The following is a 144,179-nucleotide window of genomic DNA, read 5'->3' as shown; positions in this document are numbered from 1 at the left end:
AGTGGGGAGGAGATGCGGGGGGGGGGGGGGAGGGGGGAGTTCGGGTATGTGTTTGTTATTGTTTCAAGGGGGGGTTTGTACAATGGGGGAATTTGCGATATAAGTGTACGATGTTTATCTGTGTGTGTTATGCTTTTCTTTTTTCTCTAAGGGGGAGTTTGTTGAAAATTTGCTAAAATTGAATAAAAATATATATTTTTTAAAAATAGGTGATATTGCCATGGGATCTCCTCCATGCCCAACTCTCGAAAACATCTTTAAGTTTTTTGAGAAATATGTCTTCAAAGGAATGATTGCTCACCTCCCACCTCACATATATCCAACAAGTGCATGATGTTATCGATATAATAAAAATTTGCAGCTGTATGGAATAGTTTCATTGCTTGTTTTAATTGATTCCATCTTGCGCTCAAATGCACCTTTAAAATGGAACAGTCAAATTAACTCTCTTTCCTTGATGCACTAGTTTAGAATCTACAAGGAGCGTCTCTACCATGGTCTACCACAAGCCTAACGTCACTGGTCAATATATGAGTTGGTATTTTTCCAGTTCCAAGCGTTATAAGATTGCTATTTGCTCACCTATGCAAGCTTAATGCTGGAAAAGGCACCATGTGGGTAATTGGCTACCTTGATCAGATCATACCGTGTATCACACAAACTGATGAGCAGGCCTAAGACCCATTCTTCCTCTGATGACCCTGGAAGGGAAAAGTTTGACCAACAGTGAAGCTCGCTGCTTCATGCTGCTACTATGCAGTTTTTTTTACCACTAACAGGATGCTGTCATCAAGCCAAAATGATGTTCTGCCTATCATACACAAGTAATGCAGTCTGTGAATTTCAGTGCCTGTATGATGCTACTTATGTAGACCGTATATCCAAAAGACTGGCGGATCATATCAAACAGCATATCCCTTCCGCTGTTCGCAACAGACAAGATACAAACCGCACCCGACCAGCCCATGCTTGCAAAACTCAAAACAGAGTTGTTGATTAGCTGTGACTATGGGCGGGATTCTCCCCTAACTGGCGGGGTGGGCCAAACCAGCGCCGAACGACCTCCGCGGCCGGCGCGAGTTGGCGCAAGCGTCGGTGCGCCAACGTGCGCTGGCGTGATCCCAGTGCATGCGCAGGGGGTTTAGTCTCCGCGCCGGCCATGGGGGACTGTTACAGTGGCCTAGCGGAGGGAAAGAGTGCCCCCACGGCACAGGCCCGCCCGCAGATCGGTGGTTCCCGATCGCAGGCCAGGCCACCATGGGGGCACCCCCCGGGGCCAGATCCCCCCGCCCCACCCCCCTCCCCAAGGACTCCGCAGGCCGCCCGCAGAGCTAGGTCCCGCCGGTTTACGTACCTGGTTTGATTTACGCCGGCGGGACTAGCCGAAAACGGGCGGCCACTCGGCCCATCACGGGGCGGAGAATCGCAGGGGGGGACCGCTGCCAGCGGCCGCTGACCGGCGTGGCGCGATTCCCACCCCCTCCAAAACCTCGGCACCGGAGAATTCGGCAGTCGGCATCGGGGCGGCATTCACGCCCCCCCCCCCGCGATTCTACGACCCAGCGGGCAGTCGGAGAATCCCGCCCGATGTGTCTGGAAACATTTGCTGAATAATTGTTATTGAGTACTAGGAATTATGCTGCGACTCAATTTAGGATTGTGTCCTGGGAGTGTCCCTTTGAGAAAGGTTTTTGTCTTATCACATGGCTTCAGTGATGTCATTGTGTGGGTGGAGCTGGGCTGTAGCTTTGTGAGTTGGTTTTACTTTCGCTTTGGGTACGTAGCTGGTTTGTGGCTCTGCGTTTTTACTTTCATTTGACATTTGGCTGCTGTAGACTCAGACAGATAAGTATTTTGGCCTGCCTCTCTATTTTCAATTTCAAAGAAGAAACTCAATTACTATTGTTACCTACTGATTTGGTAAAAAGGGGGTTTTGGTTTATGGGATCCTGTTATTGAATTGGAACAGTTAAGGGGGAATATATGAAGGGTTATACATAGATTACTGTAGCTGTGCAGGGTCTTTATGTTTGTAGTTGATAATTCTTCCTGTGTGTGTTTATACAAATGTTAACTAAATTCGTAGAAGAAAGCTTGTTTTTGATTAAAAGCACCTAAGAATTCTGTTGAATAACACCTGAAAGGCAAGCTCTTGTGCCCATCGTAACCAAAATCACGAAACAGTGAGAGGTCAGGTGAACTCCATAATATACTTTGGTGTTTTCTAAACCCTGGCCCATAACAATTATCAATTGGGCTTGCAGTTTAGCGCATTTGCGTGTAATGGATCGAGCAGAGGCGGCAGAAGAGGATTCTGGGAGAAGTCAACGCAGTCACTTCGACAGTACTGAAGGTAGCCGAAGAACCTTGCCAGTGCCAAACAGGAGGAAGATCATCCAGCAGAGGCAGCAGAAGAGGTTTCTGGGAGAAGTCAATTCGGTCACTTCGACTATACTGTGAGTATCCAAAGAGCGTGTCAAGGAGCGACTAAGCTCGAAACACTACATTAGAATTTCTCTCCCTCCCTCCTCCTCGAACCAAAAAAAAGGCACTGTGAAGAGGACAAGCAAGGTAAGATTCCTATTCTTATATCTCAAGTGTACAAGGGCAGAGATGGTAGTTAGGGCAGTGATATGCTCCTCCTGCCACATGTGGGAGATCAGAGAGCTATCTAGTCCCCCTGACGACTATGAATGTGGGAAGTGTGACCAGCCGCATCTCCTCATAAACCGCGTAGTTCGGTTGGAGCAGCAGCTGGACACATTGAGGAGCAGACAGGCAGAGAATGCGATAGACACTAGCTTCAGGAAGGTGGTCACACCAGGTTCAGAGAGGTAGATGGGTGACCGTCAAGAGAGGCAGGAGCCTCCTGTGGTTATTCCCCTCTCAAACACGTCTTGGATACTGTTGGGGGGAATGGCCTCTCAGGGGAACATACCAGCAGCAGCCAGGCCAGTGGCACCACTACTGGTTCTGCTGTAGAGTAGAGTCGGGCTAAGACCAAGCGAGTGATAGTAGTAGAAGACTCAATAGGCAGGGGCACAGGCAGGCATTTCTGTGGCCAATAATGGGACTCTAAGATGGTGTGTTGCATCCCTGGTGTAAGGGTCCTGGATGTTGTGAGGTGGCTACAGGACATCCTGAAACAGGAGGGTAAACAGACAGATGTCATTGTCCAAATTTGTGCTGATGACAGAGGCAGGAAGAGGGAAGAGGCCCTGCAAAGACAATTCAGGGAGTTAGGTTGGGAGCTAAAAAGCAGGCCCTAGGGTAGTAATCTCGGGATTAATCTTTGTGCCACGTGCTAGTGATGCTTGGAACAGGGAGATAGTACAGTTGAACATGAGGCTAAAGAGCTGGTGTAGGAGGGAGGGTTTAGCTATGTGGATCACTGGGATGTCTTCTGGGGAAGGTGGGACCTGTACAAGAAGGACGGGTTGAACCTGAACTGGATACCAATGAACAGGGGTACCAATATCCTGGGTGGGAGGTTTGCTAGTGCTGTTCGGGAAGGTTCACACTAATGTGGAGGGGGTTGGGAACGGGAACAGCAGGCCAGTAAGTGTAGAGATGAGGGAAAAAAGTGAGACTGAGATAAACATAGTGCAGCGTAAGAGCAGACAAAGGGAAACTGCAGGGCTCAGCAGGACTGTAGGTCTGGAGTGTATTTGCTTCAATGCAAGAAGTATAACAGGTAAGACAAGATGACCTGAGAGCCTGGATTACTGCATGGAACTATAATGTAATTGCAATTACAGAGACATGGTTAAAGGAGGGACAGGACTGGCAGCTTAACATTCCAGGATATCATTGTTTTAGACAGAACAGAAGGGAAACAAAAGAGGTGGGGGAGTTGCATTGCTGAGTAGGGAGCAGATCACAGGTGTATTGAGGGATGACACATTGGAGGGATCTTGTACAAAGAACAAAGAACAAAGAAATGTACAGCACAGGAACAGGCCCTTCGGCCCTCCAAGCCCGTGCCGACCATGCTGCCAGACTAAACTAGAATCTTCTACACTTCCTGGGTCCGTATCCCTCTATTCCCATCCTATTCATGTATTTGTCAAGATGCCCCTTAAATGTCACTATCGTCCCTGCTTCCACCACCTCCTCCGGTAGCGAGTTCCAGGCACCCACTACCCTCTGTATAAAAAACTTGCCTCGTACATCGACTCGAAACCTTGCCCCTCTCACCTTAAACCTATGCCCCCTAGTAATTGACCCCTCTACCCCGGGGAAAAGCCTCTGACTATCCACTCTGTCTATGCCCCTCATAATTTTGTAGACCTCTATCAGGTCGCCCCTCAACCTCCTTCGTTCCAGTGAGAACAAACAGAGTTTATTCAACCGCTCCTTATAGCTAATGCCCTCCATACCAGGCAACATTCTGGTAAATCTCTTCTGCACCCTCTCTAAAGCCTCCACATCCTTCTAGTAGTGTGGCGACCAGAATTGAACACTATACTCCAAGTGTGGCCAAACTAAGGTTCTATACAGCTGCAACATGACTTGCCAATTCTTATACTCAATGCCCCGGCCAATGAAGGCAAGCATGCCGTATGCCTTCTTGACAACCTTCTCCACTTGTGTTGCCCCTATCAGTGACCTGTGGACCTGTACTCCTAGATCTCTCTGACTGTCAATACTTTTGAAGGTTCTACCATTCACTGTATATTCCCTACCTGCATTAGACCTTGCAAAATGCATTACTTCACATCTGCCCGGATTAAACTCCATCTGCCATCTCTCCGCCCAAGTCTCCAAACGATCTAAATTCTGCTGTATCCTGACAGTCCTCATTACATTTTCCTCCAAATCATTTATATAGACTACAAACAGCAAAGGTCCCAGCAGTGATCCCTGCGGAACACCACTAGTCACAGCCCTTCAATCAGAAAAGCACCCTTCCATTGCTACTCTCTGCCTTCTATCACCTAGACAGTTCTGTATCTATCTTGCCACCTCACCCCGATCCCGTGTGACTTCACCTTTTGTACCAGTCTGCCATGAGGGACCTTGGCAAAGGCCTTACTGAAGTCCATATCGACAACATCCACTGCCCTACTTACATCAATCATCTTTGTGACCTCTTTGAAAAATTCTTCAAAAACCCTTCACAAAAACGTGCTGCCTCTCGCTAATACGTCCATTTGCTTCCAAATGGGAGTCGATCCTGTCTCGAAGAATTCTCTCCAGTAATTTCCCTACCACTGACGAAAGGCTCACCAGCTTGTAGTTCACGGATTATCCTTGCTACCCTTCTTAAACAAAGGAACAACATTGGCTATTCTCCACTCCTCCGGGACATCACTTGAAGAGTGAGGATCCAAAGATTCCTGTCAAGGCCGCAGCAATTTCCTCTCTAGCCTCCTTCAGTATTCTGGGGTAGATCCCATCAGGCCCTGGTGACGTATCTACCTTAATATTTTTCAAGATGCCCAAATCCTCGTCTTTTTGGATCTCAATATGACCCAGGCTATCTACACACCCTTCTCCAGACACAACATCCACCAATTCCTTCTCTTTGGTGAATACTGATGCAAAGTATTCATTTAATACCTCGTCCATTTCCTCTGGCTCCACACATAGATTCCCTTGCCTATACTTCCCTTGCCTATACAACCCTTTCCCTGGCTACCCTCTTGCTTTTTATGTGCATGTAAAAAGCAGTGGGAGTTTCCTTAACCCTATTTGCCAATGACCTTTCGTGACCCCTTTTAAACCTCCTGACTCCTTGCTTAAGTTCCTTCCTACTTTCCTTATGTTCCACACAGGCTTTGTTTGTTCCCAGCCTTCTAGCCCTGACAAATGCCTCCTTTTTCTTTTTGACGAGGCCTACAATATCGCTCGTTATCCAAGGTTCCCGAAAATTGCCGTATTTATCCTTCTTCCGCACAGGAACATGCCGGTCCTGAATTCCTTTCAACTGACATTGGAAAGCCTCCCACATGTCAGATGTTGATTTAACCTCAAACATCTGCCCCCACTCTAGGTTCTTCAGTTCCCGCCTAATATTGTTATAATTAGCCTTCCCCCACATTCACCCTAGGACCACTCTTATCCTTGTCCACCAGCACTTTAAAACTTACTGAATTGTGTTCACTGTTCCTGAAATACCCCCCTACTGAAACTTCTATCACCTGGCCAGGCTCATTCCCCAATATCAGGTCCAGTGCAGCCCCTTACCTAGTTGGACTATCTCCATATTGTTTTAAGAAGCCCTCCTGGATGCTCCTTACAAACATTGCCCCGTCCAAGCACCTAGCACTAAGTGAGTCCCAGTCAATATTGGGGAAGTTGAAGTCTCCCATCACAACAACCCTGTTGCTTTTACTCCTTTCCAAAATCTGTCTACCTATCTGCTCCTCTATCTCCCGCTGGCTGTTGGGGGGCCTGTAGTAAACCCCCAACATTGTGACTGCACCCTTCTTATTCTGGATCTCTACCCTTATAGCCTCACTGCCCTCTGAGGTGTCCTCCCGTAGTACAGCTGTGATATTCTCCCTAACCAGTAGCGCAACTCCGCCACCCCTTTTACATCCCCCTCTATCCCGCCTGAAACATCTAAATCCTGGAACGTTTAGCTGCCAATCCTGTTCTTCCCTCAACCAGGTCTCTGTAATGGCAACAACATTATAGTTCCAAGTACTAATCCAAGCTCTAAGTTCATCTGCCTTACCCGTAATGCTCCTTGCATTAAAACATATGCACTTCAGGCCACCAGACCCGCTGTGTTCAGCAACTTCTCCCCGTCTGCTCTGCCTCAGAGCCCCACTGACCCGATTCCCTAGTTCTCCCGCAATGCTCGCACCTTCTGACCTCTTGCTCCCGTGCCCATCCCCCTGCCATACTAGTTTAAACCCTCCCCCGTGACACTAGCAAACCTCGCGGCCACGATATTTATGCCTCTCCAGTTTAGATGCAACCCGTCCTTCTTATATAGGTCACACCTGCCCCGGAATAGCTCCCAGTGGTCCAGATAACGGAAACACTCCCTCCTACACCAGCTGTTTAGCCACGTGTTTAGCTGCTCTATCTTCCTATTTCTAGCCTCTCTGGCACGTGGCACAGGGAGTAATCCCAAGATTACAACCCTAGAGGTCCTGTCTTTTAACTTGCTGCCTAGCTCCCTGAACTCCTGTTGCAGGACCTCATGCCTATGTCGTTAGTACCAATATGTACAACGACCTCTGCCTGTTTGCCCTCCCCCTTCAGGATGCCCTCTACCCGTTCGCAGCCATCCTGGACCCTGGCACCAGGGAGGCAACATACCATCCTGGGGTCTCTTTCACATCCACAGAAGCGCCTATTTGTGCCCCTGACTATACTATTACTATTGCTGTTCTGCGCTTTGACCCTCCCTTCTGAACATCAGAGCCAGCCGTGGTGCCACTGCTCTGGCTGCTGCTGTTTTCCCCTGATAGGCTATCCCCCCCGACAGTATCCAAAGGGGTATACCTGTTCGAGAGGGGGACAACCACAGGGGATTCCTGCACTGACTGCCTGCCCTTTCTGGTGGTCACCCATTTCTCTGCCTGCACCTTGGGTGTGACCACATTTATATAACTGCTATCTATGACGCTTTGCGCCACCTGCATGCTCCTAAGTGCATCCAATTGCTGCTCCCGAGGAGCTCCAGTTGGGTCCACTTTCTGCAGATGAAACCATTGCGTCAATTAATTAGTAAATTAAAATTCAAAGTTTTTTTTAAATAATTTTTTTTTAAAGTTACTGTTAACTATCTGTTTCCTAGCACCAGATTTCTCCTATAAATGCGAAAGCTAAATATAGTACTCTCCGATCTCTGGTTTAGATACCCCTCCAAATTATAATTATGTAATTATGTTTAATTAGTTACCAATGCTTAATTTTTTAAATTTAGTGTAGATTCCCAACTAGCCACTCAGGTCACAGCTTTTCTGTGATGTCACTTCAGTTCTCCCCCCCCCCCCCCCCACACACACACACAAAGGTAATAAAAGTAAAAATGAGTAAAAATCACTTACTTACCTTCTTACCTTCTGAGGGTCTCAGATGTTCTCAGGTTCTCTCCCTGACAGAGACTGCTCCTCCTCCTCCGAACGGCTCCCGAAACTAGGCCGCGATCTTTTAAAATCTCCGCTCCGACTCGCAGCTCCCGCGCTTTTTACATCTCCGCTTGTCGTGAGGCATAATTGTTGGATTAGGAATAAGAAGGGGGAAATCACAATGTTGTGAGTGTACTGTTATGGGCCAGGGTGTGGAGAACCCCAAAGTGTATCATGGAGTTCACCTGACCCACGACTTTTACTAGATTGTGGTATGGGGAGCACACGGCCCACTCTACAGGTGTGGGACAGCATAATTGGAAAAGTATTTTTTCAAGCAAAACGATGTTTATTCTATGAACTCAACTTAACCTTTTTAAAACACAGTGAACATCTTAGCAACCATTAATTCAAATACAACCCCCAAAGAATACAACACTACATAATCCTTTAATTTTCCTTTTAACATCCATAAGACTGAAAAAATAAATTTTAACAGAAGCACATCAGGTTAAAGTCACTACTCAGAACATTTATAATTCTGAATTCCGCAAATGATCAAGACATAGTCTTTTCATGGCAGAGAGAACAGCAGTACACCTGCTTTGTCTGGCTTTGTCCGATACTGAAAATGGAACCAAAAAGACACAGACCCAAGCTTTTCTCAAAGTGAAACTAAAAAACAGAGCCAGAGCTCAGCTCCACCCACACTCTGACATCACTGCAGTAACATGAGCGGCCAAACATTTCTTAAAGTGACATTCTCATGACACCTCCCCCCAAGAAAAAAAACCCATCAACTTCAAAATGGTTTCATTTTTCACCTTTTCACTATCCTTTATGAAATGCTCACAGTAAATATACTTTTTCGTTTCAAAAGCACATGCAAACAGGTGTAATAATATAGTCCATTTTTTTTTCGTTCTTCTTCCTCCAACGGAAACTCCTTCTCGATTGACAGTCTCTTTGAACAAGAAGGTCTCTGCACGATCCATCCATTGCTCTATGCCTCAGCATTTCTCTTTAAAGTCAGATACTTCTGGGAGGTGAGTAGTGAGTTGAAAAGCTCTTACATTTACAGGAGCAGCCCTTTGGATTTCGGCGGCAGCGGTGAGCAGGAGCCTTCTGGGAGGTGAGTAGTGAGTATAAAAGCTCTTACCTTTACAGGAGCAGCCCTTTGGATTTCGGCGGCAGCGGTGCGCAGGGACCTTCTGGGAGGTGAGTAGTGAATTTAAAAGCTCTTACCTTTACAGGAGCAGCCCTTTGGATTTCGGCGGCAGCGGTGCGCAGGGACCTTCTGGGAGGTGAGTAGTGAGTTTAAAAGCTCTTACCTTTACAGGAGCAGCCCTTTGGATTTCGGCGGCAGCGGTGCGCAGGGACCTTCTGGGAGGTGAGTAGTGAGTTTAAAAGCGCTTACCTTTACAGGAGCAGCCCTTTGGATTTCGGCGGCAGCGGTGAGCAGGGGCCTTCTGGGAGGTGAGTAGTAATTTAAAAAGCCTTGCCTGGTCCCGTGTCTGTTCTTCTTTTCTGTTTTATTTGTTTTTATATAAGGCGGGAACCGGAAGTTCGACCTCTGGCAAGTCCCCCCCCAACCAATAAATTCTGGTGGAGAGGAAACCCGAGACACTACACGTGTAGTGTCTCCCACCCGCCCTCCTCCTCTAACCTAATAATAAGACCCATTGGTGTAAGGTAAGTGCCATATTATATTATTATATTATTAGCATTGTGCAGGTCAAGGATCGGAGGTGGAGGAGCAGTCTCTGTCAGCGAGAGAACCTGAGAACATCTCAGACACTCAGAAGGTAAGAAGGTAAGTAAGTGATTTTTACTTTTATACCTTTTTTCAAATTGTGTGTGTCGGGGGGAAACTGAAGTGACATCACAGAAAAGCTGTGACCTGAGTGGCTGGTTGGGATTCTAACCTAAATTTAAAAAAAATTTGAGTATTTGGGAACTAATTAAACATAATAACTTAATTATAATTTAGAGGATATCTAAGCCAGAGATCGGAGAGTATTATAGTTAGCTATCGCATTTCTATTAGAAATCTAGTGCTAGGAAACAGATAGTTGACAGTAACTTTGCAATTTTTAAAAAAAGTATTTAAAAAAAAAAAGACAAATTTTAATTTTAATTAATTGACGCAATGTCAGTTAGAGGGGTGCTGTGCTCTGACTGTGAGATGTGGCAGGTCCGGGAGGCTTCCAGCGTCCCGGATGGCTTCATCTGCAGAAAGTGCACCCAACTGGAGCTCCTCACAGACCGCATGGTTCGGTTGGAGCAGCAATTGGATGCACTTAGGAGCATGCAGGTGGCCGAAAGCGTCATAGATCGCAGTTATGTAAATGTGGTCACACCCAAGGTGCAGGCAGAGAAATGGGTGACCACCAGAAAGGGCAGGCAGTCAGTGCAGGAATCCCCTGTGGTTGTCCCCCTCTCTAACAGATATACCCCTTTGGATACTGTCGGGGGGGATAGCCTATCAGGGGAAAACAGCAGCAGCCAGAGCAGTGGCACCACGGCTGGCTCTGATGCTCAGAAGGGAGGGTCAAAGCGCAGAAGAGTAATAGTAATAGGGGACTCTATAGTCAGGGGCACAGATAGGCGCTGCTGTGGACGTGAAAGAGACTCCAGGATGGTATGTTGCCTCCCTGGTGCCAGGGTCCAGGATGTCTCCGAACGGGTAGAGGGAATCCTGAAAGGGGAGGGCAAACAGGCAGAGGTCGTTGTACATATTGGTACTAACGACATAGGCAGGAAGGGGCATGAGGTCCTGCAGCAGGAGTTCAGGGAGCTAGGCAGAAAGTTAAAAGACAGGACCTCGAGGGTTGTAATCTCGGGATTACTCCCTGTGCCACGTGCCAGTGAGGCTAGAAATAGGAAGATAGAGCAGACAAACACGTGGCTAAACAGCTGGTGTAGGAGGGAGGGTTTCCGTTATCTGGACCACTGGGAGCTCTTCCGGGGCAGGTGTGACCTGTATAAGATGGACGGGTTGCATCTAAACCGGAGAGGCATAAATATCCTGGCCGCGAGGTTTGCTAGTGTCACACGGGAGGGTTTAAACTAGTATGGTAGGGGGGTGGGCACGGGAGCAATAGGTCAGAAGGTGAGAGCATTGAGGGAGAACTAGGGAATAGGTACAGTGTGGCTCTGAGGCAGAGCAGACGGGGAGAAGTTGCTGAACACAGCGGGTCTGGTGGCCTGAAGTGCATATGTTTTAATGCAAGGAGCATTACGGGTAAGGCAGATGAACTTAGAGCTTGGATTATTACTTGGAACTATGATGTTGTTGCCATTACAGAGACCTGGTTGAGGGAAGGGCAGGATTGGCAGCTAAACGTTCCAGGATTTAGATGTTTCAGGCGGGATAGAGGGGGATGTAAAAGGGGAGGCGGAGTTGCGCTACTTGTTCGGGAGAATATCACAGCTATACTGCGAGAGGACACCTCAGAGGGCAGTGAGGCTATATGGGTAGAGATCAGGAATAAGAAGGGTGCAGTCACAATGTTGGGGGTATACTACAGGCCTCCCAACAGCCAGCGGGAGATAGAGGAGCAGATAGGTAGACAGATTTTGGAAAAGAGTAAAAACAACAGGGTTGTGGTGATGGGAGACTTCAACTTCCCCAATATTGACTGGGACTCACTTAGTGCCAGGGGCTTAGACGGGGCAGAGTTTGTAAGGAGCATCCAGGAGGGCTTCTTAAAACAATATGTAAACAGTCCAACTAGGGAAGGGGCGGTACTGGACCTGGTATTGGGGAATGAGCCCGGCCAGGTGGTAGATGTTTCAGTAGGGGAGCATTTCGGTAACAGTGACCACAATTCAGTAAGTTTTAAAGTACTGGTGGACAAGGTTAAGAGTGGTCCGAGGATGAATGTGCTAAATTGGGGGAAGGCTAATTATAACAATATTAGGAGGGAACTGAAGAACATAGATTGGGGGCGGATGTTTGAGGGCAAATCAACATCTGACATGTGGGAGGCTTTCAAGTGTCAGTTGAAAGGAATACAGGACAGGCATGTTCCTGTGAGGAAGAAAGATAAATACGGCAATTTTCGGGAACCTTGGATGACGAGTGATATTGTAGGCCTCGTCAAAAAGAAAAAGGAGGCATTTGTCAGGGCTAAAAGGCTGGGAACAGACGAAGCCTGTGTGGCATATAAGGAAAGTAGGAAGGAACTTAAGCAAGGAGTCAGGAGGGCTAGAAGGGGTCATGAAAAGTCATTGGCAAATAGGGTTAAGGAAAATCCCAAGGCTTTTTACACGTACATAAAAAGCAAGAGGGTAGCCAGGGAAAGGGTTGGCCCACTGAAGGATAGGCAAGGGAATCTATGTGTGGAGCCAGAGGAAATGGGCGAGGTACTAAATGAATACTTTGCATCAGTATTCACCAAAGAGAAGGAATTGGTAGATGTTGAGTCTGGAGAAGGGGGTGTAGATAGCCTGGGTCACATTGTGATCCAAAAAGACGAGGTGTTGGGTGTCTTAAAAAATATTAAGGTAGATAAGTCCCCAGGGCCTGATGGGATCTACCCCAGAATACTGAAGGAGGCTGGAGAGGAAATTGCTGAGGCCTTGACAGAAATCTTTGGATCCTCGCTGTCTTCAGGGAATGTCCCGGAGGACTGGAGAATAGCCAATGTTGTTCCTCTGTTTAAGAAGGGTAGCAAGGATAATCCCGGGAACTACAGGCCGGTGAGCCTTACTTCAGTGGTAGGGAAATTACTGGAGAGAATTCTTCGAGACAGGATCTACTCCCATTTGGAAGCAAATGGACGTATTAGTGAGAGGCAGCACGGTTTTGTGAAGGGGAGGTCGTGTCTCACTAACTTGATAGAGTTTTTCGAGGAGGTCACTAAGATGATTGATGCAGGTAGGGCAGTAGATGTTGTCTATATGGACTTCAGTAAGGCCTTTGACAAGGTCCCTCATGGTAGAGTAGTACAAAAGGTGAAGTCACACGGGATCAGGGGTGAACTGGCAAGGTGGATACAGAACTGGCTAGGCCATAGAAGGCAGAGGGTAGCAATGGAGGGATGCTTTTCTAATTGGAGGGCTGTGACCAGTGGTGTTCCACAGGGATCAGTGCTGGGACCTTTGCTCTTTGTAGTATATATAAATGATTTGGAGGAAAATGTAACTGGTCTGATTAGTAAGTTTGCAGACGACACAAAGGTTGGTGGAATTGCGGATAGCGATGAGGACTGTCTGAGGATACAGCAGGATTTAGATTGTCTGGAGACTTGGGCGGAGAGATGGCAGATGGAGTTTAATCCGGACAAATGTGAGGTAATGCATTTTGGAAGGTCTAATGCAGGTAGGGAATATACAGTGAATGGTAGAACCCTCAAGAGTATTGAAAGTCAAAGAGATCTAGGAGTACAGGTCCACAGGTCATTGAAAGGGGCAACACAGGTGGAGAAGGTAGTCAAGAAGGCATACGGCATGCTTGCCTTCATTGGCCGGGGCATTGAGTATAAGAATTGGCAAGTCATGTTGCAGCTGTATAGAACCTTAGTTAGGCCACACTTGGAGTATAGTGTTCAATTCTGGTCGCCACACTACCAGAAGGATGTGGAGGCTTTAAAGAGGGTGCAGAAGAGATTTACCAGAATGTTGCCTGGTATGGAGGGCATAAGCTATGAGGAGCGATTGAATAAACTCGGTTTGTTCTCACTGGAACGAAGGAGGTTGAGGGGAGACCTGATAGAGGTATACAAAATTATGAGGGGCATAGACAGAGTGGATAGTCAGAGGCTTTTCCCCAGGGTAGAGGGGTCAATTACTAGGGGGCATAGGTTTAAGGTGAGAGGGGCAAGGTTTAGAGTAGATATACGAGGCAAGTTTTTTACGCAGAGGGTAGTGGGTGCCTGGAACTCACTACCGGAGGAGGTAGTGGAAGCAGGGACGATAGGGACATTCAAGGGGCATCTTGACAAATATATGAATAGGATGGGAATAGAAGGATACGGACCCAGGAAGTGTAGAAGATTGTAGTTTAGTCGGGCAGTATGGTCGGCACGGGCTTGGAGGGCCGAAGGGCCTGTTCCTGTGCTGTACATTTCTTTGTTCTTTGTTCTTTGTTCAATCTGATCACAGAGCACCTTGTAATTCTCCAACACAGGAGCATTGGTTATCACAGCTTTCAGGCAGTCAAATGCCTGTTGAAAGTCCGCTGTCCACTGAAATTTTCGACGTTTCTTCAGCAAGTCTATCAGTGGAGCAACCTCACAACAAACATTTTTCACAAATGTTCGATCAAATCCATTCATGCCAAGAAATCGTATTATTTCCCTTCGTATCGAGGGTATCGGAAACTTCTCAAGGAAAGTGATTCGGGCTTTTCCAAATTCACTTTTGGCTAGGTTTATCACCAAACCCGCTTCCTGAAGTCGATCGAATAATTCCATCAGATGTTTTAAATGTTCTTTCCATGTCTGGCTGAAAATTACCAGATCGTCGATGTATAGCGCACACTTGGGTAATCCTGAAACAACTTTGCTAGTTAACCGTTGAAATGTGGCTGGGGCGTTTTTCATGCCAAATGGCATAACTTTGAATTGGTATATACCATCTGGAGTCACAAAAGCTGAAATCACCTTCGTCCTTTCAGACAAAGGTACCTGCCAGTAACATTTAAGTAAACCCAGTTTGCAAATAAAAGCTGATTGTCCCACTTTCTCAATGCAATCCTCCAAACATGGGATAGGATAAGAGTCCTAAGAGTAACTGCATTAACCATTTTATAGTCCACACACAACCGTTGGGTACCGTCTGGTTTAGGTACCATCACTATGGGTGAGCTCCATTGGCTGCAACCCACTTCAATTATGCCATTTTTCAGCATATTTTCAATCTCTTCGTTAACCTGTGCCAATTTTAAAGGGTTAAGTCTGTATAGATGTTGTTTGATTGGTAGCCATTTTAGTACTTCCCAATTTATCTCCAATAACTTGCCCATGTGATACCAAAACCCCTTTCAGGGCAGTCCGTTTTTTCTCTGGAAGGTAACTCAACATTTATCCCAATTTTTAAGAACATCCTCATTTAACAATTTAATTTGAGGTACGTCAAATTCACAGTCATATGGATTTGGTTCGTCATTTTGAGTTAGAATCATTAAAACCTCCTCCTTATTCTCTCCTTCCCCTTCAAAGTACCTTTTAAGCATATTCACATGACACGCTCGGTGAGTCTTCCTTCTATCTGGTGTTTTTACCACGTAATTCACCTCACTTAATTTCCTTTCAAACTAATAAGGTCCACAAAACCTAACTTTTAAAGGATCACTTACCACTGGTAACAACACTAAAACTTTATCTCCACTGGCAAAACTATGAACTTTGGATTTCTTGTCCGCTACCCGTTTCATCACATTTTGTGCAACTTATAAATGTTGTCCAGCCAATGCCCCTGCTCTATTTAATCATTCCCTAAAATTTGATACGTAATCCAATAATGTAATTTCCAATTTCTCACTCACCAATTTTTCCTTAATCAATTTCAGTGGTCCTCTTACCTCATGACCAAAGATTAGTTCAAAAGGACTGAATTTGGTTGACTCATTAGGTGCATCCCTAATTGCAAACAGTACGAATGGAATTCCTTTATCCCAATCCTCTGGATAATCTTGACAATAAGCCCCAACATTGTCTTTAATGTCTGATGCCACCTTTCTAACACTCCCTGCGATTCTGGATTTGATTTAAATTGTTTTATTCCAAAGCTATCCATAACTTCTTTGAATAACCGTGAGGTAAAATTTGATCCTTGATCCGATTGTATTTCTGTGGGTAGTCCTTATCTGGTAAAGAATTTAAGTAATTCCTCCACAATCTTTTTAGCTGCAATATTACGTACTGGAATGGCCTCTGGGAACCCAGTAGACACATCCATTACAGTCAAAAGATATTGATTCACACTTTTTGTTTTCGGAAGCAGTCCTACGCAATCAAGTAGGACCATTGTAAAAGGTTCCTCAAATGCTGGAATGGGTATTAAGAGTGCTGGTTTTATCACTGCTTGAGGTTTCTCTGTCACTTGACTGGTGTGACATGATTGACAAAATTTAACTATATCTTTATGTAGTCCAGGCCAATAAAAATGTTTTTGGCTTTTAGCTTGAGTTTTTCTAATTCCCAAATGACCTCCCACTAGTACCTCATGTGCAACTCGCAACACCTCCTTTCTATACCCTACCGGCAATACTACTTGATGAACTTTTCATCCGTCTGCATATGTAAAGGTCTCAATTTTCTCATCAAGACATCACTTTAACGGTAATAACACTCTGGTATACACTCAGATTCCTCTTCTGTGTATGCTTTCTGATACATCCGGTTTATTTCTACATCTTTCTGTTGTAACTCCGCCAATTTTCCTGAACTAAAAATATCCGCCTCACGCTCCATCAGTTCTTGTTCTTTTTCAACCATCTGATCAAAAATCGTTTCTGATAATTGCACTTCAACTTAATCTTCACTCTTTGATTTCTCCTCGTCTTCACCTGTGACTTTGCGACCTTGTTACTACACAATCCGGAAAAATCCCAGGATATTCGCCCTTCAACACTTCAGTTGTCTGATTTACCACTGGCTTATCCACCACAGGAGGCATCACTCCCACCTGCGATCCAGCTACATCATTACCCATGATAAACTGTATTCCTGGACACGATAGTTTCTCTATTACTCCTACTCCCACTTCACCACTCTTCACTGGACTTTCCAACCTTACCTTATATAATGGAACTCTACTCCTCTCACTCCGAATTCCACACATTACCACCTTTTATGGCAACATTCTTCCCAAACTACATAACTCCTCATCTCTTAGCATTAAAGATTGACTAGCTCCCGTATCTCTTAAAATTGTGACTTCTTTACCTGCTCCTCCTCGTACACATGAGTAAACTTTGCCCACACAAGTACATTCTTTGAAGAGATCTGGCACCTTCTTATCAATCACCTCTTGATCAGGCTGTATAATCTTTAGCACCTCCTTCGCTTCTCTTGGACTTTCCTTTACCACTTTAACAAACCCCACTGTCTTATCCTGTTTTACCACATCAGCCTTCCCAGTGCTTTTCTTCAGCCTTCCCAGTGCTTTTCTTCAACCACCAACACTATGAATTTACATGGCCTAGTTTATTACAGTGAAAACATTTGAAACTTTTCATTTCTTTTCCACCATCCTGGATTTCTTTTTTAGTCTGAGGTACAGTCTTCTTATCTCCCATCAGATCACCTTTACGTGGGGAGCACACGGCTCACTCTCCAGGTGTGGTACAGCAGAAATTGAAAAGTATTTTTTAGAGCAAAACAATGTTTATTCTATGAACTCAAGTAAACCTTTTTAAAACGTACAGTGAACATCTTAGCAACCATTAATTCAATTACAACCCCCAAAAAATACAACACTACATAATCCTTAAGCTGTCCTTTTAACATCCATCAGACTTAAAAAAAGAAATTTTAACAGAAGCGCATCAGGTTAAAGTCACTACTGAGAACATTTATAATTCTGAATTCACCAAATGATCAAGAGATAGTCTTTTCATGGCAGAGAGAACAGCAGTACACCTGCTCTGTCTGGCTTCAGCTCCAACACTAAAAACGAAACCAAAAAGACACAGACACACCCAAGCTTTTCTCAAAGTGAAACTAAAAAACAGAGCCAGAGCTCAGCTCCACCCACACTCTGACATCACTGCAGTAACATGAGCAGACAAACATTTCTTAAAGTGAAATTCTCATGACAGTACTAGACCTCCCAACAGCCCGCAGGAGACAGATGTGTAGTCAGATACTGAAAAGGTGTGAAAAAAAAGAGTAGTCCTGATGGGTGACTTTAACTTCCCCCAAATTGACTGGTAATCCTTTGCAGCCAGGGGCTTGGATGGAAAGCAATTTGTTCGATGTGTCCAGGAGGGCTTTTTGATCCAGTACGTTGACAATCCAACTGGGGAAGGGACCATATTAGACTTGGTATTGGGGAATGAGCGAGGCCAGGTGATTGATGTTTCAGTGGGGGAGCATTTTGGGCTTAGCGACCATAATTCCATAAGATTTTGGGTCGTCATGGATTAGGACAAGAGTTGCCCTCTGGTGAGGATGGTTAATTGGGCGAGGGCCAATTACATCTAAATTGGACAAGAACTGGGGAATGTGGATTGGGAAAGGCTATTTGAGGGCAATTTTTCCTCTGATATGTGGGAGACTTTTAAAGGCCAGTTGATTGAAGTGCAGGACAGGCATGTCCCCGCAGAAATGAAGGATAGAATTTGCAGGATTCAGGAACCATGGATGACAAGGGAAATTGTAAGCTTAGTCAAAAGGAAAAAGGAAGCATATGATAGGTCTAGGCTTCTAAAACCTGACAAAGCCCTTGAGGAGTACAATGAAAGTGGGAAGGAATTTAAACGTGGAATTAGGAGGGCTAAAAGGGGCCATGAAATGTCTTTTGCTTTTATGGTCAAGGTGAATCCCAAAGCTTTTATGCATTGTCATGTGAGAGTACCTTTAAGAAATGGGTGTTTATAAATGGGTGTGTATAAAGTATCTGTAGTGAGAGTACCTTTAAGAAATGGGTGTTTATTACTGTAGTGATGTCAGAGAGTGGGTTGAGCTGGGCTGTCTGTCAGCTTTTTACTTTCATTTTAGTCTGTTTGCTGCAGGGTGTGTTTTAGTTTCGTTTTCAGAGCTGGATTGCTGCAGTCACAGCCAGAAGGTGTATGAATCTCTCTCTGTAATCAAAAGACTGTAAATCGATCCTGGTGATTTAAAACTAATAACAGTAGTGACTTTAACCTGACATGCTTCTGGTAAAAGGTGTTTTAAGTCTTATGGATGTTAAAAGGATTACTTAGTGTTGTATTCTTTGGGGGTTGCATTTGAATTAATGTTTGCTAAGATGTTGAATGTATGTTTTAAAAAGGTTAACTTGAGTTCATAGAATAAACATTGTTTTGCTTTAAAAAATACTTTTCCATTTCTGCTGTACCACTCCTGTAGAGTGGGCCGTGTGCTCCCCATACCACAATCTATTAAAAGTTGTGGGTCAGGTGAACTCCATGATACACTTTGGGATTTTCTAAACCCTGGCCCATAACAGCATATATTAGGAGCAAGAGTGTAGCAAGAGAAAGGGTAGGCCCACACAAGGACAATGGAGGGAAGTTATGTGTGGAACCACAGGAAGTGGGTGAAATCCTTAATGAGTACTTTGTATCGGTATTCACCAGGGAGAACATGACGGATGTTGAAGTCAGGGATAGGTGTGTGAACGCTCTTAAGAACAATATATCAAAGGAGAAGTGTTGAGTATCCTAAATTGCATTAAGGTGGACAAGTCCCCGAGGCTGGATGGGACCTATCTATTGCGGGAGGCAAGGGGAGAAATAGCTGGGGCCTTAACGGACATCGTCACATCCTCTTTGATCACAGATGAGGTTCCAGAGGACTGGAGAATAGCCAATGTTGTTCCCTTGTGTAAGAAAGAAAATTATAGGCTGGTAAACCTGACATCAGTGGTGGGGAAGCTTTTGGAAAAGATACCGAGGGGCTGGATATATACACAGTTGAAGAAAACCGATTAGTTAGTGACAGGTAGCATGGTTTTGTACAGGGAAGGTCATGTTTCACCAATTTGATTGAGTTCAATGAAGAGGTAACAAGGAAAATTGATGAGGGAAGGTCTGTGGATCTAGTTTATAAGGCATTTGACAAGGTTGCGCAGGGCAGACTGGTACAAAAATTAAAACCAAATGAGATTCGGGGTGTCTGGCAAGATGGATACAGAACTGGCTTGGTTATACAAGACAGAGAGTAGCGGTGGAAGGGTGTTTTTCAGAACGCAGGTCTGTAGCTAGTGGTGGTCCGCAGGGATCAGTGCTGGCACCTCTGTTGTTTGCAGTATGCATGAATGATCTGGAGGAAAGTGTGGATGGTATGATTAGTAAGTTTGCGGATGACATGAAGATTGGTGGTGATTGCCAGAGGATGCAACAGGATACAATCTATATATTGGAGACTAATATATAGATTGGAGACTTTGGCACAGAAATGACAGATGGAGTTCAATGCTAACAAAGGAGAGGTGATACATTTTGGAGGGACAAATCAAGGTATTATACTGTAAATGACAGAACCCTTAGGAACATTAACATACAGAGGGATCTGGGTGTGCAGGGCCACAGTTCCCTAAAAGTGGCAACACAGGTGGCCAAGGCGATTAAGAAGGCATATGACATGCTTGCCTTCATCAGCCGGGGCATTGAGTACAGTAATTGGGCAGAGTGGTTAGCATAGTTGCTTCACAGCTCCAGGGTCCCAGGTTCAATTCCCAGGTTGGGACACGGTTTGTGTGTAGTCTATACATTGTCCCAGTGTCTACGTGGGTTTCCTCCCACAGTCTAAAGAAGTGCAGGTTAGGTGGATTGGCCATGCTAAATTGCCCTTAGTGTCCAAAAAAGGTGGGGTTAATGGGTTACAGGGATAGGGTGGAAGCATGGGCTAAAGTAGAATGTTCTTTCCAAGGTGCAGACTTGATGGGCCGAATGGCCTCTTTCTGCATTGTAAATTCTGTGATTCTATGATTCGATGTTGCAACTATATAAAACCTTGGTTCGGCTGCATTTGGAGTATTGCGTGCAGTTCTGGTTGTCGAGGAGAATACTGAGAAACAGACTACTAGACTAGAAGGGCTTGAGGTTCATAAGGAGGAGGTGTTAGCAATTCTGGAAAGTGTGAAAATAGATAAGTCCCCTGGGCCAGATGGGATTTATCCTAGGATTCTCTGGGAAGCGAGGGAGGAGATTGTTGAGCCTTTGACTTTGATCTTTAAGTCATCTTTGTCTACAGGAATAGTGCCAGAAGACTGGAGGAGAGCAAGTGTTGTCCCCTTGTTCAAAAAGGGGAGTAGAGACAACCCCGGTAACTGTAGAGCAGTGAGCCTTACTTCTGTTGTGAGCAAAGTCTTGGAAAGGTTGATAAGAGATAGGATGCATAATCATCTGGAAAGGAATAATTTGATCAGAGATAGGCAACATGGCTTTGTGAAGGGTAAGTCGTGCCTCACAAACCTTATTGAGTTCTTTGAGAAGGTGACCAAACAGGTGGATGAGGGTAAAGCAGTTGCTGTGGTGTATATGGATTTCAATAAAGCGTTTGACAAGGTTCCCCATGGGAGGCTATTGCAGAAAATACGGAGGCATGGGATTCAGGGTGATTTAGCAGTTTGGATCAGAAATTGGCTAGCTGGAAGAAGACAAAGGGTGGTGGTTGATGGGATATGTCAGCCTGGAGTCCAGTTACTAGTGGTGTACCACAAGGATCTGTTTTGGGCCCACTGCTGTTTGTCATTTTTATAAATGACCTGGAGGAGGGCATAGAAGGGTGGGTGAGTAAATTTGCAGATGACACTAAAGTCGGTGGAGTTGTGGACAGTGCAGAAGGATGTTACAAGTTACAGAGGGACATAGATAAGCTGCAGCGCTGGGCTGAGAGGTGGCAAATGGAGCTTAATGCAGAAAAGTGTGAGGCGATTCATTTTGGAAGGAATAACAGGAAGACAGAGTACTGGGCTAATGGTAAGATTCTTGTTAGTGTGGATGAGCAGAGAGATCTCAGTGTCCATGTACATAGATCCCTGAAAGTTGCCACCCAGGTTGCGAGGATTGTTAAGAAGGCGTACGGTGTGTTAACCTTTATTGGTAGAGAGATTGAGTTTCGGAGCCATGAGGTCATGTTGCAGCTGTACAAAACTCTGGTGCGGCCGCATTTGTAGTATTGCATGCAATTCTGGTCACCACATTATAGGAAGCATTGGAAAGGGTGCAGAGGAGATTTACCAGAATGTTGCCTGGTATGGAGGGAAGGTCTTATGAGGAAAGGCTGAGGGACTTGAGGCTGTTTTCGTTAGAGAGAAGAAGGTTAAGAGGTGACTTAATTGAGGCATGCAAGATGATCAGAGGATTGGATAGTGTGGACAGTGAGAGCCTTTTTCCTCAAATGGTGATGTCAGCATGAGGGGACATAGCTTTAAATTGAGGGGAGATAGATATAGGACAGATGTCAGAGGTAGATTCTTTACTCAGAGTAGTAAGGGCGTGGAATGCCCTGCCTGCAACAGTAACGGACTCGCCAACACTAAGGGCATTCAAATGGTCATTGGATAGACATATGGACGATAAGGGAATAGTGTAGATGGGCTTTCGAGTGGTTTCACAGGTCGGCGCAACATCGAGGGCCAAAGGGCCTGTACTGCACTGTTATGTTCTATGTAATGAATGGAAAGGCCCAGGGAAAATCATAGGCATAGATGGCAAAACAATTGTTTTGCAACATGGCAATCAGACTATTAGGGTACATTCATCAAGGATAATGTATACAGATTACAAATTTTCAAATTTAGACAGAGCAGACAGACATGATGAGGAACCAGGGTCATCTGGTACGCACGTGTTACAGAACTGAGGATCAGTTAGCTGATATAGACAGGGTTTCTGTAGAGGAACACAATACTTCTGATGAATTAGAACAGGCCATTTTTCCAAAAGGCATATTGCCAAAAGTTGGTACAAAAGTGGCGTACTTACCTGAAGGATCTAGTCAATGGAAGGATGCAACTGTTATCAGTAGCGCAGGGAAGGCCACTGGAAAGTATTAATACTGGTTGAATATACGGCATTCAGGGGAGGATGTCAAGACATTGGTTTGGGAACACAAAGTTCAAAAATGGAGTGCACAGAAATGCTGTGCCAGTTCAGATAGTACATTGGATAGTGAACAGGTTTGCAGGAAAATGTTGTGAACTATGAAAAGGACATCCCACAGCAGATTGATTGATATTGATATTTATTTTCACATGTACCAAAGTACAGTGAAAAGTATTTTTCTTTGGCCAAGGGAACGTACACAGTACATACATAGCAGACAAAAGAATAATCAACAGAGAACATTGACAGTGGTGCATCAACAAATAGTGATTGGTTACAGTGCGGAACAAGGCCAAACAGGAGCAGCATAGGGCGATGTGAATACTGTTCTTACAGGGAACAGATCAGTCCGAGGGGGAGTCGGTGAGGAGTCTGGTAACTGTGGGGAAGAAGCTGTTCCTATATCTGGATCTATGTGCGGGTCTTCAAACGTCTATATCTTGGAAGAGGCAAAGCCTGGGTGGGAGGGACCTCTGACAATGCTGTCTGCCTTCCTGAGGCAGCGGGAGGTGTAGACAGAATCAATGTGAGGGTGGCAAGCTTGTGTGATGCGTTGGGCTGAGTTCACCACACTCTGTAGTTTCTTGCGATCTTGGGCCGAGCAGTTGCCATACCAGGCTGTGATGCAGCTGGATAGGATGCTCTCTATCGCACATCTGTAGACGTTTGTGAGTCGATGCAGACATGCAGAATTCCTTTAGCTTCCGTAGGAAGTAGAGACGTTGTTGGGCTTTCTTGACTGTTGCATCAACGTGAGTGGACCAGGACAGACTGTTGGTGATGGTGACCCCCAGCAACCTAAAGCTATCGACCGTCTCTACTTCGGAGCCATTGATGTAGACGGGGGGGTGGGGGCGGTGGGGGGGGGGGGGGGGGGGGGGGTCGGGGGGGGGGGGGGGTCGTGCTACACTTTCTGAAGTCGATGATCAGTTCCTTGGTCTTTCCAGTATTTAGAGGTTGTTTTCGGGACACCATGCAACCAAGTGTACTATTTTCCTTCTGTAGTCTGATTCGTCGTTCTTTGAGATACGCTCACCACAGTCGTATCATCGCAAACTTATAGATCGAATTGGAGTTGAATCTCGCCACACAGTCATGTGTGTCCAGGAAGTACAGTAGAGGACTGAGCACACATCCTTGCGGGGAGGACTGAGCACACATCCTTGAGGGGCCCCGGTGTTGAGGACTATTTGTGGAGGAGGTGTTGTTACCTATCCTGACAGATTGCGGTCTGTTGGTGAGGAAGTCAAGGATCCAGCTGCACAGGGAGGGGTCAAGTCCAAGATTGCAGAGTTTGGTTATTGTCTTGAAGGGAAAGATCAAGCAGTAGCAGTACACAACGATATACCAGGCGGGATAGGGGACGTAGTTTGTCAAGGTCTCGGAAGATGGGTAAGATTACGAATACTACTAGGAGTAGAAGCCCAGATGCACATGAGATTTTGGTGGCTTCCAATAAATTAGATGAAAAAGTATCAAAGATGCCAAGCAGCAAGAACTGCATAGTTGGAGTGAATGTGGGGTATACACGGAAGTACCGGTTAGGGGACAAAGAGCTCTATCCAACAGATGGATTTGCACAGAAAAGGTTCTTCCGGATGGAACTTATAAGGCAAAGGCCAGGCTTGTGGCAAGGGGATTTGAAGAAGACTTAGAAGATCAGGATTTAAGGATAGATTCACCTACGGCAGGAAAGGTTATTTTAACGAACTTCTTGGCTGTTATTAGCCACAAAGGCATGGGAATGCAAATCTATCGATATAAAAGCTGCCTTATTGCAGGGGCATCAGCTTTAGAGAGACATTTTTCTCCGTCCTCCTAAAGAGACAGCCAACACAGAAGGGGTACTCTGGAAGTTGAACAAATGCGTATATGGATTAAATGATGCATCGAGAGTCTGGTATTTTTTGGTAAGGTCACTTTTGTTAAGATTAGGCTGTTGCCAGTTGAAAGCGGATCTGGCAATGTTTTACTGGCACTATAAAGGAAATCTTTATGATGCATGTCGATGATTTTTTGTGGGGTGGGACTAGTGATTTCAAAGCTATTGTAATCTCTGGGAAAGAATTCAGGATTGGAAGTCAGGCTTCCGGTGCATTTAAATATATTGGACTGGAAATCGGACAGACTATGGTGCAACTTTACGTCAGCAATCTTTGGAGAGCATCAGCCCAATAGCAATTAGTCGTGGTCGGGTTTCACAAAAAGACGCAGTGATTTCAAAAATGGACAAAGAGCAACTGCGTAGTTGAATTGGGCAACTGAATTGGTTAGGTAGATAGAGTAGACTGGGCATTTGTTTTTATGTCTTGGGGTTGAGAACAAAAATGAATAATCCTGAAGTGGAAGACCCAATGAGAGCAAATAAAGCGTTGGTCAAACTAAAAAGGCAGGAGTGTGTTTTGAGGTTCCCGGTTTTAGGTGATCTAAGGCACTTGAAACTCGTCGTTTATAGTGATGCGTCCTCTGCAAATTTATGTGATGAGGTTTCAAGCGCAGGAGATTTTATAATTTTCCAAATGTCCTCTTGTGTGGGAAACAAAGAAAATAAGGAGAGTAGTCAAAAGCACTTTGGCCGCTGAGACGTTAAGCTTTGTAGTGGCAGTGGATATGGCCTTTTTATATATCCCAGATGTTGACAGAAATTTTGGGATTAGGGGATTTGGGTAATATACCTATTGAATGTCACATTGACAATAAATCCCTGTGGGAAAATGTGCACTCTACAAAAAGTGTCAATGAAAAGAGGTTAAAGATAAACATTGCAAGTTTGAAGCAGATTTTGGACAGAGGGGAAATAGCAAAAATTAAATGGGTTGACAGTAGCTATCTATTGTCAGACTGTTTTGCAAAACGAGGGGCGAGTTCACAGAAACTTTTGGATATTGTTAATGAAGGGCGCCTGTTTCTGTGACTTTATTTTTTTCCTTCCAGAAATGGGGAAAAAAAGAGAGGGGGGGAATTGCATGTGTTTTTGAGTTTCTTATAATTTTGTTTGCACCAATTTTTTTTTTCTCCAAGGAAGGAGAGACTGTTAAGGAATGGGTTGAGAGACATTCCAATTAGATGTCTTATTGATTGTTAAGTATCTAATAATTGACACTGATATGTAAAGAGGCTTCAGGTGGCCCTTGATGCATGTGATGTGGTGATAGAATTTTGTACAGATTGTGTTGAAGCAAAATAAAGGTGTTTGTGAAATGGAGCAGAACTCTTGAATCTTTATTCATCAACAGCCAGAAGCTAACACTCCAGACCCTCCTTCAGCCTCTTTTGGGTCTCCCCCACCTCAGCCACCAATGAGGCCAACTGCTCCTCGTGCTCCACCACCACCTCCACTTTCTGGATCACCCAGCCAGAGGACTCCAACTTATGCACCAATCTTTCGATTCCCGACTGAATCAGTTCCACCACCTTGACCGGGTCTTTCAGAGCCTCCTTTCTCTGCTGACAGAACTTTCCAGTCAGGAACTCTGCTGTCTGCTGCAGGAGCCACCAAATGAGCAACTGCTCACTCCATGGCCACCAGCGGAAGTGCCGAGGTGAAGTATCTTTCAACTCCATCCCCTGTATATTTAGGAAATAATCAAAGGTTCTTACTTATATCAAATACTCCAAAGGATCCAGCAGAGGGCAGTAGAGCGGAGCTGCTGATTGGCTGTTGCGGGGAAACTTTGAAACAGTGCATTGTGGTCACTGTATCCAGAAAGTGTACGTGAGCAAGACACCCTAGGTGTTCAAGTGAAGGCAAGCATCCAGCAGAGGGCAGTAGAGCGGAAGCTGCTGATTGGCTGTTGCGGGGAAAATGTGCATATGTGCATTGTGGTCACTGCATCCAGAAAGTGTTCCCGAGTAAGACACCCGAGGTGTTCAAGTGAAGGCAAGCATTCTGCAGAAGGCAGTAGAGCAGAGCTGCTGATTGGCTGTTGCGGGAAAAATTTGCATCAGTGTATTGCGGTCACTGTAACTTGAAGGTGGTTTGTGGGAGAGCTGTTGTCAAGTGACAGTTAAACCCGAAACACTTCTTTAGTGTTTCCCTCCCTACCCCCCCCCCCCCCAACCAAAAAAAAGAGACAATCACTGTAAGGATCCCAGCCAAGTAAAGCTCAAGAGGGAGACTTGAGGGCAGGTAGAAGTAGAAAGAAGTTGAACCCTGACATCACAGCCTGCTCGTAAGTGATTGGCTGGTGACTGGTAAGTAATTTTTCTTTTCCCTGAGGTGTTATTGTGCACGGCGCAGTGGGTGCTGAGAGAGTGCTTGCTGTGAAGGGGAGTAAATGTTTTTAAAAACTTACTGTTGGGCGTTTCCAGCTGAATCTGCTCAGAGTGAGGACAGAGTGACTGCTGGGTAAGTAGTAAAGATTTAAATTGTTTGCGCGTGCCCATAACAGCTGATTGCTGTTCTCATGTGGGGCGCAGTGGTTGCTGGTTAAGTGTTTTATTTTTACCTGTATTTAAGTTAGGCAGTTTCTAAACTCTAGACACTACACTTGTAGTGTCCCCCACCCTTCCACCTCCTTTAACCTAAGGGTGAATAACAGGTAAGCTCTTTCTTTCTTTTTCTTGTTTTATCTAGAGGGGATGGCAGGGAAGGCAGTGCAATGTTCCTCCTGCAGAATGTTTGAGGTGAGGGACGCCGTCAGTGTCCCTGCTGATTTCACCTGTGGGAAGTGCACCCATCTCCAGCTCCTCAGAAACCGCGTTAGGGAACTGGAGCTGGAGTTGGATGAACTTCGGATCATTCGGGAGGCAGAGGTGGTCATAGATAGTAGCTTCAAGGGATGTAGTTACTCTGAAGAATCAAGATAGATGGGTGACGGTGAGAGGGGCTGGGAGGAAGCAGTCAGTGCAGGGATCCTCTGTGGTCGTACCCCTCAGGAACAAGTTACCGCTTTGGATACTGTTGAGGGGGACGACCTACCAGGGGTAAGCCACGGTGAACGGATCTCCAGCACTGAGTCCGTCCCTGTGGCTCAGAAGGGAAGGAGGACGAGCAGGAGAGCAATAGTTATTGGGGACTCGATTGTTAGAGGGACACATAGACGGTTCTGTGGCAGCGAAAGAGACTCACGGATGGTATGTTGCCTCCCGGGTGCCAGGGTCCATGACATCTCAGACCGTGTTTACAGACTCCTTGAAGGGAGGGGGAGCAGTCACAAGTCGTGGTACACATCGGTACCAACGACATAGGCAAGAGAAGGGACGGGGATTTAAAACAGGAATTTGGGGAGCTAGGGTGGAAGCTGAGAGCCGGGACAAACCATGTTATCATCTCTGGTTTGTTGCCGGTGCCACGTGCCAGTGAGGTGAGGAACAGGGAGAGAGTGCAGATAAACACGTGGCTGCAGGGATGGTGTAGGAGGGAGGGTTTCAGGTACGTGGATAATTGGAGCACATTCTGGGTAATGTGGGACCTGTACAGACAGGACGGTTTGCATCTGAACCAGAGGGGCACCAATATCCTGGGAGGGAAATTTGCTACAGCTCTTCGGGGGAGAGTTTAAACTAATTTGTCAGGGGGCTGGGAAAACGAGCTGTAGTCCAGAAGCCAGTGTTGAGAGTAGTGAGGTACTGAGGAGGGTATCAATGTCACAGGAGTGTACCGGCAGACAGAAAGGTGGGTTGAAGTGTGTCTCCCTCAATGCAAGGAGCATCCGGAATAAGGTAGGTGAACTTGGAGCGTGGATTGGTACTTGGGACTACGATGTTGTGGCTATTACAGAGACATGGTTAGAACAGGGACAGGAATGGTTGTTGGAAGTTCCGGGGTATAGATGTTTCAGTAAGAGTAGGGAAGGTGGTAAAAGAGGTGGAGGAGTTGCATTGTTAATCAAGGATAGTTTAACGGCTGCAGAAAGGCAGTTTGAAGGGGATCTGCCTACTGAGGTAATATGGGCCGACGTTAGAAATAGGAAAGGAGTGGTCACATTGTTCGGAGTTTTCTATAGGCCTCCAAATAGTAACAGAGATGTGGAGGAAGAAATTGCAAAACACATTATGGATAGGTGTGGAGGTCTCAGGGTAGTTGTCATGGGTGACTTCAGCTTTCCAAATATTTATTGGAACTTCTATATAGGTCGAACAGTTCGGATGAGGCAGTTTCTGTACAGTGTGTGCAGGAGGGTTTCCTGACACAATATGTGGATAGGCCGACAAGAGCGGGGACCACATTGGATTTGGTACTGGGTAATGAACCGGGCCAAGTGTTAGATTTGTTTGTGGGAGAGCACTTTGGAGATAGTGACCACAATTCAGTGTCTTTCACTATTGCAATGGAGAGGGATAGGGCCATATGGCAGGACAAGGTTTATAATTGGGGCAGGGGTAATTATGATGCAATTAGGCAAGAATTAGGGAGCATAAGGTGGGAACAGAAGCTATCAGGGAAAGGCACAAATGAAAAGTGGAGCTTGTTCAAGGAACAAATACTGCGTGTCCTTGATAGGCATGTCCCTGTCAGGCATGTCCCTGTCAGGCAGGGAGGAAATTGCTGTGTGAGGGAACCATGGTTCACAAAAGAGGTTGAATGTCTTGTCAAGAGTAAAAAGGAAGAGTATGTAAGGATGAGAAAGCAAGATTCAGGAGGGTCGCTTGAGGGTTACAAGGTAGCAAGGAATGAGCTGAAAAAAGGGCCTAGGAGAGCAAGGAGGGGGCATGAGAAGTCCTTGGTGGGTCGGATCATGGAAAACCCCAAGGCTTTTTACTCTTATGTGAGAAATAAAAGAATGACCAGGGTGAAGGTAGGGCCGGTCAAGGACAGTAGTGGGAACTTGTGCATGGAGTCAGAAGAAATAGGAGAGGCGTTGAATGAATACTTTTCTTCAGTGTTCACAAAGGAGAGTGGCCATGTTTTGGAGGATCAGAGTGTGATTCAGGCACGTAGGCTAGAGGAGGTAGATGTTCTGAGGAAGGATGTATTAGCAATTTTTAAAAACCTGAGGGCCGACAAGACCCCTGGGCCAGATGGGATATACCCAAGGATTCATTTGGAGGCAAGGGATGCTATTGCAGAGCCTTTGGCTTTGATCTTTGGGTCCTCGCTGTCCACGGGGATAGTGCCAGAGGACTAGAGAGTGGCGAATGCTGTTCCTCTGTTCAAGAAAGGGAATAGAAATAACCTGGTAATTGTAGGCCAATTAGTCTTACTTCGGTGGTCAGGAAGATAATGGAAAAGGTCCTGAAGGATAGGATTTATGACCATTTGGAAAGATGCAGCTTAATCTGGGATAGTCAACACGGATTCGTGAAGGGTAGGTCTTTCCTCACAAATTTGATTAAATTATTTGAGGAGGTAACGAAGTGTATAGATGAAGGTAGAGCAGTTGATGTCGTATAAATGGATTTTTGTAAGGCATTTGATAAGGTTCCCCATGGTCGGCTCATGAAGAAAGTAAGGAGGTGTGGGATAGAGGGAAATTTGGCCAATTGGATAAGTAACTGGCTATCACACAGAAGACAGAGAGAGGGTGGTGGTGGATGGAAAATTTTCAGACTGGAGCCCAGTTACCAGCGGTGTACCACAGGGATCAGTGCTGGGTCCTCTGCTATTTGTGATTTTTATCAATGACTTGGAGGAGGGGGCTGAAGAGTGGGTCAGTAAATTTGCAGATGACACCAAGATTGGTGGAGTAGTGGATGAGGTGGAGGGCTGTTGTAGGCTGCAAACAGACATGGATAGGATGCAGAGCTGGGCCGATAGATTGCCGATGGAGTTTAACCCTGATAAGTGCGAAGTGATTCATTTTGCTAGAAAAAATTTGAATATGTATTATAGGGTCAATGGCAGGGTTCTGAGGAACGTGGAGGAACAGAGAGATCTTGGGATTCATGTCCACAGATCTCTGAAGGTTGCCACTCAAGTGGATAGAGCCGTGAAGAAGGCTTATAGTGTGTTAGCGTTTATTAACAGGGGGCTTGAGTTTAAGAGCCGCGGGGTTATGCTGCAACTGTACATGACCCTGGTGAGACCACATTTGGAGTATTGTGTGCAGTTCTGGTCACCTCATTATAGGAAGGATGTGGAAGCATTGTAAAGGGTGCAAAGGTGATTTACCAGGATGCTGCCTGGTTTGCAGGATAGGTCTTATGAGGAAAGGTTGAGGGAGCTAGGGCTTTTCTCTTTGGAGCGGAGGAGGATGAGAGGCGACTTAATAGAGGTTTGTAAGATGATGAGGGGGAGAGATAGAGTGGACGTTCAGAGACTATTTCCTCGGGTGGATGTAGCTGTTACAGGGGGCATAACTATAAGATTCAGGGTGGGAGATATAGGAGGTAGTTTCTTTACTCAGAGTGGTTAGGGTGTGGAATGGACTGCCTGCTGTGATAGTGGAGTCGGACACTTTAGGAACTTTCAAGCGGTTATTGGATAGGCACATGGAGCACACCAGAATGACAGGGAGTGGGATAGCGTGATCTTGGTTTCGGACACTGCTCGGCCCAACATCGAGGGCCGAAGGGCCTGTTCTGTGCTGTAATGTTCTATGTTAACCAAAATCACCATTTGAATCACTATCTCTTCTTTATTCTATGTTTCACTGTAGATAGTTCATACTGTCTGTATTCTCTCTCTGAGCCGTGGCACCCGGCGTGATCTTCTGTAATATTTAAATATGCATGGCTATTGGAGGATACATGCTCCCGGGAGTCACCAGCCGCACCAGCGAGGCCTTAATCGGGCGCCGATTAGTACTAGTCTCCACAAGCAGAGACCAGGCTTGATGGACACTCTGGGGGTCTCATAGAACATAGAACATAGAACATAGAAAAGTACAGCACAGAACAGGCCCTTCGGCCCACGATGTTGTGCCGAACCTTTGTCCTAGATTAATCATAGATTAATAGAGTCCGCACCGGCTCTTGGAAAGAGCAGCCCACCCAAGGTCAACACCTCCACCCCATCCCCATAACCCAGTAACCCCACCCAACACTAAAGACAATTTTGGACACTAAGGGCAATTTATCATGGCCAATCCACCTAACCTGCACATCTTTGGACTGTGGGAGGAAACCGGGGCACCCGGACGAAACCCACGCACACACGGGGAGGATGTGCAGACTCCGCACAGACAGTGTCCCAAGCCGGAATCGAACCTGGGACCCTGGAGCTGTGAAGCAATTGTGCTATCCACAATGCTACCGCGCTGCCCTTAAGAACAAATTAATCGACACTATATCATTCTACCGTGATCCATGTACCTATCCAATAGCTGCTTGAAGGTCCCTAATGTTTCCGACTCAACTACTTCCACAGGCAGTGCATTCCATGCCCCCACTACTCTCTGGATAAAGAACCACCCTCTGATAAAGAAACAATCCCTCTGTTAATGAATGCTAGCACACCATAGGCCTTCTTCACAGCTCTATCCACTTGAGTGGCAACTTTCAAAGATGTATGAACTTAGACCCCAAGATCTCTCTGCTCCTCCACATTGCCAAGAACCCTACCGTTAACCCTGTATTCCGCATTCATATTTGTCCTTCCAAAATGGACAACCTCACACCTTTCAGGGTTAAACTCCATCTGCCACTTCTCAGCCCAGCTCTGCTTCCTATCTATGTCTCTTTGCAGCCGACAACAGCCCTCCTCACTATCCACAACTCCACCAATCTTCGTATCGTCTGCAAATTTACTGACCCACCCTTCAACTCCCTCATCCAAGTCATTAATGAAAATCACAAACAGCAGAGGACCCAGAACTGATCCCTGTGGTACGCCACTGGTAACTGGGCTCCAGGCTGAATATTTTCCATCCACCACCACTCTCTGACTTCTATCGGTTAGCCAGTTTGTTATCCAACTGGACAAATTTCCCACTATCCCATGCCTCCTTACTTTCTGCAGAAGCCTACCATGGGGAACCTTATCAAATGCCTTACTAAAATCCATGTACACTACATCCACTGCTTTACCTTCATCCACATGCTTGGTCACCTCCTCAAAGACTTCAATAAGACTTGTAAGGCAAGACCTACCCCTCACAAATCCATGCTGACTTTCCCGAATCAAGCAGTGTCTTTCCAGATGCTCAGAAATCCTATCTCTCAGTACAATGTCCAAAGATGTGCAGGCTATTGGAGCCTTCTGGCTATCTGGAGACAGTGCAGGGTTTTACCTTGGCACCCCCTGGCACCCAGGCAATGCCAACCTGGCACCCTGTCAGTGCCAACCTGGCACTACCCAGTGCCAGACTGGTGCTGCCAGGTTGGCACTGCCGTGAGTTCGGGCCTGAGGGGGTCCATGCCCATGAAGGGGGGTTGATGGGTGGGGAGGTAAAAGGCTTCAAAAATGTTGGGGAGGCTGAAGGGGGCTCCTGTGCTGGGTGTGCTCACTTGGGGTTTGATAATTCCCATGTCTTCGGGAGATGGCATTGTCTGTGGATGGGGGTGTAGGGGACCCTCAAGCTCACTTAGAGATCGGGGCACCCTTTTAAAATGACACACCGATCTCTAAGGAGCTGGTCTCATCAGTGGGTTCAGCTCCCCACTGCTGAAAAAGGTTTTGTGGACCAGACTAGTGAGAAACCCCCCAAGGCCCAAAAAAACAACTTAAGTGTGGGTGAATCCAGGTCTGGATTTCGCCCAAAAATCCAGTGTGAATCATCTCACCAAACCTACCCAAAATTACACTGAGTAAATTTTAGGTGAATCGCGCCCTACATTTCAATTTGTGCATTCTTCTCTTTTTCCTTTTCTTGCTGTTCTTTTTCCCATTGAAGCTTTTTCTTTTCTACTTCTTTTAATCTACATGGACTTTAGCAAAGCCTTTGACAAGGTACCGCATGGTAGGTTGTTGCAGAAGGTTAAAGCTCACGGGATCCAGGGTGAGGTTGCCAATTGGATTCAAAATTGGCTGGACGACAGAAGATAGAGGGTGGTTGTAGAGGGTTGTTTTTCAAACTGGAGGCCTGTGACCAGTGGTGTGCCTCAGGGATCGGTGCTGGGTCCACTGTTATTTGTGATTTATATTAATGATTTGGATGAGAATTTAGGAGGCATGGTTAGTAAGTTTGCAGATGACACCAAGATTGGTGGCACAGTGGATAGTGAAGAAGGTTATCTAGGATTGCAACGGGATCTTGATCAATTAGGCCAGTGGGCCGACGAATGGCAGATGGAGTTTAATTTAGATAAATGTGAGGTGATGCATTTTGGCAGATCGAATCAGGCCAGGACCTACTCAGTTAATGGTATGGCGTTGGGGAGAGTTATAGAACAAAGAGATCTAGGAGTACAGGTTCATAGCTCCTTGAAGGTGGAGTCGCAGGTGGACAGGGTGGTGAAGAAGGCATTCGGCATGCTTAGTTTCATTGGTCAAACAGTGAATACAGGAGTTGGGACATCTTGTTGAAGTTGTACAAGACATTGGTACGGCCACACTTGGAATACTGTGTGCAGTTCTGGTCACCCTATTATAGAAAGGATATTATTAAACTAGAAAGAGTGCCAAAATGATTTACTAGGATGTTACCGGGACTTGATGGTTCGAGTTATAAGGAGAGGCTGGATAGACTGGGACTTTTTTCCCTGGAGCGTAGGAGGCTTAGGGGTGATCTTATAGAGGTCTATAAAATAATGAGGGGCATAGATAAGGTAGATAGTCAACATCTTTTCCCAAAGGTAGGGGAGTCTAAAACTAGAGGGCATAGGTTTAAGGTGAGAGGGGAGAGATTCAGAAGGGCCCAGAGGGGCAATTTCTTCACTCAGAGGGTAGTGAGTGTCTGGAATGGGCTGCCAGAGGTAGTAGTAGAGGTGGGTACAATTGTGTCTTTTAAAAAGCATTTAGATAGTTACATGGGTAAGATGGGTATAGAGGGTTATGGGCCAAGTGCGGGCAACTGGGACTAGCTTAATGGTAAAAACTGGGCGGCATGGACTGGTTGGGCCGAAGGGCCTGTTTCCATGCTGTAAACTTCTATGATTCTATAATCTCTCCTTTTCTTTTTCTAGTTGTTTTCATTTCCTTTTTTTCCCCGAGTTCAAGTTTTTTCAGTTCCATTTCTTTTTCCAGTTCAAATTCCTGCCTTTCACTGTCTCTCTCTATAGTGTGCTGATTCAATTACAGCTGAAGTCTTCCTACCTCCAGTGGTCACACCCAAATTTCTGCTTCAACTTTAAATGCTCAAAAATATTTTAACCATATCAGCCTTACAATATTCTGCTTTTATTTCCACCTGCACTTTATCTGCTGACTCTCTCAACTGAGTTTTAGTCAGAAATTTCAAATACTTCATAGTCACATTTCCACTCCCGCTAACCGATTGCCAAAGCTATTTTGAGTCCAACCACGTTGAAATCCCCCAACAAAAAACTCTTGAATTCAGTATTCTCCACATACCTGTATCCTTTGGATTCAAAAACTCCCATTCAATCAAAGAACTTTAATATCGTGCAAAGAGCCCCAACATTTGTTCCACCCACAGCAGATGTTAATTACTGAGCAGGCCAAATCCCAGAGGGAAACGCGTCTTACTGATCATAACGTTTTTTATATTGTTGTGGGTCAGGGTTTAGAGAACCCCAAAGTGTATCATGGAGTTTATCTGACCCACAACTTTTAATAGATTGTGGTATGGGGAGCACACGGCCCACTCTACAGGTGTGGTACAGCAGAAATGGACAAGTAGTTTTTAAAACAAAACAATGTTTATTCTATGAACGCAAGTTAACCTTTTTTTAAAAACAAACAGTGAACATCTAAGCAACCATTAATTCAAATACGACCCCAAAGACTACAACACTAGGTACGCTGTCCTGTTAACATCCAAAAGACTTAACAAACCTTCAAACAGGAGCATATTAGGTTTACATTCAATACTGAGACCTTTTACAATTCTGAGTTCACCAAATGATCCATAGATAGTCTTTGGATGGCAGAGACCAACAGTACAGCTCTTTGTTTAACTCCAGATGCAGCTCACTGAAAAACACAGACACACCCAAGCTTTTTCTCAAACTGAAACTAAAAATCAGAATTAGAACTCCACTCCACCCACACTCTGACATCACCGCAGTAACATGAGCTGCTCCATTTCTTAAAGGTACATTTCTTAGACACCCATTTCTTAAAGGTACTCTCACATGACAATATATATGTTCTGAAAACAAGGAACAACCGACTGATTCCAGAAGTATAGAATCCCAGTAACACTTTTGGAATGTTTAAAAGTAAAAGTTTTATTGACAAGAAAAAAAGAAAACTTAAGCACACAAGATTAAAGTTGCATAGTTAAAACAGTCTTACAAAACCTCTCCTAAAGGAGCCATTTAGTCAGAACACACAAGTGAATTCCTTCTTTGCAACACTCCCTTATAGATTTGTAACTCAAAATAAGTATTATTACCCAAGGCAAAACTGCCATTACTTTAGTAAGGGTATACCTTGCACCTTTTTAACCTCTTCCACTTTGCTATGGAAATCCAAGGAACTTTAGAAACAAGCATTTCACGGTTTCTGGTTGGCCGCTTCAGATTTCATACCTTCTTTCAACACTATCTCCCCCACACAGCCACCCCAAGTCAACTCCACAATTTCGTTTTCAAATATCCTTTTTTCTCTTTCATTTCCTATTCCATTCTCATCAGCACCCCCTTTGAATTCAACTTTTTCTAAATCTAAAATATTTAATGTTTCCTTCTACCTCCACTTTGAGTCAAATTGAATAACCTTCTCTTGTTTATTTATGAAAACTTTGTAAGTTGTAAAAGTCCCTGAATCAAACAGATGTAAAGCCAAGTCCCTATCTTCCTCCTCATGCAAATTTCTAAACCCAACCTGTTTACTTTCAATCCACGTCACCACTGCCTTTTATTGCAAATGCATGAATTTAGTGCCTTTACCTCTTTCATCTCTCAACCCTCCCAGATATTTTATCTCTGTTAACCGTTCTCCAGCTTAATTAAATCATTCATACACACACATACGTCTTTCCAGAATAACACTATTTCCCCAAAAATACTTTTTTAACATAAAATCCATCCTCGCACCAGCTTAATTAAATCATTTACACACACATGACACAAAGCTTTCTTGACAGAATAGCATAATATTCCTCAAAATTATTTTAAAAATGTCATCCATCCTTGCAGATTACCAAGAGTGATCTAGCAGAAACATGTAATTATTGACAAACAGTCATAATCCTACATTGGTCAGAAACTTGCCAAATGTACCTCCTGCATTTCATTGGTGTTTGTGGGAGACATGGCTCGGACAATTTTCACAAAGCAATAATCATAATATATTCCCTTCATTGATACTGCTGATCGCTGATCACACTGACCGAATGCGCTCATGCCATTAGAGTCCATTTTCCATGTACAAAGGTCAATCATTTCTCATGTCCCTAAGTAAATGAGTGCACATTCATGCCATGAATTAAATTTTGATTGCGTTCTGTGCCGTCAGAGGAATTCTGTGAGGCACCATTAGGCAGCTGTTCAGAAGCAAACTATGATCCTCACAGTTACGTAGACAGGTTCATCAAGATGAGCACAAACATCTGAATCTGAACAATTCACAGGAGGTAACAGGGGCTGGATTCTCCGATTCTGCGGCTATTTCCAGAGGATGCGTCTGGTGATACGACCAAAACGTTGGCACTGCCCCCACACCGATGCTCCGTCCAGTGGTGGGGCTAGCAGCCGCGCCACGTAAAGTCTCCGGCTTTACCTGCCGATAGGGATGCAGAATGGCCGGGTCCGTGGAATCGCATGACGGCGGCCCCCTTAACGCCCCCCCCCCCCTCACCAACCTCCACCAGTCCCCCAAGCCTCGCCGAAGCCCCCCCCCCCCGACCTGCCAGCGGAACGGCTCCTCCCCCCCACCCCCGCGACTACGGCTGGACAGAGTCCTCAGTCACCACCTCAGGTTTACAAAGGTGGAGAGGACATGTGTCCCACACCGTCAGGAAGTCAGCCCATCGGGGGCATCCTGAGGCCATCCTAATGGCGTGCGGCGTGTACGCTGTTTTTTGAGGGGGCAGAGAATCCGGCAACCGGAGAATCCCGCCCCTGATGTCTACTTCAGATGCAAGGGTTACATGTGTCGTGCATAACCATCATTTTAGCTTGGGAAGCACCTTTGCTCATGTTGCTGATGTGAACTAAAGGCTAATCGCTACAATGACATTGAGTGAGACTGAAATGGGGGAACAAGTTGGGCTGATGAGTATTCATTTTGTAAACGTGAATCAACATGGTAACTTGCATCACATAGAGTAGCAATAAAATATCTTGGACTTCAGGATGAATAAAAGCAAAATAATATTCCAACTGCCCTGTGTGTAATATATATAGTGGATGAATACCCATGTCACCTTGTGCATTCAAAACTTATTGGGCTGAATTATCCTGCGTCGGGAGTCTCCGTTTTGCCGGCGCCCGGGGGTTTCCCGATGGCGTGGGGCTGCCCCACAATGGGAAACCGCATTGACCGGACGGTGAAACGGAGAATCCCAACGGCGTGTCCAGATTTCTGGTGTGACAGGACTGAGAAACCCGCCCATTGATTTTCCTAATTCCACTGCTATGACGGGGTGCAGCCCCATGACTGTGGCAGAGGTGGGACCAGCCTGCCGACTCCATAGCTTTGTTGTCCAAAATAACTTTGGCAGGTATAATTTGGTGGCCTGAGACCTGGAAGGCACCAGCCTGCTTACAGTCTCCTGCTCTGGAGCATATGCACCATGATACGGCAGTGATTGGGGGGGGGCAGCGGAGAATGTGCCCCTTGATACTTCTGTGTGTGTTGGGGGAGGGGGGGTTGCCTCAACGTTTGTGGGGATGGTCCTCCATGTTCATAGGGGAATTGGGTAATTTACTTTATACGCAGATCGGACGCACTTCCCCAACTCTGTATTAGTCCCTGCCCCCCAGAGTGAAGGCATAAACCATGCCCCCAGATTTCCTGTGCACTAAGTGCCAGAAAATCTGGTCTGAAAACTCAGCTAATAATAAGAAGAATATTTATTGGTGTCATAAGTAGGCTAACATTGACACTGCAACGAAGTCACTGTGAAAATCCCCTAGTGGCCAGTTCGGGTACACCGAGGAAGAATTGAGAATGTCCAATTCACCTAACAAGCACACCTTTCAGGACTTGTGGTTGGAAACTGGAGCACCCGGAGGAAACCCACGCAGACAGGGGGAGAACGTGCAGACTCCGCACAGGCAATGTCTCAAGCCAGGAATTGAACCCAGTCCCTGGTACAGTGAAGCAACAGTGCTAACCACTGTGTACTGCGGAGCTTGTCCCAGTCGTAGGCGGGCATTGCCAAGGCGCTGCAGAGCTCGGCCCAATCACTGGGGAGCATCGCCAATGCCGTCGACATGATGGTGCAGACCATGGGGAACTGCCAGGGCTGGCGGAGCCAGGTGATGCAGGGACAGCCGGGGCTCGAACCAGCTGCCCCTCCATCCGAAGGTGAACTCCAGACCCTATGTGCACCGACTGGGAGGATGGGGTGCTGGTTGCTAACCTGGACTCATCCCATGGAGTTGGCGACGTTGGCCACCAGCTCCACCCCTCTGATGAGGCAACATCTCAAAGTCAGCACACGGGACAGGGCGGCACGGCTGTGCTGCCGACACTTGCGTTCGGACCCTCTGGCCTCGGTGCTCCCAGAGGATGCACGCCAGGGGTATCAATGAGGTAAGCAGTTGGCTGCCTCCACCTCTGATGTGCATCATGGGGAGACACCTAGATGGAGCAGTAGAGCTAGGAAGGCAAAGCATGTTGAGGGCACCGGAGGAGGTGGGGAGGAGGAGCATGGGGGTTGGAAGGGGGCGACACCATCGGGAGAGAGGGAACTTGTGTTACACATTAAACACCCTTGTGCACAACCATTATGACTTATCACTTTCTTCCACAATGGGGCGGCATGGTGGCACAGTGGTTAGCACTGCTGCCTCACAGCTCCAGGGTCCCAGGTTCAATTCCCGCCTCAGGTGACTTTCTGTGTGGAGTTTGCACTTTCTCCCTGTGTCTGCGTGAGTTTCCTCCGGATTGTCCAGTTTCCTCCCACATTCCAAAGATGTGCAGAATAGGTGGATTAGCTATGCTGAATTTCTCCTTAAGTGTCCAAAGATTAGGTGGGGTTGCTGGGTTACAGGGATACAGTTGAGGCCTGGGCTTAAGTAGGGTGCTCTTTCCAAGGACCAGTGCAGACTTAATGGGCCGAACGGCCTTCTTCTGCACTGTAAATTCCATGACTCTATGACCTCCGATCCCTTGACCCATCCCTCCAGGCATCCCCCCCCCCCCCCCCCCCCCCCCATCCCCGTGGCACCCACCCACCCACCGGCCATGGACATGTCTCCGGAGCTGTGTCCCATCCCTTGTGTGTTCAGATATTGGCTACTACATATGTGGTGTTGCCTCCCGCAGTGTTCACGCACAGTGTCCAGGCATCAAGATGTGATTGGGATGCTAGGCAATGACTCCTACATGGCCTGCCTACCCACGGGAATCCACTTGGGATGTGTGAAGTGCTCACTTAACCACGATCACCACTTCCCTATTAGCAATAGCCTTCAGTCGCACGTCCAGAAGTCAGTGGGGGTTATGGGTGGTCAGTGGGACAGGCGGGCAGGGACAAGGGTTGCCCCCAGAATGGATAAACATGATCCAGCGGTTGGCATGGTGGTGGGGCGAGTGGTTGCCCCCCCGGCTGCCCCCCCCACCCTCACATGGCGGCCCACCCCTGCAGAGGGTCCCCCACCCCCAGCCGAGGCACTTGGGTGGCAGGTCCAGCAGCCCCTGGTTCTTTACTTGTGAGCAAAAGTTCCCAAAAGAAGCCTTTCTGCCAGGTTCACATTTTTCAAAAGGTGCACTAATCAGTGCCAGTGTGACCAATTGCTGGGGAGGCCGCTGAATGACAGGAGGCTGTTGAATATGGGGCGGCTCTTGTTAATTGTATGGAAATTGCGCTTAAGTGGTGATAATTGGTTTTGCACCACGCTAAGGCGTGATCCCGATTTTGCCGAGGGGAGCGGGCTGGATGCATCACAAATTGTTTGCCGCCTGGTGCGTTTTTGGCTTCTCCGGCTATTCACCGGCCTCGTTTCGCTTGAGCGAGATCGTAACGAGGACGGGGAATCGCGCCCAATGTAAATGGACATTTCAAAATAGATTTTTTTTTTTTCCACTGACTAGAAAATTAAAGAAACCAGGATTATGCAGATTTTTCACAGATTGACAAATGACCAAAACTGCAAGGCCAATCATGCCATTTTCCTTCAGCGAACATCGTGACACAATTTTCCTCTTTATCACCATTGGGCTGGGTGATATCCCAAAACCTGAATGAGAAAAGAGAAGAGAACAAAATGAATGGACTGTTGGACCCTAAATTTAGCTGAAGAATCTTCTCTAATGTACACAATTTTCCATTGAAAATTGATGTTTAAACATTTAACCTCCATAACAGTACAATAACAATTCAACAATTGGGATGGAAGTGTTTGTGTGTTTATAATTATTTGTAAGTTGCTGCCATTTTGTGAACTGACAGTAACATAAGGTTATTTACTTTTTCCTCTACTCATGAAATTCTATGAAACAGTTGGACACATTAGCCTGCAGAGTCAAGCTTCTTAATCACCAATTAACTGGATCTATGCATAAACTTAAGCTTATCATCATTCTTGCACTGCACGAATTATACTTGTTGAAGTGTGAAGCAATAAAAAATAAAGGCAATGACCTCAAATAGGCTCAGTTAGAAGTCTTACAACACCAGGTTAAAGTCCAACAGGTTTGTTTCGATGTCACTAGCTTTCGGAGCGCTGCTCCTTCCTCAGGTGAATGAAGAGGTCTGTTCCAGAAACACATATATAGACATATTCAAAGATGCCAGACAATTCTTGGAATGCGAGCATTAGCAGGTGATTAAATCTTTACAGATCCAGAGATGGGGTAACCCCAGGTTAAAGAGGTGCGAATTGCCTCAAACCAGGACAGTTGGTAGGATTTTGCAGGCCCGATGGTGGGGGATGAATGTAATGCGACATGAATCCCAGGTCCCGGTTGAGGCCGCACTCATGTGTGCGGAACTTGGCTATAAGCTAAATTTGATCATTTGGTGAATTCAGAATTATAAAGGTTCTCAGTAGTGAATGTGTTTCTTTTGTCTTCTGGATGTTGTTTGGGAAGTTATTAAGGATTACTTAGTGTTGTAGTCTTTGGGGGTTGTATTTGAATTGATGGTTGCTAAGATAGTCACTGCATGTTTTAAAAGGTTAACTTGAGTTCATAGAATAAACATTGTTTTGCTTTAAATAATACTTTTCCATTTCTGCTGTCCCACACCTGTAGAGTGGGCCGTGTGCTCCCCATACCACAATCTAGTAAGAGTTGTGGGTCATGTGAACTCCATGATGCACTTTGGGGTTCTCTAATCCCTGGCCCATAACACTCGGTACATGGCCGTCTTTGATCTCGCAAAGGTCTTTGTCTCTCAACCGTGAGGGATTGTAGAACATCCTCCTCAAATTCGGCTGCCCGGAGAAATTCGTCAGCATCCTCTGCCTGATCCACGGTGACATGCAAGCTGTGATCCTCACCAACGGAACCTTCACAGACCCAATATGTGTGCAAACTGGAGTCAAACAGGGCTGCACCATCACACCAACGCTCTTCTCCATCTCCCTCCTCAGCAACACTCCAGCCAGTCACCCTGAAGCTCCCCACTGGAGTGGAGCTAACCTACCGGACAAGCAGGAAACTGTTCAGCCTCCAGGCCAGAAACCAGGCCACCTCAACCTCTGTTCTCGAGCTGCAGCACGCAGACAATGTCTGTGTGTGCGCACATCCAGAGGCCGAGCGAGAGACCATCGTTACCGCATTCACCGAGGCACATGAGAGAATGGGCCTCAGACGAAACATCCAGAAAACAAAGGTTCTCTTCCAGCCCACTCCTGCGACTCAAAACTGCCCCCCAACCATCAAGGGTCCATGGTGAGCCCTTGGACAATGTGGATCATTTCCTATACCTAGGGAGCCTCTTTTCGGTGCGAGGAGACATTGACGATGAAATACAACATCGACTCCAATGCGCCAGGGCAGTCTTTGGACACTTAAGAACAGAGTATTTGAAGACCGAGATCTCAAATCCAGCACCAAGATCATGGTCTGCAGAGCAGTCATGGTCCCAGCCCTCCTGTGTGAAACATGGACAATGTACAGCAGACACCTCAATCCTTGGAGAGATATCACCAACGCTACCTCCACAAAATCCTGCCAACAGGAGAATAATAATCTTTATTGTCACAAGTAGGCTTACATTTACATTGCAATGAAGTTACTGTGAAAAGCCCCTCGGCGCCTGTTCGGATACACAGGTTATTTGGACATTCTAAATTCTCCCTCGAACAGCACGGTTTTTGGGACTGCGGGAGGAAACCGGAGCACTCGGAGGAAACCCACGCAGACACGGAGAGAACATGCAGACTCCGCACAGACAGTGACCCAGCCGGGAATTGAACTTGGGACCCTGGCGCTGTGAAGCCACAGTGCTAACCACTGTGCTACCGTGCTGCCTCAGCATACCAACGTGAGCATACTCTCCCAGACCAATATCTCCAGTATCCAGGCACTGGTCATGCTCAAGCTGATGGGCAGGCCACATTCCCTACATGCCCGACACAAGACTCCCTAAATAAGTGCTCTACTACAAGCTCTACAAAAGCAAGTGGTCACTGGGAGGGCAGAAGAAATGCCACAAGGACACTCTGAAAGCCTCCCTAAATAAATGCAGCATCCCCACCAGCTCCTGCGAATTGCTTGCCTTAAAATGCACAAGCTGGAGAAAAAAGCATCCACCAGTCTATTTCTCATCCAGCAGAGAGCAGCAGAGCAGAGCTGCTGATTGGCTGTTGCGGGGAAAATTTGCATCAGTGCATTGCGGCCACTGTAACCAGAACGTGTACCTGAGCAAGACACCCTCCATGTTCAAGTGAAGGCAAGCATCCAGCAGAGGGCAGCAGAGCGGAGCTGCTGATTGGCTGTTGTGGGAAAAATTTGAATCAGTACATTGTGGTCACTATCTAGAAGGTGGTTTGTGGACGAGCTGTTGTCAAGTGACAGCTAAACCCCAAACACTTCTTCAGTGTTTCCCTCCCTACCTCCTCCTCTAACCAAAAAAAAACAATCACTGTAAAGATCCCAGCCAAGTAAAGATCAAGAGGGAGACTCAAGGGCAGGTAGAAGTAGAAATAAGTTGAACCGTGACATCACCGCCTGCAGGTAAGTGATTGGCTGGTGGCTGGCAAGTAGTTTTTCTTTTCCCTGAGGTGTTCTTGTGCGGGGCGCAGTGGTTGCTGAGTGAGTGATTGCTGAGAATGGGAGTAAAAATTTTAAAAACTTATTGTTGGGAGTTTCCAGCTGAATCCAGTCGGAGTGAGGACAGAGTGACTGCTGGGTAAGTAGTAAAGATTTAAATTGGTTGCGCAGGCCCATAACAGCTGATTGCTGTTCTCGTGTGGGGTGCAGTGGTTGCTGGTTAAGTGTTTTATTTTTACCTGTGTTTAAGTTGGGCGGTTCCTAAAACTTAGACACTACACTTGTAGTGTCCCCCACCCTTCCACCCCCTCAAACCTCAGGGGTAGAGTGAATAACAGGTAAGCTCTTTCTTTTTTTTTCTTGTTTTATCTAGAGGGGATGGCAGGGACGGCAGTGCAATGTTCCTCCTGCAGAATGTTTGAGGTGAGGGACGCCGTCAGTGTCCCTGCTGATTTCACCTGTGGGAAGTGCACCCATCTCCAGCTCCTCAGAAACCGCGTTAGGGAACTGGAGCTGGATGAACTTCGGATCATTCGGGAGGCAGAGGTGGTCATAGATATTAGCTTCAGGGATGTAGTTACTCCGAAGAATCAAGATAGATGGGTGACGGTGAGAGGGGCTGGGAGGAAGCAGTCAGTGCAGGGATCCCCTGTGGTCGTACCCCTCAGTAACAAGTTTACCGCTTTGGATACTGTTGAGGGGGACGACCTACCAGGGGTAAGCCACGGTGAACGGATCTCCAGCACTGAGTCCGACCCTGTGGCTCAGAAGGGAAGGCGGGAGAGCAGGATAGCAATAGTTATTGGGGACTCGATAGTTAGAGGGACAGACAGACGGTTCTGTGGCAGCGAAAGAGACTCACGGATGGCATGTTGCCTCCCGGGTGCCTGGGTCCCTGACGTCGCGGAATCCTTAAGGGGGAGGGGGAACAGTCACAAGTCATGGTACACATCGGTCCCAATGATATAGGTAAGAGGAGGGACGGGGATTTAAAACAGGAATTTAGGGAGCTAGGGTGGAACCTGAGAGCCAGAACAAACCGTGTTGCCAACTCTCTTTTCACAGAACAAACCATGTTGCTGGTGCCACGTGCTAGCGAGATGAGGAACAGGGAGAGAGTGCAGTTAAACACGTGGCTGCAGGGATGGTGTAGGAGGGAGGGTTTCAGTTATGTGGATAAATGGAGCACATTCTGGGGAAGGTGGGACCTGTACAGACAGGACGGTTTGCACCTGAACCGGAGGGGCACCAATTATTTTTTGCTACGGCTCTTCGGAGGGGTTGAAACTAATTTGTCCGGGGGCTGGGAAAACGAGCTGTAGTCCAGAAGCCAGTGTTGAGAGTAGTGAGGTACTGAGGAGGGTATCAAGGTCGCAGGAGTGTACCGGCAGACAGAAAGGTGGGTTGAAGTGTGTCTCCCTCAATGCAAGGAGCATCCGGAATAAAGTAGGTGAACTTGGAGCGTGGATTGGTACTTGGGACTACGATGTTGTGGCCATTACAGAGACATGGTTAGAACAGGGACAGGAATGGTTGTTGGAAGTTCCGGGGTATAGATGTTTCAGTAAGAGTAGGGAAGGTGGTAAAAGAGGTGGAGGAGTAGCATTGTTAATCAAGGATAGTTAACAGCTGCAGAAAGGCAGTTCGAAGGGGATCTGCCTCCTGAGGTACTATGGGCCGAAGTTAGAAATAGAAAAGGAGCGGTCACATTGTTAGGAGTTTTCTATAGGCCCCCAAATAGTAATAGAGATGTGGAGGAAGAAATTGCAAAACAGATTATGGATAGGTGTGGAGGTCTCAGGGTAGTTGCCATGGGTGACTTTAACTTTCCAAATATTGATTGGACCTCTATAGGTCGAACCGTTCCGATGGGGCAGTTTTTGTCCAGTGTGTGTAGGAGGGTTTCCTGACACAATATATGGGGGGGGGCACATTGGATTTGGTACTGGGTAATGAACCGGGCCAAGTGTTAGATTTGTTTGTGGGAGAGCACTTTGGAGATAGTGACCACAATTCAGTGTCTTTCACTATTGCAATGGAGAGGGATAGGGCCATATGGCAGGGCAAGGTTTATAATTGGGGGAGGGGTAATTATAATGCGATTTGGCAAGAATTAGGGAGTGTAAGATGGAAACAGAAACTGTCAGGGAAAGGCACAAATGAAAAGTGGAGCTTGTTCAAGGAACAAATACTGCGTGTCCTTGATATGTATTTCCCAGTCAGGCAGGGAGGAAATGGCCGTGTGAGGGAACAATGGTTCACAAAAGAGGTTGAATGTCTTGTCAAGAGGAAAAAGGAAGAGTATGTAAGGATGAGAAAACAAGGTTCCGTTGGGTCGCTTGAGGGTTACAAGATAGCAAGGAATGAGCTAAAAAAAAAGGGCTTAGGAGAGCTAGGATGGTTAGGAAAACTAAGTTCTTGACGGGTCGGATCAAGGAAAACCGCAAGGGCTTTTTACTCTTATGTGATAAATAAAAGAATGACCAGGTTGAGGTTGGGGCTGGTCAAGGACAGTAGTGGGAACGTGTGCATGGAGTCAGAAGAAATCGGAGAAGCGTTGAATGAATACTTTTCTTCAGTGTTCACCAAGGAGAGGGGCCATGTTTTTGAGGATGAGAGTGTGATATAGGCGGGTAGGCTGGAGGAGGTAGATGTTCTGAGGAAGGGTGTATTAGCAATTTTGTAAAACCTTAGGGTCAACAAGTCCCCTGGGCCAGATGAGATATATCCAAGGATTCTTTGGGAGGCAAGAGATGAGACTGCAGAGCCTTTGGCTTTGACCTTTGGGCCCTCACTGTTCCCGGGCTAGTGCCAGAGGACTGGAGAGTGGTGAATGTTGTTCCTCTGTTCAAGAAAGGGAATAGGAATGACCCTGGTAATTATAGGCCAGTTAGTCTTACTTTGGTGGTCGGTAAGTTAATGGAAAAGGTCCTGAAGGATAGGATTTATGACCATTTGGGAAGATGCAGCAGAATCCGGGATAGTCAACATGGATTCGTGAAGGGTAAGTCTTGCCTCACAAATTTGATTGAATTCTTTGAGGAGGTAACAAAGTGTGTAGATAAAGGTAGAGCAGTTGATGTTGTATACATGGATTTTAGTAATGCGTTTGATAAGGTTCCCCATGGTCGGCTTATGAAGAAAGTAAGAAGGTGTGGGATAGAGTGAAATTTTGCCAATTGGATAAGTAACTGGCTATCACACAGAAGTCAGAGGGTGGTGGTGGATGGAAAATTTTCAGACTGGAGCCCAGTTACCAGCGGTGTACCACAGGGATCAGTGCTGGGTCCTCTGCTATTTGTGATTTTTATCAATGACTTGGAGGAAGGGGCTGAAGGGTGGGTCAGTAAATTTGCTGATGACACCAAGATTGGTGGAGTAGTGGATGAGGTGGAGGGCTGTTGCAGGCTGCAAAGAGACATTGATAGGATGCAGAGTTGGGTCGAAAAATGGCAGATGGAGTTTAACCCTGATAAGTGCGAGGTGATTCATTTTGCTAGGAAAAATTTGAATGCAGATTACAGGGTTAACGGCAGGGTTCTGAGGAATGTGGAGGGACAGCGAGATCTTGGGGTTCATGTCCACAGATCTCTGAAGGTTGCCACTCAAGTGGGTAGAGCCATGAAGAAGGCTAATTGTGTGTTAGTGTTTATTAACAGGGGCTTGAGTTTTAGAGCCGCGGGGTTATGCTGCAACTGTACATGACCCTGGTGAGACCACATTTGGATTATTGTGTGCAGTTCTGGTCACCTCATTATAGGAAGGATGTGGAAGCATTGGAAAGGGTGCAAAGGAGATTTACCAGGATGCTGCCTGGTTTGCAGGATAGGTCTTATGAGGAAAGGTAGAGGGAGCTAGGGCTTTTCTCTTTGGAGCAGAGGAGGATGAGGGGCGACTTAATAGAGGTTTATAAGATGATGAGGCGGATAGATAGAGTGGACGTTCAGAGACTATTTCCTCGGGTGGATGTAGCTGTTACAAGGGGGCATAACTATAAGATTCAGGGTGGGAGATATAGGAGGGATGTCCGAGGTAGGTTCTTTACTCAGAGAGTGGTTAGGGTGTGGAATGGACTGCCTGCTGTGATAGTGGAGTCGGACACTTTAGGAACTTTCAAGCGGTTATTGGATAGGCACATGGAGCACACCAGAATGACAGGGAGTTGGATAGCTTGATCTTGGTTTCGGACAATGCTCGGCACAACATCAAGGGTCGAAGAGCCTGTTCTGTGGTGTACTGTTCTATGTTCTCTGTTACATTCATCACACTGCACTCACACTTTCAGGGAATTATTGCAATGAAACAAATTCTGATTCTCATAGGGTATCTGCAGTTTCTGTAGATCGTGAATTGGGAGCCCAATCCACATCCTGCCTGATATTCATCACCATTGACATCAGCGGGAGAGAAAGTCAGGTATGCTGTACCTGATTTAACCCTCAGAGAATGTCCCAGGCACTGAAGGAGCTGCCTTTAGTTATTTCTGTATTTATAAAAAGCTGAGTTACCACCTGAAATCAATTTCAGATCCAATGTGCCAAGTGGACTTTTCTGTTACATAAACTTCAAAATAATATTTCTTTGAAGACATTCTCATCGTGATTTCAATTGTTTCAGATTTTGGGAAGGGAAGTGACCAATCCATGTTTTGTTCAGGATTACTAATAATATTGGAAGCTGTCTTTAACCTAATTGCTGAGCAATTGTTGGAATTAGGGCCAGGACTGTTTGTTCAGGTGACACATAGCACCTTATAGTGATTGGGAGTTCAAAAGGCTTGAGCCAATTAGCTTGCTTGTAACAGGTCGACTTATAAAAACATGAAGAGGAGAGGTAGGCACATTCCCATATAGGGTAGTGGTAGTGTAGCAAAAAACTGCCAGAGTATAATTGCCGCTGGTTATACAAAACACATGATATTCTGATCTGTTGAAATCCACAAAATTGAACATCAGATGGGTGTACAATGGGAGGCTGATGCCATTTCTCCTGTTTCATTTTCCTGTCCATGTTAAGATTTATCCCGAGAGAATCCAAGCAACCCTTTTCCACAGTGACACATCATCATTGAAAAACATGAATTGTAAAATGGTAGATTGCTCCTTGGCTATATCAAAGTTTTAGAAAAGTCACAATAACCATCTGAAGACATAAAGGAAATTTCACTCTTGCAGCTGTGAATTTGTTACACCAACAAACAGATAAGATCAAATGTTTCTTAACACTCACAGACTTTCCAAACCATAATTCTCCAAGTTTGAGTCTTCTGGATTGATGGTTTAGAAAATAATAAACCCCGCTTAGTCTGTAACTAAAGGCAGCTCCTTCAGTGCCTGGGACATTCTCTGAGGGTTAAATCAGTTAGCCTCTGAAACCAGATTAAACTGTAATTAAACTGCCCCCATTGAGTAGAAAGCAGGATGCTGCAATTTGTAGTGATTTCCAAGTGCAGTGGGGGAGATGGTGGTATAGTGATCATGTCACAGGACTAGTAATCCAGAGGTCCAGGGGTCATGGAATCAGATCCAACCACAGCAGCTGGTGGAGTTAAATTCAGTTAATAAATCTGGAATATAAAGCTAGTCTCAGTGATGACAATGAAAATATCATCCATTCTTCTGCTTCACTAATGCCGCTTTAGGGAACCAAATCTGCTGAGCGGACTAAATCTGCTCATCTGGCCTACATGTGACTCCAGACCTATAGCAATGTTGCTTAACTATTAACTACCCTCTAAAATGGTCCAGCAAACCACTCAGCTGTACCACATTGCTAAAGAAAAATAAAAAAAGGAATACAACCAGGTTGAAGACTTGGCATTGACCAAAACATTAGTAACAGTCAGCCCTGCAAAGTCCTCCTTACTGGCATCTAGGGACTTGTCACAATTGGGTGAGCTGAGCCACAGGCTAGCCAAGCCTGACACGGTCGTACTCAGTGAATGACTCTGAATACCTTTTACAGAGCTTTGACAAACATTCATCCAGACTCGAAACGTGAGCTCCCTTTTCTCTCCACAGATGCTGTCAGTCCTGCTGAGTTTGTCCAGTATTTTCTGTTTTTGTTACGACTCTGAATACCAGTGTACAAGGGGCTTCCACAGCATCAGAGCATAATTAAAACCAATCCTCCAGCACCTGCTCCGTAAAGGCTCTCTGTCATTATGGACGCCTGCTGAAAGCCCTTCTTTTCCTCCTGCCTCTTCTTGAAGCTTGTTGCGTTCTGTGTGACCTCTCCTTATTCTCAAAGTCATACTCAAAGCCAAGAGGAAGCCCTCCGAGAGCACCCCCTTTGGATTGAACTGGTTTGTGATCAAACCTTTAAATTGCCGAAAAACTACTTCAGCCAGATAACTTCCTCTGAAATATTCAAACTTTTAACAAGTATGGAAAAGCACCCAAAACTCGTAAAATTGTAACAACCCCCAAAATAAACATTGCAGCAATTAACCTGTAAATAGTTGATGCTCCCTTTTGGAATTTCAGGGGACATCATAGTGCCCAATAGAAAGTTGCTGCCAAGCTCCATTTGGTACCCTTTGTCTCTAAATCATTTCTCCTATTCAGTTAAATATCTGAAGTTGTAGCTCCAAAACAAATCCAGCTTTTTGTTCAATGCTCAATGCTTTAGGTATTGTCCAAAATGTGCAATTGAAACAGAACTCACTTTATAGAGGAAGTATAATCCGTTCCATCCACCCAGCGCCAGTCACCTTCAGAGATCGAATCACTGAGTCCAATCCAGTGATCTTTGCCATTCTGCCATCCTTTTACAAATGTCTGCCATGTAAATAAACGTGTAGTTACAATATATGGCACAACATAGATTGAGCAGCATATATTAGTGGCAAACTCCTTACGTTGGCATTCTTCTCTCGGAGGCCTTAACCAGTGTTTTTCAAACTTTTTTTCCGGGTCCCATTTTTACCAACCAGCCGACCGTCGGGACCCACGCCGGCCGACCTTCGCGACCCACGCCGGCCGACCGTCGGGACCCACGCCGGCCGACCTTCGCGTCCCACGCCGGCCAACCTTCGCGACCTACCATTTTCTCTTACCTTGTTTGCTGCCCACAAAATGGAGGAATCAAAATCGCGCCCAAAGCACATGATGTCGACGTTCGGGGCCTTCATGCAGGAAGATTACATGGATTTTTTTTTTAATCTTCTGCGTCTCCGATTGCGGAAATTTGAGGCCAGCAGCCAGCTTTTAACCTTTTGTTGTATTCCCAATTCTGGCCTCTTGTGCATTATTTACTTTGCTCCACAATTGGCGGCTGTACTGTCGGTTGCTAATGCCCTAAACTCTGGAAAGTCTTCCTTAAACCACTCGGCCTCTTTATCTCTCTCTCTCGTTCACTTCCTTTAAGCATCTCTGGCTCTCCCGATCTGCGGGCACGCAAGCGCAGTGCGGCCGCATTTCTTTTATATGGTTGCGGCCGGCATTGTTAAAAGCCATCTGGTGTGGCTGTTGCGCGCGAATTTGCACAATCGGGAGCACCGCGACGGACGACCCTCCCAACACCCCCCCCTGCAACCCACCAGCGGGTCGCGACCACGACTTTGAAAATGCCTGCCTTAACCCATTGATTTCAAACCAGCTTTCCTCCCGACTGAAATGTGAGATGAATGCAGTTTTCGACCAGGGGAATAGTGTAATAATGGTACTTGACTAAAAATCCAGAGTTCCAAAGAAGAGCCATATTGGGCTCAAAGCTCAATGTTACCTGCATTTATCCAACATTTCCTGTTTCTATTTCAGATTTCTAGCATCTGAAGTATTTTTAAATTTCTGGAATCAGGGGCGGGATTCTCCGGACCCGCCGGGTTGGAGAATTGCCGGGGGCTGGCGTGAATCCCGCCCCCGCCGGTTGCCGTATTCTCCGGCACCGGATATTCGGCGGGGGTGGGAATCGCGCCGCGCCGGTTGGCGGGCCCCCCCCCGGCGATTCCCCGGCCCGCGATGGGCCGAAGTCCCGCTGCTGGAATTGCCTGTCCCGCCGGCGAGAATCAAACCACCTCTCTTACCGGCGGGACAAGGTGGCGCGGGTGGACTCCGGGGTCCTGGGAGGGGCACGGGGCGATCTGGCCCCGGGGGGTGCCCCCACGGTGGCCTGGCCCGCGATCGGGGCCCACCGATCCGCGGGCGGACCTGTGCCGTGGGGGCACTCTTTTCCTTCCGCCTTCGCCATGGCCTCCACTATGGCGGAGGCGGAAGAGACCCCCTGCTCTGCGCATGCGCGGGGATCCCGTGAGCGGCCGCTGGCGCTCCCGCGCATGCGCGCACGGCAAAGTCAGTTTTGCGCCAGCTGGCGGGGCACCAAAGGCCTTTCCCGCCAGCTGGCGGGGCGGAAATCAGTCCGGCGCGGGCCTAGCCCCTCAAGGTGAGGGCTCGGCCCCTCAAGATGCGGAGGATTCCGCACCATTGGGCCGGCGTGATGCCGGACTGATTCGCGCCGTTTGTGGCGCCGGTCGGCGGACATCGCACGGATTGCGTAGAATCCCGCCCCAGGAGTCCCAGGCTAATGCTCAGGGGACATGGATCCAATCCCACCATAGCAGCTAGTGAAAAATAAATTCAATTAATTTAAAAATTCTGGAATATATATCCAGTTTCACTGATGTTGACCATGAAGCTACCATTGATTGTAAAAACCTATCTTGTTCACCAGTGCCCTTTTGGGGGAGGATATCTGCCGCCCTTACCTACATGTGTCTCCAGACCTACAGCAATGTGCTTGACTCTGAAATGGCCTACCAAGACACTGCAGCTGTATCAAACTGCTACAGAGAAGAAACAGCCCAGAATCAACCTCGTTACCAGAAATGTGAATGGCATGCCTTGCCCTGCCAACCCTACAACGTCCTTCTTACTAACAGTGATTCACCTGAGGAAGGAGCTGTTCTCCGAAAGCTAGTGATTTGAAACAAACTGTTGGACTTTAACCTGGTGTTGTAAGACTTCTCACCGTGCTCACCCCAGTCCAACGCCGGCATCTCCACATCATGACCTCTTACTAACATCAGGGGGCTCGTTCCAAAATTGGTAGAGCTGTCCACAAACTAGGCAAGCAACAACCTGATATAGTCACACTAACTAAAAAAAAAATGTATCTCCTTTTTCACATTTTATCCCAAATTTACACCCAACAATAAACAATAATCAGTAACGAATGTAACGTCAATCCCCATATCAATAACAACAATCCCATCCTCCCACCAAACCCCAGACATTAGCCTGCATGGTAACATAAACAAATGACAAAAAGGAATCAGGAATCACCCATAGTCACCATTAACATACACCGCCCCCTCCCCCAACCTTCCCAGCCCCCCCCCTAATGTTCGAAGTGATCCAAGCGTCAAGAATTCCAGCAGGTCCCCCCACTATGCAAGTGCACAGGGTGGAGAGGTTGATCTCCACCCTAACAGGGCAGCACGGTAGCATGGTGGATAGCACAATTGCTTCACAGCTCCAGGGTCCCAGGTTTGATTCCGGCTTGGGTCACTGTCTGTGCGGAGTCTGCACATCCACCCCGTGTGTACGTGGGTTTCCTCCGGGTGCTCCGGTTTCCTCTCACAGTCCAAAGATGCGCAGGTTAGGTGGATTGGCCATGATAAATTGCCCTTAGTGTCCAAAATTGCCCTTAGTGTTGGGTGGAGTTATTGGGTTATGGGGATAGAATGGAGGTGTGGGCTTGGCTAGGGTGCTCTTTCCAAGAGCCGGTGCAGACTCGATGGGCCGAATGGCCTCCTTCTGCATTGTAAATTCTAGTCTATGAACAGGATCCACCTTCGGGCGATCAATGAGGAGAAGGCGACAGCATCTGCCTCCGCGCCCGTTTCCAACCCCGGCTGGTCCGATACCCCGAATATGGCCTCCCGAGGGCCCGGGTCCAGTTTCACGTGCACCACTTTAGAGATTACCCTAAACACCTCCTTCCAGTAATCCTCCAGCTTTGGACAGGACCAAAACATGAATGTGGTTTGCGGGCCCCCCCCCCCCCCCCCCCCCCCCGCAACGTTCACACACATCTTCTACCCCCTCAAAGAGCCAGCTCATCCTCGCCCTTGTAAGGTGCGCTCTATACACCACCTTCAGCTGTATCAGCCCCAACCTCACACACGAGGTGGAGGCGTTCACCCTCCGGAGCACCTCACACCAGAACCCCTCCTCCATACCCACTCCCAACTCTTCCTCCCACTTTGCCTTGATCCCTTCTAGCGGCGCCTTCTCCTCCTCCAAAATAGCTTCGTAAACCGCCGACACTACCCCCTTCTCCAGTCGCCCTGTCGTCAGCACCTCCTCCAGCAATGTGGAGGCCGGCTCCCCCGGGAAGCTCTGTATCTCCTTTCTGGCAAAGTCTCAAACCTGCAGGTATCTAAATATTTCCCCCTGCTCCAGCCCAAACTTCGTTCCCATCTCCTTCAATCCCGCAAAACGACCCCCGAGAAACAAATCTTTTTGTGTCATAATACCTTTCTCCTCCTATCTCTGAAAATTTCCATCCCACTTCCCTGGCTTAAATCGATGGTTCCCCCGAATTGGAGTCACAGTCACTAATTGATGGACAAATCACTTTGATAAACGTGGAAATTTCAGATATGTTGTATTATTTGCATTTGGTGCAGTAAGCGTTGAAAGTTTGGGTTCCAGTATGACTGCTGCAGCAGTGTTTTTAAAAATACTGATTTGTAGGACAGCTAGGTTTTTGAGAGCCAGAGGTGCAATTGAAGCATCATAAATAATTGGGCGAATGGATTTCTGTTTATATTAAAAGGGTTCCCTGCAGAGTAGTTAATGAGAGACACCGTGTTCCATTAATAAGATGATGTAGAAAATGGGAAGAGCAAGGGATTGAAGAAATCAGGTGTTGAGTTTTAGTTTGTGGCTGGAAGGCAAGCTGAGAAGTTTCTGAAGAAATACAGCTGGTGCACAAAAATCTGGGAGCATGGTTTACACCATCACTCGAGCTCTATCACTCTTGCCTGATAGAGCTGGCAAGGCTGGGTCCACAGACAAGGCTGGGTCATAGATTATCATAGAATTTACAGTGCAGAAGGAGGCCATTCGGCCCATCGAGTCTGCACCGGCTCTTGGAAAGAGCACCCTACCCAAGGTCAACACCTCCACCCTATCCCCCTAACCCAGTAACCCCACCCAACGTTAAGGGCAATTTTGGACACTAAGGGCAATTTATCACGGCCAATCCACCTAACCTGCACATCTTTGGATTGTGGGAGGAAACCGGAGCACCCGGAGGAAACCCACACACACACGGGGAGGATGTGCAGACTCCGCACAGCCAGTGACCCAAGCCGGAATCGAACCTGGGACCTTGGAGCTGTGAAGCAATTGTGCTATCCACAATGCCACCATGCTGCCCACTATAATTTTAGATTACCCACTTCATTTTTTCCACTATTGGGCAATTTAGCGTGGCCAATCCACCTCCCCTGCACATTTTTGGGTTGTGGGGGTGAGACCCACGCAAACACGGGGAGAATGTGCAAACTCCACACGGACAGTGACCCAGAGCCGGGATCGAACCTGGGACCTCGGAGCCGTGAGACTGCAGTGCTACCACTGCACCACCGTCCACAGACATCGGGGTACCATCTTTAAAAGATTCCCAGATCCGTGTTTAAAATAAATATTCTCCCAACCCCCCATAGGCACAGAGGACCGCACCCACAAGCTTCGGGGCGACATGGCGACAAGAGTACATGGGGTACTGTTCCTTCATTGTACTGTCGTCAGGGCTCTCCCTTCTCCCCCACCCACCACAGCACATAAGGGGACTCCCAATGGAGAAGGGACACTCCCTGGCACTGTCCACTTCCCACTTCAGTGCCCATTTGCCATTCAACCCTGGGGTACTCCATGCACCCCCGGTGTGGTCACGTTTGAAAACCAATAGTGATTCGAGCCAATGTAAGGTCATGCTGCAGGGGGGGGTCTATCATGGGAGAACACAATGGCGTAAAGCCATTCAAATACATTTAAATTAGGCGTGAACCTGATAACGGCAAGGGCGAGGAATATCTGAAACTGGGAATATACCGCCGCAAGTCCCATTTTTGTTCCCTCAGGTGATTTAGCGGCCATAATGAGATTTGCGGCCGCAGTGAAAGGGGCCGCTAGTTGTTGCCCAAAATGTCTTTTCCCGCGGAAAAAATCAGGGCATGATCCGGACCGCAATTGTCCGGCACTATGAAAACGTTTCTTTCCTCTCGTGACAAATGCCGCACTTGCGGTGCAAAACATCTGGGGCGCGATTCTCCGACCCCCCACCGGGTCGGAAAATCGCCGGGGGCCGGCTTGAATCCCGCCCCCGCCGTCCGCCGAATTCTCCGAAGGGAGAAAAGTCGGCGGGGCGTCAATCGCGCCGAACGCCTCGGAGAATGGCAGGGGCGGGAGCGAGGCAATGGACTCCGGGGCTGCCGATATTCTCCCGTCCGGATGGGCCGAGCTCCCGGCGACGTGACCACGGGTCACGTCGGCGTAAATCAAAACGCCTTTATATCGACGTCAAACAGTGCTCATGGGTGATGCCGACCAGCGTGGACGTGGGTGACGGCCTGGGGGGGTTGGCCTCAGGAGAGGTGATGGCGAGGCCACAGTCTATGTGTGTGGGGGAGAGGTGTGTGTGTGCGGCGGGGGGGGCGGGGGGGTAGAGTGGGGTGGGCTTCGGGGGAGTGCCGGGAGGGGAGGTGAGTGCCGGGGATGGGAGGATGAGTGCCGGGCAGGGGGCCGGGGAGGGGGACGGGGACGGGGGGGGGGAATGGGGAGGGGGCCGGGGAGGGGGGGGGGGAGGTGCGTGCCGGGGAGGGGGCCGGGGAGTGGGACGGGGGTGGGGTGCGTGCCGGGGAGGGGGACAGGGGGGTGCGTGCCGGGGAGGGGGCCGGGGAGGGGGACGGGGAGGTGCGTGCCGGGGACGGGAGGATGACTGCCGGGCAGGGGGCCGGGGAGGGGGACGGGGGGGGGGGGGGGGGACGGGGGGGGGGAACGGGGAGGGGGCCGGGGAGGGGGACGGGGAGGTGCGTGCCGGGGAGGTGGCCGGGGAGTGGGACGGGGGTGGGGTGCGTGCCGGGGAGGGGGACAGGGGGGTGCGTGCCGGGGAGGGGGCCGGGGAGGGGGACGGGGAGGTGCGTGCCGGGGAGGGGGGGTGTGAGGGCAAGGGAGTTTGGCCAGGTGCCATCCTCCAACAGTGCCCATGCGGTCCATGCCATCTGGCTGCGGGGAGGGGGTATGGGGCAATGATGACATGTCGTCGCCCCCCCCCCCCCCCCCCCCCCCCAGCAGGCCGTCATGTTTTCCGATCATCCAGCGATACTATTGTCTATGTTGCCCTGGATGAGGAGGAGGAGGAGGAGCGTGCCAGAGAGGCGGCGCAAGCTGCCGCAGAGGGGCAGGCGGCAGCCGCCCAGGCTGGAGGGACACCCGCCCGACAGGACAAGGAGGGGGAGGAGGACGTCGCGGCGCCACGGCAACGGAGGCACCCGAGGAGACCCCGTGTGTGTACCGGCCCCGGCAGTCATACCAGGACCTCACGGACTGCGAATGCTCGAGGAGACTCCGGATGAGCTGGGAAACAGTGGAACACATCTGCCACCTGCTGGCACACCTGTCACCGCGTGGCACTGGCGGGGGACACCCTCTCCCCGTGTCCGTCAAGGTTACGGTGGCCCTGAACTTTTATGCCATGGGGTCATTCCAGGCGCCGAGTGGGGACCAGACCGGCATATCGCAGACATCGGTGCACCGGTGCATCCGGGCAGTGACAGACGCCCTATATGCCATGGCGCACCGCTACATCCGCTTCCCCGTGGACCGGGCCAGCCAAGATGCCCGGGCCGTGGGCTTCTCTGCCCTGGCCGGGTTCCCCATTGTCCAGGGGGCGATCGATGGGATGCACGTCGCCATGCGACCACCTGCAGATAACAGGGCATGTTCACCAATAGGAAGGGGACCTATTCCATGAACATACAAGTGGTCTGCGACCACCGCATGATAATCCTGCACGTCTGCGTCCATTACCCGGGCAGTGTACATGACTCATACGTGTTGTCGCGGTCATACATCACCGGCATGTACGAGGGATGCCATCCCCGGCTGAGGGGCTGGTTGCTGGGCGACAGGGGCTACTCATTGTGGTCGTGGCTGATGACGCCTATACGGAGGCCACGCAATGAGGCGGAGAACCGCTACAATGATGCCCATGCAGCGACAAGGGGAGTGATAGAGGTGATTTGGCGTGCTGAAGATGTGTTTCAGGTGCCTGGACCTCTCAGAGGGCGACCTCCAGTATCGGTCAGATAGGGTCGGCCGCATCATTGTGGTGTGCTGCGTCCTGCACAACATAGCCCAGCAGAGGGGCGATGTGCCGCAGGCAGAGGAGGGCGGAGTGGAGGAGCAGCAGGAAGAGGCGCAGTCCTCCCCAGATGAGGGGGATGGGGGCAATGGTCAGGGCAGACGGGCTAGACACGGGCGGGTGGCTGTCCACCGTTACCGGCTGGCCCAGCGGGCACGGGACAGGCTGATAGACGCCCGCTTCACTGACTAGATGGGCGTGGGAATCGGGTAGTATGGCCACAGACCGCACACCATGGCAACACCCGACCACCCTCACCCCCCCCCACCCATCCACCCACCCAGCACCCTCACACCCCCCCCAACCCCACCCACCCCACCCGCATGCACACCACCCCAACAGGCCGGGCTCACACAGTTGCCGGTGGACGCGTGTCTATTGCAGGCCATGGAGGATGATGACAACCCGCCCTTGAGTGAGCTCCTGGCTCTACATCGTTGGACTATGTCTGACCCATGGCCACAGTACCAACATCCACCCGGACCATCCCTGCATGCGGCTGTGACACTGCAGTGCACGGCCCCGTCCTCTGCTGGGGGGGATGGTGAGGGCGGCCCAGGGGGAAGGGGGCAGACTCACCTGGGGCTGAGGTAAGACCACCCCTCACACACACACTTGCGCTCAACGTACATGACACCCCCGCACGCTTTGGACAGAGCACAAAGGCAGCTTCTGTAGGTGTAACATTGACTTTAATAACCAAAGGAGTTCATTCACGTGCCCTAGCCCCTAAAACTTATCTGTGCCCTGCACCCGTGCCAACTCACTCAGTGTCTAATTGTTTGGCCTTACGGGCCCTTTGACTACGTCTAGGTGTTTCCCCAGATGGTACAGCAGAACTGGAGGTGGACTCCTGTGATTCCTGCCCTCTGACTCGGGATCCTATTGGCAGCCGTTTCCTGGGGCGTCCTGGCCTAGATGGGCCAGGCTGCGGCCCGGACGACTGGGATGGCGAGCTGCCAGCCTGTCCTGCCCATTGCCCACCCGATGCACCTGGGATGGAAGGGGGGGAGCCCGAGGTGTCGCGGTGTTCCGGGACCTCCCCTACAGGGGGACCCGGGACGGACCACAACACCTCCCCCTCCCTCGGGGTGCCTGATGGCCCCCGGGCCTCTACATGGGTGGGGGATGCGAACGGACTGGCCATCCGATGCCCCCCCCGATATCTGGCGCTGCCAGTCCTGGAGGCCCGTGCTGGTATCGACAGGGGTCTGCAGGTTTGCAGCCATGGAGCCCAGGGGATTGGCAAACCCTGTCTGTGACAGTGCGACGCCGGCTCGCACATGGCCACTGGCGCCGATGCCCTCAGCGATGGCCTGCTGAGACTGGGCCATGGCCTGCTGAGACTGGGCTATGGCCTGCTGAGACTGGGCCATGGACTGCTGAGACTGGGCCATGGCCTGCAGAGACTGGGCCATGGCCTGCAGAGACTGGGCCATGGCCTGCTGAGACTGGGCCATGGCCTGCTGAGACTGGGCTATGGCGTTGAGTGCCTCTGCGATCTGCCGCTGGCGCTGGCTCATGGCCTCCTGTGAGAGGGCAGCCATGTCCTGGGCCACAGACGCCGCCTGCACGGAAAGCCCCAGGCCTCGCAAACCGTTCCCCATGTCTGACACCATCGGACCCATTGCCTCCACCGCGGACGCCACCCATGCGGTGTCGACCTGGGTGGCACGCATGACCGGCACCACTCCCAGCTCCTGGACGCGGGTGGACTCCTCCACCTGCGACTGCAGCCGCCGCAAGCCGGCCGTCACCCTCTTCGCTCGTCTCCGGGTCGGTGGTTGCATCGGATCTATGTGTGGGTGTGGAAACTCCAGAAAACCGGGATCCATCTGGGCGGCAGATGTTCGCTTGGGCTGGGCTGCCCTCCGACCGCCCGGCCCCTCTGCTGCTCCTACCTCCACCTGCTGTACCGGGACGGCTGTGTTGTGCGCACCAGTGAGTGTACCAGACGCCTCATCACTAAAGTGCCCAAACGAGGGGAGTGTTTCTGCGATGGCGGAGGGTGTTGGTGACAGCAGTGGCGTTGTGTCGTGCACATCGTCCGACTCTGAGTCCTTGGTACTTTGGGGTGGCGGTTCGTCTCCACCCATCCACTCTGTGTCACTATCCTGTATTTCAGTTTCCTGGGTAGTGGTCTCCTGGGTAGGGGTCCCCTGGGTAGGGGTGTCCTGGGTAGGGGGGTCCTGGGTAGGGGGGTCCTGGGTAGGGGGGTCCTGGGTAGGGGGCTCCTGGGTAGAGGGGTCCTGGGTTGTGGTTGCGTGGCTCAGCTGCGACGGGGGCCTGTGGCTGCCCCCCTCGTCGCTGGGTGGCACACGTCTGCGTCGCCGCACCCGCATGAGACGAGGGCGTTGTCTCCCTGTTGCTCCAGGTCTCTCCATCTCCCATGGTCTGCGGGGGGCATCCTGCGGGCGTTGCGTGCCAGAGGGACCAGGTCTCTCCGTCTCAGCTTCAAACACTGAGGCACATCCGGGAGGGGGAGACTTATCTGGACACTGTGTTTCAGGCGGCCGTCACACCTGTCAGAGTAAGTAGTTTAAATCCTGCTAGTGGCCAGGGACAGCAGGGTGTGACTGCAAGTCAGGCAGGTAAAGGGAACCAGCAGTCAGGAACTCAGGAGCCTCAGCCCTTGACTCTGTCCAACAGGTATGAGGCACTTGCTCCCTGTGTGGATGGCGAACAGGGCTGCAGGAAGGATGAGTCAGCTGACCAAGGCACCATGGTTCAGCAGGCCATTCAAGGGGAGGGAGTAAATAGGCAAGTTGTAGTTGTAGGGGATTCTATTATCAGGGGGATAGATAGTATCCTTTGTGAGCAGGATAAAGAGTCCCGCATGGTATGTTGCCTGCCCGGTGCTAGGGTGCGGGACATCTCTGACCGGCTTGAAAGGATACTGGAGAGGGAGGGGGAGGATCCAGTTGTTGTGGTCCATGTCGGTACCAACAACATAGGCAAGTCTAGGAAAGAGGACCTGTTTAGAGATTATAAAGAGCTAGGATTCAAATTAAAAAACAGGTCCTCAAGGGTCATTATCTCCGGATTACTGCCCGAGCCATGTGCAAATTGGCATCGGGAGGCAAGAATAAGGGAAGTTAACACGTGGCTGAAAGAGTGGTGTGGGAAAGAGGGGTTCCTTTTCGTGGGACACTGGCATCAGTTTTGGGACAGGGGCGACCTATACCGTTGGGATGGTCTCCACCTGAACCGAGCTGGGACCAGTGTTCTGGCGAAAAGAGTAAATAGGGTGGTCAATAGGACTTTAAACTAAAGATTGGGGGGAAGGGAAAGTCAGGGAACCAAGAGGTGAAGTAATCAGTGGGAAGCGTAGCTGCTTAGGAATACAAAAAAGCACGAAAAGACAGAACTCAGGAGAGGTTACAATAGCCCCCATCCCACAAAATATGACACAGTGTATGGAAAGGCTCAGTAAACCAACGTCCACCACACTAAGAAAACAAAAAGGGACGGTCAATAGAGAATTAAAGGTGCTATATTTAAATGCGCGCAGTGTACGGAACAAGGTAGATGAGCTTGTGGCCCAGATTGTGACTGGCAGGTATGATGTGATAGGCATCACAGAGACGTGGTTGCAGGGGGTTCAGGACTGGCATTTAAACATCCAGGGATTCACAACCTATCGAAAAGACAGAGAGGTGGGCAGAGGGGGCGGGGTTGCCTTGTTAATTAGGAATGAAACTAAATCAATAGCATTAAACGACATAGGATCAGATGATGTGGAGTCTGTGTGGGTAGAGTTGAGGAACCACAAAGGCAAAAAAAACATAATGGGAGTTATGTACAGGCCTCCTAACAGTGGTCAGGACCAGGGGCACAAGATGCACCACGAAATAGAAAGTGCATGTCAGAAAGGTCACAGTGATCATGGGGGACTTTAATATGCAGGTGGACTGGGTAAATAATACTGCCAGTGGACCCAAGGAAAGGAAATACATTGAATGTTTACAGGAGGGCTTTTTGGAACAGCTTGCGATGGAGCCCACGAGGGGACAGGCCATTCTGGACTCAGTGTTATGTAATGAGCCAGACTTGATTAAAGATCTTAAAGTAAGGGAGCACTTAGGAGGCAGTGATCATAATATGGTAGAATTCAATCTCCAATTTGAAAGACAGAAGGTAGAATCAGATGTAAAGGTGTTACAGTAAATAAAGGTAACTACGGGGGCATGAGGGAGGAACTGACGAAAATCGACTGGGAGCAGAGCCTAGTGGGAAAGACAGTAGAACAGCAATGGCAGGAGTTTCTGGGAGTAATTGAGGACACAGTACTGAGGTTCGTCCCAAAGAAAAGAAAGGTTATCAGAGGGGGGGATTAGGCAGCCATGGCTGACAAAGGAAGTTAGGGAATGCATCAAAGCAAAAGAGAAAGCCTATAATGTGGCAAAGAGTAGTGGGAAGTCAGAAGATTGGGAAGGCTACAAAAACAAACAGAGGATAACAAAGAGAGAGATAAGGAAAGAGAGGATCAAATTTGAAGGTAGGCTAGCCAGTAACATTAGGAATGATAGTAAAAGTTTCTTTAAATACATTAAAAACAAACGGGAGGCAAAAGTTGACATGGGGCTGCTCCAAAATGACGCTGGTAATCTAGTGATGGGAGACAAGGAAATAGCTGAGGAACTGAATAAGTACTTTGCCTCAGTCTTCACAGTGGAAGACATGAGTAATATCCCAACAATTCCGGAGAGTCAGGGGACAGAGTTGAATATGGTAGCCATCAGAAAGGAGAAAGTGCTAGAGAAACTAAGAGGTCTAAAAATTGATAAATCTCCGGGCCCAGATGGGCTACATCCTAGAGTTCTAAAGGAGATAGCTGAAGAAATAGTGGTGGCGTTGGTGATGATGTTTCAAAAATCACTGGAGTCCGGGAAAGTCCCAGAGGATTGGAAAATCGCCTTTGTAACCCCCCTGTTCAAGAAGGGAACAAGGAAAAAGATGGAAAATTATAGGCCAATTAGCCTAACCTCGGTTGTTGGCTAGATTCTAGAATCCATTGTTAAGGATGAGATTTCTAAATTCTTGGAAGTGCAGGGTCGGATTAGGACAAGTCAGCATGGATTTAGTAAGGGGAGGTCTTGCCTGACAAACCTGTTAGAGTTCTAAGAAGAGATAACAAATAGGTTAGACCAAGGAGAGGCAATGGATGTTATCTATCTTGACTTCCAAAAGGCCTTTGATAAGGTGCCTCACGGGAGACTGCTGAGTAAAATAAGGGCCCATGGTATTCGAGGCAAGCTACTAACATGGATTGACGACTGGCTGTCAGGAAGAAGGTAGAGAGTTGGGATAAAAGGTTCTTTTTCGGAATGGCAACCGGTGACGAGTGGTGTCCCGCAGGGTTCAGTGTTGGGGCCACCGCTGTTCTCTTTATATATTAACAATCTAGATGACGGGACTGGGGGCATTCTGGCTAAGTTTGCCGATGATACAAAGATAGGTGGAGGGGCAGGTAGTATGGAGGAGGTGGGGAGGCTGCAGAAAGATTTAGACAGTTTAGGAGAGTGGTCCAAGAAATGGCTGATGAAATTCAACGTGGGCAAGTGCGAGGTCTTGCACTTTGGAAAAAAGAATAGAGGCGTGGACTATTTTCTAAACAGTGACAAAATTCATAATGCTGAAGTGCAAAGGGACTTGGGAGTCCTAGTCCAGGATTCTCGAAAGGTAAACTTGCAGGTTGAGTCCGTAATTAAGAAAGCAAATGCAATGTTGTCATTCATCTCAAGAGGCTTGGAATATAAAAGCAGGGATGTCCTTCTGAAGCTTTATAAAGCATTAGTTAGGCCCCATTTAGAATACTGTGAGCAATTTTGGGCCCCACACCTCAGGAAGGACATACTGGCACTGGATCGGGTCCAGCGGAGATTCACACAGTTGATCCCAGGAATGGTAGGCCTAACATACGATGAACGTCTGAGGATCCTGGGATTATATTCATTGGAGTTTAGGAGGTTGAGGGGAGATCTAATAGAAACTTACAAGATAATGAATGGCTTAGATAGGGTGGATGTAGGGAAGTTGTTTCCATTAGCAGGGGAGACTAGGACCCGGGGGCACAGCCTTAGAATAAAAGGGAGTCACTTTAGAACAGAGATGAGGAGAAATTTCTTCAGCCAGAGAGTGGTGGGTCTGTGGAATTCATTGCCACAGAGGGCGGTGGAGGCCGGGACGTTGAGTGTCTTTAAGACAGAAGTTGATAAATTCTTGATTTCTCGAGGAATTAAGGGCTATGGAGAGAGAGCGGGTAAATGGAGTTGAAATCAGCCATGATTGAATGGTGGAGTGGACTCGATGGGCCGAATGGCCTTACTTCCACTCCTATGTCTTATGGTCTTATGGTCTCCCGTGGTCTCCGAGGGGCATCCTCCAGGCGGTCTGCATCTGCGGGGATGGGTGCCTCGACGTTTGCTCCTGCGACACACAATGTTGCATGCATGGTTGGACACGCAGGCAGTGATCAGGTGATATGGGTAGGGGGGGATATGGGGGAGGGGGGATATGGGGAGGGGGATATGGGGATGGGGTATATGGGGGAGGGGGGTTATGGGGACAGGCTGTTGGTGGCTCACTTGCTGGTGGGCCCCCGACCTCAGCATCGGCAACCGCCTGGTCCTCAGGTCCGCCAGCCAGTTCCAGGCCCCTTTCCTCCTGTTCGGTCAGTGGCCTCTCATCAGCTGGGCCTCCTCCAGTCCTCACATGCTCCCTGGTGTTGTGTGCGCGCTTCTTCTGTGGGGGGGGGGGGGGGGGGGGGGTGGCAGTGGTAAAAGGCAATAGTGTTAGACAGGTATATGAATGCACGCCATCGGTTGCGTGTGTATTGCAGAGGTTAAGGTTAGGGCTGGATTCACTTGTGGCGATATGGGGGAGAGGGGTTTTGGGCGGTATGGGGGAGGGGGAGAAGGGGGATATGGGGGAGGGAGGATATGGGGGAGAGGGGATATGGGGATATGGGGAGGGGGATATGGGGGATCTGGGGAGGGGAGATATGGGGGAGGGGGATATGGGGGAGGGGGATATGTGGGGGGATTTGGGGGAGGGGGTATATGGGGGAGGGGGGATATGTGGGAGGATTTGGGGAAGGGGGGATATGGGGGAGGGGGGATATGGATATCGGGCAGTGGGGGGTGCTCACCCTGCCTGCTCTGACGAGGTCGTTCACCTTCTTGTGGCACTGGGTGCCTGTCCGTGGTGTCAGAGCCACAGCGCTGACGGCCTCTGCCACTTCCCTCCACAGACGCCGGCTGTGGCGTGGGGCGACCCTGCGGCCGTGTCCGGGATACAAGGCCTCCCTCCTCTGCTCCACTGCGTCCAGGAGCACCTCAATGTCGCGGGACTGGAACCTCAGGGCTGCGCGGCGGGCGGCCATCCGGTCGGGTCTTCTGGTCGGGTGGGAGGAGCAGCGCGTCTTTTGAGCCGTCTCGCCATGCGGCGTGTATGACGCCTCACGGAGTGAACCACGTGAGACAGCGCGAATAGCGTCACGCCACTGCTAGCCCATTCCGGGCCGGAGAATTAGCGACGTTTGGGGCGGCGCGATGCCGGAGTGATTTGCGCCGTTTTTGGCGCCAGTCAGCGGACATCGCACCGATATCGGAAAATCTTGCCCCTGATTTTCCCGTCCTGGCAGCATCGGAGCATTTCCATGAAGGCGGGACTGCATTTAAACGGCTCCACATCACTTCCTCTCATTCAAGCCTGGAGGATGGCAGAGAGGAAATTAGATCCTAGATTTCCGGAGTGGGCTCTCAGCTATTTGCTGGATGCCGTGAAGGATAGGCACCTACAATACAGCAGCACAGTGGTTAGCACTCTTGCTTCGCAGCATCAGAGTCCCAGGTTCGATTCCCGGCTTGGGTCACTGTCCGTGCGGAGTCTGCACGTTCTCCCCGTGTCTGCGTAACAATTCTCCCCTGGGCAATAGTGGCAGTATTGGTCAGTGCCAGCAGTCTCGTCACGAGGGCAGGAGTACAATGCAGGAAAAAGATGAATGACAACTCCGATCAGCCAGGATGAATGCTCTTCTGTCTCCTCTCTGCAATCCACACTTCCAACACCTCCCCCTAGAATGTTACCTCGATCCCACAGGCTGCCAACATGCAGGGCCCCAGCATCCAACCTCCCAATAGCATCGTCAAACATAACCCCCAGCACTCCTCATCAGAAACCCTTCCATGCTCAGGTGCACTGCCCACACATGTCAGGTGCCATCAACCTCTGACCCACCCTGTGCCCAGATCACATTCTCCCCATTTGTGTCTTGCAGGAGAAACCCGCCACAACTACCATGACTTGAGAGAAAACAGGTGTTGGGATGTCAGAGCTGAGAATCTTGACCTTGTACGAGGAGAGAGCTGTAGAGCCTGTGGGGAGTTGGAGGGGAGAAGAAGGAGCGGGTCTGCGCTGAGAGCAAAGAAAGCCCATGCAAGAAAAGTGAGGACCCACTGCACCTTCATTCAGATGACCAGTCTCAAGTGAGTTCTGTGTAATCCAGTCCCTTGACCAAGCAATGTACTAAAAGCAAGTCCCTTGCTTTGCAAGAACATCAACTGAAGAATCTGGCCTGTCTACCAGCATTGTCACACTGCCCACCCTCAACACCACCTTGGAGATGATCTTGGAGAGGACATGGAGGAAGCACCACAGTTATCACCCGCACCATCCACCATCGTACAGGCTCACCTCGGTGGGTGATCCTAGCAGGCAGGCTTCTGTGTCACTGTCTGGTGAGCACCACACAGCTTCCGATGCACATCAGGTGGAGGCAGGAGCATCCTAGGGATCAGGCCGGTGGAGGTCTGTTGGATCCCAGGACCCAGCTGTGCCCAGCCAGGTACCGTTTATCTGGACACATTCATCCCTCAGCTGATGCGATGAAAAGGCAGAGCTGGGAATACCAGGAAGGGTTGTCAGAGACACTGCTGCAACAGCAAGGCTGAATGGAGGAATCCCAGAGCCTTCTGTCGCAGGGGATGTTGATGGCAATGTGTGGCACCTAGGTCAATACCGCAAGAGTGGCGTCCGCAGTGGAAAGCCTGGGCAAGCCTGTGCTGGCTTTGGAAAGGGTCCAGAGGAGATTCGTGAGAATGATCCCTGGAATTAAGAGCTTGTCGTATGAGGAGCAGTTGAGAACTCTGGGCCTGTACTCATTGGACTTTAGAAGGATGAGGGAGGATCTTATTGAAGCTTACAGGAAACTGAGAGGCCTAGATAGAGTGGACGTGGAGAGGATGTTTCCACTAGTAGGGAAATCTAGAATCCGAGGGCACAGCCTCAGACTGAAGGGACGATCTGTTAAAACTGAGATGAGGGGGAATTTCTTCAGCCAGAGGGTGGTGAATCTGTGGAACTGTTTGCCGCAGAAGGTTGTGGAGGCCAAAGCACTGAGTGTCTTTAAGACAGAGATAGGTAGGTAGGTTCTTGACTAATAAGGGGTTATGGGGAGAAGACAGGAGAATGGGGATGAGAAAAATATCAGCCATGATTGAATGGCGGAGCAGACTCGATGGGCCGAGTGGCCTAATTCTGCTCCTAAGTCTTATGGTCTAAGAGGTCACATCCATGACATGAGAACTCCAAAGCATGGCTCAGTCACTGAAGACCATGGCTGAGGGGTCCAATTGCTTGGCGCAGACAATGGTGGACCTCTAGGACTGGCAGCGGCAGATCACGTTGAGGCATCTGGAGCTCACTCCAGCTGCCCTTCCATCTCATGGAGTAGCCCAGGGGCCCATGAGTACCAGGAGGGACGAGGACCTGCTGGAGCATACCCTGGGACCTTCTACCCAGGAGACCCCGGGAGTGACCAGCCAATCTGATTCCCCCTTCCTGAGACTCTCGTAACTCAGCCAAAGCGAGCAGAACGAGGTGACATGTCAACCCCAGTGCCATCCAAATGTAGGTGGCATTCCATCTGGACACAGTTCTTCTCATTGTCTCTCAATGTCAAGCAGAAGGTTAGGCCCATTCATTCTGAATGTTTCATTCGCTGAGATGGTACTGGAGCATGATTCAATGAACTTAGACCCTCGCCCCTAATCCGCCTCTGAAGGTGAGGGGCAAAAGAATGTAGAGCTAAACCTCACTCAGTCAAGAGCCGGGAGTCATTGTGCTCACAGCAGACAGACAGTAGTCAGGTATAAACAATAGATGAGGAACATCACAGACCGCTACTCACTGCGGTCATCATCACCTCTTGCATTGACTGGACAACAGACATACAGATACGCCCCAACCCCAGCATCCTGATGAGTAAGATCTCTTTCATCCCTTGGTCGCAAAGGTGTCACAATATACTGGAGGTGGGGATTGATGCGCTGTCGGACAACATTCTGGTCCTACTCCATGAAGTGGGAGGCGACGAGGGCATCCCTCGCCCTTCTGCCCATGTGCATCCTCATTCCTGCATGGCCTCCAGTCTCTGCAAACTCAGCGGCCTTTTCCTCAAACTCCTTCCAGAACGTCCACCTCATCTGAGGACTGGTGTCGCTCCTCTGAATCTTCCTCATGAGTGTAAATGCCCTGCTGAAAAGCCAGGTTATGTAGGGCATAGCAGACCACCACAATGCGGGAGATTCTCTGGGGGCTGTTAGTGCATCTTCATGCCCTATCTCAGATGGGTGGCACTGTGCGCTTTGTTGTACCAGGCCTCTGCTGTGGTCTCTGGCATACCTCAGGTGTATCCCCTGTTCCCTACAAGTCATTCTTGCAGCCTGGGGTGACCCACAAAAATGCCCGAGGATGTAATTATCTTGCATGCTCCCTGGAAAACGTGCATACAAATGCATGAATTGCATCTGGTGGCTACAAATCAGCTGAAGGTTGAGAGAGTGGAACCCTTCCTGTTTATGATGGGGGCTCTCTGATGTCACGGGGCATATATAGCGATGTATGCAGCCGATCGCCCCTGCATCTGTGGCAGACCCGCTACGGTAGCACAGTGGTTAGCATTGCGGCTTCACAGCGCCAGGGTCCCAGGTTCGATTCCTGGCTTGGGTTACTGTCTGTGCGGAGTCTGCACGTTCTCCCCGTGTCTGCGTGGGTTTCCTCTGGGAGCTCTGGTTTCCAAAAGACGTGCAGGTTAGGTGGATTGGCCGTGCTAAATTTCCCTTAGTGTCCAAAAAGGTTAGGAGGGGTTATTGGGTTAAGGGGATAGGGTGGAAGTGAGGGCTTAAGTGGGTCGGTGCAGACTCGATGGGCCGAATGGCCTCCTTCTATGTTCTATGATGCCAAATCCCGTAGCTCTCTCGCCTTGCTGGGCTTGATCCAGGTCAAAATAAATTCCAAAGCCCTGACATAGAGTGCAATCATGACCTCACGGATGCACTTATGGGCAGATGTTTGTGAGATGTTTGGGGCAGCACGGTAGCCTTGTGGATAGCACAATTGCTTCACAGCTCCAGGGTCCCAGGTTCGATTCCGGCTTGGGTCACTGTCTGTGCGGAGTCTGCACATCCTCCCTGTGTGCGCGTGGGTTTCCTCCGGGTGCTCCCGTTTCCTCCCACAGTCCAAAGATGTGTAGGTTAGGTGGATTGGCCATGATAAATTGCCCTTAGTATCCAAAAATTGCCCTTAGTGTTGGGTGGGGTTACTGGGTTACTGGGTTATGGGGATAGGGTGGTGGTGTTGACCTTGGGTAGGGTGCTCTTTCCAAGAGCCGGTGCAGACTCGATGGGCCGAATGGCCTCCTTCTGCACTGTAAATTCTATGATGATGATGATGCCACACAGGTCACGTATTGAGCCTGGAACAACCTCGTTGTGTAAAAATTAAGGACTGCCATAACCTACACGACCACAGGGAGCAGATGTCAGCCACCGAAGTCTGCAATGATTTGACTCCGGTACCGCAAGGTGTCCCTGGTTAGGCAGAGTCTTCTACGGCACATGTTGTCCGACAGCTCCTTGTCACAAATGTATCAAAGCTTGCCCTGCCAAGCTTTTCCCTTCTAAATCTGGGCTGCTGCTGTTTACTGGATTATTCTCAGAGACGGCAATCCGGCAATCTTCAGGCTTACGTTCCTCATTGGGTTGTACATTTTTCTTCACATTATTCCAAACAAATATACACCAACTAAGAAGCAGTTTTAAGTTGTTCTTCGGCGTTTTGAGATGTGTGAGAGAGAGAGACAGGGTGGTGTTGCAGCTGGATAACGTGAGCACCCATTGGCCTCCCGGACCTGGAAGCAGCCATGCCTTATCCAAGGGCTACCACTCACCCATAGCAAGGTGCTTTCCCAGCTTAAATGCATGACTGTCTCTGACCTCTGCCCTCATCCTGTCAGGGTCATCTTTGGTCTCCTGTCTGTCCTCCCCTCCCTTTTCTGTGTATAGCTGGAGGTTCTGAAAGGAGGTTTATATGCTCGACATCAGACGAACACAGATCTCTAAGAACTTTAAAATAACACGGTGGCACGCAATGTACTACTGGGACAGTCACACACACAGTGTACTACTGGGACATTGAGTCTCACACACATTCACACACACTGCATTACAGGAACATTGAGTCACAAACGGACACTGCACTATTGGGGGCGGCACAGTAGCACAGTGGTTAGCACTGTTGCCTCACAGCGCCAGGGAGGACGCTCTAATCAACAAACAAAGAACAAAGAAATGTACAGCACAGGAACAGGCCCTTCGGCCCTCCAAGCCCGTGCCGACCATACTGCCCGACTAAACTACAATCTTCTACACTTCCTGGGTCCGTATCCTTCTATTCCCATCCTATTCATATATTTGTCAAGATGCCCCTTAAATGTCCCTATCGTCCCTGCCTCCACTACCTCCTCCGGTAGTGAGTTCCAGGCACCCACTACCCTCTGCGTAAAAAACTTGCCTCGTACATCTACTCTAAACCTTGCCCCTCTCACCTTAAACCTATGCCCCCTAGTAATTGACCCCTCTACCCTGGGGAAAAGCCTCTGACTATCCACTCTGTCTATGCCCCTCATAATTTTGTATACCTCTATCAGGTCGCCCCTCAACCTCCTTCGTTCCAGTGAGAACAAACCGAGTTTATTCAATCGCTCCTCATAGCTTATGCCCTCCATACCAGGCAACATTCTGGTAAATCTCTTCTGCACCCTCTCTAAAGCCTCCACATCCTTCTGGTAGTGTGGCGACCAGAATTGAACACTATACTCCAAGTGTGGCCTAACTAAGGTTCTATACAGCTGCAACATGACTTGCCAATTCTTATACTCAATGCCCCGGCCAATGAAGGCAAGCATGCCGTATGCCTTCTTGACTACCTTCTCCACCTGTGTGGCCCCTTTCAGTGATCTGTGGACCTGTACTCCTAGATCTCTTTGACTTTCAATACTCTTGAAATCCTTTACACCCTCGGTCTCCTTTTGCTCCTTGATGCCCACTGCGGTTTGAGACACTCTCGTAGATAACATCAGCGGGGTTCTTAACAAGTTCTACTTCAGAGAATGGAGCATTAGGCTCACGGCTGACTCTCCAGTGCAGTACTGAGGGGTGCTGCCCTGACAATGCTGTTTGGGTGGGATGTTAAGCTAAAACCCCATCTGCTCTCAGATGGCCATAAAAGATCCCATGGTCCCCAGTTCAAGTGAGAGCTGGGAAATTATTCATAGTGTCCGAATAAATAATTATTCCTCAATTGACATTATTAAGCAGATTAGCAAGTCATTATCACTTGCAATCATTGTGGGAGCTTGCTGTTCACAAATTGTCTGCTATGTTTTCTACATTATACCACTGACTACACTTAAGAACTAGTTTGTTGGCAGTAAAGTGCTTTGGGACATCTCAAGTTGTGATGCGTGATATGAATGCAAGGCCTTCCTTCTTTGTTAAATCTTTGTGGAGAGCGCATTTTGAGCTCAGCAGCAAGGGCCATTCCTTTGTCACAGACGGCAAAAATCTGAGCAAATATTACAAATATTGGTTACTTCGACATATGTGGAGATTTTCCTGAAAGCACTTTTAATTCATTAAAATTAGCAAACATCCAAAAACTAAATCGTACTTCAAGTCTTGTGAATGGAGCATCCTGCGGGCTCCTGCTTTCCTGCCACTGGGTCTTCCTGAGGTGCTGTCCCAAGTTGCTGCTGGAGTCTGTGTTCCTCCACCGCTGTAATGAGTAGAATAGCTAGCTCTACTGGCTCCGTACCATATTGATCGGTTACCTGTGAGGGATTCCCGACTTAGGTCATTGTCTGTGCGGAGTCTGCAGGTTCTCCCCGTGCCTGTGTGGGTTTCCTCCGGGAGCTCTGGTTTCCTCCCATAGGTCACGAAACACGTGCGTTGAATTGGACATTCTGAATTCTCCCTCAGTGTACCCGAAAAGGCGCTGGAATGTGGCGACTCGGGGATTTTCACAGTAACTTTATTCCAGTGTTAATGTAAGCCTCCTTGTGACACTAATAAAGATTATTATTATACACATACACAGTGTACTACTGGGACAGTGAGTCAAAAACACATTGCACTACTGGGACAGTGAGTCACACACACTGCACTACTGAGACAGTAAGTTACACACACAGTGCACTACTGGGACAGTGAGAAGCAAACGCACTGCACTATTGGAACAGTGAGAGACATACTTACCGCACTACTGGGACAGTAAGTTACAAACATACTGCACTATTGGGACAGTAAGTTACACACACTCACAGTACTATTGGGACGGTGAGTCACACACACACAGCACTACTGGGACAGTGAGTGACACACGCACTGCACTACTGGGACAGTGAGTCACACACAGACTGCACTACTGGGACAGTGAGTTACACACACACTGCACTACTGGGACAGTGAGTTACACACACACTGAACTACTGGGACAGTGAGTTACACACACACTGAACTACTGGGACAGTGAGTTACACACACACTGCACTACTGGGATAGTGAGTTACACACACACTGAACTACTGGGACAGTGAGTCACACACACTGCACTACTGGAACGGTGAGTAACACACTGCACTACTGGGACAGTGAGTCACAAACACACTACTACTGCCTTCAGTTGCACAACCAGAGGCCTTGGCAGTCGGTGGGGGTTATGGGTGGTCGATGGGGCAGATGGGCAGGGACAGGAATTGCCCTGGAACGTGTACACACGATCCAAGGGTTGGCATGGTGGTGCTGCGCGCGGTTGCCCCCTGGTTGCCACCCGAGCATCTCCCCCCCCTTCCCATGGCGGCCTACCTGTGCAGAGGGTCCCCAACCCTCAGCTGATGGTCCCCCGTCCCCCCCACCACTCCCGCTGAGCACAGGGGCCATGACTGTAAAAGGATAGTCATTGTTTCAGATAATGAATAAACTATTGAACTTGGGTCTTATCTGCAGAAATTCAGACATTGTTTCAACAAATGTTTTATACAAGGAATAGACCATTGTATTCCAGGGCATTTAGTAATAATTAGTTACAACAAGGTTTATGGCTAGCCATTGCGTGGGAATCCCATTCTCGTAAGGTGGTGCACGTGATACTGAATCAACTTTGATGGACATCAGTAAATCTTACTGTTTGATTAATATTTGATTAATGTTTGATTAATAAAACGTCCTCTAAATAACAGAAAATTGATTTTGAACAAATCAGGAGGTCTTCGCTGAGAAATAGAAACCAATGAGAGTAAATGAGGGATTTGAGCATAGATGGGGGTGGGATTCTCTGATCCGAGGGCTAAGTGTTGATGCCATCGTAAACGTCGGAGCGCTTTACTCTGGCATCACCTGGCCCCTAGGATTAACGATCCTGCGCCGCACAGGGGGCCAGCACGGCACTGGAGCGCTTCACTCAGCTCCAGCTGCTGATCCGGGCGTCAGAACGGGTGCCGCGGGTCCGCGCTACGGCTGGCACGAGTTCATGCATGCGCGTGGGCGGCCTTCTCTGCGCCGGCCCCGTCGCAACATGGCAGAGTGCTACAGGCCCCCAGCAGGATAAATCCGCCCGTCGATCGGTAGACACCGATTATGGGCCAGGCCAGGCCCCCCCGGGGTCGGATCCTCCCTCCCTCACACCAGGCTGCCCCCCGCAACATGAACACCGAGGTCCCGCCGGGTAGGACCACACGCGAATGGCGCTGGCGGGCACTCAGCCCATCGCGCGTGGAGAATCACCGGTGGGGGCCGTGTAAAGCAGCCCCCGACCGGCGCCAATGGCACCGATTCCCCGATGACCGGAGAATCGGCGGACCGCTGTTGAGGCGGTGTCATGTAAATCGTGCCCCCCGCCCCCCACCGGTGATTCTCCGACCCGGCGTCGGGTCGGAGAATCCCGCCCAGGGATTCCCTTAAAAGTAAGACTCAATCCTGAATTCCTGCCTTCCTGAATTCTTAAATCATCTATCCATTTGTGTTTAAAGTGATTTCTTTATGCTTTTATTTTTAATGCTTTTTTTTGCCATGTGTTTGACCATTGTATATATTATTGATATTTCACTTCAAAGTTTTGATTCAGTTCTTATTCATATGTATTCAAGTGGATAATTAGCAATAAAGCTTATTTTGGACACCTCCAATCAACTAGATAATCGACTCCTATTAGAAGATAGAATAAGAGATCCTATTGTCACAAAGGGCAGTCTTAGGACATATAACGACATATTAAGAGAACCAGAGAAATATATCCAAATTTGCTAATGATACAAACCTAGCTGGGAATGTAAGCTATGAGGAAGACACAAAACATCCCAAAGAGATGTAGGTGGGTTTGGTTAATGGGCAAGGAGATAGCAGATGGAATATAATGTGGGGAAGTTTGAAGTTGGGTTACTGTGCACTGTTTTGGTCTCCATATTTAAAGAGGTACAGACAGGCATGAGAGGTGACACAATGAAGCTTCATTAAATTGGTTCCTAAGGAGAGAAAATTGCGCTTTAATGAGAGGCTGAGTAAATTGGCCCTATACAATCTGGAGTTTAGATAATGAGAGGTGTTCTCATTGAACCATAGAAAGGACATGACATGGTTAACAATGAGAGGTTGGTTCTCAGGCTGGGGAATCTAGAACATTGAGATAGAATCTCAGGATGAGACACCAAATATTTAGGACGGCGATGAGAAATTTCTCCACTCAGAGGATTGTGATTCTTGGGAATTCTCTACCTCAGAGGGTTATGAGTTCTCCTTCATTAGTTCCCACATCATCAGTGAATATGCTGCAAAATTATTAGCTGTTGGTGGATTGGAAAATTTAATACTCTCCTACCTGTTCATCAGCTTTGTTGATGACAACAAGATTGGCGTCCATTGAGGCACAGGATTTCTGGGCATCTGTCCAGTTTTTCTTGTATGATGAAAAGTAATAACAATTTTTCTGGAACAACCTCCACTGGTCAGGACACTGGATATGAAGTAATTCTATGAGGAAATTTAAATAACAGTTAGACCCAACAGGTGCATTCCAGTGAAAAATAAAAGTCACCATAGTCTCCAAGGACCATAGACTGCTCTTCCATTTGCTCTCCCATTATGAGAGAGAGCTGACTGATGGGTATTTAACCTCAGGGTCACCAAACCTCAGGGCCACCACACCTCAGGCAAGAGGCAAGGTTAAGAAGGCAGGGTCTTCATGGATAACCTCATGGGAATTTAACCCCCACTGTGGCATTAGCTCCACATCAGAGACCAGCCATCCAGCCAACTGAGCTAACTGACCACTACATCCCAATATGCCACAAATAAATCTTCTAATTCACTGACGTTTTAGCTAGCACTGTAAAGATGCAGATTACAGACTATCAAGTGTTTTGCCTTAGGGTAGGTTCAATTCAGAGTCTCACAACCCAGGGCCTCCTATTTGGATCTCAGTTGAGTCAGAAACAACCCTGTTGCTGAGCACATTATGGGTGGATGAAGTCTGAAGTGGCATCTGGATCGGCGTAGCACACCCTCCCAGTCAGGCTTAAAGGCACAGTACAAGCTTTGGCAGCCCAGGTGCATTGAGTGTGATGGCATGACAGAAATAGGGGGCACGGCAGAAATAAGGGGTACCTGGCAGTGCTAAAATGGCACTACAAGGCTGGTAGGAGGACTGCCAAAATGCCAGGCTGGTAGTTCCAAGATGCCCCGGGTGCCGAAGTACCACTCTTCCCAGAGCCTGAACACCGAGGATCCTCTGATCCCCTGATGGATCTGCCCAAGGTGATGTTCTGTAAGATCTCCAAGGTGTGGGATTTCGATCCTGGGCCTTGGGAGGCTCCGGCATGAACATATTTAAGATAACTTAACTGCACAGTTAAATATGCAAATCTGGATCCTGCCCATTGAGGGATAATGAAGGGGGGGGGGGGGGGGTGGCATAATGAAACTAACATGTGCATCACCTGGACTGGCCATGTCTGAATTACTGAGTTCTGGTCATTGGCAAGGGCCCTGAATCTAGCCAGTAGTGGGCATCCAGGCATGAGGCCAGAATGGCTTGGCCCTTCTGCAGGCAAACAGCACTGTTATTTTCCCAAATGTCTTGCAGGAGTTTGCCTCTGGGCAAATCCTGGTCTTCAGCATCTACAAAGGGCCGTTGTGGCAGTGTCACAAAATTGCCTGATAGCCAACCCATGCTATCACGTCGGAATCTGCTGATGTCTGCATTTGGGACATCATTCAGAGATGGGATTGCATTATTGTGATGCAATAAAGGAGTAGCAAAGTCTTGCTTCCATTGTACAGAAAATTGGTTTGACCGCACCTGGTGTGCTGCTTTGGTCTCCTTAACTTATGATATTATTGATGTGCCGATGCCGGCGTTGGACTGGGGTGAGCACAGTAAGAAGTCTTACAACACCAGGTTAAAGTACAACATGTTTGTTTCGAACACTAGCTTTCGGAGCGCTGCTCCTTCCTCAGGTGAATCCTTACTCTCCTTCAGCTGTGAGACTTCAGTCCTCAGTTCAGTGAGTAAGATGCTTGGATTCTCAGATTTTCCTGTAACTGAAAGTGGAGCAAGCATTTAGATCATGTGGCCACTGATTCTCCAAGAGATAATTATAATCTTCGCTCTAGATTTACTTGGAAACACAATGGGTTGGATTGTCCGTTTCAGCGGCTAAGTGCCGCCTCAAATGGAGAGTTTGCGGGTGTTTTATGAAAGCCAAAATCAGCGCCGAACCCTCACCGATTCCGGGACCTATGAGCGGCTAGCAGCGGCGCCGGGTGAAACTCCTGGCTCCTGCGCTGAAATGGCCGGAGAATGGCTGGGTTCCTGGCCGCGCATGTGCATGGCAACGACCTGCAGCGGTTGCGCCGTACAACATGGCGCCAGCTGTCCGTCCTCTTGAGAGACCTAGGCATCATCTTTCAACACTCCCTACCTGACAAAATGGACATCTAACAGATATTCACAGGGGGCCACACACACAGTACTGATGCCCCCACTACCCCATCAGATCCATGTGATTGAAATGCCTCTGTTACCGGCAGAGGAGCTCTGTCCTGCCCCCCTACTTCAAACTTTCCTTCTTGTGGTGTTGGGCGTTCTGACACACAGATGAGCCAACACAGTTGTATATGGTACAACGCTATTTTATTTAAACTTTCTATGTACAGTTTTGTCTTGATACTCTGCACGTGGGGATTCCCTGTTTGTGATGTTAAAACATGTCGTGTCCGTGTCCTTGTCCCCAGACCTACTGTCCACCAGGTGTCGTGTTTGTGCTTTTATATGGTTCCTGTCTTTGTGTGTGATTGGTTGTGGTGTTGTGTGTTCTGATTTGTCTGTTGGTGTGTCCATCATGATGTGTGTGTTTGAATATCATGACACTTCTGTTTTTCAGTTAGAGAACTGGGAGTACCTCAGGAGCAGACTCAAAGAATAATACAGCACAGAAGAGGCTCTTCAGCACATTCAATCTGCACCAACAAATGAAAAACACCTGACCTGCCCACCTAATCCCATTGGCCAGCACTTGGCCCATAGCCTTGAATGTTGTGATGTGCCAAGTGCTCACCCAGGTACTTTTTAAAGGATGTGAGGCAACCCGCCTCTCCCCCCCTCCCAGGCCGTGCGTTCCAGACCCTCACCACCTTCTGGGTAAAAAAAACATTTTCCTCAAATCCCCTTAAACCTCCCGCCCCTCACCTTGAACATGTGTCCCCCTCGTAACGGACCCTTCAACTCAGGGGAACAGCTGCTCCCTCTCCACCCCGTCCATGCCCCTCAGAATCTTGTCCACCTCGATCAGGCCGCCCCTCAGTCTTCTCTGCTCCAGTGAAAACAACCCAAGCCCATCCAACCTCTCTTCATAACTTAAAAGTTCCTTCCGAGGCGATATCCTGGTGAATCGCCTCTGCACCCCCTCCAGTGCAATCACATCCTTCCTGTAATGTGGCTACCAGAAACGCACACAGTGCTCCAGCTGTGGCCTCACCAAAGTTCTATACAACTCCAACATGACCTCCCTGCTTTTGCAATCTATGTCTCAGTTGATAATTGCAAGTGTCCCATATGCCTTTTTCACCACCCTATTAACCTGCCCTTCTGCCTTCAGAGATCTATGGATAAACACACCAAGGTCTCTTTGTTCCTTAGAAGTTCCCAGTATCACGACATTCATGGAAGACTTGCTTGTCACATTACTCCTTCCAAGGTGTAGCACCTCACACTTTTAAGGTTAAATTCCACCAGCCACGTTTCTACCCATTTGACTATCCCGTCTATATCTTCCTGTAACCCAAGACACTCAATCTCACTGTTAACCACCCGCACCACCCCCCCCCCCCCCTCCCCCATAGTCATCTGTGTCGTTTATATAAATGACAAACAATAGGGGATCCAGCACGGATCCCTGTGGTACCCCACTGGACACCAGCTTCCAGTCACTAAAGCAGCCGTCTGTCATCACCGACTGTCTCCTACAGCGAAGCCAATTTTAAATCCACCTCATCAAGTTCCCCTCTGTAACCCATGTGCATTTTCTTTATTTCTCAGTCTCCCATGTGGGACCTTGTCAAAGGCTTTGTTGAAATCCATGTAAACGACATCACCTGTACTACCCTCATCTGCACACCTAGTTACATGCTCAAAAAATGTCATCAAATTTGTGAGTCATGACCGCCCTCTAACAAAGCCATGCTGAGTATTCTTGATCAAACTTTGCCTCTCCGAGAAGAGATAGATCCTCTCCTTCAGAATTTTCTCCAATAGTTTCCTTACCACTGTCGCGAGACTCACTGGTCTGTAGTTCCCCAGCGATCTCTACAACCTTTCTTAAATGATGGGGCCACATTAGCTGTCCTCCAGTCGTCTGACACCTCCCTCGATACCAGAGAGGAATTAAAAATTTGGGTCAGAGCCCCTGCTATCTCCTCCCTCGCTTCCCACAGCATCCTGGGACATGATTCATCCAGATCTGGAGATTTGTCCATGTTTAAGCCCGCCAGCATCTCTAATACCTTGTCACTCTCTATGACCATAAGACATATGAACAGAATTAGGCCACTCGGCCCATCGGGTCTGCTCCACCATTCAATCATGGCTGATATTTTTTTCATCCTCAATCTCCTGCCTTCTCCCCATAACCCCTGATCCCCTTATTGATCAAGAACCTATCTATCTCTGACTTAAATTCACTCAGTGAATTGGCCTCCACAGCCTTCTGCGGCAAAGAGTTCCACAGATTCACCACCCTCTGGCTGAAGAAATTCCTCCTCATCTCTGTTTTAAAGGATCGTCCCTTTAGTCTGAGATTGTGTCCTCTGCTTCTAGTTTTTTCTACAAGTGGAAACATCCTCTCCACATCCACTCTATCCAGTCTCACAGTATCCTGTAAGTTTCAATCAGATCCACCCTCATCCTTCCAAACTCCCAACGAGTACAGACCCAGAGTCCTCAACCGTTCCTCATACGACAAGCTCTTCATTCCAGGGATCATTTTTGTGAACCTCCTCTGGACCCTTTCCAAGGCCAGCACATCCTTCCTTAGATACGGGTCCCAAAACTGCGCGCAATACTCCAAAATGGGGTATGACCAGAGCCTTATAAAGCCTCAGAAGTACATCCCTGGTCTTGTATTCTAGCCCTCTCAACATGAATGCTAACATTGTAATTGCCTTCCTAACTGCCGACTGAACCTGCACGTTAACCTTAAGACAATCGTGAACACAGACTCCCAAATCCCTTTGTGTTTCTGATTTCCTGAGCATTTCCCATTTAAAAAATAGTCTATGCCTCCATTCCTCCTTCCAAAGTGCATAACATTGTATTTCATCTGCTACTTCATTGCCCACCCTCCTAGTCTGTACAAATCCTTCTGCAGCCCCCTGCTTCCTCAATACTACATGTCTCTCTCCCCGACTTCTATATCTACCTCCTCATTCTCTTGGGTGTAGGTAGATATGAAGTATTCATTCTATACCCTACCAATGTCCTCTGGCTACACTCACACGTTTCTCTGTTGGTCTCTAATAGGTCCTACTCTTTCCCTGGTTATCCTCCACCGATTGATATACTTATAGAATATCTCGGATTTTCCCTATTTTTACCAGCCAGAGTTTTCTTGCATCCCCTCTTTTCTCTCCTAATTACTTTCTTAAACTCTGTACTTTCTGTACTCCACTGATGCCTCAGTTGATTTGCTCCCCTTCTACTTGTTAAAAGCCTCTCTTTTCCTTCTCATCGTATCCTGAATGGCTCTGGACATCCATGGTTCTCTGGGCTTGTTACTCCATCCAATAACCCGAGAGGCCAGATACTGCTGTATTTTACTAAAATCCACTCTTCCCCCAATCCACAACCTTATTTTACAACTTGTCCATAACAAACTTAAATTGTCCAATGTTGTGTTCACTATCACCAAGTGCTTTCCCACCAGCACATCAACCATCTGTCCATCTTCATTCCCCAGAATTAGGTCCAGCCCCTTGTTGGATCTTCTACATTGAGCTAAAATGTTCTCCCGTTTCGATTTCAAGAACTCCACTCCATCTAAGCAGGAGCAAGCTTTAGACTATTGTGATCTCAGATCGAAGATTTACGGGCTGGTTTAGCATAATGGGCTAAACAGCTGACTTGTAATGCAGAACAAGGCCAGCAACGTGGGTTCAATTCCCACACAGGCCTCCCCGAACAGGCACCGGAATGTGGCGACTAGGGGTTTTTCACAGTAACTTCATTGAAGCTTACTTGTGACAATAAGTGATTATTTTAATTATTATAGACTATTGTGATCTCAGATCAGACCCCAATAGTTTCTAGGATATCGGACAGAAACCCCAATATTTAATTTAATTTATAAGACTGTCAGGAAAGGATGCATCGCTCTAGGAGTTATTCCATGCACAGGATAAAAATAATTTTAACCTCAAACAAGAAAACAATCACAATTACCCACTAAACAACGGTTTACAATAAAATGAAGAAATACTGCGATTTTATCTCCTCAAGCAACACCCATCTCAGGTCAAAATCCACTTTTAAATACAATTAGCAGACCCAAGAATACTTGCTTATTAATTATGGGTCTTGGATACCCTGCTTCGAGAAAGAGATATTCTTCAGTACCCACCTTTCAGATTCTTGCCTAACTCAAATTACTGTTTAACCTGGCAGTCTTTGAGAAACCGCTCCTGTTCACAGGCAAATCTTAATATACTGTTTTGAGAGAAACTGCTCCTGCTCACAGACGGATCAAAACTCACCATTTTGAGGGCAGCTGTTGGTCTGTCCACAGAAAACCTATAACTGACTGTTTCTCCACAAACTGCGTGTCTGCTCACAGACAGATCTAAATTGAACTCAACACCTGACTACTTCAGTCCTGTTAATAATGGGTTAAGAGACATTCCTATTAGTTGTCTCATTTATGTTAAGTATCCAATAATTGACACTGATATGTAAATGGCCTTTGTGTCAGGTGATGTGATGTTAAGAGTTTTGTGCAGAGGTTGTTGAAGTAAATTAATGTGTTTGTGGAAAAAGAGCAGAACCTTTGACTCTTTATACAACAGCAACTAAACGTCAAACAAATGGTAGCAGAGGATGGTTGCTGTGCAAATGTGAAGGGTTGAAAGATACAACTTTTCCAGATCAAACCAAGGAGTGAGTGAGAAAAGAAAAAAAGGGATTTATGGCTGAACCGAGGATAAAGGTGGCTGGATATGACTATCCCCCCTTATTTTCTGAAAGGGGATCGTACAACCAATGGAGAAGCGCAGTAGTTATGTGGACTAAAGTTACTGCTTTGGGAAAGAGAAAACAAGGTATGGCATTGGCTCTTTCTCTACCTAATGACAGTAAAATCCAGAGCAAAGTGTTTTCTGAGCTGGAATTGGAAGAGTTAGACTCAGAAGAAGGTCTGGAGACTTTATTACATTATATGGATACGATTTATAAGGATGACTTGTTAAGTGCGCATGAAGCATGGTCAGATTTTAATAGGTTCCAGAAAATAGAGGATTTCTCCATTGAAGACTATATAATGGAATTTGGCAGACTATATAACAGGCTGCAGAAACACAACCTGGAATTTCCAGTCTGTGTTGGCCTTTAAATTACTTGACTGTGCTAGAGTGAGCAACATGGATAGGCTCTGGTTTTGACAGGAGTTCAGACTGTGGATGGCTCGAGAGATGGTGCAAGAAGGAGGGATTCAAATTCCTGGGGCATTGGAACCGGTTCTGGGGGAGGTGGGACCAGTACAAACCAGATGGTCCGCACCTGGGCAGGACTGGAACCGATGTTCTGGGGGGGAGTCTGCTAGAGCTGTTGGGGAGGGTTTAAACTAATGTGGCAGGGGTATGGGATCCGATGTAGGAAGTCGGAGGGAAGTAAAACGGGGCCAGAAACAAAAAGCAGTAAGGAGGAAAGTGTAAGGCAGAGAAGCCATAGTCAAAAATCAAAAAGGGCCAGAGTACAGGGTACAGTGACTGAGGAGAGTGTGAAAGGGAAGTGGCCAATGCAGGATTAAGGGTGTTGTACCTAAATGCGTGCAATATGCGGAACAAGGTAAATGAGCTTGTTGCGCACATTGAAATTGGCCGGTACGATGTTGTGGGCATCACCGAGACGTGGCTGCAAGGGGATCAGGGATGGAATCTAAATATCCAAGGATATATGTCCTATCGAAAGGACAGGCAGATGGGCAAAGGGGGCGGGGTCGATTGTTCATAAGGAATGCAGTTAAATTGATTGCAAGGAGTGATATAGGATCAGAAGGCATAGAATCTCTGTGGGTCAAGTTGAGGAATCACAAAGGTAAAAAGACCCTGATGGGAGTTATGTACAGGCCCCCCATCAGTAGTCAGGATATGGGGCAGAAAATAAATCAGGAGATAGAAAACACATGTAAAATAGGCAGTATTACAATAATCATGGGGGACTTCAATACGCGGGTGGACTGGGAAAATCAGGTTGGTAGTGGATCCCAAGAAATGGAATTTGTAGAATGTCTAAGAGATGGGTTTTTTGGAGCAGCTTGTGACAGAGCCGACTAGGGAACAGGCAATTCTGGATTTGGTGATGTGTAATGAGGCAGAGTTGATTAGGGAACTTAAGGTGAAGGAACCCTGAGGGAGCAGTGACCACAATATGACAGAATTTACCCTGCAGTTTGAGAGGGAGAAGCTGCAATCAGATGTAACAGTATTACAATTAAATAAGGGTAACTCCAAATACATGAGGGAGGAGCTGGCCAGAATTTATTGGACAAGGAGCCTAGCAGGGAAGACAGTGGAACAGCAATGGCAGGAGTTTTTTGGGGTTATTAGGGACGCACAACAGAAATTCATCCCAAGGAGGAGGAAACATGCTAAGGGGAGGACAAGGCATCCATGGCTGATGAGGGATGTCAAGGACAGCATAAAGGCTAAGAAAAAAGCATACAAAGTGGTGAGGATTAGTGGGAAACCAGAGGATTGGGAAGCCTTTAAAAGTGAGCAGAGGACAACTGAAAAAAAGCAATAAGGGGGGGAAAGATGAAGTACGAGTGCAAGCTAGCTAGTAATATAAAGGAAGATAGGAAGAGATTTGTTCAATATATAAAAGGTAAGAGAGAGGCAAAAATAGACAATGGACCACTAGAAAATGTGGCAGGAGAAGTAATAATAGGAAACAAAGAAATGGCAGACGAACTGAATAGTTACTTTGCATCAGTCGTCACTGTGGGAGACAGCAGTGGGATGCCAGAGCTCTAGGAGAACCAGGGGGTAAAGGTGAGTGCAGTGACCATTACTAAGGAGAAGGTTCTGGGGAAACTGGAAGGTGGATAAGTCACCTGGACCGGATGGACTACACCCCAGGGTCCTAAAAGAGATAGCTGAGGAAATTGTGGAGGCATTAGTGATGATCTTTCAGGAATCACCGGAGGCAGGAAGGGCCCCAGAGGACTGGAAGGTGGCTAATGTAACACCGCTGTTTAAGAAGGGAGGGAGGCAGAAGATGGGAAATTTAAGGCTGGTTAGCCTGACTTCAGTCATTGGTAAGATTTTAGAGTCTGTTATTAAAGATGAGATTGCGGAGTACTTGGAAGTGCATGGTAAAATAGGACTGAGTCAGCACGGCTTCGTCAAAGGGAGGTCGTGTCTGACAAATCTGTTAGTGTTCTTTGAGGAGGTAACAAGCAAGTTAGACAAAGGAGAATCAGTGGACTTAATTTATTTAGATTTCCAGAAGACCTTCGACAAGGTGCTGCATAGGAGACTGTTAAATAAGTTAAAAGCCCATGGTGTTCAGGGTAAGATCCTGGCATGGATAGAGGATTGGCTGACTGGCAGAAGGCAGAGAGTGGGGATAAAGGGTTCTTTTTCAGGATGGCAGCCGGTGAATAGTAGTGTGCCTCAGGGGTCTGTGCTGGGACCATAACTTTTCACAATATACATTAATGATCTGGAAGAAGGAACTGAAGGCACTGTTGCTAAGTTTGTAGATGATACAAAGATCTGTAGAGGGACAGGTAGTATTGAGGAAGCAAGGGGGCTGCAGAAGGTCTTGGACATGCTAGGAGAGTGGGCAATGAAGTGGCAAATGAAATATAATGTGGAAAAGTGTGAGGTTATGCACGTTGGAAGGAGGAATTTAGGCATAGACTATTTTCTAAATGGGACATGCTTCGGAAAGCAGAAGCACAAAGGGATTTGTTAACGATTCTCTTAAGGTTAATGTGCAAGTTCAGTCGGCAGTTAAGGCAAATGCAATGTTTGCATTCATGTCAAGAGGGGGAGAATACAAGACCAGGGATGTACCTCTGAGGCTGAATAAGGCTCTGGTCAGACCGCATTTGGAGTATTGTGAGCAGTTTTGGGCCCCATATCTAAGGAAGGATGTGCGGCCTTGGAAAGGGTCCAAAGGAGGTTCACAAGAATGATCCCTGGAATGAAGAGCTTGTCGTATGAGGATAGTATCACTACTGAAGCGAGATTGTAGTCCAATTGAAGGCTTTAATGAACAAGTAGTTACCCCAGTAGCTCCGGTACAGAATGACTGCTGTGGGTGAAACACAGACTCTTATGCTCCGCCTGCTGGGCGGAACCAGCAGGCAGGTTCCACCACTCATACTACAGTATAAGGTACATCCCACCTAGGTACCGCGATACCCCTAATATAGCCTACCACATTCATCCCCTGTTTAAAAAAAGAGTCCGGCGGGGGTGGTGGCCTTGCTTTTCTCGTGGTAGAGGTTATAGAGGTACCCTTCGGTGCCTTTACATGCAATACACATATGTACAGACAATTATTTACAAGTTCACAATGAAACTATCAGCCGGTTGGGGACCCTGGTCATCTTCTGCGATCGGTGCAGTCCCGGCGGTGATGCTGGCATCGGCTCGGGCATCCGTGGCTCTGGGAGCGTCTCGTCATCAGCTTCATCGCATCAGGATGGGGACAGAGGGAGGACAGATCCTCCTGGGAAGGGGGCTGCGGTGGTGTGCGCCGGTGAAAAAATGGTTGGGGTTGGTGGGGGAGGTGAGGGTGGGGATCCAGCGGTGGCCAGATCCCAGAGGGAGACCATGTCTTGTTGGCCATCGGGGTGCGCCACATTGACGTACTGGGGGTTCGCATGGAGGAGATGTACCCTCTCGACCAGTGGGTCCGACTTGTGGGCCTGTACGTGTTTGCGGAGTAGGATGGGTCTGAGGGCTGCCAGCCATGTTGGGAGCGAGTTCCCCGAGGAGGACTTCCTAGGGAAGGCAAGGAGACGTTCATGAGGTGTTTCATTGGTAGTAGTGCACAGTAGTGATCGGATGGAGTGAAGTGCATCGGGGAGGACCTCCTGCCATCGGAACACTGGGAGATTCTTGGACCGTAGGGCCAGTAGGACAGCCTTCCAGACCGTCCTGTTCTCCCTCTCTACCTGCCCGTTTCCCCAGGGATTGTAACTGGTCGTCCTGCTGGAGGCAATGCCCTTGCTGAGCAGGAATTGACGCAGCTCGTCACTCATGAAGGAGGACCCCCAATCGCTATGGACGTAGGCGGGGAAACCAAACAGGCTAAAGATGCTGTGGAGGGCTTTAATGACGGTGGCTGCGGTCATGTCGGGACAGGGGATGGCGAAAGGGAACCTGGAGTACTCATCAATCCCGTTTAAGAAATACGTGTTGCGGTCAGTGGAGGAAAGGGGCCCTTTGAAATCCACGCTGAGGCATTCAAAGGGGCGGGAAGCCTTCACCAGATGCGCTTTCTCTGGCCTGTAGAAGTGCGGCTTGCACTCTGCGCAGATTTGGCAGTTTCTGGTTACGGCCCTGACCTCCTCGATGGAGTAGGGCAGATTGAGGGTTTTAACAAAGTGGAGGAACCGGGTGACCCCCGGGTGGCAGAGGTTGTCGTGGAGGGTCCGGAGTCAGTCTACTTGTACACTGGAACAAGTGCCGCGAGACAGGGCATCAGGAGGCTCGTTGAGCTTCCCGGGATGATACAAGATCTCATAATTATAGGTGGAGAGCTTGATCCTCTACTTTAAGATCTTATCATTCTTAATTTTGCCCCGCTGTGCATTGTCAACCATGAAGGCTACAGACTGCTGGCCAGTGAGGAGAGTGAATCTCCTGCCGGCCAGGTAATGCCTCCAATGCCGTACAGCTTTGACGATGGCTTGGGCCTCCCTCTCGACGGAGGAATGGCAGATTTCTGAGGCATGGAGGGTGCGTGAAAAGAAGGCCACGGGTCTGCCCGCCTGATTGAGGGTGGCAGCCAGAGCTACGACTGATGTGTCGCTCTCGACCTGGAAGGGGAGGGACTCATCGATTGCGTGCATCGTCGCCCTGGCGGACCTCTGCCGATAGGGGAAAAACCATGGACTGGATTAGTGGACGGGCCGTCTGCATAATTGGGGACCCACTGTGCGTAATAAGAAAAGAAGCCCAGGCCTTATTTCAGTGCCTTGGGGCAGTTGGGGAGGGGAAACTCCATGAGGGGGCGCATGCGTTCGGGATCTGGGCCTATGACTCCATCATGCACTACATAGCCGAGGGTGGCTAGGGAGGTTGGTGTCGTGGTCCTGCAGGTCGTGGCCACAGATGGTGACATTGTCGAGGTACGGGAACGTGGCCCGCAGACCGTACCGGTCAACCATTCGGTCCATCTCCCGTTGGAAGACCGAGACCCCATTTGTGACACCAAAGGGAACCCTTAGAAAGTGGTAGAGCCACCCATCTGCTTCGAATGCAGTGCACTTGTGGTCGTCCGGGCAAATGGGGAGCTGGTGGTAGGCTGATGTAAGGTCTACTGTGGAGAAAACCTTGTATTGCGCTATCTTGTTGACCATTTCAGATATGCGGGGGAAATGGTACGCATCGAGCTGCGTATACCTGTCTGACTGTAGTCTATGACCATCCTATGTTTCTCCCTGGTCTTGACAAACACCACTTGAGCTTTCCAGGGGCTGTTGCTGACCTCGATAATGCCTTCCTTTAGTAAACGTTGGACTTCCGACCTAATGAACGTCCGGTCCTGGGCACTGTACCGTCTGCTCCTGGTGGCGATTGGTTTGCAATCGGGGGTAAGTGTCGTGTTGGGTGTTCTGGTCTACAAACATGTCAACATGGCTGGAGATGGTGTAACTCTATTTTATTAACAACTCAACTGTAATAACATACTGTAACTTTGGGTACGTGCATTACCAGCTTATCTGTAAACCCTGTCCTATCACTATTTAGGTGAGGCACTCAGCACATGGTGAATGTCTGTGATGCAGGCTGTGAGCTCTGTGCTCTGAGCTGGCTGCTGCTAGAAAGAGCTGGAACTCTGGTGTCCCCTGTCGTTATAGGGTGTGTGCTCTCACTGGTGATTGACTGCGATGTTGTGTGCGCTGGTTGGTCCCACTGTATGTCCAACAGTGTGTGTGTGATTGCACCATGATTTGCTGATGTATAGCATGACAGTAAGGTTTACAAACAGAGAAAGTGGGTCGACCTTGAGGGTCGCGAGGCCACAGACAGTGAGAGGGGAATGGGGCCACCGAATTTGAACGTTAAACTTTGCAAGGTACACTGGAAGTTCAGTCCCAGGAGTGTAGCACCGCAGAGAAGGGGGAGGATGTAGAGTCGGAAGTTATTGAACTCCACGACCTGGACCGTGAGGTTGGCTATGCAGTACCCCCGGATCTGCACAGAATGGGACCCAGAGGCCAGGGAGATCTTTTGTTTAATCAGGTGTACCGTATTGGGATGGATGAAGCTCTCCGTGCTCCCAGAGCCAATCAAGCAGGATGTCTTGCGCCCATTGACAAGTACCAACGTAGTAGCGATTGAAAGCATTCGGGGCCGAGACTGGTCCAGTATCACTGAGGCAGGTTGTGGCAGAAGCTGAGAGATCGCGTCGGGCGATACACGGCCACCCAAGTCGGGGTCCTGAGACGTCATCCAAGATCGCTGCCCCCATGAATCGCACATGGCCTGTGAGAAGAGGAATGGCAGCAGGCCCGGTTCGCTGTGGAGACAGCGGCGGCCGACCGGGCCTGGCATACTGCCACGAGGTGCCACGTCTTCCCGCAGCCCTTGCAGATCGTGGATCGGGCCGGGCAGCATTGCAGGGGGTGTTTGTTTTGCCCCCAAAAATGGCATCTCCCCCCCCCCCCACCCCCGAGGGTTTCCTGGCTGCCGCACTGCTCAAGCTTGTGGGGAGTTTAGGGGTGCTTCGGAATCGGCCGCGGGTGGGGTCCACCCGGTCCATGCGGGCACCACGCAGTCGGGAACATAGGCCTGGGCATTGCGGGAGGCTACATCTAGGGAGCGCACAAGTTTCCGTGCCTCTTTCAGCCCGAGCGTGTCATTTTCCAGCAGTCGCTGGCGGATTTTAGAGGGCAGCATGCCCGCAACAAAAGGATCCCGTATTAAGAGTTCGGTGAGGTCATTGGCTGAGACTTGTGGACAGTTATAGTTTCTACCTAACACTAACAATGCGCGGTAAAAATCGTCCAGTGATTCCCCTGGGATGTGCCGTCTGGTAGGTAAAACATGCCGAGTGCAGACCTGATTCACAGTGCGGACGTAGTGCTCTTTTAACAAAGTCATTGCGTCCTTGAAACCGTCTGCGTCTTCGATAAACGTGTAGATTTCTGGGCTCACCCTTGAGTGGAGGATTTGCATTTTCTGTTCCTCCGTGGGGGTAGTCGGGGCCGTCCTGATGTACCCGTTGAAACAGGCCAGCCAATGTTTCAAAGTTGCTGCTGCATTTGCCGCGTGGGGGTTGATTTGTAGACACTCTGGCTTGATGCGGAGAGCAGCCATTCTTCAATTTTGTTCATTAAATTGATGCACGATCAATCATTACTGAAGCGAGATTGTAGTCCAATTGAAGGCTTTAATGAACAAGTGGTTACCCCAGCAGCTCCGGGACAGAATGACTGCTGTGGGTGAAACACAGACTCTTATACTCCGCCTGCTGGACGGAACCAACAGGCAGGTTCCACCACGCATACCACAGTATAACGTACATCCCACCTCGGTACCACGATACCCCTAATATTGCCTACCACATAGAGATAGATAGGTTCTTGATTAATCAGGGGTTATGTGGAGAAGGCAGGAGAATGGGGATGAGAAAATATTAGACATGATTGAATGGCGGAGCAGACTCGATGGGCCGAGTGGCCTAGTTCTGCTCCTATGTCTTGTGGTCTTATGGTATCATAAGGATACCTGATTCGATCAGATGACAGAAGCTTTAAAAAAGTTTCTGGGGAAACATTTGATTCCGATGGCTCTGATGACCCAAATAGGTCAGCCTGCAATAAAGCAGAATATGGAAGATACACTAGTAACAGGAGGCGAAATCGTACGGCTACGAACAGGGCTCAAGACTATAGGAGGAGATCGGGACCCGGCAATTCTGAAGACAGAAACCTAGTTAGAACTTACAATAGGAAGATGAATCCCAAAAATGCCCGGGGCATGATAAATTGATGTTTTTGATGTGACTCTCAACACCATTATGCTTTCAAATGCCCAACACGTTATAATGGAGTGTTTGAAGTGACACATGACACAGAAGAGTCAGAAGAAGAAAAGGATAGTGACCAGAAAGAAGTAATTGTCCTATTGACAAGCAGTTTTACGCCGGTAATGAGGGTGTTGGTTGCAGAATCCTTCAATTGTGCTGTATTGGACAGTGGCTGCACATCTACTGTGTGTGGAATTGACTGGTTAAAATGTTACCTGGACTCCTTGAATGCTGAAAATCATAACAAGGTTAAGGAATTTGAAAGTTCCACAAGTTTCAGGTTTGGGGATGATAATACTCTGAAGTCTCTGAAAAGAGAGGTGATCCCTTGCAATATTGCCGCAGTGAATCATTTCTTTAGCGCGGATGTTGTATCAAGTGAGATACCTTTGCTTCTGAGCAGACCGTCGATGAAGAAAGCACACATGAAACTGGATATGGAACAGGATAAGGCGACAGTTTTTGGAAAAACGGTGGACATACAATTTACACCGTCGGGACACTATTGTATTCTATTAGTGACAAATAATATTTCAAGTACAGTGTTAAGGATGTGTTAATGGCAGTTGAAAATGGGACTTTAGCTGATAAAAAGCTTGTATTAAAACTGCACAGGCAATTTGCACAACCGTCTCCTCGAAGGCTGAAAAATGTATCAAAGGATGCAGGATTAAGGGATGAAGACTATACTAAGCTAATAGAACATCTTAGTGATTCATTTAATTTCATTTCAGAAGGACCCCAGCACGAATGATAATAACCCTACCATTGGCCAGGGATTTTAACAACATTGTGGCCATGGACCTTAAGATCTGGGATAAAGCCAATAATATATTTATTTTGCATTTTGTAGATTTAGCAACCAGATTTAGTCAATCAACGATTGAACGAAGTGAAGAAAAGAGAGTGATTCTGGATCAAATCGTGGAAAAATGGAAAGGGACAGGAATGGGCCCACTGACAAAATTCCTTCCAGACAATGGGGGATAATTTGCTAATGATGAGTTTTGGGATATGTGTGAAAACGTCACTATCACAGTTCTGAATAAGGCTGCAGAAATCCCATTTAGTAATGGTGCCTGTGAAATTTAGTAATGTTGTGTGTGAAAGAAACCATGCGATAATAGATGACATGCTCCTGAAAATGTTGGCAGATAGACCAAACTGCAAGCTAAATTCAGCTTTAGCATGGGCGGTACATGCAAAGAATTCATTGCAGATGGTTGGGGGCTATAGCCCTTATCAATTAGTGTGGTAGAAATGCTAAAATCCCGTCCATTTTGGATGACCAGCCTCCAGCTTGGGAAGGGACTACAATTAGCTGTGCTTTTGCTGAGTATTTAAATGCATTACATAGCAGGAGAAAAGCTTTTTTGGAAGCAGAAGTCTCTGAAAGAATTCACAGAGCTTTGAGGCATAATGTACGGCCATCAAATACCGTTTTTCAGCAAGGAGACAAGTATAGTATAATAGAGACGATTTTAATGAATGGAAAGGCCCCGGGAAGATCATAGGCATAGATGGCAAAACAATTATTTTGCAACTTGGCAATGAAACTGTTAGGGTCCATTCATCAAGGATAATGGGTACAGATTACAAATTTTCAAATTTAGACAGAGCAGACAGACATGACGAGGAACCAGGGTCATCTGGTACGCACGTGTTACAGAACTGAGGATTAGTTAGCTGATATACATAGGGTTTCTGTAGAGGAAAACAACACTTCTGATGATTTAGAACAGGCCATTTTTCCGAAAGGACAACTGCCAAAAGTTGGTACAAAAGTGACATATTTGCCTGAAGGGTCTAGTCAATGGAAGGATGCAACTGTTATTAGTAGAGCAGGGAAGGCCACTGGAAAGTATAAACATTGGTTGAATAGAACATAGAACATGAAATAAAATGAAATGAAAATCGCTTATTGTCACAAGTAGGCTTCAAATGAAGTTACTGTGAAAAGCTCCTAGTCGCCACATTCCGGAGCCTGTTCGGGGAGGCTGGTATGGGAATTGAACCATGCTGCTGGCCTGCCTTGGTCTGCTTTCAAAGCAAGCTCTTTTAGCCCTGTGCTAAACCAACCCAACCATACAGTGCAGAAGGAGGCCATTCAGCCCATCAAGTCTGCACCAACCCATTTAAGCCCTCACTTCCACCCTATCCCCATAACCCAATAACCCCTCCTATCCTTTTTGCTCACTAAGGGCAATTTATCATGGCCAATCCACCTAACCTGCTTGTCTTTGGACTGTGGGAGGAAACCGGAGCACCCGGAGGAAACCCACGCACACACGGGGAGAACGTGCAGACTCCACACAGACAGTGACCCAAGCATGGGATGCCCACATCCCATGAATGAGTTTAAAGAAACAGTTCCTACAATGCAGACATCCATCAATACTCATTACTGTCTAAGACAGATATTAAAAATGCAAAGTACTGGATGCTAAAATAATGGCTGCCACAAACAGATATAACCAAAACCTTCTGGAAATACACAATCATTGAAGAATTTCAAGGCTGAAAAGCCACTTGAGAGAGATTGCAAATGTGCAAGAAATTCTTCAGCAGAGGAAACAAATTGAAAGATGCACTATTTTCCCACTCTTTTGGAGTAAGTGTGTCACTCAGTTTGCGAATTCAACTCAACCAACCAGTAAACCCAGATGTCAAAATAATTGCAATATCTTCAACACCTGACTACTCCCAAGAAACCAGTTAACCTAAATAGGCCACAGGATTTGAAATCGAAGTTAAAATTGATGAACACTTAACCATATAACGTTCTGCATTTTTGCAATCGGACCCTAACTCCCTGTATTTCTGATGTGTGTGTGTATTCTTGTCGGTGTGCGCGGATGTGAGTGTCCGCTTGTAAGTGTGTGAGTTTCTGTAAGTCCGCATCTGTGCACATGTGTGAGTGTGCGCGCAAGTGTGTGTGTGTGTGCTTGTGGGTGCGCGCGCATGTGAGTGCACATGTGTGTGTGTGTGTGTGAGTTTGTGTATGTGCGTGTCTGTGAACATATGTGAGTGTGTGTGTGTGAGAGCGTGTGTGTGCATATTTGGGTAAGAATAACTGCATGATGGCCACATGATTGATGTCATGACGTGTGTTTGCATTGTTCTTGGGTTTAGTCATGAATAAATATGCTCAACAAAACCTTGCTTGATTGGTTCCCTCTTTCTTCCATCTTAAATAGTTAAATACATTCTGATTTGGAAAAGAGATCACCTCATGAAAAATAGACTTAAATGTTTGATGTGACCAGCTACGGAGGTTGACTAGAGGGGTGCCCTTTCGCCCCATCTCACCTGGTCGTAACAAATCAAACCAAGCTGACTTAGACATATATCATTGTTCCCATGTCTGCGGTCAATGCCCTGAAATTCCTTACTGAATCCCATAGTGAGAAAAATATCAGCACAGGATGGACACATTTTACGATGGAGAAAATCCATCGACTCCATCTTAGGACAACTAGGGATGGGCAGTCACAGTGCTTACTCAGTACCACATAGATAGTTAAGAGTCAACAATGTTGACGGACTGGATTCACATGTTGGCCAGGCCAGGTAGGGATGACAGATTTTCTTCCTGAAAGAACATTGGGGAACCAGCTTCATAATCTGATACCAGGGGCTGGATTTTCTGCACCCTGGCGCAGGAAGAACGGCCGGTACTGGGGCGGAGAATCCACTTTGACGCGGAAATTGGACCGGCGCCGGTTCGCCGATTGTCCGGGCACCAAAACGCGGCTTCACCGGGCACCGCCGAGGGCCATTGCCAGAGTCCCGCTCCGACATTCTCCACCCCTGCCCAGCTGAAGTCCCGATGGCGTGGAACTTAGCTGGTCCAGTCGGCCTGGATACTCACATGACGGCTGTGGACTCAGTCGTCAGATCGGAGCCCAGGGGGGCCTTATAGGCGGCCATGGGGATGATTGTGCGGGATTTGAGGGGCGTGGCCGTTCGGTGGGTCTTCTTTGTGGGTCTACCTCCACGGTCTGAGTCCGCCATGCACATGCGCAGCCTCTGACTAGGACATGCGGGGGCCCGTATCTGCAGCAACAACTGCGAGATATACTCTGGGTCCCTGCTAGACCCCTACAGGGCTATGTATTCGTGTCCCTTTAATCTAGGATTTTCAGGAGTGAAAGGAGGAAAGTTTAAGGGAGATGTGCGTGGAAAGTTTTTTACGCAGAGGGTGGTGGGTGCCTGGAACGCTTTGCCAGCGGAGGTGGTAGAGGTGGGCACGATAGCATCATTTAAGATGCATCTAGACAGATATATGAACGGGCGTCGAACAGAGGGAAGTAGATCCTTGGAAAATAGAAGACAGGTTTAGATAAAGGATCTGGATCGGCGCAGGCTGGGAGGGCCGAAGGGCCTGTGCCTGTGCTGTAATTTTCTTTGTTCTCTTTGTTCTTTGTTTTGACGCCGGCATGGGGCATCGTCCCAAAAACGGAGAATCCAGCCCCAGACTTTTATACAGAATGCAAATTCTCAAATTATTACGGAATTTGAACTGATATTCTGGGGATAATTCAACAAGGTCTGAGGATTACGTCAATCAGATTGCCGCTACACTTGTGTGTACACTCAACCTTAACCTCATCTGCATCTGTCCATTGCAGCATTGGTATGAGTGACAGTAACACTGGCCTGGTGGAGATCTGGTCATGTCTTCACACAATGCTCTGTGGAATAGATAAAGAACAGATCCAGCAACTCATAATTGGGCATCCAAGAGGTTCTGTGGACTTTCTGCTGCATTTGATGAGTATTCCACCCCAATCTGTAACCTCGTGACCCAGCATATCCCCCTTTTCTCTGGTCCCATCAATCAAAATAAAGAGCTTTGAGTGAGCAGTGCAAGAGAGCATTTTCGGGGTACCATACTTGTAAATGAGCTGACAGCCTGACGAAACGACAAAAGGTGAATTGCATACTTGCTAAACAGCAGAATCAATGTTCTATAGACAGCTAGGCAATCCCACAAATAGCGGATGATGTTCAAGTTGTGTCAGTTAGAAATGGTGATGTACAATAAGCAATTAACGGGAGGAAGGATCTCCAAGAGCATCCCGACTCTATATGGTGGAGGAGCCCGACATGTGGATACAAAATGTGACACAAAAGCATTCACAACAATCTTAAAAGTGAAAGGTTGACCTCCCCATGGCCCCAACAGGACAGGTGCGGGTCTCAAGCTGCTTCAATTCACTCCATGTAATATTAAGAAACAGCAGAATGTAGTCGAGAAACCAAAGGCTACAGGCATTGACAATATAGCAACTATATGGCTGAAGACATGTTCTGAAGAACTTGCTATGCCTCTAGCATAGCTGTTTCAGTGCAGCTACATACTGACATATCTTCATCAATGTTCTCTTGTAAAGAGCTAAAGCAATGAATACCCAGAAGGCATTCAACAACGTGCCGCACAAAAGGCTGCTGCATAAGATAAAAGTGCATGGTGTCACAGGTAATGTTTTAGCACGGATAGAGGATTGGTTAACTGACAGAAAGCAAAGAGAAGGGATTAATGGGTATTTTTCTGGTTGACGATCAGTGGCTAGTGGTGTGCCTCAGGATCCGCAATTGTTTACAATTTACATGGGTGATCTGGAATTGGGGACCAAGTGTAATATGTCAAAGTTCGCAGATGACACTAAGATGAGTAGCAGAGCAAAGTGTGCAGGGGACACTGAAAGTCTGCAGGGGATATAGATAGTTTAAGTGAGTGGGCAAGGGTCTAGCAGATGGTGTACAATGTTGGTAAATGTGAAGTCATCCATTTTGGTAGGAAGAACAGCAAAATCGACTATCACTTAAATGGTAAAAAATTGCAGCATGCTGCTGTGCAGAGGGACCTGGGTGTCCTTATGCATGAATCGCGAAATGTTGGGTCGCAGGTGCAGCAAGTAATTAAGAAGCAAATCGAATTTTGTTCTTCATTGCTGGAAGGATGGAGTTTAAAAGCAGGGAGGTTATGTTGCAGCTGTATAGGGTGCTGGTGAGGTCACGCCTGGATTACTGTGTACAGTTTTGGTCTCCTTCCTTGAGAAAGGATGTACTGGCACTGGAGGGTGTGCAGAGGAGATTCACTTGGTTGAACCCAGAGTTGAGAGGATTGGCTATGAGGAGAGACTAAGTAGACTGGGACTACATTGGAATTTAGAATGAGGGGAGGATCTTATAGAAACATATAAAGTGATGAAGGGAATAGATAGGATCGAAGCAGGGAGGTTGTTTCCACTGGGGGGGGGCGGTGGGGGGTGAAACTAGAACTAAAACATAGCCTCAAAATAAGGGGGGACAGATTTAGAACTGAGTCAGGAGGAACTTCTTCACCCAAAGGGTCATGAATCTGTGGAATTCCCTGCCCAGTGAAGCAGTTGAGGCTCCTTCATTTCATGTTTTTAAGACAAAGGCAGATAGATTTTGAACAGTAAAGGAACAAAAGGTTATGGTGAGCGGGCAGGTAAGTGGAGCTGAGTCATGATCTTATTGGATGGTGGGGCAAGCTCGTGGGGCCAGATGGTCTACTCCTGCTCCTATTTCTTATGTTCTTATGTTAAATCCAATCGAGTCAAGTACCATTGTGACAGATCATCAACGATGGAAAGTATCAACAACAGTTTTTTCAAACATCATTTGCTCACTAATAACCTGTTATTACAGTTCAATCTCCATCAGGAACACTCAGCTCCAGATGATGACCTCAGTCCCGACAAGCACATTGGAAAAAAACTCATTCACGAGATGTGGGCATTGCCGGCTGGGACAGCATTTATTACCCATCCCTAATTGCCCTTGAGCTGTTGAATTGCCATTGCCTTTGAATTGAGGCCATTCTAGAAGGTACTGAAGAGTCAACCACATTGCTGGGGTCTATGGTAGTGGGATTTGAACTGGGGTCCCCAGAGCATTACCCTGGGTCTGTATTACTAGCTCAGTGATATATATTCTGAAATCCAGAGATGTGGGGCGAAATTCTCCCCCAACGGCGGGATGCCCGCCGACTGGCGCCAAAGCCGGCGCAAATCAGACGGGCATCGCGCCGGCAAAAAGGTGCGGAAGTCTCCGCATCTTTGGCGGCCTAGCCCCAACATTGAGGGGCTAGGCCGACGCCGGAGGGATTTCCGCCCCGCCAGCTGGCGGAAATGGCGTTTGTTGCCCCGCCAGCTGGCGCGGAAATGCGGCGCATGCGCGGGAGCGTCAGCGGCCGCCGAAAGTTTCCCGCGCATGCGCGGGAGCGTCAGCGGCCGCCGAAAGTTTCCCGCGCATGCGCAGTGGGGAGAGTCTCTTCCGCCTCCGCCATGGTGGAGGCCGTAGCGGAGGCGGAAGGGAAAGAGTGCCCCCATGGCACAGGCCCGCCCGCGGATCGGTGGGCCCCGATCGCGGGCCAGGCCACCGTGGGGGCACCCCCCGGGGTCAGATCGCCCCGCGCCCCCCCCCAGGACCCCGGAGCCCGCCCACGCTGCCTGGTCCCGCCGGTAAATACCAGGTTTGATTTACGTCGGCGGGACAGGCAGTTTCTGGGCGGGACTTCGGCCCATCCGGGCCGGAGAATCCAGCGGGGGGTCCCGCCAACCGGCGCGGCTGGATTCCCGCCCCCGCCCAATCTCCGGGAGCGGAGACTTCGGCGGGGGCGGGGGCGGGATTCACGGCGGCCAACGGCCATTCTCCGACCCGGCGGGGGGTCGGAGAATGACGCCCGAGGTGAGAGTGACTGATTTTAACTTCAAGACAGAGTGTGGCACCAAGTCCTCTGAAACAAATAACGTTTCCAGTAGCTCGAGTCAAAACTAGAGATCCAGAATATTGCTGCTGGGGTTCTTGCATATTGTTAAGGCCCAACTATCTTCAGCTGTTTCAATAATTACTGCTTTCATCGTAAGATCAGAAGTGGGAATGTTTGCTGATGATGGCATGGGGTTGTGGACAGGAGGGAGTTTAATTTAAAAGATCTTTGATTTCTCCCATTGCCACCCATCCAGAAACAGAAAAGTGCTTTTGGTTTTTGATTTCCCTCTTTATCAGCCGTGGCTTATTTCACCAAGGCTCCCAGTTTTGGTACATTGCAATTCTGTTAATAGGCCACAGCAAACTCAGGATAGGGTGAATTAAAAGGGGCTAGGTTATTTCATACAAACTCAAAATGCGGGTGGGGTGTATCTACGGTACAATCACACGATGAGAAAAGATTATGGAAGTAATGAGGTAGTGGGCAAAGACCATAGCTAAAGTAAGTATCGTGTTTTGCAGGATTCCAGAGTCCAGAATCAAAGTCTAATGGAGCATTCCTTCAGAGAGGCTGGAGCTGATGCTGGGTAACCCACTTTCCCAAGAGTGATGTCTTCAATGATGGGAGAATATTTAATGAGAGATGTTAAGAGCTTCGGTGCTGTGGCCATATGAGACCTCCTGGAGTATATTGTGTGCTGGGAAAGGAGCTGTGAAGGAGCAAAGGAAAATCAGCCACTCAGTTGAGCCAGAAAAGGTTTGGGGATGCAAAAATCAGTCTGGTGTTTGATGTTCTGAAGTTCCACAGCAGAATGGAAGTGAGGTGGTATACCTCACTAAAGTGACAGTAGCTTTGCATTTAGTGTAATGTTCCTGGATTATTCATATTTAAATATGCAGAGGGGGTTATGCCTGGAAAAATTTTATTTGTATGGATAACCAAGTAGGAAATCTTTTGGGAAGAATGTTTTGTAAGGCTAATTTTCACAGTGTAAATGTAATCTTCTCTGTTTAAGTTTTCTTTTCTTATAAAATGTGTTAATTTAATATTTAAAATCCCCCAAAATGTTACTGCAATTTGTCACTTTTAAATTCAGTAAACATGTCTTCTTGTGGTCAAAATACAAAGAAATACAAAAAGAAAAGTTCATTTAATAGAATCATATCACAAATTCTATGATCTCAACTCTTCTTTTTGTATCGCCTTTGTATTTTGAGCACAAGACTTGTTTGCTGAAGAGTTGATAAGCGTTGTGATAAATGGGCCAAGTTCCCCTTCGGAATTTGGTTTGTGTGCCAATTAACATCTGCCAGATCATAACAGATCATAACACATCTCCCTAAAATTGATTCCCGTGAGGTAGACATGCATCAAATTATGTAATATTTTATCAATGCAGGTTGGGGTTTATATTTTAACGTGTGATAAAGAAAAATACAGAATTTTCAGTTCAGTGACTTTCACACCGACTGGACCATCTCATTGTCTTATTGTCCACAGGTACAGCTGAAGCTCCCCCAGCTCAAACGCATTTCAACATGTCAAAAGAATGATCTAAAAACTAGAGATATCTCTGAACTGGAGACGCAAAGATCTGTCAGATTGGGAATTCATACTCACTATTATTCTTCAACTGGGCAAGTTCCATCTTCAAATCGGTTTCTGACATCTTCATTTCGCCAATTATCTGTGTGACTGAAATGGAGAAAGGCTTTGACTCACACATGAGCTTGTACGTCATTATCTCCTCCTGTCCCTCATGGGGAAAATCACATGCCAACCTTTACTTTTCAACTCAAATTCAATTTCCCCTTCTTTCCCCATCTCTGCATGGATTGTTGCACATCATCTCTTCCATGTACATCTCCAGTCGATTAGGGAGGGCTCAGACATGGTTAATCCCAGGGATCAGAGCTGAGCCAAGGTCCACTTTTGTTCTTGGTTTGCTGAGTTGAAATTTAACAAGGCCCAATCCCACAAAGACTGAATTTAGAATGCACAATGCAGAAGGAGGCCATTAGGCCCATCGAGTCTGCACTGGCCCTTGGAAAGAGCACCCTACTTAAGCCATGCCTCCACCCTATTCCCGTAACCCAGTCACCCCATCTAACCTTTTGGACACTAAGGCGAAATTTAGCATGGCCATTCCATCTAAGCTGTACATCTTTGGGCTTTGGGAGGAAACCAGAGCACCCAGAGGAAATCAACACAGACACGGAGATAAAAGGCAAACTCCACACAGACAGTCACCCAAGGCCGGATTGAACTCGGGTCCCTGGAACTGTGAGGCAGCAGTTCTAACCACTGTGCCACCGTGCCTCCCATTAACCTGGGTCTCTGGATTACTAACTCAGTCAGATAAATGCTGAATTCTAGAACTGTGGTGAGAGAGACTGATTTTGACTCCAAGACAGAAGAGCACCACGGGCTCTGAAAAAGAAGTTACAGCTAACTTCTCCAGAAGCTGCAGTCCCATCTAGAGATTCAGAACATTGCTGCTGGAGTGCTTCAACGCATTGTTACGGCCCAACTATCTTCAGCTGTTTCAATAATGACTTCCTTCATCATGAGATCAGGGGCGAGATTCTCTGACCCCCCGCCGGGTCGGAGAATCGCCGGGGCCTGGCGTGAATCCCGCCCCCGCCGGTTGCCGAATTCTCCACCACCGGATATTCGGCGCGGGCGGGAATCGCGCTGCGCCGATTGGCGGGCCACCCCCCGCGATTCTCTGGACCGGATGGGCCGCAGTCCCGCCGCTAAAATGCCTGTCCCACCGGCATAAATTAAACCACCTACCTTACCGGCGGGACAAGGCGGCGCGGGCGGGCTCCGGGGTCCTGGGGGGGGGGGCGCGGGGCGATCTGGCCCCGGGGGGTGCCCCCACGGTGGCCTGGCCCGCGATCGGGGCCCACCGATCCGCGGGCGGGCCTGTGCCGTGGGGGCACTCTTTCCCTTCCACGTTCGCCACGGTCTCCACCATGGGGGAGGCGGAAGAGTCTCACTCCACTGCGCATGCGCGGGAATGCCGTCAGCAGCCACTAACGCTCCCGCGCATGCGCCGCTCGGAGATGTCATTTCCGCGCCAGCTGGCGGGGCACCAAATGCCTTTTCCGCCAGCTGGCAGGGCGAAAATTCGTCCGGCGCCGACCTAGCCCCTTAAGGTTGGGGCTCGGCCCCCAAAGATGCAAAGCATTCCGCACCTTTGGGGCGGCGCGATGCCCGACTGATTTGTGCCGTTTTGGGCGCCAGTCGGCGGACATCGCGCCGTTTCCGGAGAATTTCGCCCCTGAAGTGGGCATATTTGCTGATGTTGGCATGGTGTTGTGGACAGGACGGAATTTAATTCAAAGGAACTTTGATTTCTCCCCTCGCCACCCATCCATAAACAGAAGAGTGCTTTTGGTTTTTGATTTCCCTCTTTATCAGCCGTGGCTTATTTCACCAAGGCTCCCAGCTTTAATGCACTGCTATTCTCAGCAAACTCGAGACAGGGTGAATTAAAAGGGGTTAGGTTATTTTGTACAAACTCAAAATGTTGGTGAAGTGTCGCTACGGTGCACTCACACAATAAGAAAAGGATATGGAAATAAAGAGGTAGTGGGCAGAGACCACAACCAACGTAAGAATAATGTTTTGCAGGATTCCAGAGTCCAGAATCAAAGTCCAATGGTGTATTCCTTCAGAGAGGCTGAAGCTGAGTAACTTTTCCAAGAGTGATGACCTCAACGATGGGAGTATACTTAAAGAGAGATGTTAAAGAGAGGAGCGGCTTCAGGACATTTTGTGGGGGAGAGGTTGAACAGCCCGCTGTCGTGGTACACATAGGCACCAACGATATAGGTAAAAAAACGGGACGAGGTCCTACAAGCTGAATTCAGGGAGTTAGGAGTTAAACTAAAAAGTAGGACCTCAAAGGTAGTAATCTCAGAATTGCTACCAGTGCCACGAGCTAGTCAGAGTAGGAATGTCAGGATAGATAGGATGAATGCGTGGCTCGAGAGATGGTGCAAGAGGGAGGGATTCAAATTCCTGGGGCATTGGAACCGGTTCTGGGGGAGGTGGGACCAGTACAAACCGGACGGTCTGCACCTGGGAAGGACTGGAACCGATGTCCTGGGGGGGGGGGGGTGTTTGTTGAGCTGTTGGGGAGAGTTTAAACTAATGTGGCAGGGGGAAAGTATAAGGCAGAGAAGCCATAGTCAAAAATCAAAAAGGGCGACAGTACAAGGTACAGTTACTGAGGGGAGCTCAGTGAATAGGACCAGGAATACTCAAAGGAATAAAACAGGAAGTGAAAACATTAATGGTAAGTGACGCGGCAGGTTGTTACATGAAGATATGGGTTCAACGACAAGGAAAATTAGGAGAAAGGTTAAGAGGAAATATAACTTAGGAGAGGTTACTGATCGAGGTGTTAAGATTCAGAACAGAGGTAAAAAAGGCAACATAAGTGTACTTTACCTGAATGCTCATAGTATTCGGAATAAGGTAAATGAGTTGATGGCGCAAATCATCGTGAATGACTATGATTTAGTGGCCATTACTGAAACATGGTTAAAGGATGGTCACGACTGGGAGTTAAATATCCAAGGGTCTGAAACTATTCGGAAGGACAGAGTGGATGGTAAGGGAGGTGGTGTAGCTCTGTTATTTAAGGATGACATTCGGGCAACAGTAAGGGATGACACCGGTGCTATGGAGGATAAGGTTGAATCCATTTGGGTGGGAATTAGAAATAGTAAGGCGAAAAAGTCACTGATAGGAGTAGTCTATAGGCCACCAAATAGTAACATTATGGTGGGGCAGGCAATAAACAAATAAATAACTGATGCATGTAGAAATGGTACAGCAGTTATCATGCGGGATTTTAATCTACATGTCGATTGGTTTAACCAGGTCAGTCAAGGCAGCATTGAGGTGGAGTTTATCGAATGTATCCGTGATAGTTTCCTAGAATAGTATGTAATGGAACCTACGAGGGAATAAACGGCCCTAGATCTGGTCCTGTGTAATGACACAGGATTGATTAATGATCTCATAGTTAGGGATCCTCTCGGAAGGAGCGATCACAATATGGTGGAATTTAAAAAGATGGAGGGTGAGAAGGTAAAATCAAACACTAGTGTTTTGTGCTTAAACAAAGGAGATTACAATGGGATGAGAGAAGAACTAGCTAAGGTGGACTGGGAGCAAAGACTTTATGGTGAAATAGTTGAGGAACAGTGGAGAACCTTCCAAGGGATTTTTCACAGTGCTCAGCAAAGGTTTATACCAACAAAAAGGAAGGACGGTAGAAAGAGGGAACATCGACCGTGGATATCTAAGGAAATAAGGGAGAGTATCAAATTGAAGGAAAAAGCATACAAAGTAGCAAAGATTAGTGGGAGACTAGAGGACTGGGAACTCTTTATGGGGCAACAGAAAGCTACTAAAAAAGCTATAAAGAAGAGTGAGATAGATTATGAGAGTAAACTTGCTCAGAATATAAAAAAAGATAGTAAAAGTTTCCACAAATATAAAAGACAAAAAAGAGTGGCTAACATAAATATTGGTCCTTTAGAGGATGAGAAGGGAGATTTAATAATGGGAGATGAGGAAATGGCTGAGGACTGAACAGGTTTTTTGGGTCGGTCTTCACAATGGAAGACACAAATAACATGCCAGTGACTGATGGAAATGAGGCTATGACAGGTGAGGACCTTGAGAGGATTGTTATCACCAAGGAGGTAGTGATGGGCAAGCGAATGGGGCTAAAGGTAGACACGTCTCCTGGCCCTGATGGAATGCATCCCAGAGTGCTAAAAGAGATAGCTAGGGAAATTGCAAATGCACTAGTGATAATTTACCAAAATTCACTAGACTCTGGGGTGGTCCCGGCGGATTGGAAATGAGCAAACGTGACACCACTGTTTAAAAAAGGAGGTAGGCAGAAAGCGGGTAATTATAGGCCAGTGAGCTTAACTTCGGTAGTAGGGAAGATGCTGGAATCTATCATCAAGGAAGAAATAGCGAGGCATCTGGATGGAAATTGTCCCATTGGGCAGACGCAGCATGGGTTCATAAAGGGCAGGACATGCCTAACTAATTTAGTGGAATTTTTTGAGGACATTACCAGTGCAGTAGATAACGGGGAGCCAATGGATGTGGTATATCTGGATTTCCAGAAAGCCTTTGACAAGGTGCCACACGAAAGGTTGCTGCATAAGATAAAGATGCATGGCATTAAGGGGAAAGTAGTAGCATGGATAGAGGATTGGTTAATTTATAGAAAGCAAAGAGTGGGGATTAATGGGTGTTTCTCTGGTTGGCAATCAGTAGCTAGTGGTGTCCCTCAGGGATCAGTGTTGGGCCCACAACTGTTCACAATTTACTTAGATGATTTGGAGTTGGGGACCAAGGGCAATGTGTCCAAGTTTGCAGACGACACTAAGATAAGTGGTAAAGCAAAAAGTGCAGAGGATACTGGAAGTCTGCAGAGGGATTTGGATAGGCAAAGTGAATAGGCTAGGGTCTGGCAGATGGAATACAATATTGACAAATGTGAGGTTATCCATTTTGGTTGGAATAACAGCAAAAGGTAATATTATTTAAATGATAAAATATTAAAACATGCTGCTGTGCAGAGAGACCTGGTTGTGCATGAGTCGCAAAACGTTGGTTCACAGGTACAACAGGTGATTAAGAAGGCAAATGGAATTTTGTCCTTCATTTGCAGAGGGATGGAGTTTAAGACTAGGGAGGTTATGCTGCAATTGTATAAGGTGTTAGTGAGGCCACACCTGGAGTATTGTGTTCAGTTTTGGTCTCCTTACTTGAGAAAGGACGTACTGGCACTGGAGAGTGTGCAGAGGAGATTCACTAGGTTAATCCCAGCGCTGAAACGGGTGGATTATGAGGAGAGGTTGAGTAGACTGGGACTGTACTCGTTGGAATTTAGAAGGATGAGGGGGGATCTTATAGAAACACATAAAATTATGAAGGGAATAGATAGGATAGATGCGGGCAGGTTGTTTCCACTGGCGGGTGAAAGCAGAACTAGGGGGCATAGCCTCAAAATAAGGGGAAGTAGATTTAGGAATGAGTTTAGGAGGAACTTCTTCACCCAAAGGGTTGTGAATCTATGGAATTCCTTGCCCAGTGAAGCAGTAGAGGCTCCTTCATTAAATGTTTTTAAGATAAAGATAGATAGTTTTTTGAAGAATAAAGGGATTAGGGGTTATGGTGTTCAGGCCGGAAAGTGGAGCTGAGTCCACAAAAGATCAGCCATGATCTCATTGAATGGCGGAGCAGGCACGAGGGGCAGGGGGCCTACTCCTGCTTCTAGATCTTATGTTCTTAAGAGCTCAGGTGCTGTGGCCATATGGAACCTCCTGAAGTGCTGTTCTGTGCTAGGGAAACAGCTATGAAGAAGCTAAGGAAAATCAGCCACTTAGTTAAGCCAAAAAAGTCTTGGGGATGCAAAAATTAGACTGGTGACTGAAGTCCACAATTTCACAGCAGAGTGGTATTGGGTGGTTTGCCTCACTAAAATGAGAGCAGCTTTGCGTTTGGTGTAACGGTCCTGGATTTTTGATACTTAAATACACAGAGGGGGTTGTGCCTGCAGATGTTTATTTGTGTGCCTAATCAAGTAGGAAATCTTTTGGGGAGAATGTTTTGTAAGTTTATTTTCATTGTATAAATCCCACAAAGTGTTAGTTTCTGTAATTAAAAGCAAATTACTGCGGATGCTGGAGTCTGAAACGCAAGAGAAAATGCTGGAAAATCTGAGCAGATCTGGCAGCATCTGTACAGAGAGAAACGAGCTAACGTTTCAAGTCCAATAACTCTTTTTCAAAGCTAACATACTGAGAAAGTGGGAAATATTTATACTGTGGGTAGAGAATGAAAGATGAGTCATAGCCACAGAAACCATGGGAAACCGGGTGCTAATGGCCACAGAAACCACGGGAAAGGAGTGCTAATGGCCATCCCCAGAGAGAACATAAGATGTGAAAGGCCAAACAGCAGAAAAACTAACATTCGAGGGTGAACTGTGATAGATGTAGACATGGGGGAGGGGAAGGGGAAAGCAAAGAGGAGAAAGGGTAAGGAAAGGTGGATAAGATGGGGCCGGGGGGGGGGGGTTAAATATATATTAAGAAACACAAGAAAGAAAGAAATGGTAAAAGACAGTTAAAATGAAATGGGATGAGAACAAATGGGTCGAGGTGGGGTAGAGCTAATCATCTGATGTTGTTGAATATGATGTTGAGACCGGAATGCTGTAGCGTGACTAACCGGAAGATGAGATGTTGTTCCTCCAGTTTGTGTTGAGCTTCACTGTAACATTGCAGCAGGCCAAGAACAGACATGTGGGCAAGGGAGCAGGGTCTTTTGTTAAAATGGCAAGCAAGCAAGGATTCTATGGGAAGCAACAGATGAAATTGCAGAGCCGTGGCAATGATCTTTTCGTCCTCACTGTCAACAGGGGTGGTACCAGGGAATTGGAGAGTGGCGAATGTCGTACCCCTGTTCAAAAAAGGGACTAGGGATAACCCTGGGAATTATAGGCCAGTTTGTCTTACTTCGGTGGTAGGCAAAGTCATGGAAAGGGTACTGAAGGATAGGATTTCTGAGCATCTGGAAAGACACTGCTTGATTAGGGATAGTCAGCACGGATTTGTGAGGGGTAGGTCTTGCCTTACAAATCTTATTGAATTCTTTGAGGAAGTGACCAAGCATGTGGATGAAGGTAAAGCAGTGGATGTAGTGTACATGGATTTTAGTAAGGCATTTGATAAAGTTCCCCATGGTAGGCTTCTGCACAAAGTAAGGAGGCATGGGATAGTGGGAAATTTGGCCAGTTGGATAATGAACTGGCTAACCGATAGAAGTCAGAGAGTGGTGGTGGATGGCAAATATTCAGCCTGGATCCCAGTTACCAGTGGCGTACCGCAGGGATCAGTTCTGGGTCCTCTGCTGTTTGTGATTTTCATTAATGACTTGGATGAGGGAGTTGAAGGGTGGGTCAGTAAATTTGCAGACGATACGAAGATTAGTGGAGTTGTGGATAGTAAGGAGGGCTGTTGTCGACTGCAAAGAGACATAGATAGGATGCAGAGCTGGGCTGAGAAGTGGCAGATGGAGTTTAACCCTGAAAAGTGTGAGGTTGTCCATTTTGGAAGGACAAATATGAATGCGGAATACAGGGTTAATGGTAGAGTTCTTGGCAATGTGGCGGAGCAGAGAGATCTTGGGGTCTATGTTCATACATCTTTGAAAGTTGCCACTCAAGTGGATAGAGCTGTGAAGAAGGCCTATGGTGTGCTCGCGTTCATTAACAGAGGGATTGAGTTTAAGAGCCGTAAGGTGATGATGCAGCTGTACAAAACTTTGGTAAGGCCACATTTAGAGTACTGTGTACAGTTCTGGTCGCCTCATTTTAGGAAGGATGTGGAAGCTTTGGAAAAGGTGCAAAGAAGATTTACCAGGATGTTGCCTGGAATGGAGAGTAGGTCTTACGAGGAAAGGTTGAGGGTGCTAGGCCTTTTCTCATTAGAACGGAGAAGGATGAGGGGCGACTTGATAGAGGTTTATAAGATGATCAGGTGAATAGATAGAGTAGACAGTCAGAGACTTTTTCCCCGGGTGGAACAAACCATTACAAGGGGACATAAATTTAAGGTGAAAGGTGGAAGATATAGGAGGGATATCAGTGGTAGGTTCTTTACCCAGAGAGTAGTGGGGGCATGGAATGCACTGCCTGTGGAAGTAGTTGAGTCGGAAACATTAGGGACCTTCAAGCAGCTATTGGATAGGTACATGGATTACAGTAAAATTATAGTGTAGATTTATTTGTTCTCAAGGGCAGCACGGTAGCATTGTGGATAGCACAATGCTTCACAGCTCCAGGGTCCCAGGTTCGATTCCGGCTTGGGTCACTGTCTGTGCGGAGTCTGCACGTCCTCCCCGTGTCTGCGTGGGTTTCCTCCGGGTGCTCCGGTTTCCTCCCACAGTCCAAAGATGTGCGGGTTAGGTGAATTGGCCAATGATAAATTGCCCTTAATGTCCAAATTGCCCTTGGTGTTGGGTGGAAGTGTTGAGTTTGGGTAGGGTGCTCTTTCCAAGAGCCGGTGCAGACTCGAGGGGCCGAGTGGCCTCCTGCACTGTAAATTCAATGATAATCTATGATTAATCTAGGACAAAAATTCGGCACAACATCGTGGGCCGAAGGGCCTGTTCTGTGCTGTATTTTTCTATGTTCTATGTTCTATGTTCTATGTTCTTAACGGGAAGGTCAAGGTCCTGAATGCGCACAGACCGAAGATACTAGTGTCTTAAGCCCGTAGACAAAGGTTTAGAAATTTAAGGAAAGAACCTGGTCAAACATACATGGAGTTTGAAAGGATCAAACAGAGTAATTTTGATAGATGGATAAGGGCTTTGAAAATAGACCAAACATATGAAGCTCTCAGAGAAATTATACTTTTGGAGGAGTTTAAAAATTCAATTCCTGAAGTAGTGAGAGTTCATGTGGAAGAGCAGAGGGTTAAAACTGCGAGATTAGCAGCAGAAATGGCAGATGATTATGAATTAGTTCATAAATCAAAGTTTGATTTCCGACATCAGTTTCAGCCTGTGGGGGATAGAAACTGGGGAAAAGAGAAATATTCAAGTGGTAAAGGTATAGGGGATCTGATGGGAGATAATAAGGAGAGTGTACCTCAGATTTTTTTTTAAATCCAGGAGGGTGGAAGAGAAATTAAAAGTTTCAGGGGCGAGATTCTCCGACCCCCGCCGGGTCGGAGAATCGCCGGGGGCTGGCGTGAATCCCGCCCCCGCCGGTTGCCGAATTCTCCGGCACCGGAGATTTGGCGGGGGCCGGAATCGCGCCGCGCCGGTTGGCGGGCCCCCCCCCGCGATTCTCCGGCCCGGATGGACTGAAGTCCCGCTGCTAGAATGCCTGTCCCGCCGGCATGGATTAAACCACCTCTCTTACCGGCGGGACAAGGCAGCGCGGGCGGGCTCCAGGGTCCTGGGGGGGCGCGGGGCGATCTGGCCCGCGATCGGGGCCCACCGATCCGCGGGCGGGCCTGTGCCGTGGGGGCACTCTTTCCCTTCCGCCTTCGCCACGGTCTCCACCATGGCGGAGGCGGAAGAGACTCTCTCCACTGCGCATGCGCGGGAAACTGTCAGCGGCCGCTAACGCTCCCGCGCAAGCGCCACCCGGAGATGTCATTTCCCCGCCAGCTGGCAGGGCACCAAAGGCCTTTTCCGCCAGTTGGCGGGGCAGAAATCAGTCCAGCGCGGTCCTAGCCCCTCAAGGTTAGTGCTCGGCCCACCAAGATGCAGAGGATTACGCACCTTTGGGGCGGCACGATACCGGACTGATTTGCGCCGCTTTTGGCGCCGGTCAGCGGACGTTGCGCAGATACCGGAGAATTTCGCCCCAGATGTTTTTACTGTCATAAACTAGGCCATGTAAAGTCACAGTGTTGGGGTTGAAACAAAGCACTGGGAAGGCTGGTAAAACAGGATAAGCCAGTGGGGTTTGTTAAAGTGGTAAAGCAAAGCCCAAGTGAAGCGAAGGAGGTGCAAAAATTGTACAGCCTGATCAAGAGGTGATTGATAAGAAGATCCCAGATCTCTTTAAAGAATTTACTTGTGTGGGTAAAGTTTACTCATGTGTACCAGAAGGAGTATGTAAAGAAGTCAGAATATTAAAAGATACAGGAGCTAGTCAATCTTTAATGGTAAGAGATGAGGCGTTATGTACTTTGGGAGGAATATTGCCAGAAAAGGTGGTAATATGCGGAATTCAGGGTGAGAAGAGTAGAGTTCCATTCTATAAGGTAAGGTTGGAAAGTCCAGTGAAGAGTGGTGAAGTGATAGTAGGAGTAATAGAGACACTATCTTCTCCAGGAATACAGTTTATCTTGGGTAATGATATAGCTGGATCGCAGGTGGCAGTGATGCCGACTGTAGTTGATAAGCCAGTGGAAAATCAGACAACTGAAGTGTTGAAGGACGAATATCCTGGGATATTTCCGGATTGTGTAGTAACAAGGTCGCAAAGTCACAGGTTAAGACAAGAGGAGAATCAGAGAGTGAAGATGAAGTTGAAGTTCAATCTTCAGAAATTATTTCTTTTTTTTAAATATAAATTTAGTGTACCCAATTCATTTTTACCAATTAAGGGGCAATTTCCCATGGCCAATCCACCTACCCTGCACTTCTTTATGTTGGGGGGTGCAACCCACGCAAACACGGGGAGAATGTGCAAACTTCACACGGACAGTGACCCAGAGCCGGGATCGAACCTGGGATCTATGGGTATAGAGTGTTATGGGCCAAGTGCGGGCATCTGGGACTAGCTTAATGGTAAAAAACTGGGCGGCATGGACTGGTTGGGCCGAAGGGCCTGTTTCCATGCTGTAAACTTCTATGATTCTATGATTCTATGATCTCAGCGCCGTGAGGCGGCAATGCTCATCACTATGCCACCGTGGTGCCCTTCAGAAATAATTTTTGATCAGATGGTTGGAAAAGAACAAGAACAGGTGGAGGATGAGGCGGATAATTTTAGATCATGAAACTTGGCGGAGGAACAACAGAAAGATATAGAAATAAAACGGATGTATCAGAAAGCATACACGGAGGAGGAATCTGAGTGTGTACCAGAATGTTGTTACCTTAAAAATGATGTCTTGATGAGAAAATGGAGACCTTTACATATGCAGGTGGATGAAAAGTGGGCAGATGTTCATCAAGCAGTATTGCCGGTAGGTTATAGAAAGGAGGTGTTGCGAGTTGCACATGAGGTACCAGTGGGAGGTCATTTGGGAATAAGGAAAACTCAAGCTAAAATACAAAAACATTTTTATTGGCCTGGACTACATAAAGATGTAGTTAAATTTTGTTGATCATGTCACACATGTCAAGTGATTGGGAAACCTCAAGTGGTGATAAAACCAGCGCCCTTAATACCCATTCCAGCATTTGAGGAACCTTTTACAACGATCTTAATTGTTTGTGTAGGACCGCTTCCTAAAATAAAAAGTGGGAATGAATACCTTTTGAATACAATGGATGTGTCCACTAGGCCATGGATAGTCAGAGGCTTTTCCCCGGGGTAGAGGGGTCAATTACTAGTCGGCATAGGTTTAAGGTGAGAGGGGCAAGGTTTAGAGTAGATGTACGAGGCAAGTTTTTTACGCAGAGGGTAGAGGGTGCCTGGAACTCGCTACCGGAGGAGGTAGTGGAAGCAGGGACGATAGGGACATTTAAGGGGCATCTTGACAAATATATGAATAGGATGGGAATAGAAGGATACAGACCCAGGAAGTGTAGAAGATTGTAGTTTAGTCGGGCTGCATGGTCGGCACGGGCTTGGAGGGCCGAAGGGCCTGTTCCTGTGCTGTACTTTTCTTTGTTCTTTGTTCTTTGGTATATACCATCTGGAGTGACAGAAGCTGAAATCTCGCTTGTTCTTTCGGATAAAGATAACCAGATCACTTGACAATTTAAAAGTGCTACCTGTTTTCTGGAAATAATTCAAATGTACTGTTTTGGTAAAAGTTTTTTTTTGGTTTATTGGATGTTATCAAATTGAAACAGTTGAAAGGGAAGTCATTAAGTGTTATATATTGGAGAGAACTGTAGCTGTGTGGGGTATTTATGTTTGTAGTTGACAAAAATTTGTGTGTTTATAGAAATGTTAACTGAATTCGCAGAATGAACTTTGTCTTTGATTTAAAGGGCTTAAGGCCTCCATCGAATAACACCTGAAAGGTAGACCCTTATGCTCCTCATAACCAAAACTTATAAACAGTTGTTGGTCAGGTGAACTCCAAGATATACTTTAGTGTTTTCTAAACCCCTGGCCAATAACAATAGGCCCGGCTGCTGCTTGGGTGTCCCAGGTGGAATGGTACCGGCCTGTTCTGCCTGCTGCCCATCAGATGTGCCAGGGACAGGCGAGGGGTGAACAAGGCTGCGGTGTTCCTGCACCTCCCCTATGGGCATCATCGGCCCGTACCCCATCACCTCCGTCTCCCTCCATGTGCCAGATGGCCCCCGGGCTACTCCATGGGATTGGGGTGAGAGTGGAGCTAACCCCTGAGGCTCCCCACCACCTTGCACTGCCAGTCCGCGAGGCTCGCTCCCGTCCCGAGCAAGGTCTCGATGCTCACGATGTTGGAAAAGAGGGAGTGGACCACCTCCCTCTGAGACTACCCCACACTACCTGTGACTTTGCCACCTCCCTCTGGGTCTGTGCCATGTCAGCCAGTAACCGGTCAATACTGGTGACGCTCTCAGCCATGACCCACTTTTACTGGCCACACACAGGATCCGCTGCAATGTCCAGGTGTCCCTGGTACATGACTGCCTGTCAGAGGGCAACCCTGTCCCGGGCCTTGGCCACTGCATGCACAGAGTTCCCTAGGCCTTGGACATCTTGACCCATGGCCGATACCTTTGCACCCAAGGCCTCGACCTCAGATGCCACTGACGTGGTTTTACTGGGTTGCATTCATGGCCGCAGCATCTCCTGCTCCTGCACGCAGTTGGACTCCTCCAACTGCACCTGCAGGCGCTGGATGGTTGCCGACACCCCCTTTCAGAAGCCCGAAACCTTCCTGGGTGGCACCTAGCCGCTGGGGTCAGGCCGCCCTCTGACTGTCTGCTCCTTCTGAAGGATAGCTGTGGTCTTCGTGAGCAGGGCAGCCGGCCATGGCAGCCACGATAATTGTTGGCACGTAGTGCAGATTGAGTATTCGGTCACCCTCCGGGTGGGGAGGGAATGGTGTTTCGGGTCTGTCGGACGGCAGTTGGTGCCAGGGCCATGGTGCTGCCTATTCATCCTGGCTACCCTTAGGAGGTTGTGCAGTTTTTTCGGGCACTGTCCTGTCTTGGAGATGTGTCCCACAGCGCTCACAACCTCTTCCACCTACGCCCAGGCCCAGTGCATGGTGGCGGGTGGCAACCTCCTTCCCACTCCGGGGTACAGGGTTGCCTGACTCTCCTCCATGGCATCCAACAGGGTCTCAAGTTCATTGTCCATGAACTGGAGTCTGCTCTGCATGCTCTTTTCGACTGGGATGGGTGTGTGTGGGGAGCAGACTGCTCATATGCGTCTGCAGCTTGTCAGCCTCTTAAATGTCAATCCCGGCATGTCAAACACCATTTTTTATTGCAATCAATCTTGCCGGTGGCGCTCATTAATCATTGAAAATTGTTCCGGGAGCTGCCCCAATTTTGCTGTTGTAGAAGTCCACCGATTCTGTCCTGGCAACAACACCAAAAATCTAACACTTAGAATCCCACCCAGAATTTATATTCAGTGACTTTATTTGTTTTATTGTCCACAGATAGAGCTGAAACTCCCCCCGGCTCAAACGTATTTCAACACGTGTCCGGAGTGATTGTCAAAAGAATGATCTGAAAACTAGAGATATCTCTGAACTGGAGACGCAAAGATCTGTCAGATTGGGAATTCACACTCACCATTACTCTTCAATTCGGAAAGTTCCATCTTCAAATCGGTTTCTGACATCTTCATTTCGCCAATTACCTGTGTGACTGAAATGGAGAAAGGCTTCGACTCACGCATTAGCTTGTACGTCATTATCTCCTCCTGCCTCTCATGGGGAAAATCACATGGTCAGGCCAACCTTTACTTTTCAACTCAAATTCAATTTCCCCTTCTTTCCCCATCTCTGCATGGATTGTTGCGTACTTCCTCTTACATGTACATCACCTGTGGACTAGGGAGGGTTCAGACATGGTTAACCCCAGGGATCAGAGTTGGGTCAAGGTCCACTTTTCTTCCTGGGTTTGCTGAGTTGAAATTTAACAAGGCCCAATCCCAGAAAGACTGAAGACTCAAAATTAGGAGCTTGGCGCACAGTGAAGTAGGATGTAAAAGAGATAAGATAGACATGGGCAGGTGAGTGAAATGAGTATACAGGTAACGGAGATAATTTAATTTGGAGAAGTTTGCAATATGAGAGAAAGAAATTAGGAAATTGCAAAACTGTTATATTCACATTTGTTGGGGGTAAATTCCAGAGGATTACATCACACACAGCATAGATAGAAACTACTCAGCCCAATAAGTCCATGGCAGTGTGTATGTTGTACTCGAGTCTTCTCCCATCTTTTCACATCCAAATCATTGCAACCCTTTTGTTACAACCCTCATTAGATCCACGGGGATGATTCAATTTACCTCCCTGTGGAGTACCATCTCCCCCTGTGAGAAATGGAGGCCCAACAGTGGGGCTCATTAATTTCCTTCGACAAAAGCTGACCCAGGAAGGAGCTGGCAGCTCAGGATCGTCCCTGCTGGGACTTGGACTGTTGCTTTGTTGCTGTATTTCCGAGCTGTGAGTCGGAAATAAACTCCTCATTGACTACAATACCTTATGTCCCTTCTACATCCAATTCCTGTCTAAATTCCCTGAACTGCATCTATACTATTTGTATCAACCATTCCCTATGTCAACAAATTCATCATTCTAATCACTCTTTGGGTATAGCTAAATTTTATTCGTAATTGGAATATATAATTAAGAATAGGGTGACTGAACACTCAGATAAATTTCAGCTGATTAGAAAGCCAATATCAATTTGTAGAGAGTGGAAGATATCCAATAAACCATCTTGAAATATTTCTGAAGAAGGCGGTTGAGAGGGAAATTACTATGGTTATGATGCATGTGGAATTGCAGAAAGCATTCAATACGGTTTCAAATAAGACACTTTTGCTAATCCTAAAACTCAGAGACTTGACATCAGGGAATATACAGACAGTGGAAGGATTGTCAATGAAGAGAGACCTAGGGCTTCAAATACAATTCCTTGATGCTAAATAGGAGATTGAAAGGGTGGCACTTGGCACTTGACATTGCTGCTGACGGCGCTGAGGACCCGGGTTCGAATCCCGGCCCTGGGTCACTGTCCGTGTGGAGTTTGCACATTCTCCCCGTGTCTGCGTGGATTTCACCCCCACAACCCAAAGATGTGCAGGCTAGGTGGATTGGCCACACTAAGATTGCCCCTTAATTGGGGAAAAAAAATAATTGGGTACTCTAAATTTATTTTAAAAAAAGAAGATTATACAATCAGAGACAAACAAGAGAAAAAACAAGAAATAATAAATTGTATATTGGATTGGATTGTTGTCACGTATACTGAGGTACAGTGTACGTGACAAGATATTGTTCTCATGCAGCTGAAACAGATCATACCATACATGAAAAGAAAATACATAATAGGGCAAACATAACATACACAATGTAAATACATGGACACAGGCATCGGGTGAAGCATACAGGGGTGTAGTACTACTCAGTAGAGAAGATGTGTGAAGAGATCAGGTCAGTCTATAAAGAGGGTCGTTTTATAGTCTGGTAACGGCGGGAAAGAAGCTGCTTTTGAATCCGTCAGTGAGTGTTTTCAGACTTTTGTATTTCCTGCCCATGGAAGAAGTTGGAAGAGTGAGTAAGCTGAGTGGGAGGTGTAGACAGAGTCAATGGATGGGAGGCGGGTTCGTGTGATGGACTGGGTGATGTTCACGACTCTGTAGTCTCTGACGGTCTTGGGTCGAGCAGTTGCCATACCAGGCTGTGATGCAGCCCGATAGGATGCTTTCTATGGTGCACCTGTAAAAGTTGGTGAGAGTCAATATGGACATGCCAATTTTCCTTACTTGGAAAGTATTGGAGAAACCATTCTTGGAGATCTGTTTGTTATTTTGGACATCTATTAATGAAGGGACAGTAAAGTATAGAGATCATTCAGTGTAGTTTCACCAGGATAAAAGTGGGGATGGAAAGATTGATTTTTGAGAGATTTGGTCTGTTCCCATTGCATTTGAGAAAGCAATCAGAAAATTCAATAGAGGTCCTAAAAATTGTGTTTTAATGAGTAGAGCGAGAATATTTTCTAAGATTGGGGAGTAACATGTATCAATTTAAAGTAGTCGCTTAGAGAGTAGGGAGTGAGTGTAGAGTGAGGAAGGAGTGAGAGAGAGTGACAAGTGAGTAAGGAGAGTGTGGAGTGAGTGAAAATAAAAGGTAAGAGGTAAGGAGGAAGGATTTGTTAGCACAAGTGATCACTCGGAAAGTTTCTGGTGTAAGGAGTAATTCAGACAGAGCCCACTGCATCTTTTAAGTGAAAAATGGATGCTCGTTTTAAGCAGAGGTCTGGACAGGGCGATGGAAGAGGAGGGGAGGTGTGAATCGAGTCTGGATTGCTCTGGCAACTGACAGTTTGAGTTGACCGATCCTGTTCTGTTGCTTTGGTATTTCTATTGAGCCTACTCATTCTCTACTTCTGTAATGTCGTCCAGCCCTACAGCCCTCTGACTTACCTGCACTGCTCCAATTATCACCTCCAAAGCATACTTGAAGCTAATCACCACCATTGGTGACATTTGTTACGACACCCTGGATGAGAGCGCGGTCAATTCTAGCCCCACAGGCCCCAGAGTCCCAACACAAGTGAATAAGCAAATCACGAGGATAAGGTTTCCGAGATCTTTGGCCCATGACTCCTCCAATGACTTACAGGCACCAGATTTCTAAGTGAGACACAACAACTGTTTATTTAGAACAAAAGTAGAGATAAGACATGCAATAATTAGACTAGAATTACAGCCAGCTAATCTACTACTTCCCCCCGCCCCACTTTTACCCTCCCATCCTCTATCTAAACACGCACAAGACGGACACATGCAGAGGGATGGGGAGGAGAAAAATAAAAGAGGATTAATGTGAGATGGAAGATTTGTGCCCTTGCTTGGGATGTTTAAGTTGTTTTTCCAGCTGACTGTCCTTCTAGGACACAAAGTGATTTGGAACTATCGGTTGGATGGGTAATGAGAAACTTCTGGCTCGAACATTCAGTCCGAACCCCGAGACAGTGGGATTTCATAGATTTCATCGAATTTACAGTGCAGAAGGAGGCCATTCGGCCCATCGGGTCTGCACTGGCTCTTGGAAAGAGCACCCTACCCAAGGCCAACACCTCTACCCTATCACCATAACCCAGTAACCCCACCCAACACTGAGGGCAATTTTGGACACTAAGGGCAATTTATCTTGGCCAATCCACCTAACCTGCACATCTTTGGACTGTGGGAGGAAACCGGAGCACCCAGAGGAAACCCACTCACACACAGGGAGGACGTGCAGACTCCGCACAGACAGTGACCCAGCAGGGAATCAAACCCGGGACCCTGGAGCTGTGAAGCAACTGTGCTATCCACAATGCTACCGTGCTGCCCACTTTGGGGAGTCACTTTAACTCTTATTAACCAAGGTCTTCACTCGAAGAACCCACCTCACTTCTGTTTACTTCTGACTTGTTTCCAACTCCACCAGAACAACAAACAGCCTTTCCAACGAAAGAACAGAGCTTCCCACATGAGATTACAAGAAGGGTTTGTTAACTGGCCCTGCTTTCAGCTAGTGGCTGGATTGGATCCTTAAGATTCCTTGTCTCCCCTCAAACCCAACTCTCAGCTTTGCATCTTATTCTTACTTGGTGTACAGTCTCACTGGAATGTCTACCAGCTTGGAGAAACAAAGCCTCCAACCGGGGTGTTTGAGAAAGATTTACCCTTTTCTGGGGAGAGATGAATTCAAAAAAGCCTCCTTCAGCTCTGAGTTCAAAACAAAACTAAAATCCAGATGAAGCTTTCCTGTCCTTGGCAGAACATTCCGGAACAGTCAGCACCAGTCAGCATTGACTATCAGCCAAGAGCCGACAAAGTGAACAGCTTATTGCTCAACAGCCAAGTCCATCAAGATGAGTGATCACCGATGCTAGCACATCCTTCTGTTTTTTTTTTAAATTAAAGGTGAAGTCCATCTTAAAGGTTCAGGTCCAATTAATTAACATTGCTGAACTCTTCTTCCGCCGTCTTTGTCCCCGTGCTCACTTCTTTGGGCAGGATTCCTCCAGTTCTACAGATCCTTTCACCAGCCTCCACTACTCTCCTTCACCTGGACTGCACCCCCCTCCCCCGGCCGCTTACCTGCCCTTGATTTTTTAATTCAGAACTGTCGGCATGACCTTGACCGTCTCAATCTCTCTGCTCCTCTCACCCACTCTAATCTGTCACCCGGCTGCACTTCACTCACTCAGGTCCAACCCTGACTTTGTCACTGGACCCACCGACAAGGGTGGTACTGTTTCTGTCTGGCGTATTGACCTCGATCTCACAGAGGCTGAACGCCAACTCTCAGACACTTCCTCCTACCTCCCCCACGATAATGACCCCACCACCGAGCATCAAGCCATTGTTTCCAGGACTATCACTGGCCTCATTGCCTCTGGAGATCTTCCTTCCACAACTTATATCTTCAATCTCCCAACTCTGCGAACAGCCCACTTCTACCTCCTCTCTAAAATCCACAAACAGGACTGTCCCAGTAGGCCCATCGTGTCAGCCTGTTCCTGCGCCACCGGACTCATTTCTTCCTATCTTGACTCCATCCTCTCTCCTCTTATCCAGTCCAATCCCACCTACATTCGTCATTCTTCCGATGCCTTACATCACATCAAGAACTTCCAGTTCCTCGGCCCTAACCGCCGTCTCTTTACCACGGATGTTGAATCCTTCTTTCCCTCCATTTCCAACCAGAATAGTCTGATGACTCTCTGCTTCTAGCTCGAACAGAGGCCTGTACAATCCCCGTCCACCACTCTCCGCCACCTGGCTGAATTTGTTCTCTCACTGAACAATTTCCCCTTTAATATGTCTCATTTCCTCCAAACCAAAGGTGTGGCAGTGGGGACCCGCATGGGTCCCAGTTTGACCTGTCTCTTTATGGGGTGCGTGGAACATTCCTTGTTCCAGTCCTAGCCCAGTCCCATCCCACAACTCTTTTATCGGTTCATTGATGACTGTTTCAGTGCCACATGTTGCAGTCTGGACTTGGAAAAATTTATTAATTTTGCTTCCAATCTCCATCTCTCGATCACCTTCTCATGGTCCGTCTCCGACACTGATGTTAATAAGAGGGTGGCACTTGGGGAGCATTGTGGCCAATCTGGGGGTTAGGCATGTGTGGTTAGTAGGAAGCTACAGAGGTTGCTGGTAGTCCTGGTAAACGTTGATGCCCCGAATTGGGACGGCGTGGACTTTATGAGGTGCTGGGGAGGATTCCGGACCTGGACACTGATCGGTTGATTATGGGGGTGATTTCAATATGGTCCTGGACCCGTGTCTGGAGCGGTCAAGTCCAAACCTCGTCAAAGGTGTCGGCAATGTCTCGGGAGCTGAAGTGGGGGGGGGGGGGGGGGGTCATGGAGTGCATTGGGGGGGGGAGGGGGGGAGTGGACCCATGGAGGTTTGGGAGGCTGAGGGCGAAGGGGTTCTCGTACTTCTCCCATGTGCACCGGGTGTACTCCCAGATTAATTTTTTCATAATGGACAAGGCGCTGCTGGCAGGGGTGGCCGATTCGGGGTGCTTGGTGATTGTGGTTTCTGACCATGTGCCTCATCGGGTGGATTTGTGGGTGGTTCAGGGGGAGGCCCAACGGCCGCAGTGGAGGTTGGATGTGCGGCAGTTGGCGGACGAGGAGGTGTGCACGTGCGTGAGGGCTGCCATTCGGGGCTGTATGGAGTTTAACAACATGGGGAAGGTCACAGCCCCCATGTTGTGGGAGTCACTCAAGGCGGTAGTTAGGAGGGCAATTTATTTTGGTCTGGGCGCATAGGGAGAGGATGGAATGTGAGGAGAGAGCCAGGCTGGCAGGTGAGACTCTGAGGGTGGAGCGGAGGTACTCAGTGGCACCGGAGGAGGGTTTGTGGAAGGAGAGGCAGAGGCGCCAGATGGAGTTTGGGTTGATGTCTATGGGGAAGGTGGTGGGGCAGTAGCGGAGAGCCAGAGGGACAGTTTACGAGTATGAGGAGAAGGAGATTAGGATGCTGGTCCATCAGTTGAGGAAGCAAGCAGCAGCAAGGGAGATTCCCTGTCAACGGAAATCCCAGAAAGGTGGGTGCGAGGAGTTAAAGTTTTTGTCTATTTCTCCTGGACTGATTGCCCATTTGAAAGCTTGGAGTTGGTAGAGTTTCAGTGAAAGTTTGCTTTTCCTATATTCATCCTCTTAGTGGATCAGTTCCAAACAAATTGTTTATAATCAATAAACTTAGACAGTATTTACTAAATTGGTGTCTGAGCCTTTACCACATGGTTATGTCCCTGTCAAACCCAAACAATTTAAAAGGGCAATTTGGGTTACAGCATTTGGACGTGCACAGCTAAATTAAAACAAGTTTAAAATATCAAAAGACCCCTTTCAAAATGTTCACTAGCTTGGTGCTGCAGAGTTAATTTGTATGTGTTCCCCTCATGGCACAATTCAACTATTGGAAGCCAGTATCCTGAGATGTTTGGCAGCGTCACTTTAATTAGAAACACTGAGGAAATGAAGCTTGAAATAGGCTGAACAAAAATGCTGAAGATTGCTAATTTCTCATTTTTAATAGGTGCTGCAAATGCGAGACTCAATCCTGATAATGGCAAGTAGTTAGAATTTTCTTTTTGATAACAGTACTTATTTATTTATAATAGTGGAAGTGCTTTGCGCAGAGTCCAACTTCCATATCTCCTTTCACCATCACCACTTGCATGTCCCAGCTCCATTTTAGACCATCAAATATGCACGGTCCCTCCGAAAGGGCATTCTACCCAGATCCACTCCCCCCGCCCCATCCCTGTAAACCCACCCAATCTTTGGACAATGAGGGGAAATTTAACATGGCCAATCTATCTAACCTGCACATGTTTGGACGGTGGGGTGAAACCAGAACACCCAGAGGAAACCCATGCAGACCGGAGGAGAATGTGCAAACTCCACGCAGACAGTCACCCAAGGCCAGAATTGAACCAGGGTCCCTGGCGCTGTGAGGCAGTAGTGCTAACCACTGTGTTGTCCATTGGTGCATTACTCCTGCATTATTAATACATGTTCATTTATGCATATCTTTGAATTAACTTTGTGAACTGTCATTACCGAATACATAACGCCATGTTCCAAAGTTTAAAACAATTCGCAGAACTTACACAGTATAACTGCAGTTCCTAGAATCACCACCGACAGCAGGATGGAGAGACCCAGGGGAATGGAGATGACCAGAGGTGGACATTTTCCTCGGACAGGATCTGCTGATTGGACACCTTGTTCTGTAACGAGTATGAGAATGTTATCACTGAAAGGGGGAGAGGGACTCGTCTTGTTCAAAAGACGCCAAATCTTTCCTTATTTGCTCCTGGAGAGAAGTTCCTGGTGTTGCTGTCAACACTGGACCTTGTCATAGTATACACCAGTATATCATGGTGCAGACACACACATACTCATGGACACACAGCAAGACCAATCAACACACACAACACCACAGCCAATCACCAGTTTGAGCACACTCACCATAAAGACAGAGGGCATCAGTTTACCCGCTCATTCGGGATGCAGCCTCTCAGAAGGGCAGAGCTTACAGCTTACAGCACAGATCTTCACCATGTGCTGAGTGCATAGGCTGGTTAGGACAGGCATAGGTCTTTAGTTTAATCTAACATCGTGTTAACCCACAGTGAAAGTATGTTCAACAGTATCTAGCTTAATAAAATAGTGTTGTACTATTACAAGTGTTGGTAGCCTGTCTATGTTAGTGCTAAGGTAAACGCAGTTTCCACAGATCCAGAGTACCCAACACATCAGACATTTTTAAACTTTACATAGTTGAACAACATTTTTTCGATTAAAGAACTTTCCATAAGAGCGGCTTCAAGATCCAAAATGGACAGGAAACTGAAGTGAGGCAAGTTATGGAGAGTTACAAAAAGAACATACTAAATATAATTTACTCATTAATCTGCATCAGACAAGGAACAGAGGCTATTGTCCATCATACACCTCCTCCTAATCAATTCCTCAACATTTCACCGTCCCTCATCAGCATCTTTACTTCAAAATCCTCCTCACACATTTCAGTCAATAACATCTTCAAATTGATGGTCCCAGTTTTATTTTCTACCCCTCTGCTTTATCTCACTGTTTATTATTAATTTCACCATTAGTTAAAGGGATGGTCACGGGGGGCTTTCACTCGCTGTTTCGTCTAAAATCACTAATTCTAAAGTGGAATTTACCAACAAAACCTTTTCTCAACCAACGAGAAATTAATTCAGCTGAATTTGAATGAATTCCAGTGAATTACGAAGGACTGAATAACTGTACAATAATGATTGGGTCACTGATGTACCTGACTTCACGTTTTCCTGTTTTTCCCTGTCTCCTCTTGGTCGATCGATATTTTCATATGTATCATCCAGCTCCATGTTCTCAGCTGGGTGAACTTCTTGTCTCGAGAGGCAACTAGAGAAAAGAAACTCCTCACAGTTCAACTTCCTGCACATTTAACTTTTCATCTGAAAAGCCACAGCTATGAGATGATCAAGATAATTTAGCACTTCTGCTTTTTGACGATGCCACATACTTGTTCCTTTTCCCCTAGTCCTATTTCTGCTGTTGTTGACTTTAATATCCCTTCTTTAATTGGTTGTGAAAATACTTGCAGCTTAGTTTATCTGTACTTACATCTTCACAGAATTCTGGATTTGAATCTCCAGGTCATTTTTTTCATGCACGATCTTTCAACATCTTGCGAGTGTGTTTTCCCATTCCATTGAGTACACAATCCCATTCCACTGGTAATACGGGGAATCAAGATGTTGGGCATGATTTAATGGGAAAAAGCAGAGTGCAGCAGAGCCGGGAAATATTCCGCTGTCAAACGAGATTCTATTTTTTGGGGCCTTGGTAAGGAACTCCCACCAAGGCCGCACTTAATTTCCTGCACTCAGCTTGTCAGTGCAGGAAGCGCTGCGGCGCGAAAGATAAATGTTGCCTGTATCTCGCCACCCACCTCAGCATCCCCACCATGGCCTCCGTACCTGTTATGGGATCCTGGAGCCCCATGTCACCCACCTCATAAGGGCACGGTGCTAACTTGCCTCGAGGCAAGGTACTAACATGGATTGACGACTGGCTGTCAGGCAGAAGGCAGAGAGTTGGGATAAAAGGTTCTTTTTCGGAATGGCAACCGGTGACGAGTGGTGTCCCGCAGGGTTCAGTGTTGGGGCCACAGCTGTTCTCTTTATATATTAACGATCTAGATGACGGGACTGGGGGCATTCTGGCTAAGTTTGCCGATGATACAAAGATAGGTGGAGGGGCAGGTAGTATGGAGGAGGTGGGGAGGCTTCAGAAAGATTTAGACAGTTTAGGAGAGTGGTCCAAGAAATGGCTGATGAAATTCAACGTGGGCAAGTGCGAGGTCTTGCACTTTGGAAAAAAGAATAGAGGCATGGACTATTTTCTAAACGGTGACAAAATTCATAATGCTGAAGTGCAAAGGGACTTGGGAGTCCTAGTCCAGGATTCTCTAAAGGTAAACTTGCAGGTTGAGTCCGTAATTAAGAAAGCAAATGCAATGTTGTCATTCATCTCAAGAGGCTTGGAATATAAAAGCAGGGATGTACTTCTGAAGCTTTATAAAGCATTAGTTAGGCCCCATTTAGAATACTGTGAGCAATTTTGGGCCCCACACCTCAGGAAGGACATACTGGCACTGGAGCGGGTCCAGCGGAGATTCACACGGATGATCCCAGGAATGGTAGGCCTAACATACGATGAACGTCTGAGGATCCTGGGATTATATTCATTGGAGTTTAGGAGGTTGAGGGGAGATCTAATAGAAACTTACAAGATAATGAATGGCTTAGATAGGGTGAATGTAGGGAAGTTGTTTCCATTAGCAGGGGAGACTAGGACCCGGGGGCACAGCCTTAGAATAAAAGGGAGTCACTTTAGAACAGAGATGAGGAGAAATTACTTCAGCCAGAGAGTGGTGGGTCTGTGGAATTCATTGCCACAGAGGGCGGTGGAGGCCGGGACGTTGAGTGTCTTTAAGACAGAAGTTGCTAAATTCTTGATTTCTCGAGGAATTAAGGGCTATGGAGAGAGAGCGGGTAAATGGAGTTGAAATCCGCCATGATTGAATGGTGGAGTGGACTCGATGGGCCGAATGGCCTTACTTCCGTTCCTATGTCTTATGGTCTTATGGTCTTGTGGCACCCGCAGGCCTGATTCCTGGAACTGGCAACCTGGAACCTGAGCTCTGCCAGCATGGCACACTGGCAGTGCCTCTGCCAGCCTGGAATCGCCAGCATCTGCTGCTAACATTTTTAAGTGAGCTAACTGCTCACTTAAATATGGAAATCTGGATCACGCTCAGCGAGCATCACAAATCTTGCGAGGTTTAACGGCCTCGTCATGAAACCAAGTGGGGCGCGACGAGGCCGTGCACTCGTGCCCGATGAACCTGCAGGATAAAAGAATGTAATTCTGAAGCAGATGGGGTTGAAAGCAATAATAAACAAGGCAGGATTCTCCGTGACATCGCGGCAAAATTATGGAAGGCGATCCCCCCCCCCCCCCCCCCGCCCCCCGCCCCCCCCAACCAGCGACACCCACCGGGGAACACCCAGGGCCACACCGACGGCAGCCCCCAGTGAGGGCAGTGCCATCACACGGTGACCCTGGCAGCAGGGACGGGCACCAGGACCGGGGGCAACGACGGGGCCGAGGTGCGGAGGTGGGGGGACATGCGTTGCTGGGGTGCGTAGTGACAACCGGGACCACCATGTAGCCTGTCATGATATTCAGGTGAACATCACAGCACACACACACATACATAATGATGGACAGATCAACGGACCAATCAACACACACATCACGACAGCCAATCACAGACAAGAGCAGACACAGTACAAAGCAGGGAACACGACACTTCCTGGGCACTCGAGCAGGAGACGGCTCAGGGCACAGACCTCATTGCCAGCCACTCAGAGGTTCACCATGTGCTGAATACCAGAGTTTAATATGGTAATAGTTCATTGAAATAAAACTGCGTTGTACCATTCGCAACCGTGTTGGTTTGTCTGTGTATCAGAGTACCCAACACTTCATGGTACCAGGGGTGATTTGATACCTACCCACAAATCTGCCATCCTGCGCCATGGACACCGTCAACACACCGCAGCCGCTGCAAGTCGCTGGGAACCTCGGCGTAAATTGGAAGCTGTTCAAACAGCGCTTCCAGCTCTTTCTGGAAGCCAACGAAAGGGAGAGCGCCTCGGACACCAGGAAGATCGCCATCCTCCTCACCACCGCAGGGCAGCACGCCATCCATGTCTACAACTCCCTGGTGTTCGCGGAAGGCGAGGACAAATCCAAATACAAGACGGTCCTTCTCAAGCCCGACCAACACTTCAACGTCGAGGTCAACGAGAGCTTCGAGAGGTATGTCTTCCAGCAGCGCCTGCAAGGTAAGGATGAGCTCTTTCAGTCCTTCCTGACGCCTCTGCGCATACTCGCGCAGTCCTGCGGTTACGACACCACCTCAGAGTCCATGATTCGGGACCAGATCGTTTTTGGGGTCGCCTCGGGCACCCTACGCCAGCAGCTTTTAAAAATAAAAGGCCTCACCTTAGCCTCCGCAATCGAAGCCTGTGTCCTGCACGAAAACGTGACCGGCCGCTATGCCCAATTTCAGGCGACCGGATCGGCGCGGCGGGGGTCCTGCGCGGCCAGATCGGCGAGCCAGGTGCCCCGCGAGGCCGAACAGGTCCAGGCGATCGAGTTCCTCCCGGCCTGCGGCCCGGACGAGGGCGGCCATTTCGCGCGCTTTTCGAGGCCTCCCGCGCTTGTGCGCGCCAAAACCTACGGCAACACTGAGGGACGTGATGCACAGGCACGCTCGACGCAAGACCGAACTGCGCATGTGCAGTGGCGCAACGAACGCCATGACGTCACGACGTGCGGCAACTGTGGAGCTGCACATTCAAAGCGGCAATGTCCCGCAAGAACCCGACAATGCCTCCGCTGTGGCAAGGTGGGCCACTACGCTGCCGACTGTCGAGCAGCTCAACCTGTCGATCTTCCACAACTCCGACAACCTCGCAGGGACGTGCGGACCATTCAGCCTCCCCATTACGAATCGTGCCCAGACGACATCCAGACCGGTGACACAGATGACCGAGACGCCTTCCGTGTTGCGGTCATTGATGGGAACCGAGTTAACACGATCAATCCGGGTGATGAATGGTGTGCCACCCTGACGGTCAACCGATCGCTGATAACTTTCCGCCTGGACACTGGCGCCTCCGCCAACCTCATAGCATGGTCAGCCTTCTACGCCATGAAGGTCAGACCACCAATCCGGCCGTCCCGGTGCAGGATGGTCGACTACAACGGGAACGTAATCCCGGCTATGGGATCCTGCCAGCTCCAGGTGACACACAACATACACACGGCCACACTCTCGTTCGAGATAGTCGGATCGTCGAAGGACTCCCTGCTGGGCGCACAGGCATGCAAGGCTCTCCACCTCGTGCAACGAGTCCACTCTCTCTCTCCAGACGGCACGTCTGACTTCCCGGATGCAGAGTTCAGCGCACAGCTCCAATCGCTCCTCGCCCACAACCAGGGGGCAGTCGAGGGCATGGGAACACTGCCATACACCTATAGCATTTGGCTCAAACCAGACGCCACCCCGGTCATTCACGCACCTCGCAGGATCCCAGCGCCACTCAAAGACCGCCTCAAGCAGCAGCTGCAGGATCTCCAGGACCAAGGGGTCCTATCCAGGGTCACGGAGCCCATGCCGTGGGTCAGGTCCATGGTGTGTGTCAAGAAGCCCTCCGGCGAGCTCCGCATCTGTATTGACCCAAAAGACCTCAATAACAACATAATGAGGGAACACTACCCCATACCCAAACGGGAAGAGATCACGAGCGAAATGGCCCAGGCGAAAATATTTACCAAACTGGATGCCTCTAAGGGTTTTTGGCAGATCCAACTCGATCCGTCCAGCCGAAAGCTGTGCACTTTCAACACCCCTTTCGGCAGATTCTGCTACAACCGGATGCCATTTGGCATCATCTCGGCATCCGAGGTCTTTCATAGGATCATGGAGCAGATGATGGAGGGCATCGAAGGGGTGCGCGTATACGTGGACAACGTCATCATCTGGTCCACCACGCCACAGGAGCACATCTATCGTCTCCAACGTGTCTTTGCCCGCATACGTGAAAACGGCCTGCGCCTCAACCGAGCCAAGTGTTCTTTCGACCAAACCGAGCTGAAGTTCCTGGGGGACCACATTTCCCGGTCAGGGGTCCGTCCGGATGCAGACAAGGTGAGCGCCATCACAGCCATGCCGCAGCCGGCAGACAAGAAAGCAGTGCTACGCTTCCTAGGCATGGTCAACTTCCTGGGGAAGTTCATTCCCAACCTTCCCTCCCACACGACAGCTCTGCGCCACCTCGTCAAAATGTCCACGGAGTTCCAGTGGCAGCAGGAATGGGAGGAGCTCAAACTCAAGCTCACCACGGCACCGGCATTGGCGTTTTTCGACACGTCTCGTGCCACTAAAATCTCAACTGATGCCAGCCAGTCCGGCATTGGGGCGGTGCTCCTGCAGCGGGATGACACTGCGTCATGGGCCCCGGTCGCCTATGCATCGCGGACCATGACCCCCACAGAGCAGCGCGACACGCAGATCGAAAAGGAGTGCCTGGGCTTGCTAACCGGTTTAGACAAGTTCCATGATTATGTGTATGGTCTTCTCCGGTTGACCGTTGAAACTGACCACCGCCCCCTGGTCAGCATCATAAACAAGATGACCCCTCGCCTCCAGCGCATCCTACTTAAACTCCGGAGGTACGACTTCCAACTGGTCTACACCCCGGGAAAGGACCTTATCATTGCGGATGCCCTATCCAGAGCAGTGAGCACGCCGCCCGATTCGGAGGGGTTCGTATGTCAGGTCGAGGCGCAGGTGGCCTTCACATCGGCAAATCTGCCAGCCGATGACTCCAGTCTGGCCCGCATTCGCCGGGAGACTGCGGCTGACCCCCTTCTACAACCTGTGATGCGCCACATGACGGGAGGGTGGCTCAAAGGGCAGTGCCCGCAGTTCTACAATGTCCGAGATGACCTGGCCATCATTGATGGTGTCCTTCTGAAGCTGGACCGGATTGTGATTCCGCACAGCATGCACACGCTGGTTCTCGACCAACTACACAAAGGCCATCTGGGGGTCGAGAAGTGCAGATGGAGGGCCCGAGAGGCTGTGTACTGGCCGGGCATCAGTGACGATATTGCCAACATGGTGCTCAACTGTCCCACCTGCCAAAGGTTTCAACCGGCGCAACCTCCTGAAACGCTTCTGCCCCATGAGCTGGTGACGTCGCCCTGGGCGAAGGTGGGTGTGGGCCTCTTTCACGCGCTCAGCAGGGACTATCTCATCGTCGTTGACTACTTCTCCAACTACCCAGAGGTCATACGCCTGCACGATTTGACGTCGTCCGCTGTCATAAGGGCCTGCAAAGACACCTTCGCTCGCCACGGCATTCCGATGACTGTCATGTCGGACAATGGGCACTGTTTTGCGAGCCAGGAATGGTCATCGTTTGCTGCCTCGTATGGCTTCACACACGTGACGTCCAGCCCTCTGCACCCCCAGTCCAATGGAAAGGCGGAGAAGGGCGTTCACATTGTCAAGCGGCTCCTCTGCAAGGCTGCTGCTGCCGGATCGGATTTCTGCCTCGCCCTGTTGGCCTATCGCTCGGCCCCACTAGCCACTGGTCTCTCACCAGCCCAGCTGTTGATGCGTTGCGCCCTCAGGACCACTGTGCCTTCCATCCTGGCACCCACGATCGACCATGCTCCGGTACTGCACAGGATGCAACTGCAGCAAGGTCGCCAGAAGAGGTCATATGACACACGGGCAACTGATCTTCCCGCCCTGGCCCCTGGAGACGACGTCCGCATCCACCTACCAGAAGGTGGCTGGTCAGCACCTGCCGAAGATCTCCGACGCGTGGCTCCCCGCTCATACCTGGTTCGCATGCCTGATGGATCCGTTCGTAGGCGCAATCGCCGGGATCTTCGCCTGCTTCCACGCTCGCTACGAGACCTTACACTGACACCGTGCCCTCCTGTTGTTCCTGATATCGACTTCGTGGAGCTGCCTGCTACCATGCCCCTTCCGTCGTCGCCCGTGGCCAGGCCCGTTCCTCAGCCGGTGGTTCCAGACCCACCCTTGAGGCGGTCAACCCAAATCCGTCGCCCACCTACTAGACTGGACTTATGAGACTGTTTATACATTGAACTCATGCAACCACTGTGTTAATATGTTTATGTTCTTATCGTTACAGGAATTTGTTATATCGTTCAACATTTCCCCGTTCTTTGTTTATGGTACAACCTCGTTATTATGTCACACCCGACATCGCCCCTTGTCTATAGTTAAGCCCCATGTACATGCTGTAAATATTACACACACATTTAGCTACACTCAGTACACATCTCTATTTATAACCACGTAGGCACATAATCTTGTACAAAAGGGGGGATGTCATGATATTCAGGTGAACATCGCAGCACACACACACATACATAATGATGGACAGATCAATGGACCAATCAACACACACAACACGACAGCCAATCACAGACAAGAGCGTACACAGTACAAAACAGGGAACACGACACTTCCGGGGCACTCGAGCAGGAGAGGGCTCAGGGCACAGACCTCATTGCCAGCCACTCAGACATCCACCATGTGCTGAGTACCAGAGTTTAATATGTTAATAGTTGATTGAAATAAAACTGCGTTGTACCAATCGCAACCGTGTTGGTCCGTCTGTGTATCAGAGAACCCAACACTTCATAGCCCATGGTACCTGATAGTGTAAGGGTGTATGTGCCATGATAACATGTTTTGCCCTCACTCGCTGCAGATTACCATGTTGGCCGCCATGTCGGCAGCCGCTGCCCTGCGTGCAGTCCTGTGGCAGTGTGGGCGGGGGCGGCTCAGAGAGGCGGTGGAGGCTTCAGCAGAGGAGCGGGCTGCAGAGGGGCAGGTGCCAGCCATCAGGCTGGAGGGCCGTCAGCCCGACAGGACGAGGAAGAGGTGGTGCCAAAGAAGCGGCGGATATGGACACGCGTGTACCGCTACCGCATGTCCTTTGAGGAATCCCGGACGGGGCGTTCAGGAGGAGACTGCGGATGAGCCGGGAGACTGTCCGGCACATCTGCCACATGGTGGCACACCTGGTACACCTGGGGGAGGACACCCACTCCCGGTGACCATCAAGGTGACCGTCGCCCTCAACTTTTATGCCATGGGGTCCTTCCAGTCGCCGAGTGGGGACCTGTCCGGGATTTCACAGGCATCGGCGCACAGGTGCAGCGCGCCGTTACGGACGCCCTGTATACCCTTGCAGACCGGTACATACAGTACCCTGTGGACCGCACCCACCAGGATGCCCGAGCAGCGGGCTTCGCCACCGTCGCCGGGATGCCCTGGATCCAGGGGGTTATCAATGGGGTGCATGTCGCCTTGCGGCCACCGGAGGATAACAGGCCGCTGTTCACCAACAGGAAGGGGCACCAGTCTATGAACGTTCAGGTGATCTGTGACCACCAGATGAGGGTCCTGCATGTCTGCACCCAAATCCCGGGCAATGGGTTACCCGTTGCGGTCGTGGCTGATGATGCCTATACGGAGGCCACAGACCGACGTGGAGACCCGCTACAGTGATGCCCATTGTGCAATCAGGGGTGTGGTCGAGAGGTGCATCTGTGTGCTGAAGATGCGCTTCAGGTGCCTGGACCGCTCCGGAGGGGTCCTCCAATACCAGGCCAGGAGGGTCGGCTGCATAGTGGTGGTCTGTTGCGTCCTCCACAATATAGCCCATCAGAGGGGTGATGTGGTGGGGCAGGAAGTGGAGCAAGGGCAGGCCTCGTCAGACAAGGAGGATGAGGGGAGGGGGACAATGAGCGGAACCTGGGGGCTGGCCAGGCACGGGGGGGCGCACTACCCCATCGGCAGGGCCAGCGAGCACGGGACACTTTAGTCGACACATTTCACCAACTAGGGGGAAGGAGGGTTGCTGGGCAGGGGCACGGGCACCACAGTACCACACCCCTTCACCACCAAACGCCCTCACCTCCCACACCACCAAACACCCTCACCACCCACCACCGACCTCCCTCACCCCCCACACCACCAAACCACCCGCATGCACCCCCCCGTCTGTTATATATACCTGCGGCACTACGAGCTGAGGCACTGGGTTGGCAGTGACAGTGGGTCTGGTCCGTGGGATGGAGGATGATGACAGCCCGCTCTGCGGTGAGTTCCATGCTCCACATCGTATTACAATGTCTGACTCATGCCCACAGCAGCACCTTCCACCTGGGCGATCCCTGCATGCGAGCTGGCCAGTCCGTCGCACGGTCCTGCCGAATAGCTGCGGAGGGGGTGCGGATGATGGTGGGGGGAGGGGGGGGGCTGCAGAGTCCACCCACTGGGCCTCACTGGTCCACCACCCCTCACTCCCAGTGGCCATCACTGACCCCCTCACCCCACACCCATCAGACAGAGCACTGAGGAAGGTTCCAACGGTGTAACCAGGTGTTTATTCCGAATAATACTATACAGTCTGTACCCTAGCCCCTATAACTAAACTGTGCCCTGCACCAGGGCCAACCTAACTGGTGTCTAACTTCCTGGCCTTACGGGCCCTAACACTATGCCTGGGTGGTTGCCCATACGGTGCAGCAAGAGTCGAGGCCGCTCGTGCTGTGACTCCTGCCCTGCGACGAGGGTCCCCGTTGACGCACGTCTCCTGGGGCGACCCGGCCTGGATGGGCCCGGCTGCTGCTCAGGCGTCCCGGGGGAGTGGTGCCGCCTTGTGCTACCGCTGCCCACCAGATGCACCAAGGACAGGAGGGGGGGGGGGGGGGGGGGGGAGAGTTCGAGGTGCTGCGGTGTTCCAGGACCTCCCCTGCAGGAGTCACCGGCACGGGCCCCAGCACCTCCTCCTCCCTCGGGGTGCCCGATGGCCCCCGGCCTTCTCCATGGGACGGGGGGTGCGAAGGGAGCTAACACCGGAGGCCCGTCCGACACCTGGCACTGCCAGTCCTGGATGCCCACTCTGGTATCGACAAGGGTCTGAAAGTTAGCGGCCATGCAGCACAGAGACTACACCACCTCCCTCTGTACCTGTGCGAGCACCTGGGCAATGCCACCGACGCTCTCAGCCAGTGCCAGCTGTGACTGGGCCACACTGAGGAGCGCGGTTGCAATCTGCAGCTGGCTCTGACAAATGGTTGCCTGTGAGTGGGCAGCCTTGTCCTGGGTCACGGACCCCGCCTGCACAGACCTCCCAAGGCCTTGCATACTCTGACCCATGCCCCCATTGCCTCCACCGCGGACGCCACCCGTGCGGTTTCGGCCTGGGTGGCACGCATGAATGTCACCGCCCCCTGCTCCTGCACGCAGCTGCACTCCTCCACCTGCGTCTGCAGGTGCTGGACGCCGGCCATCATCTCCTCTAGTCACTGGGTCTCTGCCTGAACCTGCACTTTAGGTGGGACTGGATGTCGCAGGAGCCCGGGACCCAACTGGGCGGCAGTGGGCTGCCCTCTGACCATCAGGCCCCTCGGCTGCTCCTACCTCCACCTGCTGTACCGGATGCGAAGTGTGGTGCGCACCAGTGAGTGTCCCAGAAGCCTCTTCACTAATTTGACCAACCGATGTGATAGTATCGGAGATGATGGACAGTGTAGGAGACAGAAAGTCAGTGTCCTCATCCGATCTGAACTCCGGGGTCTCTTAGGTTGTGGTCTCCTGGGCTGTGGTGCCGTGGTTCGTGGTCCTCTGGGCTGTGGTCCCCTGGGCCGTTGTCCCCTGGGTTATGGAGTCCTGGTGGCCGGGGTCGTGGTTCCCCTGGGTCGTGGAGTTCTGGGCCGCGGTCCCCTGGGTTATGGAGTCCTGGGTCATGGTGGCCGGGGTCGTGGTTCCCCTGGGTCGTGGTCCCCTGGGTCATGGAGTCCTGGGTCGTGGTTGCCTGGGTCGTGGTCCCCTGGGTCATGGTGCCCTGGGACGTGGTGCCCTGGGTCATGGAGTCCTGGGTCATGGTGGCCTGGGTCGTGGTTGCCTGGGTCGTGGAGTCCTGGGTCGTGGAGTCCTGGGTCGCGGAGTCCTGCGTCGTGGAGTCCTGGTCGTGGAGTCCTGGTCGTGGAGTCTTGGATCGTGGAGTCCAGGGTCGTGGTCCCCTGGGTCATGGTCCCCTGGGTCGTGGAGTCCTGGTCGTGGAGTCCAGGGTCATGGTTCCCTGGGTCGTGGTCCCCTGGGTCGTGGAGTCCTGGGTCGTGGAGTCCTGTGTCGTGGTCCCCTGGGTCATGGTCCCCTGGGTCGTGGAGTCCTGGGTCGTGGAGTTCTGGGTCGTGGAGTCCTGGGTCATGGTCCCCTGGGTCATGGTCCCCTGGGTCATGGTCCCCTGGGTCGTGGAGTCCTGGGTCGTGGAGTCCTGGGTCGTGGAGTTCTGGGTCGTGGAGTCCTGGGTCATGGTCCCCTGGGTCATGGTCCCCTGGGTCGTGGAGTCCTGGGTCATGGAGTCCTGGGTCGTGGTCCCCTGGGTCATGGTCCCCTGGGTCATGGTCCCCTGGGTCATGGTCCCCTGGGTCGTGGAGTTCTGGGTCGTGGAGTCCTGGGTCGTGGTGCCCTGGGTCGTGGTGCCCTGGGTCATGGTGCCCTGGGTCGTGGTGCCCTGGGTCGTGGTGCCCTGGGTCATGGTGCCCTGGGTCGTGGAGTCCTGGGTCGTGATGCCCTGGGTCGTGGAGTCCTGGGTCGTGGTGCCCTGGGTCGTGGTGCCCTGGGTTGTGGTGCCCTGGGTCGTGGAGTCCTGGGTCGTGATGCCCTGGGTCGTGATGCCCTGGGTTGTGGTGCCCTGGGTCGTGGTGCCCTGGGTCGTGGTGTTCTGGGTGATGGTGTCTTGGGTTGTGGTGCCCTGGGTCGTGGTGCCCTGGGTCGTGGTGGCCAGGGTCATGATGCCCTGGGTTGTGGTGCCCTGGGTCGTGGTGCCCTGGGTCATGGTGTTCTGGGTGATGGTGTCTTGGGTTGTGATGCCCTGGGTCATGGTGCCCTGGGTCGTGGTGCCCTGGGTCGTGGTGCCCTGGGTCATGGTGCCCTGGGTCATGGTGCCCTGGGTCGTGGTGCCCTGGGTCGTGGTGCCCTGGGCCATGGTGTTCTGGGTGATGGTGTCTTGGGTTGTCTCGGGCAGAGGGCTGGTGTTCCGGCTGCTCTCCCCATTGGTGCTAGGATTTCTGGTGGGCACCGGCTCTGGCACTGGCTGGGGGCGGGGGGCCCTGGATGGGACGGAACCATCCCCGGCTGGTCCTTAAGACACAAGACAGCATGTATGGTTAGACATCCGGACGGGTGAGGTGTGAAGTGTGGCGGTGTGGGTCAGGGGGGGTTGGGGTGTGGAGGGTTGAGGTGGGCACACATTTGTCCTGACGGCCCGCAAACAGGCAGGGGGTCACGCTTCATGGCACGCCGCTGACCTGCGCTTTGGAGACCTCTCTCTCCTCCGGCCCGCTGACAATGTCTAGTGCCCTCTGCTCGGGCACGGTGACGGGACGCAGTTCTGGTGGTCCCCCTCCAGTCTTCTCCCACTCCCGGCGGTTTGCGCAGCCTTGTCCTCGGGGGACAAAACAAACAGCAACAGTGTTAGATGACCCGGCGCATGCAGCCCGGGGGTTGGGTCTCTGTGGCACCAGTGGCCAGGGCACCCGGCCATTGCAATTGGCATGGGTGGGTACAGCCATGTGGGTCAGGGTGGGGGCGGGACCGTCCCCCTGGGACAGAGGGGGCGGGTCACATGTGTGTGGGGGGTAGGGTGCTTGGTGCCAGGGGCACAGTGCTGGGTACTCACCCTGGCTGCTAGGAGGAGGTTGTGCAGCTTTTTTCTGCACTGGTCTGTGGTCCAGGCCGCCCCACTGACGGCGTTGACGGCTGTTGTGTTACGCTCTTGACATAGCATAAGCTGCTTCCTTGATGTACACTCTGACAAAGGAAGGTTCAGACTTGGAGACAGCTTTAACACATTTATCAAACTGTTAACTATTCTCCTTCGACTCTCCTGTTAATCCTGCTATAGCTATTCAGACTAACTAACCAGTCTGCTACAATCCACATGTGGGTGTGATGTGTTTCAATCAACCCTGTCTGTACTCACTAAGTCCGGTACCTCTGACGTCATGACACTGATGATGTAGAGCGTAGGAATGGATTGCGCATGCGCATATCACTGTTCCTTTACTTTGCGCCCTGCTCTCAACTGCACATGTGCGGCACCTTTCTCAAGATGGCCGCCAATCAAAATTGCCGTTCGCTGCTGCAAACATACCGCGTGGTGAGTGCTGGCGCCTCTTTTACCGATTTCTGTCTTGTTTACCTCGCAGTATTTTTCGAACTTGTCCAGGACTATCTGGAAGTCACTCTTGTCTTGCCCTTTGGAGAACTTTAGTGTTTTGAAGATTTCTTCTGCACTTGCACCCGCGATGGTGAGCAGAAGCTCTGCCTTTTCAGCATCGGCCACGTCTTGTAGGTCGGCTGCTCCCAGGAAAATCTCAAACCTTTGCCTGAATGCACGCCAGTTGGCACTGAGATTTCCGTGGCAGCTGAGCCGCTGTGGAACCAGAATCTCGAACATTATCATAGAATTTACAGTGCAGAAGGAGGCCATTCGGCCCATCGAGTCTGCACCGGCTCTTGGAAAGAGCACCCTGCCCAAGGTCCACACCTCCACCCTATCCCCATAACCCAGTAACCCCACACAACACTAAGGGCAATTTTGGACACTAAGGGCAATTTATCCTGGCCAATCCACCTAACCCGCACATCTTTGGACTGTGGGAGGAAACCGGAGCACCCGGAGGAAACCCACGCAGACACGGGGAGGATGTGCAGACTCCACACAGACAGTGACCCAAGCCGGAATCGAACCTGGGACCCTGGAGCTGTGAAGCAGTTGTGCTATATGAACATCTTACCTGGGTGCTGCTGCTGGTTGTCATGGTTTGCTGAGTTGAAACTATATGGATTTAAACAGTCACTCTCTGGTACCATGTTTTGTTATGCTCTTGACGTAGTATAAGCTGCTTCCTTGATGTACACTCTGACAAAGGAAGGTTCAGACTTGGAGATAGCTTTAACACATTTATCAAACTGTTAACTATTCTCCTACTTGGATTCGATTCTCCTGTTGATCCTGCTATAGCTACTCAGACTAACTAACCAGTCTGCTGCAATCCACATGTGGGTGTGATGTGTTTCAATCAACCCTGTCTGTACTCACTAAGTGTCCAGTGGAAAGTGAAGAGATCATGTGTGCTGTGTCATGTGTGTAATGCCCCCTGTGGTAGTGTCACGTCTGGGTGTCTTGGCTAGCCATTGGTTATGTCCTAATCTACTGTCCCATTGGCTGCATGTCTGCATGTCATGATGTCTCTGGTGCTCCTCTAGTGTCTAGCTAGGTGTAGTGTATATACATTAACCCCTTGTGTATTTACAGTGATGCAGCTCAGCACAACGGCGGCTGCCACCTCTGCCCGGGCTCGGCAAACAATGGCACCTACTGACCACCGTCCCGGCCTGGGTTATAGCACCAGCCTCCTCTCCTCCACGGAGTCAAGGAGGGTCTCTAGTTTGGGGTCTCGGAATCCTGGCGATGCTCTCCTTGCGGCCATGTTGCGTGCGATGCTTGAGTGTGGGAGGGGGGGAATCCATTATGTGGCGCGGCGGCGTTGAATCAATCACGGAACTGGCGAATCGGCTGCCGGTCCATTAATATCGTGATGGGTTTCTCGATGCACCCGTTCTAGCCCGTTGGGAATGGTTGAATAGCTTCACCTGTGGGCCCGATCACGCCATCGTGAAACTCCACAGTGTTCACGACAGTGTCAACACTTAGTCTCCAGAAGGGAGAATTCAGCCCCAAGGTTTAGTAGATGTCTGTGAAATGTACATGGTTTGGTGTAGACTGAGGCAAAATCCACAAAGCAACCGATGGCGTCACGGACTATCACATGACTGGACTGTAAAAGTGACCATGCAACACCGACCCACATATAACACAAGGTATATGTGGATTGGCTGGGAAATGGGCTTCATATAGAAGTCCAGCCACGGCTTAATGAATGGTAAAGGAGGTTTGAGGCCTTCATGGCCTATTCCTGCTATAAATCTTCCTGATTGATCTGTTTCACTGACAGAATGGCTGATAGTCAGAGGTCACAGATTCAAACTCATTGGCAATAGTGAGATGAACATAGAACATTACAGCGCAGTACAGGCCCTTCAGCCCTCGATGTTGCGCTGACCGGTGAAACCACTCGAAAGCCCATCTACACTATTCCCTTATCATCCATATGTCTATCCAATGACCATTTTAATGCCCTTAGTGTTGGCGAGTCCACTATTGTTGCAGGCATGGCATGGTGCAGGAGGGAGGGTTTCAGATTTCTGGATAATTGGGGCTCATTCTGGGGTCGGTGGGACCTCTACAAACGGGATGGTCTACACCTGGACCAGAGGGGTACCAATATCCTGGGGGGGGAAATTTGCTAATGCTCTTGGGGAGGGTTTAAACTAGTTCAGCAGGGGCTTGGGAACCTGAATTGGAGCTCCAGTATACAGGAGGTTGAGGGTAGTGAGGTCATAAGTAAGGTTTCAAAGTTGCAGGAGTGTACCGGCAGGCAGGAAGGTGGTTTAAAGAGTGTCTTCTTCAATGCCAGGAGCATCCGGAATAGGGTGGGTTAACTTGCGGCATGGGTTGGTACCTGGGACTTCGATGTTGTGGCCATTTCGGAGACATGGATAGAGCAGGGACAGGAATGGTTGTTGCAGGTGCCGGGGTTTAGATATTTCAGCAAGCTCAGGGAAGGTGGTAAAAGAGGGGGAGGGGTGGCATTATTAGTAAAGGACAGTATTACGATGGCAGAAAGGCCTTTTGATGAGGACTCGTCTACTGAGGTAGTATGGGCTGAGGTTAGAAACAGGAAAGGAGAGGTCACCCTGTTAGGGGTTTTCTATATGCCTCTGAAAAGTTCCAGAGATGTAGAGGAAAGGATTGCAAAGATGATTCTGGATAGGAGCGAAAGAAAGAGGGTAGTTGTTATGGGGGACTTTAACTTTCCAAATATTGACTGGAAACGCTATAGTTCGAGTACTTTAGATGGGTCTGTTTTTGTCCAATGTGTGCAGGAGGGTTTCCTGACACAGTATGTAGATAGGCCAATGAGAGGCGAGGCCATATTGGATTTGGTACTGGATAATGAACCAGGACAATTGTTAGATTTGGAGGTTGGTGAGCACTTTGGTGATAGTGACCACAGTTCGATTACGTTTACTTTAGTGATAGAAAGGGATAGGTATATACCGCAGGGCAAGAGTTATATCTGGGGGAAAGGCAATTATGATGCGATGAGGCAAGACTTAGGATGCATCGGATGGAGAGGAAAACTGCATGGGATGGGCACAATGGAAATGTGGAGCTTGTTCAAGGAACAGCTACTGCGTGTCCTTGATAAGTATGTACCTGTCAGGCAGGGAGGAAGTGGTCGAGCAAGGGAACTGTGGTTTACTAAAGCAGTCAAAACACTTGTCAAGAGGAAGAAGGAGGCTTATGTAAAGATGAACTAATGCAGCAGGGGCATGGGAACCTGGATTGTAGTTTTAGGTTAAGGGAGAATGAGAGTATAGAGGTCAGGAGCACAGATTTGACGTTGCAGGGGGGGGCCAGTGTTCAGGTAGGTGGTTTGAAGTGTGTCTACTTCAATGCCAGGAGTATACGAAATAAGGTAGGGGAACTGGCAGCATGGGTTGGTACCTGGAACTTCGATGTTGTGGCCATTTCGGAGACATGGATAGAGCAGGGACAGGAATGGATGTTGCAGGTTCCGGGGTTTAGGTGTTTTAGTAATCTCAGAGGAGGCAAAAGAGGGGGAGGTGTGGCGCTGCTAGTCAAGAGCAGTATTACGGTGGCGGAGAGGATGCTAGATGGGGACTCATCTTCCGAGGTAGTATGGGCTGAGGTTAGAAACATGAAAGGAGAGGTCACCCTGTTGGGAGTCTTCTATAGGCCTCCAAATAGTTCTAGGGATGTAGAGGAAAGGATGGCGAGGATGATCCTGGATAAGAGCGAAAGTAACAGGGTAGTTATTATGGGAGACTTTAACTTTCCAAATATTGACTGGAAAAGATATAGTTCGAGTACATTAGATGGGTCGTTTTTTGTACAGTGTGTGCAGGAGGGTTTCCTGGCGCAATATGTTGACAGGCCAACAAGAGGCGAGGCCACGTTGGATTTAGTTTTGGGTAATGAACCAGGCCAGGTGTTGGATTTGGAGGTAGGAGAGCACTTTGGGGACAGTGACCACAATTCGGGGACGTTTACGTTAATGATGGAAAGGGATAAGTATACACCGCAGGGCAAGAGTTATAGCTGGGGGAAGGGCAACTATGATGCCATTAGACGTGACTTGGGGGGGATAAGGTGGAGAAGTAGGCTGCAAGTGTTGGGCACACTGGATAAGTGGAGCTTGTTCAAGGATCAGCTACTGCGTGTTCTTGATAAGTATGTACCGGTCAGGCAGGGAGGAAGGCGTCGAGCGAGGGAACCGTGGTTTACCAAAGAAGTGGAATCTCTTGTTAAGAGGAAGAAGGAGGCCTATGTGAAGATGAGGTGTGAAGTTTCAGTTGGGGCGATGGATAGTTGCAAGGTAGCGAGGGAGGATCTAAAGAGAGAGCTAAGACGAGCAAGGAGGGGACATGAGAAGTATTTGGCAGGTAGGATCAAGGAAAACCCAAAAGCTTTCTATAGGTATGTCAGGAATAAGGGAATGACTAGGGAAAGAGTAGGACCAGTCAAGGACAGGGATGGGAAGTTGTGTGTGGAGTCTGAAGAGATAGGCGAGATACTAAATGAATATTTTTCGTCAGTATTCACTCAGGAAAAAGATAATGTTGTGGAGGAGAATGCTGAGACCCAGGCTAATAGAATAGATGGCATTGAGGTATGTAGGGAAGAGGTGTTGGCAATTCTGGACAGGCTGAAAATAGATAAGTCCCCGGGTCCTGATGGGATTTATCCTAGGATTCTCTGGGAGGCTAGGGAAGAGATTGCTGGACCTTTGGCTTTGATTTTTATGTCATCATTGGCTACAGGAATAGTGCCAGAGGACTGGAGGATAGCAAATGTGGTCCCTTTGTTCAAAAAGGGGAGCAGAGACAACCCCGGCAACTATAGCCCGGTGAGCCTCACGTCTGTAGTGCGTAAAGTCTTGGAGAGGATTATAAGAGACAAGATTTATAATCATCTAGATAGGAATAATATGATCAGGGATAGTCAGCATGGCTTTGTGAAGGGTAGGTCATGCCTCACAAACCTTATCGAGTTCTTTGAGAAGGTGACTGAACAGGTAGACGAGGGTAGAGCAGTTGATGTGGTGTATATGGATTTCAGCAAAGCGTTTGATAAGGTTCCCCACGGTAGGCTATTGCAGAAAATACGGAGGCTGGGGATTGAGGGTGATTTAGAGATGTGGATCAGAAATTGGCTAGCTGAAAGAAGACAGAGGGTGGTGGTTGATGGGAAATGTTCAGAATGGAGTTCAGTTACAAGTGGAGTACCACAAGGATCTGTTCTGGGGCCGTTGCTGTTTGTCATTTTTATCAATGACCTAGAGGAAGGCGCAGAAGGGTGGGTGAGTAAATTTGCAGACCATACTAAAGTTGGTGGTGTTGTCGAGAGTGTGGAAGGATGTAGCAGGTTACAGAGGGATATAGATAAGCTGCAGAGCTGGGCTGAGAGGTGGCAAATGGAGTTTAATGTAGAGAAGTGTTGGGTGATTCACTTTGGAAGGAATAACAGGAATGCGGAATATTTGGCTAATGGTAAAGTTCTTGGAAGTGTGGATGAGCAGAGGGATCTAGGTGTCCATGGACAGAGATCCCTGAAAGTTGCCACCCAGGTTGATAGGGTTGTGAAGAAGGCCTATGGAGTGTTGGCCTTTATTGGTAGAGGGATTGAGTTCCGGAGTCAGGAGGTCATGTTGCAGCTGTACAGAACTCTGGTACGGCCGCATTTGGAGTATTGCGTACAGTTCTGGTCACCGCATTATAGGAAGGACATGGAGGCTTTGGAGCGGGTGCAGAGGAGATTTACCAGGATGTTGCCTGGTATGGAGGGAAAATCTTATGAGGAAAGGCTGATGGACTTGAGGTTGTTTTCGTTGGAGAGAAGAAGGTTAAGTGGAGACTTAATAGAGGCATACAAAATGATCAGGGGGTTGGATAGGGTGGACAGTGAGAGCCTTCTCCCGCGGATGGAAATGGCTGGCACGAGGGGACATAGCTTTAAACTGAGGGGTAATAAATATAGGACAGAGGTCAGAGGTAGGTTCTTTACGCAAAGAGTAGTGAGGCCGTGGAATGCCCTACCTGCTACAGTAGTGAACTCGCCAACATTGAGGGCATTTAAAAGTTTATTGGATAAACATATGGATGATCATGGCATAGTGTAGGTTAGATGGCTTTTGTTTCGGTGCAACATCGTGGGCCGAAGGGCCTGTACTGCGCTGTATCGTTCTATGTTCTATCTTCTATGAGACATGAAGGTTCAGTTAGGGCGCTCGAGAGTTACAAGTTAGCTAGGAAGGACCTAAAGAGAGAGCAAAGAAGAGCCAGGAGGGGACATGAGAAGTCGTTGGCAGGTAGGATCAAGGATAACCCTAAAGCTTTCTATAGATATGTCAGGAATAAATGAATGACTAGGGTAAGAGTAGGGCTAGTCAAGGACAGTCGTGGGAAGTTGTGCTTGGAGTCCGAGGAGATAGGAGAGGTGCTAAATGAATATTTTTCGTCAGTATTCACACAGGAAAAAGACAATGTAGTCAAGGAGAACACTGAGATTCAGGCTACTAGACTAGAAGGGCTTGAGGTTCATAAGGAGGAGGTGTTAGCAATTCTGGAAAGTGTGAAACTAGATAAGTCCCCTGGGCCGGATCGGATTTATCCTAGGATTCTCTGGGAAGCTAGGGAGGAGATTACTGAGCCTTTGGTGTTAGACGTTTTAGTTGCTGTGAAATGAAGAGTCTAAAGTTCTTTTCCTTTTCACCAAACACCATTTATTTCACTTCCACAGCCTCTGCACAAAACTCTTAACAACACACCACCCGACAGAGGCCATCTGAAGCCCCTTTACATATCAGTGTCAATTGATGGATACTTAACATAAATGAGACAACTAATTGCAATGTCTCTTAACCCATTACTTAACAGTCTCCCCTTCCTTGGAGAATAATTAGGTGAAAACAAAATTTCAAGAAACTCAAAAACACACACATGATGTTCCCCTCCCCCCCCCACACTTTTTTTTTGGACAAGAAATAAAAACAGTCACAGAAACAAGCGCCCCACATTAACAATATCCAAAAGTTTCTGTGAACTCGCCCCTCTTTTCGTAAAACAGTCTGACAGTTGATAGCTCCTGTCGACCCATTTAATTTTTGTTCTTTCCCCTCTGTCCAACATCTGCTTCAAACTTGCGATGTCTATCCGTAACCTCTTTTCATTAACACTTTTTGTAGAGTGCACATTTTCCCACAGGGATTTATTGTCAATGTGACAGTCAATAGGTATATTACCCAAATTCCCTAATCCCAAAATTTCTGTCAATATCATACTTCTATAAAAAGCCATATCCACCGCCTCTACAAGGCTTAACGTCTCAGCAGCCAAAGTGATTTTTACCACTCTCCTTATTTTCTTTGTTTCCCACACAAGTGGGCAACATTTACCATTGTTCCCCAAAAGGAAAATTATAAAACCTCCTGTGCTTGAAACCCCATTGCATAAATTTGCGTAGGACGCATCACTATAAACAAGTGCTTAAGGTCACCTAAAACCGGGAACTTCAAAACACACTCCTGAATTTTTAGTTTGGCCAACGCTTTATTTGCTCTTATTATGTCTTCCACTTTGGGATCATTCATTTTTGTACTCAACTCTAAGACATCAAAACTCACGTCCGGTCTAGTCTGTCTACCTAACCAGTTCAGTTGCCCAATTAAACTTCGCAGTTGCTCTTTTTCTATCTTTGAAACCATTGCGTCTTTTTGTGAAACTCGGCCACGACTAATTGCTATTGGGCTGATGCTTTACAAATAAGATTGCTGACGTAAAGTTGCCCCTAACTTAGTCTGTCCAATTTCCAGTCCAATATATTTAAATGCACTGGAAGCCTGACTTCCAACCCTGAATTCTTTCCTCAAACCAGAGATTACAATAGCTTCAAAATCACTAGTTCCACCCCACAAAAAATCATCGACATGCATCATAAAAATGCCAGAAAGATTTCCTTCATAGTGCCAGTAAAACATTGCAGGATCTGCTTTCAACTGGCAACAGCCTAACTTTAACAAAACTGACCTTACCGAAAAATACCAGACTCTAGATGCATCATTTAATTCAACTTCCAGAGTACACCTTCTGTGTTAGCTGCTTCTTTAGGAGGACGGAGAAAAATGTCTCTCTGGAGCTGATGCCCCTGCAAAAAGGTAGCTTTTATATCTATAGATTTGCATTCCCATGCCTCTGTGGCTAATAGAGCCAAGAAGATCTTTAAAATAACCTTTCCTGCTGTCGGTGAATCTACCCATAAATCCTGATCTTCT

The 144,179-nt window shown here is 48.6% G+C and overlaps 1 protein-coding gene across 3 annotated transcripts; it reads right to left on the bottom strand.

Moving 5' to 3' along the window:
- Positions 1-40,482: 40,482 nt before the first annotated feature.
- LOC140403405 (CD209 antigen-like protein C) lies at positions 40,483-122,875 on the bottom strand. 3 transcript variants are annotated; one of them, XM_072491332.1, is made up of 8 exons: positions 122,785-122,875; positions 121,589-121,708; positions 114,015-114,089; positions 100,146-100,220; positions 77,269-77,340; positions 75,620-75,771; positions 50,699-50,811; positions 40,483-41,052 (listed from the first exon to the last, which is right to left on the bottom strand). In XM_072491332.1, the coding sequence occupies exons 1-8, from the start codon at positions 122,858-122,860 to the stop codon at positions 40,926-40,928; spliced, it is 810 nt and encodes a 269-aa protein (XP_072347433.1). In that variant the 5' UTR covers positions 122,861-122,875; the 3' UTR covers positions 40,483-40,925. The 3 variants fall into 3 exon arrangements, with proteins under 3 accessions (XP_072347433.1, XP_072347434.1, XP_072347435.1); XM_072491333.1 differs by lacking the exon at positions 77,269-77,340; XM_072491334.1 differs by lacking the exon at positions 50,699-50,811 and having other exon boundaries at positions 40,975-41,052.
- Between the last annotated feature and the right edge of the window lie 21,304 nt (positions 122,876-144,179).

This window comes from Scyliorhinus torazame, chromosome 27 (assembly GCF_047496885.1).
Source record: "Scyliorhinus torazame isolate Kashiwa2021f chromosome 27, sScyTor2.1, whole genome shotgun sequence".
NCBI classification, from domain to species: domain Eukaryota; kingdom Metazoa; phylum Chordata; class Chondrichthyes; order Carcharhiniformes; family Scyliorhinidae; genus Scyliorhinus; species Scyliorhinus torazame.
This window is presented reverse-complemented; position numbering and strand designations above follow the sequence as displayed.

Coding starts and splice junctions, on each gene's coding strand:
- LOC140403405 (XM_072491332.1), bottom strand. CDS start 122,860: ATGGAGCTGGATGATACATATGAAAATATCGATCGACCAAGAGGAGAC. Junction 121,709..122,784: donor ACAGGAAAACGTGAAGTCAG/GTACATCAGTGA, acceptor TACTCGTTACAG/AACAAGGTGTCCAATCAGCA. Junction 50,812..75,619: donor TCAACAAAGCTGATGAACAG/GTAGGAGAGTAT, acceptor TTTACATGGCAG/ACATTTGTAAAAGGATGGCA.